At 38.5% G+C, this 144179-nt stretch overlaps 1 protein-coding gene across 2 annotated transcripts; it reads right to left on the bottom strand.

The window, feature by feature from the left end:
* Positions 1 to 43687: 43687 nt before the first annotated feature.
* On the bottom strand, positions 43688 to 106641 carry LOC113008657 (BMP/retinoic acid-inducible neural-specific protein 3-like). Of its 2 annotated transcripts, XM_026146233.2 has the most exons (9): positions 106247 to 106640; positions 106038 to 106134; positions 105410 to 105720; positions 80097 to 80287; positions 78382 to 78566; positions 59671 to 59776; positions 58978 to 59214; positions 52328 to 52550; positions 43688 to 45623 (listed from the first exon to the last, which is right to left on the bottom strand). In XM_026146233.2, the coding sequence occupies exons 3-9, from the start codon at positions 105661 to 105663 to the stop codon at positions 44507 to 44509; spliced, it is 2313 nt and encodes a 770-aa protein (XP_026002018.2). In that variant the 5' UTR covers positions 105664 to 105720; positions 106038 to 106134; positions 106247 to 106640; the 3' UTR covers positions 43688 to 44506. The 2 variants fall into 2 exon arrangements, with proteins under 2 accessions (XP_026002018.2, XP_080147501.1); XM_080291375.1 differs by having other exon boundaries at positions 52367 to 52550; positions 106038 to 106641.
* Positions 106642 to 144179: the final 37538 nt, after the last annotated feature.

Raw genomic sequence — 144179 nt, 5'->3', positions numbered from 1 at the left:
TGTCCCTGGCCCCGTTAGACATTACACCTTTGGAATTTACTATTATTAGTCACAAGTTGTAAACAGTAAAACAATTACAGTAAAATTTTAAAATGTCATCATATTCAATCAGTCCACAACTTACATTACACAACTAAGTATGCAGTTTGCATACTATGCCACAGGAAAGTTTATGAATGGAAGGATGTGAATTCTGATAGACACAATTAGTCAAGCAGCTAAAGGCCACGAGACACATTTATCTATGCTCACAACTTAAGAGTTTTTTCATGCATTAAACATTTTCAATTAACTTTGTTTTTTAAGAACACTTCTTATGTTAAGGCTACATTCACACATACATGGATATTTTTGAAATTGGAACACCCCACTTTTGTTTTGAAAAATGTCTTGGTCCACATGAAAATGGAAAAAAAACCCAAAAAACAAGGAGCATGCCAAGTTAAAAGGTACAGATATATAACCAATACAATATTGACCTTTAGCCTACGAAGATAAACCAAGGCATACACCTTTTACCTTGCAAGACAAACTCTTTATTTTCCTTATCCACATCTAAATATGGAAATAGTTTCAGAAAATCTTCATCCTTGGAGGACTTTTTCTAAAGCTCCGTTTTCAGTGACCTAAAAAACACAGTTTAAATGTGAACGAAAGACCAAGATGCACAGAAAAAGCTATGTATCCGTGCACATGTGGACAAGCCCTGAGTCACCATTATTACTAACTCTGAAGTGGCACCTTGTCAAGTGCATTTAAGCTGTGATACTGTATGTTCACATACTGAATGTTGAATAAATGTGCTCACTACCTACACATAGTGACTTGAATGTTTGAGTAGCTCAAATTGTTTTGCTAGTTTATTTAGAAAACGTTGGCAGGAGAGACAATGATTTAAGAAAAAAAAGTAAAGCATGACCATAAAATCAAAAATTAAGCTCATTACAGATAATTAGGTTTACAAAACCTGATGTACAGAATAATCAAATCAAATCAAATCAAATCACTTTTTATTGTCACATCACATGTGCAGGTACAGCACATGTGAGTGAAATTCTTGTGTGCGAGCTTCACAAGCAACAGAGTTGTGCAGAATATAAAATAAACCAGAATATCACTGAAGACTGGAGAGTTGATGTCTTTAAATTTAGAGCATTTAACTAAATCGTGATAATGAAGAATATCCCGCCCTGACTGCTGCTCCTCCAATGTCCTGCCAGTAATGGCCAGCAACGTGTATACGAAAGCATCGAGAACGCCTGAAGGAGCCAGCAAAGAGACATGAGCTGAGGAAGTAAGATGACAGATGTCTTTTTGATCAAGTAGGTAATCTGACAGCAATAGATAATTCAAGTACCGTCTTGCTATTTGAGGAAAAAAGATGAGCTGAAGATGAGCGTGAAATAGTTCCAGTTTACACACTACAGATTAATCCTACCTACATGTAGAACTATTTAACATGGGTGCAGAAGAACTGTAGGTTGAATCCAAAATAACCTTTAAATGTAATGTTGAGAAGTCGCCTGTTTTTCTGATGATTTTTTTTATGTTATTGAAATTATATGAGTTTTAATATAAGTGTTGGCTGTCAAACAGGGTATCAGACAAGTAAAATACCATTAGCAATACCATTTTTACAATTTGCTCTCTTGTGTCTTTTTTTCTTCTTCAAACCTATTCCCGTATTTGGTACTCTGAGTTAAACATGTACAGCACTTGAAAGTGGAAGATAAAACACAGTGTTGTGTGAAGGGGTCTCCTCTGCACCAGTTAAACATAACAGATCTATTGCTCCGGATTGTAAATAAAAGAAATACTCAGATGGGAATTTGCTCAGATACTGCAATTAGAGCAGTGTGAACTTCAAATCAGAAAATAAATGGAAAAGTGAGAGGTTTAAAACTACACATTTCAAAACACTACACTCTGTACAATAATTAGACCCCGGAGGACCAATTCTGAGGTTACACAAAGGCCTTGTTAATCTTTTTGTGCAAGGTAATCATAATAAAAATGATAAACTATTCTTACACATCACCTAATTAAAAATGTTGTACACTTTGTTTCATATGTATGTACTCTTGGTGATCAATAGCAGTATATCCATCAAGGTACAGTAGACCAGTACATCTTCTATATTACTGCTCATGCAGCACATATCCATCCATCCATCCATCCATCCATGTCAATCACCTACTCCACTCAAACCTCAGTTGTTAACAAGACCTCAAGATATTTGATCTAATCCCCATCTCCGTTCTCAGGGTGGCTACCTGGGCCTGGCCACAGTCTTTGTCCTATTCCTCCTCTTCCTTCATCTACATCCTCGCCTTTACACACAGCTGCAGACAACTCTGGTGAATGATGGAGGTCAAAAATTCACCACCCTTTGCCCCTTGGCTGCACCTAGAGAATCTGCCAATAAAAGTTGAAAACAGAATAGTGAGGGTTAGGCAAGTCACGTGTTCACCAGGAAAGAGTTATTTCTAAGTAAGCTCTCAGTATGACCTATGAACAGTGGACCTGATGCGCCATACTGCAACCCAGAAGGACAGAAGGATGTACACCCTTGAGATGATAAAGGTGGTCCAATGCTTCACAGCTAGGTGAAACACAAGACTGTTTTCTGGTCCTGCTGTTTTTAAAAAAGCAGACCAGAACCTCGGCCCCAGGGAACCTCGGCCCCAGTTTGCCAAGTCAGAAGCACTGGACGGCTGGTTGACATATCTCTGTCAATCCGGATGCTAGTTGACAGATGCACATCAACCAAAATAGCTTCACAGAGCCCTGAGGAACTCTGAGAGAATCTCATAAATTTCCTGGACCCAGTAACACAACACAAATTAGAATGAAGGGTAAATTTAACTGGGAAAGAATAAGATAAAATATATAAATTAAAGTTGAAAATAAAATAACTGTACAACAAAATACACAATATAGAACTAAATAAGAATGTATGAAGAAATATAAATAAATATATACGCAATAACAGCAGCTGTACAAGTATTAACTGGAAATGAAGAATGTAGTGACCAGTGTTGTGTAATCCACATTATGTCTTGTGCAGTGCAAATATGCTTAAAGTGATTTAAGTGATGAAGTGAAAACAATGTCCAGAATGTCCAGTGTGTGTGTAAGAACTATATGTGTGGGTCAGTACTGTGTGGTGGTGTGATTGAGAGACCGTATCGCCTGCAGGAAGAAGCTCCTCCTCAGTCTCTCTGTGTTGGTCTTCAGGGAGCGGAATCGCTTTCCTGACCTCAACAGAGAGAACAGTCTGTTGTTGGGATGGCTGAGGTCCTTCACGATCTTCCTGGCCTTGGTCCAGCACCGCCTGTTGTAGATTGAGTGCAGGTCAGGGAGCTCGGAGCGGATGGTGCGCTCAACTGACCGCACAACCCTCTGTAGAGTTCCTGAGCACCTTGGAGGGCAGTTGGAAGTCTCTCAAGCGTCTGAGGTGGTAGAGACGCTGACGGGCCTTTTTCACCACGGTGTTGATGTGACAGGACCATGACAGGTCCTGTGTGATGTGAACTCCGAGGTATTTGAAGCTGTCCACTCTCTCCACTGGGCACTCGTTGATGACGGGGGTCTGGTAGTTCCTCTCCTGCTTAGTGCTGAAGTCCACTATCAGCTCCTTTGTCTTACTGACGTTTAGAAGGAGGTTGTTCCTCTGGCACCAGTTCTCCAGATTCCTAATCTCCTTCAGGTAGGCCGTCTCGTTGTTATCAGAGATCAGGCCCACCACGACGGTGTCGTCAGCAAACTTGATGATGGTGGTGGAGCTGGTAGTGGCCACACAGTCATATGTGTACAAAGAGTACAGCAGGGGGCTCAGAACACACCCCTGGGGGGCTCCAGTGCTGAGAGTGGTGGAGGCTGAGACATGTCTGCCCATCCTTACTGCCTGTGGTCTGCCAGTTAGGAAGTTGGAGATCCACTGACACATAGATGAGCTGAGTCCCAGATGCTCCAGCTTGGTGGTGAGTGTGGAGGGAATTTTGGTATTAAATGCAGAGCTGTAGTCTATGAAGAGCATTTTAACATAATTCCCCCTTCTAGTGTCCAAGTGAGTGAGTGATGTGTGGAGGACATGAGAGATGGCATCGTCTGTAGAACGATTTGGACGGTAAGCGAACTGTAGTGGGTCCAGTGTGACTGGTAGTGAAGAAATGATGAAGTCTCTGACCAGGCGTTCAAAACACTTCATCACTACTGAGGTGAGGGCTACAGGGCGATAGTCATTGAGAGAAGCAGGGTGGGGTTTCTTCGGGACAGGAACAATGATGGACTCTTTGAAGCATGTGGGGCTCACCGACTGAGATAAAGAGATGTTGAATATCTCAGTGAACACAGGAGCTAGCTGGTATGCGCAGTCTCTTAGGATATGACCTGGGATGCCGTCTGGTCCTGCTGCTTTCCTGGTGTTCACTCTCTTGAAGGCTCTCCTTACTTCATGCTCGGAGATGACGAGGACGTTTCCGGTGCTGGCAGTATCTTCCTGTCTGCAGCCGTTAGCGCCGCTAGCACTAGCATTGTTGGAGTCCTTAGCTGCAGCCTCGAAGTGAGCATAGAAAGTATTCAGCTCATCTGCCAGAGTCACGGCCGCGTTTGTCATACCGGTTGTTGGTGCTTTATAGTCCGTTATTGTCCTTAGTCCCCGCCACAGGCTCCTAGAGTCACTCTGTTGGAGTTGTGACTCTAGTTTCCTCCCGTAGCGCTGCTTCGCCTCTTTCACCGCCCTCCGCACGTTATATGACGCGGCTTTGTACAGGTCCATGTCCCCCGTCGTGAGTCCCGTGTTGTAGGCAGCGGTGCGGGATCTCAGAGCGTCGCGGATGGTTTTATCCACCCAAGTTAAAATAAAAATAAACAAGTATGGGTATCCGAGTAAATGGAACTGTATGGGAGAATAACATTTTAAAGGCAGATTAAAAAGAGGTGTACCCATTTTAGTTATTCGACTGTGCTGCACCGTGCCCTAAGATAGCTGGGATAGGCTCCAGCAGGGGGCAATTTTAGCCCATTTTTGGGTTTGTTCCAGCTCGCCTCTCCCCTACTCTGGCTCTAGCGCCGTTGCTGCCAGAGCGCTGGTGGCTGAGACCCAGCGGAGCGGAGGTGTTAGTGCGTGGCTTAAAACAGGACATATTAACTGCATTTAACCTTCAGTTACTCTTTATATAGTTAGGTAGGAGTCAGACCATGTTTCTTTTTAGCTGATAAACATTACACCAGGTAACCTGCAGTATTGGAAACGTGTTTTCCAACGTTTGCTACCCTACAATCCGTCCTACTCTGTAGTAAAATCAGTGACATTTGACCGTCCAGTTGCTCCCATTGAAATTTATATAGCCTATTTAAAATCTAAAACTTAAAATTGTCCGTAGCCTAAAGTTGTTACCACTGTCCTGTTTGAAATGGAATGAGAGAAGCTGGTTATTTTGTCATATGTGCCGGAGCCAGGAGCCACATTCAGGCAAAAGTGTAAGAACAAATGATCCGTCAATAAAGGATAATGTTGGATCAGTGTTTCAATATTTATATCTTTTATTAGATGTACATGTGGTTTGGTTATTTACCTTTTGGTTGAAAATAGACTGAGAGAGGATTTCTTTTTATTAGTGATCTTAATAATATTTTTCTTCATATTAATGTAATTTTTTCATCTAATTGAATACAATCTATTTGTGTATGATTGTCAGTCCAAAGAGGGAGAGAAGAAAGAGGGGAACGTAAGGAGAAAGTGTAAGGTCAGGAAGAAACAGGTAAGAAAACAGGCAGGGAACAGTGACAGGCAAAACGAACTGTTAAACTGCTTGAGAGAGTTGACCACCAAAAAGTGATAGACAGATTTGCCAACTTCAAGGTGAGGCCACATAGGTTAAAATAAAAGAAATAAATCTGCAGAGCCATAGTAGTATCTGCAGTAAAGATAGTTTCATACATTGTACCACAGGCAAAGTTGCCTCCATTTTTATAATTTTATTATCAATACTTTGTACATTTCAATGACTCTCTTTTTAGAGTGTATGTTGTGTATTTTTTGTGTATTGAGTGTATTGTATTATACATACCCATTATAAGTGAATCTCTGTCCAAAAAATGCACTCAGTTTACTTTTTACTCACTATGATCATCATTAATCATTTTCCCCCAGTAATTAAGGTTAGGATATGAATTTTTTTTTTTATTCCAATCCATTCTTCTTTTGCAGCATTTAAATAACCTTTATCTGATTTGATGGTTTTGTCAAAGACTTTTAAAAAAAGTGTTTTGCTTTTCTTTCACAAATGTGGGGATTAAATTGTGTTAAAATGTACAAAACAATGATGTCATGTTTTGTGACGAGGACCCAGGCACAGAGAGACTTGATGAATTTAAGAATCTTTTGATTTAAAATAGAAATTTGCTGACCTGCATAGAGATGGTGAAATTTTGATGACTGATAATGGAGATGAAGACTACAGACGATGAGGACAGGGAGGAACAGGGGTTTAAATGCACCAAGGAGACAGTCAGAGGGAACTTGGGACAACTGGAGACATTTAAGGATGCAGGGACTGACAGAGACAGGGAAGAAGTCTCATCGTGGCGATTAAAGTTTATCTTGCCTGGCTGGGCAACTCTCTGGGTGCTCAGCACCCCCAAAGATCTGATCGCCCCTGGGCTCCAGCACCCCCCGTGACTCTGAAAAGGATAAACGGAAGTGGATAGATGAATATTTAGAGAAAGTAGCAGCACACCAAAGACATGAGAAAAAAAACCCCTGAAATAAATGTTTTTAAACAGCTAAGATGTTTTTCCCACTAACTTATTAAGATGTCACTGATCAATTGATATTATCCATCAGTTTCCATGACAACTAACAGAACATCTGCTTAAAAGAAACAACACATACAAGGTCACTCCAATTACAAATAGTTTGATCTGGCTAAGACAAATACAAATCATGTTAGATTATTATTATTATTATCAAAGTGATTTTTAGTTTTTGGTAGATGACCAGGCCCATCTGGTAAGAACTATATCTTTTGGTAAATGTTTAACAGACCCATGTTTTAACTATGCTGAAAATTATTCAAAGACAATAGCAGAAAGTGTTGAAAACTTTATTTATACCTAACTCACCTCCCTCTGTCTCTTTCCGGCTCTTCCTTTATCACAGTCTAGTTTCTCTGTAACGCTGCTGGCTGTAATGTGAACTGTCAGTGAAAAATAGAAAATTGTTGAAGGCCATTACTTCCAAGTCATTAGTTAAAGGTGGGTGGGCTGTGCAGTCTTATGAAATAATATGCGCAGCTCTTCAAGTCATTCTCCTTGCCATGGAATGGGTCACTGCAGCACAATTGTGAGTGATGGCCTTACAAGACAACTGTACTCTAATCTCAATCAGTATGAATGGGAAAGAGAGAGGGGACTTGTAGTGGGTCCAAAATATTATAGTAAATTTTCATTTGTTGCATATAAAAAAAATGAGTTTAAGTGCCTGTTATTCCTATTTTACAATAAGTTAGACCTCAGCGTGTGCCACAAAAAAAAAAGTATATGAATCTGTGCTGCTGTATTGCTAAAAAATTCCAATCTTTTTCCATTTGTTCTTACTTTACTGGAACGTGGATTGTTAGCAGTGAAACATTTAGAAATTACTGACCAAATTATGATTATTTTTATTATTTTTTAACCAGAGCAGAAGAGCTGATTGCATCAAAAAATCTTTAGCATGCAAATTTTGCAGGTTTTTTTATTTTAAATCAAAGACCTGCATGTCGAGTTATTGTAATCTTATTGTGCTCTTGTGTTTATTCTCGTGGTGACTTGGCTCATTGTCCACAAGATTGCATGCATTAGCATCAAGTTCACAGGTTTGATAACCACCAAATTAGTGTCACCTGAACTCTATTAACCCCATTCAGTGTGATAGCCTTGCTGGGTGACAGTTGGTATAGGAGTGCTGTTGATGGACCACAGTAAAACACTAAAATCTTAAATGTTTAATGTAAGCTGACCATGAAACTGCGAGGCTAAATAATATTCCTTCTGACTGTGTGCTCCTTTTCAGTTGTAGTTATTCATGCTGGAGGGCCAAGAGGTCCCATGATTGTATGAAATTATGAACCCTGAGGGTCAATTAAACTGTCATTTTGTTGATACTGTACTATAGCAGGAAACTGAACTGCAGTTTCATTTGTATAACACATCTTAATTAGTGGATAATAATAGTGGCTTTAGTTGAAGCCAGCTATAACATCTTAATGAATGGCTAATAATAATTGAAAGAAAGAACAGCATTGTAACAAAAAAGCAGCATCTGGATTTATTTTGAGATTTTCTTTTTTCTTTTGTGATTAATAATTAAATAATTTGTTGTCCAATAGCTTCATGGGGCCCACTTTGCTCTAACTACCCCAAAATGTACCAAGAAAATATATTTTCAGCTAAGAGCAGGAAACTGCTCTTAGCTGCTCTGTGTGGTACCCAGCGCCTTCTGGTCTCTTTGTTGCTGTAGCCCGTTTACAAGGTTTTATATGCTGTTGACAGTGGTTACATGAGTTACTGTTTCATTCAGGTGCACATTGGTTAATTGCCCTCAGCTCGAGAAAGTTTTCTCTTTTTCGGGCCATTTTAAGGATACACTCATTCATTTTATCCAAGTTTAATTTAATCCATTCAGAGTTTCATTTTATATATTTATGCTTTCTTTTTATGTGTTCATGTTTTACTTTATATTATACAACCTCTGCTTAAAGAAGTGTCTGCATGTTCAAGGATAGAAAAAAGCTGTGGTTATCAAGGTACCATAAGCAAAAAAAACCAAAAAAACCAAAAAAAAACACGCAGCTGTAATTGATTGATGTCTAATCCACTAATGAGTTGTTTAACGTGACCTGTCAAGCGTGCTTCTGCTGTTGGTGTCTTTCACAATATTTTTGGTAGAGTTCTCTGATAAATATTATCATCACCTGTGTGATACAGAGCATCCAGGAAGTTTGTGCTGCAGTTTTAGTGGGTGACGTGACATATATGTGTGTTTGTGCACTGTCCACATGCAGTTTATAGATACAACTTGTTGACCAAGCCAAGCTTGCTAGTGTCCTAAGCCCCCCCCCCAAAACAAAAGAAAAATCTCACACCCATATGGGGACCAATCCCGTGGAGGGGAAAGCCAGGTGATCTAAAATCAGAGATGGAGATAAGGCTGGAGAAACAGATTACATTATGAGGTCCTTCTAAAATCATTCTAGTAGTTGATCACATGATCAGCTGCTAATAGCTCCCACTGTGGTTACATAATCTCAAAAAACAAGAAGTAGCTCAGCCATGCTTACACATATGCATGCCATTTATGCACTCTGGTACTTAAAAAAAAGCCCTCCGCTCCTGTTTTCAGTATTGGGTATAACACAGCGGAATACTGCAATTATTTATTTTTTGTGGCAGGTACCATAACCTGTTTTTTTGTGAAATTCAGGTTGTTTACTAATCTTTTATTATTAAAACGTTGCAGCATTTCCTTGTTCCTGTCAGAAATTGTGATGTTTCTGTTAAGACGGAGAGTTTTTCAGAGTTCATCCGATGCTAGTGCTCCAAAACTTTAATTGCTAGCTTTTTGTGTTATCAGTCCAAGGAAATATGAAAAAAAAGAAAGTGCAATAGTATGAGACTGGACAAAATGGGAGAGTTCTAAGGTGAAAACCACTACTGACCAAAAACAACACAAAGAGTCATTTCATATTTGCCAAGACTTATTGGGGGTCACAGAAAACATGATCCCCCTAATAAATTTGAAAATACAAACAAATGTTTTGAAAGGTCCTGTTACATCTGACATAAAACTAACATGAAAAGAACATCATACCAACAGTCAAACAGAGTGATTGTCAGTGGAAGCTTTGCTCCGTCAGGATCTGGATGATTTGCTGGAATTGATGGAACCTTGAATTCTACTGTCTATCAGAAAATCCTGAAGGAGAATATCCAACTAATTTGTACCCTGAAGCTCTAACCTTCTTGTGTTATTCAGCACAACAATACCAAAAATAAATACCAACAAGTCCTCCCTGAATGCTTTAAAAAGAACCATTCAGAGTGGAGTGGTAGAGTGGAAGTACAAAGAAGAGTGGGCCAAAATTCTTCCACAGTGATGTGAAAGACTCATGGCCAGTTATCACAAATGCTTGATTGCAGTTCTGGCTGCCAAAGGTGTCACAACCAGTTATTAGGTTTCAGAGCCAGGTAGGTTTTGTCAAGCATAAAAAAAAAAATTGATGATTTGAAAATTGTATTTGTGAAAAAAATTCAAAGAAATCAAGAAGGGAGCATTTACCGTTTCACAATGGTGTGCGTGTACAGCAAGCTATACAAACTCTGGAGAAGCAGTTTCCATCCAAACTCCTGGGTGCAGATAACCAACATGCACATGCTCAATATAATGTTTTAATTTCTGGTAACACAAAACTATTTGAATCTTGTATCTCTCCAGATAACATTTAAAATGTTTTAGATAAAGTAAAACTGTATGTAATAGGTTATGTTTAAAAGTGTGTTTCCACTGTGGCACTAACTATAGCTTAATAGATAAACATTTACACATCTTCTCACAACCCCCACCTTAACAACACCATGTTACATAAAGAGAAACTTAATATGAGTGCTCATCTAATGTGAATATGATTACATAATACAGACTGCAGTCAGAAACCCTGAGAAAGCCAAAATGCACAACTACAATCAAAGGCTACGTAGAAGTTGTATACCACATTGAGCAACAAGAGACTGAATTGTTTGGACAATCTGAAGTAATATTGCTGCCTTTTGTAGAGTTATACATTGTGTGTTCCATAAAGTTTACACGACTCAACAAATTAAGAGAAATCATAAATATTCAGTGTCATCTTGTCTGAACAAATGCTAAACAAAAACACTTTAAGTCACCACAGCAGGATGCAAATCCTCCCCTCCCCAAAGTATTCATTTAAAGATCATAAATTCAGCATTTAGTCAGACGAAAGCAGCCAGCCAGTGGCTCACGCTGTGCATTGTGGTAGGGGGGTGAAGACTGCACAGCGACAGCTTGTCGTTGTTTTTTCCTGCCTAATTGTGGTTTACTAACTGATATGTAGAACAGACATCTCTTGCTCAGCCCTGCTCTTGTTTTTCGAGGAGATAAAGCAGAGCTGTAAATGCAGCTCTATAAATCAATTGATGGTGGCAAAAAGCTGCTCAGTGTCTCTTAATGGGAAAAAGAAATAAGTGATTTTGAGGTAACGTAATATTAAGAGCCGTATGAAGAAACATGTTCACTTAAAGCAACCATTCTGTTCTCTATACAGCCATTTATAGTTTGGACAGCAGGCTGTGTGATCTGAAGACATGGCACCCAACCTCATGTGCTGTCAATATATTTCACTTGGGATTTCTGTGAAGGTTTTTATTATTATTAACAGCTAACAAGAATGCTATAAAATGTGGAAGGCTATAGAGCTCCAAGGCTTCAGATCTTCCTGGGTCCCCCTCAGGCAAAACAGAATGAAAGTCTGCATAGGCAAGCCAGTGTATGATCGCGGCAGTTTAAGGAACTGTCATCTATGTGATGATTAATCAGACAGGTTTAGCAGGTCTTTGAATATGATCGAGAAGGAGCAAAACACGGTGGTAACAAATGCCAGCCTGCCTTTCCCCATCAGGCAGTGTGTTAAACTGTTTACAGTGAAAAATGCTAAAGGTTTATTTGAGGATGTTTATCTGAGTATGAATTCAACGCTTTAATGAGGTTTATACCGAACCGTCATGTGACAGAGGAACAGAGAAGGATGCAGGCTTGGGCCCTGGGGTTTTACTTCCTTTTGTCATCTCTGTTCCTCTGATCTCTGAAGTCTGTGCCTGCAGAGCTTCCACCTTGTGTTTCGTCTTTGTGGCATTTTCAGCAAGAGGACTGATGGGTGAAGGATTGAATGTAATAATTGGAGCTTTTAGCTTATTTGCAGTAAAAACCTTCATACATGGCCCAATTCAAGACTGATTAGAATAAGTTGTTTCTAAGGCTCACACTTGAAGAAACAATTTTGTGCCTATTGTGAGGAGGTGAGGGGGGTGGGAGTGTGGGTGTGTGCGTGTGTGGGGGGGGGGGGGGGGGCGGGGGTATTCTTCAAACACTGTTGCTGAATATGTCAGTATTTGAAAGTTAGCACAGCAGTATTCACTTGGAGAGGGAAATAATTGGCTGCACTGTGCAAAAGCGTACATGTCAGTCTTCCTTGGTGCAGCCGTGGATTTGAAAATGCCTGTGAACTGTGCCTATTTCAACACGGACTTTGTTTAGATGCAGGTGTACTCAATATACAATGATCTCTTAATGAAAATCTACAACCAGAGAGCAACTTTTCCATCGTTTTTCCTCAGTGGAACTTTCCTTTTAATCGTTACTTGATTTTGTTTATGCGTGCAACTGCTAATACTTGCCCAGCGCTGAGACTTCCATTAGTGCCATTTACATTTCTATGATGATAATTTGCCATGATTTAATGCCCATATGAGGACATTAAAGGATAATGTCAAAAGAGATGCTGATATGGGGAATGACAGGTTGCAGTATTTTGATCCCAGATGGTAAATCACCCTTTGCTGACTTGTCTCACTCACTTCCTCTGATATTTTTTCACGCTTCCTTGGTGCTTCTCACTGTAGGGGAGAAAAGAAGGGGAATAGCTGATAACATTTTTTATTTATTTTTTTTGCTTTATGCAAAAGCAGAACGAAAACTGTATGAGAGTGAATGTGGACATTCTGTGTGAGCCGCTGGCTCCTGTTTTCCTTTAGAAGAGACAAAAGACAAATGCTTTTGAAGCATACATTAGTTTTGAAAAATGAAACTTTTCTCATTCTTATTATATCAACCTGAAATATGAATTCAACCAGCCTTTTCCTTCTCAGTGGCAAACTGTCAGCGGATACCGTTTTTAATATCCACCTACACATTAATAATACAAATTACAATCACCGCGGGTATTGAAGCATAAATGAAGATATGGCCCCCATAGGTTTCACTGAAAGCAGAATTTATTATTTTTCAACATAGTTCCAATTGCTCCTCAATGGCACTTTCTCACCTAAAAGTGCACGGTGACTTTCCACAGCTTGTCATACTGTCATATAGGGAAAGTACTCACAGCAGCAGCAGCAGGACAGGAAGACACTAATAAGGTGACAAAATACAGAGCCAAGCATTTTCTAGTGTGAAAATGCTGCCACCATGATTTCTTGTGGAAAAGAAAATTAATGTGCCGCACTACTCCAATCCTGAATCTTATCTGTCCCCTCAGAATTTTTCAATAGTTATTGCAAACTAAATTGTTGGATTTCTCCGGGCTTTTTAGCGACAACAACAACAAAAAAAAGTCAATGTGATATGCTCTCTATTTGCAGCTAATGCATAATGATTGGGAAAAAATGCAAGCGCAGTAATATTCATCTTGTTTTGACCAATGGCTTTTTCAGTGGTTTATTTCTGAGAAGCGAATGCTCAGCCGTACGGAAAACTGTGTGCTCATTGTGCTAATGAACCTGTTTTCAGTGGCACCCATAACTGTCACTTTGATTCACAGCTGTCTCTAGCTTGGCACAGAAAATAAACATTCTATACAAAGAAAGGCATAAGAGAGAACTTCTCTAAAGGGCTATATGAAACACCTGTGCAGCCCACTTCACCATCCATTAGATATAAACTACTCTCAGATGGCCTATTCTCAATTGGACAAGATCATTAGTTTTGCTTGAGCCCCTATCACTACATAGACTTAACCGTTACCTCACAAGGGACTCCCACCTGCAGTCGCGTACATTGCTTCTTGTTTCCCGTAGCCTCCTTCGCTTTTTACATTTCTTCCCCCTTTCATCAAACTTTCATCCTTTACCTCTCTTTTTAAAGCATTCTCTTCATTTCCACTATATATCCTGTCATCTCTTACCAAAAACCGACTAATTTGTCTTTCAGTTTCCTCATCCTCATCTTTGTTGTCCTATTTTTTTTCTATGTACAGCTTTCTGCTCTACTCAATCTCCTTTCTCCTCCACTCATCCTGAATTCACTCTATTTGTTCCCCGCTCCATCATCTCTGCCTCACTGTTTCCTACCTCCCCCCTGTTCCCTTTTCAACCCATCCACTATTTTCTCCTGTCCTCTCCGCCTTGCTAAACAGAGTCCCACATTATCCCCCTCCTGCTTCTATCAGGGGTAGCTAGCCTGTCAGCCCCAAGCCTTAGTTAATCACTCAGGCAGTCGGGCAGCACGCTGCTAGCTCCCTGGACACTAATAGCAAGACAAGCAGAGAGCAAAAGAAGGGAGGGGGGTTGGGCAGACTCATTAGGAATACAGGTATTTAAGGAAATGGTCCATTTCGAATCAAAAGATAATTTGTCTTTTGCTCAAGCAAAGGCTTTTTTTTTGTCATACAGACTGGAGTTATATTAGGTTAGATACAAATGTGTTGTGCTGCTGGCTATGCTGAGTCTGGCTGTTGACATTATCAATTTTAGGCTTGATAAATACTTCCTGTGTTTAGATGGCATATTTTATTCCCAAAAGAGAGGCTGGGTTTGCTACCCGAAAGCGTTTTTTTTGTGCTGACTCCATGTTGCTGCCGGACCGACGGGGCAGGACTCGATAAAGTTGAAATATGACCTCCATTTGCACAATGACATTGCTTCAAATAGAAAAAGGTTGCTGTCAGGTCTCTGAGCTGATCAATGCCTTTCAACAAATCCCTCATCGCCCATTTTGTGTTTGCATGGCCAAATCAATATGAGTACAAATAAAAAATTCATACCCACCAGGCAAATGAAACTAAGAGGTGGATGATAATACTTTAAATGAAATAAGACGAGGTCTACACGATGATATCTCGTCTCACCTTTGATAGATATGTTCCTCAGTTTCAAAGTTTGAAGCCATAACAAAGGATGCATTAAATAAAATCTCGAAGTAAAACACAGCTAGAGTCTTTCTATCAAATTTGCAAGGCCATTTATTGGTCATCTTGCATAAATCTTATTCATTTAAAACTGTAATGTGTGCATGAGCTTTATTTCCATTAACTTTTAGCCATAAATTGATGCAAAGTACTCTGTGTTGCACCATTTGCATTTTAAATCACTGTTTGCAACACATGTCAATTAAGACAAGCAAAACACAGTAAAAATGAAGAGCCCAGCATGTGATGCGGAGCAGTGGAGGAAAAGCAATGTGTCATTTGGTGGTCTTAGTTCTAAAATCATGAAAAGAATTTATTCTGTACCAAAAAAGTAACTGCTAAATTGAAAAATAACAACGCCAATCTATTCGGTAAGGCCAAAGAAAAAGCCCTTGCTGAGATTAAGAATGAGAAAAAATGAAATTGTCAAACTACAAAAGACAAGTAAAAGGAAAACTAGTTCATACAAATAAAAGCCAACCATTATTCTCAATCCCACCTATGGCAATGCCACTAACAATAACACACACACACACTCATACACACACACACAGAAATATATATTAAAAGGTGTGCTATGAGGGAGGGAGAGGAGGAGTGGAGAGTGAAGGACAAAACTGCTGCTCTACTGCCACCCCAAATGCATAAAAAGTGAAGACGAAGGCTGTGAACTGTTCATTTCCACAGCTTTTTTATATATATACACTTGCCATACACGCTACACCTGTTCAGCTGCTCATTAACACAAATATCTAAACATCCAAGGCAGCAACCTAATGTATTTAGAGATGTAGACATGGTCAAAAAGACCTGTGGAAGATAAGATAAGACAACCTTTATTAGTCCCATATGTGGAAAATTTGTGGGAAGTTCAAACTAAGCATCAGAATGGCCAGCAAAAAAAAATTGAGTGACTTTGAACCTGACGTGGTTGTTGGTGGCAGACAGTGAGGTCGGAGTATTTCAGAAACTGCTGATCTGTTGGCGTTTTCCCACACAACCATCTCTAGGGTCTATAGCAAATGGTCTGAAAAAGAGAAAATATCGAGTGAGCAGCAGTTTTGTGGGTGAAACTGCAGTGTTGATGTCAGAAGTCAGAGGAGAATGACGAGACAGCACTGAGCCCCATAGCAAGCCAACAGTAACTCAAATCACCACCTGTTACAGCCAAGATATACAGAAGAGCATCCGTGAATGTGCAACACATCAAACTCTGAAGCAGCTAAGCTGCAGTAGTAGAAGAGCAGTACTGGGTGCACCTTCTGACAGCCAAGAACAGGAAACCGAGGCTATAATTTTCACAGACTCACCAAAATTGGACAATAAAAGATTGAATAAAATATTGCCTGGTCTGATGAGTCTTAATTTCTGCTGTGACATTCAGATTGCAGTGTCAGAATTTGGTGTAAACAACATGAAAGCATGAATCCATTTCCTGCCATTTATTATCAATTCAGGCTGCTGCTGGTGGTGATGGTGCAGTAGTGTGGGGGATGTTTTCTTGGCATAATTAAGGTTTCTTATTACTGACTGACTATCACTTAAATGCCACAGCCTACCTGGATATTGCTGCTGATCATATCCATCCTTCTTCTGACGACTAATTGCGGCAGGACGACCCATCATGTCACAAAACTCTAATCATGTCACATGTGTTTATTGAATATGATAGCGAGTTCACTGTACTCGCATGACATCCACAGTCACCACATCTCAATTGATGCAAACTACTCTACATTTCACTATTTGCATTTTAAATCGCTGTTTGCAACACAAGTTATTATACATACAGCAATTAAAAGAAGCAAAAACAGCAGGAGTGAAGAACACAACATGTGATGCAGTGGAGGAAAGAAAGTCTGAGATCATGAACAGAAAGTGTATATAAATATAATGTATGCAATGCATAATTAGTGTAGTGTATATAGTATGATGTACATAACATATATAATGTTAATGTGAACCAAGCCAGTTTTGACCTCCAATTTCCTCATGACCCAAGAAAGTCAGGGTTTGTTACAATATACGCATTGTAGTAGGCCACTGGTAAGTTACTCAAAGTAAGTTTTTATATCATGACTTAATATTAAACTTTTATTTATTTTTTTAAAACTGCCATAAAAATGAAAAACACCATGCAGAGCCATACCACAATATTATGTGTGCAATGTGGAGATCAGCAAGCTCACCCAGAAAAGGACTCTTCATATGCTAGAGCCCTGAAAGCATTGATGCCTGAAGAACTTTTTAAACACAAGGGTCCAGTGCATACCTGTCAGCAGATAGAAAGCAGAGTGTTATATTGGGACATGATGTCCTGTTGTGGTCCCCACTCCACACATGCATTGGTGACCTAATGATGACATCTTTACAGTAACTGACTCAATAAAATCATTGGAGACAAAGAGAATGTTTTGGCAGTATTCTGGTGGGCGCTGTCAGGCTGTATAGTCCCGCTCTCAGCGTGTATAAATTCACACACTGAATAAAAACACTTCTCAAAAATTAAAACTATACTTGTTGCTTTGCTCAGGTGTTCTTGTTATTATGTCCAGCCTATTTACTCTTAAATAGATTAGTCCATTGCAAATTAACAAACAAAGACTTGCTTTAAAAAAAACAAACAAACAAAAAAAACCCCACTGGTACAGTGAGTGCAGAGGAAGTGGACCTGTCACTGTGCTGACATCCTTGCTATTAGAGGAACATTCTCAGGTGCAGTGGCTGGCAGTCTCAAGTGTTTACTGGGGAGCATCATTAGCCTGGCATCTCACAGCCTTAAAATGTCATATATCCACAGTAATGAACTGTGAGAGCACGCACTATTCCCAAACTTCCCCCTCTACAGCACCCACATTAATCCAAATGCTCAAACTCTGTAACTTGAGTCCCTCCACTCATTAACAGTGGCAGATATCAAGATAGGAATAATGAGGAAGTGCCCGCAAGTCAGGACATATATTAAAGAAATAGAAAGTGCAGGAGAGAGAGACAGACAGAGAGAGGGAGAGAAAGAGAAGGAGAGAAAATCCTGTCACAAATGGGAAAATACCCTGGAGAAATGGCCCAGGCTTGGATGACAAACAGCATGTATTCATATTGTTTGGTGATGGTGACAGCGTCTTCTTCCAATACCAGAAACATAATCATAAGAATGTATACAACCCATGTGTACGTCTAGCAAAATGCACAGTTTTAACAATGTTCATAACATTCAGCTGTGGATACAGCAGCATTTCTCGCCCTGGTATTATAGAGAAAAACACATTTATTAAAAACAAATCTAGAAAAAAAGCATTTCCCATTTCCCAGTATGGTGTGGTAGAATAATACTGCTTATGCTATATGTGAGAATTAAGGAGAACAGATACACACATACAATAGATAGAATTTCACCACTGCAGTACTTCTACATTTGAGCTCATTTTTATTTATTTGTATTTATTTTATAAGTGCAGTTCTATTAAGAATGTAACTGTAGTTGCCAAGGACACAAAGCCAGTGCAGCAATGTGTGCACATGAATATAATTTCTAACGTCAAGACGAGAAACTGCAAATAGGTTTTGGGTCTATACCAGAGAATGAAATGTAATGTACATTTTAGCTATTTTCTTTAAGAGCTAATTGTGCTATTATGTGTATAGTTTAAACCTAAGATTCAGTAATTACAGAAATTTTACAGAAATGCAGTTTTATGTTCCTGATCATGAACTGTTGCTATTTTTGACCATTCACATTTAGTTTAATGGAAGTAATATGATAATTTATTTCTCTTATCTTCTATCTAATTAAGAATTTCCTGTTTTATTTCACATCACTTCTGTTTTTTTGTTTCTGTAGGGGTTTTTTGCCACTCCTGCGTTGAGCCATTTAACCTTCCAGCACTGTGCAAACCTTGCTTACATTGTCTTCACATATCCAGTTGAGCAATCCAGTTCAACTCCACTCCAGCACTCTTTTGTCAGTGACACCTGCATTAAAACAAGGATTACAGACTTTTATCCCGATTTCTGTCTGATTTCTATATGTTACGTGTTGTACAATTTCTAAATATGTATTCTGCATGTCATCATTGAAGAACGAGATTCTGAAATCAAATTTTTATTTTAGAAAATTCTGCAAATTAACAAAGAAGCTTAAACTTCTTCATGCGTAGACACCAAGTCATACAGCTATTTGTTGTAGTGTAATTTTAGCCATATTTTTCATCTATTGTATAAACATATTTTTTGTTGTCCAAGAACATCAGGACTAAGGTAAACAAAGCATGTTTTAAAATATTTATTTTTAGGATTTTAGCATAGTTCATCACCTTGTTTTACCAAAAAGTAAAAAAAAAAACCAAAAAAGAAAAACAATTTGTCCTTTTTCATGTTCTAGATATTCCCTTTTGATAATCCGGTCTTTAAGACTGACGTCATTAGCCAAATGCCAGGCCTAAACTGCGCTGCAGGTCCTTACATCAAACGAACACTGCAGCATCACTGAGAGTTAAAAACTGTCTAAATTCTTTCATCTGTAATAAAATGATCAGCGTTGCTGCTTTACCAGGTGTAACTATTAAGTTTAACATCCAGGCATCCATGAAAAGAGAATTTATGAAATTTAACAGAGTTAGAAGTTAGCAGCAGTTAGCTCGCTAGTTCCCACGTGTTCTGACAACAAATTAACATGTACAGCTCTGCTATCACTTCTGACATAAATGAAGACAGAAAATTAAACAGTAGTGACGTTTGTAGGGTTACTGAAGTTTGGCTAGCTGTTATATAATGATGTGCTACATGATCACTAGCAACACAGCTATGTTAGCATGACATAAACAGTGAAGCTGAAGGACGAACGCTTTTTCCATTCGATAAAAGTTAGCGTGAGGGTTCCCAGTGGTTAGGGACAAATGCAATCGCATGGCAGGATGCTTTAAATGGACCAAACTTCAGTCAGGAGAACAACTGAGATAATCCATCCTCAATACAAGATTAGTCATTAATATACTGCTGCATGGGCTGGGCTGTAGTTATGGTGTAAGGTTTTGAAAACTGAGCTTTAAAATGATTAGCAGTAATAAAAACCAAGAGAGGCCGGCAGTGATCACTGACTGTTTTTAGGGGCTTGTTGAGATTAAATAGAACAAGATACAAAGCATTAAAACGTGTTAAAAACACAACAGTCTTATTAACAGTAGCACCCCCAGGCTTCTACCTTTCTACCTTTAAAACCCGGAGAGCAGCCAAATGGCTGGTAGGCTTTTAGCTAAGCTTTAGCTTCAGCCAAGTGGAAGCTAAATTGGCTAGTCATTCATATGTATATTAGGTTGTTACCTGGGAATTCTGGAGGGAGGGGAGTGGGGGTTTGAGTGGATTGAGGAATTTCCCTGCGAATCTTGCCCAAAATAGTTTGGGCCCGGAGCGGGGTTCATTACGTCGTCACTTAAAGACCAGATACTGAAAAAATATGGTACTATGGTTGGTTGGTTGTTACCTGGAAGCATTTGTTTCTGTGTAGTGTACATGTAGTTTACAGGTGTGTAAACTACAGACCTCTGCTATATTCAATAGAGATTTTTTGGTAAACCCAAGAACTAAAGAAATATATATACGATATATATTTAATAACTGTGTTGTGTGAGTGTTGTGGCTCTTTTATTAACACTGACACCACTGGAATGTTTTAGATGGTTATATTTAATGGCTCCATACGCACTATGGACACATTCAAAAACTGTATAGCGAAGCAAAAGCAAAGTGTTACCATAGTCTAACATCTTTAACTGTAGCTTAGTTTCTTCTCTCTAATTCACATGTTTTGGATCTTATATTATAAGTCTTTCTAAATAAGGTCATTACTTATACTCTAGTAGTAAACTTCTAATGTGTTCACTCTAATACTAAAATAACTGTTTGCAAAATCATTTGTGGAATGCAGCTTTCAGTCAGTTAATATATGTAGGCTGTAGTTTATACACTTCAGAGCAAGAAAACTCCCAAAACAACTTGTGAATCCTTTTCATAGCATGAATTTCAAAGAACAGGGAATATTTCAATCTTACCCAAAACACACCTTTTTGGTAGCATGATATGGTACCAATTTGAATTTTTAGGAACTTTCATGTGAAATATGAAACTCATAAATATGACTGTATTTTCTTAATCACAATCAATGTTTAATAATTTCATCATCAGCACTTTATCATAATGTTACTTAAATTATTTTTGCCAAGTTCATATTATTATTTTATTTATTACTTTGTTACATGCACTAATATTTAATTAATATTAATCAAATGAACATTACTCTGGCAGACCACTAGGGGACTCAAGTCACACCCAGAGGGAAGGGAAGTGGGAGGAGTAATGTTTTATGGGTTCTAGGAGATGTTTTGGCCTTGTGAAACCAGTTGAGTGAAGCTGAGATTAAAGTTGGAGTAAAATGTGGTAAGCTCTCATGTCGTCCTTACATACCTCCACAATACTGACTTTTTGCATTTGTTATTAATTCTTTTTTTTTTAAATCTCTTTAACCAGTTTTTGATGATTGCTGTGTTATTTTTCCAAACTGTGATGTACAGTAAACAGCTTCCAGTTTCTCATTATTCAAAAGTGACATTTCCTACTTTCCCATCTTGTAATATAAAAGACATTGATGGAAAATTAATGATAATAAAAATACATTAGAATACAAAAAGTAGTAGAAAACAAAAATATGTTGCTTTATCTACAACATTTTTTTTCTCCAAGAGTCTAAATTTGTCTAAATGTAAAGAGTCCAAAAGAATCTAGGCAGCCAGTTCGACCACACATCAATGCCGATGTATTTAATGCCTTCATGAATAATTGTCTCTGAATTTCAAAGTGTCATCAGTTCCACGGGCTAGTTCTTATTACACATCCATCCATCACCGGAGGAGATTATATCAATATGAAAACTTATGAAACCAATTAATATGCAGGTATTGACTGAATATTGTTTTTAGTTTTGCAGCTTCACAGTATATTGCAGCTCACTACAGTTATCCAGATCACATTTCGTGCTGCTCATTGTTTGACAGACATGAACGTCAAATTGCAAATTGACTCAAACAATAATAATGTATACTTCATTGATCCCCGTGGGGAAATTCCTCTCTGCATTTAACCCATTCACTTAGTGAAGCAGTGGGCAGCCATTGGGCACCAGAGGAGCAGTGTGTAGGGACGGTACTTTGAACAGGGGCACTTCAGGGTAGACGTTCAGTGGATTCGAACCTCCGACCTTCCGATCATGGAGCCACCACTCTACCTGCTGAGCTACCCCCAAATAGTCTTCCATGTGAAATAAATGTAACAATACTGAGTTAAACTTCACTTGTTTCATTGTTACCTATTACAGAACTTTCAATCCTTTTTTGACTAATAACTGTACTCTAAGTTTGCCCTGTCTAGGTGTATCAGAATCATGAGAAGAAAAAGTAGCCTTTTTGAACAATCAGTTGAAGACTCTGAATAGTTTAAAAAAAAAAAAAGATTCATTAATTTTATGCATTAAGCCATTAATTGCATGTATCTAAATGATGGGAATTTGAGAACAGATGGCAAAACTAACAACAGACTACTGATTACATGTTAAGGAAAAAAGTACTAATTGGTACATATAATTATACTGTCCAATTTTGAGTGACTGGAGGGAATAAATACAATGTATCGAGCATTACCCTGCCATCCTTACTATTACTTGCTGAAAATCATTCTCTGTTTCTGTTTAATCATCTACATTTAGAAAACTCAAAAGAACATGGCAATTTTGCTCAACTTGGAAACTTCTCTGCGCAGGTATATAAAACTATTGGGCCAGCAATATCTCATTGTGTCTTTCCATTGAATTGTTTTGCTTTTTTCCATTCAAAACATTACTTTTCTCTACTCAGTCACAAAGGGTCTCCTCCCTTATTCATTTAGTTGTTATGTGCAGAGATGTGTGCTCTGACATTTGTTTTTTTTTTTAATTTTCAGTACTAAATCACAGACTTGTGTGAAACTTTGATGGTGAAACACTGTTTTGTTTATAGGAAGTGAAGTGCAAGTTATCCATGATTCAGCAGGAAATGAATGAGCTCTATTCAGGTATTACCAATGCATGAGAGAGCCCATTGTTCAGTAGAGTAACGATAAATGTAATTATACCTGTGAAATCAGTAAGTGCAACTTAGTTTGAATAGGAACAGTGGGACAAAGCAATTTGCATTATTTGGTTCATTTTGTGGGAGGTGCGTGTGTTGGGGGTGAGGGGCTAGGTCTAGTAAGTCAGGCTGGGTTTAGATCAAATAGAGGTCTGATCGTTCAGCATTTAAGTTAGAGCAGTCTTTAAATATGTGGGTTTGAGAATTGAGCTGGTACGAATCCAGGTAACTGGCACAATCCTACCCTGGGGCAAGATATTCATCCAACTGTTTCAGTGGTGATGTACTTCCAGGTTCCTGGAAATCAAGCTGGGAGGCTTGCCATCTGCTGGAAGAGTCGATGGTTGAACCTTCTTCGCTGGATCTTCTCCCGTTAAAATAAAAGACCTGACCTGCATTTAAAGATATAGCCCCCATTCTGCTTTGTCTTCTATTTGATCTAATCTTTCTCTTTTGTTGTGCTGTATTATATTCAATTGTAACATTAAAATCAGTTACTGCTCAGTGTAAATACAAATGCGGTACTTTTTAACTTAGCTACTAATTCCTCAAATTCCTTTATTGCATATTACATACTTGGCATATTGACAAAATAGACATGAGACATTAAAAACGATTTTTAATGAAGCACTTAAGGACATGCAAGATCTTCATATCCATCTCTTTTTGTTAGTAAATGCAAATGTGCTTCTTTAGCTGTTTCATCAGATAAACACAATAATTTTAAAATGATTAATTTGACATTACTTGACTATATTATACAATTTTATTAAATACTGCTTCAGAAAAAAAGAATCCCATCTTTAAAATAGAAAAAGAAAACACTCCAATGCAATCTCTTTTAAATAACAAATAAAATGCCCATATTTTCTTGGCATAGTTATGAGGCAGATCAAACAAACAGATTAAACAACTGCACCGTAATTTATAAAAGCGCTTCTCTCTTTGTCTTTCACCTTTTCATATGAAAAGTAGCACGTTGTCAGTACATACACTCAACAAAAATATAAACGCAACACCTTTGTTACTGCTCCCATTCCCCATGGGATGGACGTAGAGACCTAAAATTCATTCCAGATACACAATATAACCATCCCTCCCAAACAGTGGTCACAAATCAGTCCAAATGTGTGGTAGTGGGCACATCTGCTATATTGAGATAATCCATCCCACCTCACAGGTGTGCCACATCAGGATGCTGATCTGACATCATGAGTAGTGCACAGGTGTACCTCAGACTGCCCACAACAAAAGGCCACCCTGGAATGTGCAGTTTTGTCTCACAGCAAAATGCCACAGATGCCACAAGCAATGAGGACGCGTGCAATTGGCATGCTGACAGCAGGAATGTCAACCAGATCTGTCGCCCGTGCATTGAATGTTCATTTCTCAACCATAAGCCGTCTCCACAGGCGTTTCAGAGAATATGGCAGCACATCCAACCGGGCTCACAACCGCAGACCTCGTGTAACCACACCAGCCCAGGACCTCCACATCCAGCAGGTTCACCTCCAAGATCGTCTGAGACCAGCCACCCAGACAGCTACTGGAACAATTGGTTTGCACAACCAAACAATTTCTGCACAAACTGTCAGAAACTGTCTCAGGGACGCTCAACTGCATGCCCGTCGTCCTCATCGGGGTCTTGACCTGACTCCAGCTCGTCGCCGTAACAGACTTGTGTGGGCAAATGCTCACATTCGATGGCGTCTGGCACGTTGGAGAGGTGTGCGCTTCACGGATGAATCATGGTTCACATTGTTCAGGGCAGATGGCAGCTGAGAATGTCCCAGTTCTTGCATGGCCAGCATACTCACCGGACATGTCACCCATTGAGCATGTTCGGGATGTGCTTGACCGGCGTATACGACAGCGTGTACCAGTTCCCACGAATATCCAACAACCTCGCACAGCCATTGAAGTGGAGTGGACCAACATTCCACAGGCCACAATTGACAATCTGATAGACTCCATGCGACGATGTGTTGCACTGCATGAGGCGAATGGTGGTCACACCAGATACTGACCGGTTCTGGGTCCCCAGACCCCCAATAGCGCAAAAAACTGCACATTCCAGGGTGGCCTTTTGTTGTGGGCAGTCTGAGGTACACCTGTGCACTACTCATGATGTCAGATCAGCATCCTGATGTGGCACACCTGTGAGGTGGGATGGATTATCTCAATATAGCAGATGTGCCCACTACCACACATTTGGACTGATTTGTGACCACTGTTTGGGAGGGATGGTTATATTGTGTATCTGGAATGAATTTTAGGTCTCTACGTCCATCCCATGGGGAATGGGAGCAGTAACAAAGGTGTTGCGTTTATATTTTTGTTGAGTGCACAATGTGTATGTTGATTTTTATGGGCATTAATCTGTGAAAGGGCATCTATTCATAGTCTGGACAGACCACACAGCCTTTGCCATCAATTAGTCAGGCAAATAGTTCAATAGCTCATTTTTGAGAAGATCCGGGTTCACAATTACTTGCCCAGAAATAAGAAAACCCAAAACCTGCTCTTTTTCCCAACAATTCTCTTCCACAGAGCACCAGACCCACACTCCCACCTACTTTCCTTACTTAGCAGACTTACATAGAAACTGAATGCCCTTCATCGTGCCCAGCTGGATGAGATACTTTTTTAACCACTGTTCTCTGCTGTAATTATGTTTCTGCATTTTTAGGTTACATTCTATCCCATTTGATATAGTTTCAGACAAAGGCCCACAGTTCATCTCACAGGTATGGGAGGCTTTCACTTGGCCTTAGGGGCACAAGCAAGCTTGACATCTGATTTTCACCCTCAGCCCATTTGGGCAAACAGAATGTAACCATAAGGAGCTCTCCATCCCTGGACACGTAATGCACTGATTCATTTATCTGCCTTTGAGCCTTCTCTAGGCGATCAGCCTCCTCTTTTCCCTGAGGTGAAATAGCTGGTCCCTCCATGCAGCTACAGCACTGTAACATCTGGAGAACCACTAATGCTGTCCTCCTGAGAAAGACTGAGCAAAGTAAATGTTTGGCTGACTGTCACTGAATCCCAGCCAACCAGTTTACCTATTCTCTAAGGATGCTGCAGTAAAATCTAATCCTAAACAAATGTCCCCAAAATTATTGAGACTTTTGAGGTGGATAGTGCTGTTAACCCTATTTATGTTAATGTGAAGATCCTTAGAACTATGCAGATTCATGATACCGTCCACATGTCTCACTTCAAGCCAGTAACAAGCTTCTGCAAAAAATGTTTACATTTTTGACAGGATGACAGGATGTTTGCAGGGCACAAATATGCCATACACAGAGGCACATATTGTTAATGTAATACATCAGTAAACATAGGATAAGAATGTGGAGAACAGTATCTGCAAGACCACTGCTGTAGTTGACGACAATGGAAAATATAGGGTGTATTTCACCAACTTTCTGAGCCACTGTGGGAAGTGGGTAAATGTCAGAAGTGCATGAGGGCAAGCTTAAAAAAATGCCTTGTTTTATGCCCCCATGCTTATGCCAAGATCTTTGTCGTACACTATTGTCTGAGACAGAATTAATTTGTGGAGTGTTTTTCAAAACACCATAACTCCCATTTGTAACGAAAAAATGTGTCAGCGTGTGCAGCAGCGTGCCATGGTGATGTTTTCTTAATGATTTTTGGATAACAGTGGAGCAGAGAAATAGCTTTAATTAGACTTTAGACACAGCCAAAAGATAAATTCATTATTATCCTTTGTCTTTTCATGGGTTTTGTTGACAAATGTGAAAAAATATCCATGTTTTTTTAAAAGTGTGTGTGTATGTGTTTGTGAGGGAGATTTATCCCAGATTCATTAAAGTCAGTTTCTGATCATCATTATTGAATATGAACTAACTGCCAGTCTTAGAATATCTGTCCTTTGTGAAATCAGGATTAAAGATATTTAGAGGATAACAGATATTATTAAAATACAAAGTCAGTGGGATTTATGGAAGTTAAATCTGAAATGAACAAAATTTTAATTTGCTCGCCCAAGATAATGGCAATTATATTATTCATGCTTTAGTTAGCAAGACCTCTGGTCTGAAATGTGGCTGTCACAATTACATGTCATGCTAAAGGCCACAAGGCTTTCGTGTGTGTGTGTGTGTGTGTGTGTGTGTGTGTGTGTGTGTGTGTGTGTGTGTGTGTTGGGGGGGGGGATGGGGGACTTTTGGATCTCTGTTCATGAAGTTGAACTGATTGTAAATGACATGAGCTACTTATGCAGACCATTTTTACACCCTATCTAGACTACAATCAGTTTATCTCCCAGCCGCTCCTCACACTGACAACTTGTTCTCTTATCTCTCCAATACTCAATCTCCTGTGTCTCATGTGGCTGGAGCAAAAAAGACTAACATTAATTTACACCCAGGACATCATTCATCAGTTAACTTACTTCGATCACCAAGCGGCATTATTGTAATGAGCAACAAAACAAAATTAACAATAAGAAAAAAATCTGTGAAAGTGATTTTTTTTTTTTTTAGAATTGCTGGCACGTGTCTTTGATGATGGAAAAGGTACATTTTGATTGTGACACATTGCTTTTTTTTCCTCATCAAAGTATTTACATTCACCATACAGTGATTAACCAGCTGATTAAACCACATGTCATAAAAACATAAATATGTTAGAAATCTGCCAAAAACTTGCTTGTTGGTCAAATAATAAACAGAATTAATATTTTTTTATATCCAAATTTGAACTGGCTCACCTTACTTCTCTGAGTAATCTAAAATTAATTATCTGTAACATTTAACCACTAAAACTAATTTTCTGTTCAGATATATAGATAAGGGTAACTTAAATTTTTAATTAAAAAAATATATGCTTTACTATTTTTCTGCTTTGGTCTTTGGTCTAATAAATTTGTACTGTATGTTGTCAGTGTAAGATCCTCATCATCCAGCTAATGACATTCTCAAGTGCTTGAAAAGAAGACAAAAAGCATGTCCTGTGGTCTTGCATTACATCCAAGTGGCTTCATCAATTCTAAACCAACTGATAGAGAGTCAAAGGTTTTTACCCCTAATGGTGGCTGTCCCTTATGTGTTAGCGGCAGGTTTGCTGTCATCTTAAGTTTGTGTTCCATTGTTGGTGGGAGTCAAAGTGGAAGGACTCGTGTCTGGGTTTTTGGTGAAATTTAGTGCTGAGGCTTCTGTCTAGCATCACACAAATCTGAGGATGAAGCCGGTGCAGCTCTATCCGCAGCTTCATGCTGTAGTCATTTTCTGACAGTCTCCACTGCAACAGTTATTCAACTCTTAATCAGTTGAGCAGAGAAGAATGGTGCACTTTTCTTTACCAGCTGGTAATAAGATGATCCTTTGGTCAATACTAAGGGACGGATTAGCGTCCTTTTCCTGAATGGTGAGGTTGGAAGTAGGTATTTTTGCACCAGAGAAGAGCATTGATACTTTCATCCTACTTTGTTATACTTCAGACTGTGCCAATTTATTCATTCTTATTGCTGTCTCTGTGCCTGTGATGAGGTACACAATGTGTTGGTGATACAAAGATATAGCATAGTTGGATCATTTGGCTAGAATATCCCTATTTGATAAGTTGATAAGTACACGTATTTATCCTGGTGGTCTGTAGTGATGTGTCTGTAATGTCCTTTTGCAGTGATCCAGATGGTATGGTTATTACGCTGAATAGAAAATCCTTGCTTGTGGCATGTTGAACTTGAAGTTTCTTTGCCTTATATATGATGTGCAAACTTTGCACTCTCCATGAAGACAGAAACTTCTTGTAATGGAAGAAGGTTGTCTGTTCGAGCAGGGTTTGGTTGATCTAGTCCTGGAGTACATCTGTAGTAAAAGAGACCTGTCTTCTCCTTTTACTTTTAGAGCTGATTTTGTGCTCATCATAAGATCTGCACAGCTCTATGTCTCTTGACTGTGGACTCAAGGCACAAGCTCTTGGAAACCGGTGTGGACTGTCTGTACCTTAGTTTAAACAGAGCTGTTCCTATAGCCAGCTTTCCTGATACCTTTTCATACTTCTATGTGTTTCTCCCAAAGTACAACAGAATATGTCTGAGTAGGTTCTCAGTAATCCAGGGCGAGGTAGTCTTGAGAGCTTGAAAAATGGGCAAATTGACTTCATTTTGGTTCACAATTACATTTCATCTCTTTAAGCTGACATTATGGGATGCTCTGAGTGCACTACATACGGTACAGTAATGGTCCATTTAGAACATTCTAAATGGCAAATAAATAAATAAGATGACAAAGTGTTGAAGAATAAATAATTGAACAATTTTACTGTTGAAGTTTAAATTCATGTAACAATTTATATCTTACCTGTTCTCAATGTGACATTCAACCACATGATTTCATCATCAAACTCTGAGAATCTGAAGGAATGTGTGTACACAAGGTGCAAGGCATAAAATCTCAGATAAGTAGCAGGGTGAAGCAGCAGGTATCACAACAGTGCACGGCTTCCTTTTGTGTTGTTGCCTAGCCACATCAGGGGCGGCAATATTAGAAGCCGAGAGCTAACGGTGGGTTTCCAAGTAACAGAGTCCTCATTAGAAAGCTAGAGGAGTGACTGTGTCTTAAGTCAGTTTCTGATCTCAGGGGCTGAGTGGTTCATGTTTTTGAGTGCTTCATTTTTTCTCCCTCCTTGCTGATTAGTTTTGTTTTCACACTCTTTTTGCGTTCACTTTCACACTATGATTAGTTAGGTTTAGGCACTTAGACTACTTGCTTAGGTTGTTGCAGAAAACAGAGCTGACTTCTCAAGGACTGAGCTCATTTAAGTTGGTCTGAGGCAAAGTGGAAAACTGTCCAGTGGTCTGAGAAATCAAAGAAGCAAGCGTACATTTCAACTTCAAAAGTGCACTGCTTGGTCTCCTCAGCTCCCAAACACTTCCAGCGAGTTATTAAAAGAATAAGCGATGAAAGAAGAAAACAAAACAAAAATAATTTCATATTGGTGTCATCAAATGAAAAATTAGCATGTTTCTGAAAATGATACAATTTCTACATTTTATCGCTGAATCATTTTGGTTTTGACTTTGGAAAAGGGTTCATTTACTCAACAAGAGCTAAAAAGTTTCACCCTAGGTATGCTTTGAGTTTTACAATGTATCAAAATGATTTCCAGCTCATTGTCATTTTTTTTCTCCTAATCTTTCATCCAAGACAGTGGATGAACTGAAATTGTGTTTTTCTTTGAGCAGTTTTGAGTTTCTCAGAGTTAAGCAGTAGTAGGGCATCAGCTTTGATTGCTTCTCAGCCTGGAGTGGAGCTGCAGATCCATACTCGAGCCTGCAGTGGGCAGGTGCAGGAAAAGGCCCTGATAATTGGCTGGCTAGTGTGGCTAGGCCTCCGGTGGGGCTGGGCTGTGACTCCTGAGGAAGACACACAAAATGAGCTACTGCATCAAAAATTGAGGTTGGCAACCTCCATGCACGTCCGGGCGATTTTTCAAATGAACATTTCTCAGCCCCAGAGGAAACCATGGTGCTCCTGCTATCATAAGCAATTTGAATAAAAATGGACACAAAATACTTTTTTTCCTGACATGCATTAGTAGGTTGGGCAAGAGGGCAAGCTGTGATATTCAAAGAGTTGTGGATAAGAGAGCAGGAACAAAAAGAGACGTGTTTTATTTTCTAAAGAAATGAGGTTAGCATATTTTGGTGACTGTAGTATCTCTTTTAAGCCTCACGTTTCCTTTTCCTCTTCTTTAAAGAATGAAAAGAGATCAGAGAAATGGGCTTTGAGTCCTAATAAGAACTATAAGGGCTGCGAGGAGCATTTTGCTGGCATTGACAAGGAGCTTTGAAAGCCCAGAGCAGAAATAGCTCAGTTTTCACATCAGAGGTTCTAAACCTCTTATTAAAGTTTGATAAATGTTGCGCTAGACATGTGTGTTATCAGCTTTCTTTAATCCAAAGCAGCTATAATAACACAAAGGTCTGCATTGTTTTTCTACAGTTGCATATTTAAAAACAGAGTGAAATGGTAATTTAAGATATGAATATATTTCAGGTGGGAATTCATCACATTCTTCAGAGATTTGATTTAATACCTCAATAGAGCGTGAGTTTTAGCTGACACGGAGTCTATGGAGAAGCACACATTCACCAACACAACAGTGACACTAAAAAAGCAGGCCAAACAACAAATACTGTGTCTTAGAAATGATGTTTCTGTAGAACTAAATAGCAAAAGCAAAAAGGGAGAAAAAAAAAATAATTGTGGTCCATTTACAGTAGGGCAACTCAGAAATATATCGATGCATGAGTTATATAATCACTGTTATATGTTTGTATTCCACCAAAAAATATCTGAACTTTTAATACACTTGTATTTTGTATTGAATTGTACTGCTACTTTATTGTACTGTAGTAATGAAAGGATTATTATTCAAAATGTTGTGGCCAGCTTGTGACCTACGTTCATACAACCTGAACCTAAACCATAGATAAAAAGTCTAAATGTGAGCGCTAGCCTCTAGAACGAGAGCTTTCTGTGTCTGCAGTCTGAGTTACCCCTTGCCCACTTTGAATGTGATGCTTGTTGAGTAAACCAATATTTTGCCCACTGATGTGGCCTAACAAGTAATTCATATATTTAGACTCGGCAAGCTAGTATAGCAACCCCTCAGTGGAGTTAGCTGGATGCCACACATCCGCTTGACTTGATTGGCTTGTGTATTTCTTAAAATTTCATCTGAAATTACTGTATTACACATAGACTTCTTAGTAGACTTCTTTGCTCCATCAACTTTTATATGTCAGCTAGAAAATATTTTCCAAGCAAGCAACCCTGAGCAACCTAACAGACATTGGTGGGTGTAATGCATTCTAATGTATTGCATTGCTGTAATTACATTACATTTCTTTTCTTTCTGGAATGGAGTAATCTAAGACACAAGGGTACTTAATTCAGCAACCATACCAATTAAATTATGTATCCTTTAACCCTTGCATGGTGTTCGGGTCTGTGAGACCCGTTTTCAGTTTTTTTCAAAAGAAAAATTAAACAATGAATTCTTTTTTCAACCTGAAATTCATTGGCTTTGGCTTATTTTCTGTGAAAAACATAAATCCGGACTAATTTTCAATGACCTCATACTGTACCTCCCCCCACACATTTACATTACATACAAGGTGTTCGGGTCCACTGGACCCAGGTCTAATAAAAGTGTTGAAAGTGTAGGTCCTGTGTTCCCACACTCTGTCTTCCTCCTTTCTGGTGCTGCTGATAGTGTTTTCTTCCCCTCCTGCTCCCGCACAAAGTTGCAACATTGTTGAAAATTCAACTATCAACACCATCTGCTCTTACATTCCCACACATTTTACCCTCTTTCTTGAGGGATCCAAATTTTATTTTCTCATACCCTGTCCCACCTGCAAATTAGGGGCATAATACTATAAATAAGACTTTGCCAGTGTGGTTCTTTATCACAACTGATCAAGATGGCAAAAGATTATCTGCTGCGAGGGCCATGCAATTGATTTTGGAAGAGAGAGGGGCTTCTGATGATGATGTTGACAAAGAGGGTTCAGAATATTTCACATTTCTGAAAATTCAGAGTCTGACAGTGACTTTGAAGAAGAGGATGAGGTTGAGCACCATTTAGTAACAAAACGAAGACGAGTACCCCATCTGCAGCCAGCTCCAGGACCAGAACAAGCCCACCAGACAGCAAGTGAAGAAATATGGATGTCAATAACTGGTGAAATTGAATGGTCTTCTTGCCCAAGAAATGAGCCACCTTACAGAGCTGTTACTGTGATAAGCCAGGGCCAACACGGCTGACAGTTACTCATGTGCAGGACATCAAGTCTTCATTTGAGCTTTTCATCCCAGATTCCATCCAGAAAATTATTCTAGATTGCAGTAATCTAGAAGGAAGGTGTGTTTTTGGAGAGAGGTGGAAGGAGAAGGACCAAATTCATCTAAGAACCCCAAAGGCCTACTTTGGGGTTCTTATCCTTGCAGGAGTTTTCAGGTCCAAAGGGGAATCGACAGAATCCCTGTGGGATGCAGAAACCGGCAAGAACCTTTCCGTGCATCAGTGTCTCTGGAAAACTTCCACAAAATTTCCAGGATTATCCGTTTTGATAACCGAGACGACAGAGAGACAAGCTAGCTGGGCTAGTAACAGCTCGACGGCAGAGAGACAAGCTAGCTGCCATCAGGACAGTGTGGGATAAGTGTGTGCACCACCTCCCCCTGTTTTACAACCCTGGGCCTAATGTCACCATTGATGAGCAGCTGATCCCATTTAGTTGTGAAACATATTGCTTCACGTGTAAATGTGTTGTGTCTTTCCACTCACTCCACTTGATTATAACTGATTTATTTTTTTATAACATTTTATAAAAAAAAAAAAAAAAACGAGAAGCGCATTAATTCATAAATGTGATCTAACAAAGGTAAAGGGAAAAAATTAACCATGTTTGCTGTTCATATGGCTTGTAATTGGGATGACGTAAACATCTGTTGAGTAATTTAACATAAAATTGTTTGATAGTGTTAATTTGGAAAGCCAAAACTCTAGCGGGTCCACCAGACCCATGAACACTGGCTGAGCAACAAAAATATGAACACCACACAAGGGTTAAAAAAATGTGCATGCTAGGTGGACAGAATAAAAAAAAAAACACCTAAGAAATCAAACATGAAAAAAAAGTGATGGTCAGTGGCAGGAGGTGATAAATAGTAAAATGATCTACACCTTTTGTAAAGTGGAGTTCTGAACGTTAATTTTTATTGGAAAAAAAGCACAAAAATGTGGTGGTACAGTAGAAACTGCACCTCATTCAGAAACACCTGATTTCTCCTGCTAACTCATAGCATGTGCAAACAATCAACCCAAGGTTGATTTTCATATAAACATTTCTATCTACACCCATTTTTAAAAAAGAATTTTTTTGACTACAACATTTTCTCTGTGAAGTGTTCTTTGAGCTGGTTTTCAACTGTTCTGTCGGCCTTGTGTTGACACTTAATTCAATTCAATTTCATTTCATTTATACAGCGCCAAATCACAACAACAGCCGCCTCAAGGCGCTTTATATTTTAAGGTAGACCTGACAATAATACATACAGAGAAAAATCCAACAAACATATGACCCACTATGAACAAGCACATTGGCGACAGTGGGAAGGAAAAACTCCCTTTTAACAGGAAGAAACCTCCGGCAGAACCAGGCTCAGGAAGGGGCGGGGCCATCTGCCGCGACCGGTTGGGGTGAGAGAAGGAAGATAGGATAGAAGACATGCTGTGGAAGAGAACCAGAGACTTAAACACTAAAAGAAAGATATTGTGTGTTTCCTCAAAATGACTGAGATTTATGTCAGTGAGTGGGACTGTAGCCTAAAGTTTATATTGATAAATGATAAAAGACTGATTTCAACTGGATGATTTTTTTAAAATTGGAAGACAGTGGAAACAATGCAAATGAGAGGATCCTGGCAATAAACCAAACCGAAATAGTGACTTCACCTTTTAGCTAATTTGTTGCTGGATTTATTAAGACTTGTTAGCTCTAAAACCACTAGATTGCTGATATGAAAGCTTGTGAGACAAAACACAAACAGCATCAACAATATAAAGCAATGAGCCAAAAGGGCCAAACTTTTACATAGAAGAGGTGATTAACAATGCTCCGTGTGTCCATACAAGCAAACACTTGTACACATCACATTGATGCAGCTTCTGTGAGGCAGAACAAATACAACTACAGTTTCTCAAAGCTGAAAGTTGAATTTTTCTACCTCATTATCCAAAATATTCTATTCTCCTCCAGGCTACCCTCAAATCTGATGATTTGGGGGAAAAAGTTTGCCTCAGATCGAGTTTGCATGTCACGCCTGGACAGAACTTGGCAGAGCTGATTGAGGAACACATTTGCATTTGGCCGACCAAATCAGTATTTTTATAGACCTCTTTCACAATTACATATTCTCAGTGTTAATGTTACTTTCAGATGGAATTAGTTCTTTATGTGCTCTGATGCTTGTAGTCCATTAATTTAGTTTTATTGCCGCTAAATTAGATTCACTTACTCCCTCTGGCAAGGAAGTGGAATGTGCATAAAAATAACTTATACCCCTAAACATTTGTTCTCAAAATATTCAGCTCAAGTGCAGTGTAGGTAGGCCACCTGCATGTCAATAACCTTCAAAACTCCTTCGTGTTTTTGACGTTTATTATATGAACCGCATTGCCCGCGTTCTCTTTTTTCTTCTTTTTTTCCATTTGCATCTTTAAAGCAGTCACAAGCTGTCTCTTGCCAAGCTAGGACATCATGTCTCACCACCCACTCAACTTTCCGAGGGAATGTTTCCTCTAAGGATCTGGCATCCAGATAATGATAATATTGTCACCTTCACCCACCACAGTCGGTGCAGCTGGTGCTCTTTCCTTTTCATCCTTTAACATTATGCTTTAGTGCCACTATTAAGGCATTATGAGTTTGCAGTAGTGTTTTCTTTCTGCTGGAGAAAGGTCTGTGACTCTCAGGGTCACTTTGGGAATTGTTACTGATTGCAGCTTGTGTGGTGAACTATGAAGTACATTTTCAAAGAGCAATGCAGATTGTTCTGGAGCCAGAAGTATGCCGAGGAGAAACTACATGACAGCAAGCAACAAGCAAAGGAGAACAAGCTGCTGAGAATATTTTGAGTCTCAAAATCACAGAACACCTGCCTTTGGAGAAGAGAAATGCTGCTGTTTGAAAGTTGAAAGGGCATCATGTAAAGAATTTAATGTAAACCTTTGAGTTTGAATATGCAACAAACTTCATTTGATATGACAAAGAAGCTGTGGACCACAGTTTTGGGAAACAAAGGATGATTTGAATCTTGAAAGTATAATAATGAGTAATAATGTCAGTAATAATATGTAGATACTAGGCTACACTAACGCCAGATAACATCATCTTTGCATAGTCTAAAAGGATGAAAAAATTATAAATAAAATGCATTTTCTTTGTAAACCCCAAACTAAGTGCACTAAACGATGGTAGTGCACAATATGTAATTCTGTTAATTAGACTATAAATATTAATGTTCAGGGTTTTTGCCAGAAGAGTTGTTAAGCCAGACGGCTACCCATCCACCTACTGTAACACAAACAGTGTTATGTATGTGCAACTCTTGCTACATTTGTAAAAATAAAAAGAAACTAGAGACTTCATTTTCTACTCCTGGTTTGAAAACAATGTAGTGTAGTGTATTCCAGCAAAAGCACAGTCAATCCCAATTAACCTCCTTCACATACAGCAATTAATAATCTAATTAGTGGATATGCAGTAAATGAACAGCTATCATTAGTTACCATCACTGTTATATCTATGTATAGAAAAATAAGGATAATTAGGAAGGTTCCATAACCTTATTGGCCATACAATAAAAACCTTGATCTTTACCGTCAATCCTTTTCAAACTATACTACTGAATCGGTGGCTGTTTTTCATGCCAAATCCCTGGCTATTACAGTCTGTGTGTCAAAGTATATACTGAGCCCCAAGTTGGTCCTGATGCATCTGACTGAGTGTGTGTCAAAAAGATGTTGTATGAAAGTCCCAATCCATTTACCACATACTTGGAGGTATTGTAAAGTTGCTATAAGTGGTCAGACATTTGTGTCTAAAAGGCATATCATTAATGGTCTAGCAACGTTAAATAAGTACAAGACAGACAAGACATTGAGCGTGTTTTTCACTAACAAGCATAAACTTAATTTTATATGAAAAAAAGAAAAATGAAAGTGAGTCTTACTGTATTTCGCTAAACTGTTACTCAAGAAAAAACCCCAAGTCTATTTACATGGCATTTTAAACATTCCCCACATGCAGTTGCTTTTCATGAAAAGAATGCTCAGCTCATTTTTTTTTTCCAACCTTCATTTAAGAAGGCTGGAAAGCTATTTTCTTTGAGGATCTTTACAATATAGCTTTCAGGGCTCTTAAGCTGTGAGTTCATTCAAATGGACAAATTCTGAAGAGCCTTGGAACACCATTGAGCTTCTATACTGGAACTTTTACAATTTTTTATAAAATATCACTGCAGCTCTGTTAGCCCCTCAGAGTTGAGCTGTGGTGGAGCATCAAGTTATTGCTCTCTGAGCCTAGAGGGGAGCACACCTTAATACTTCATACAGTCTGAACAGTTTTGTTCTGAAACAGTTGATTGTCTTATTTGATTATTCATTTCTTCTTTTTTTTAAGTTACAGTTTTTAAAATGATTATTCATTGTAATTGCAAGTTTTGTCATGTCAGTGCTTCCTTAAATATCTGTGGATATCCGTGATAATTGTGTTTGTTCGTGGTCCAAAACACATCACAGCAAAATCTTAATGATCATAATAAAAACATCTAAGTTTAATATAAGATACCAGAACACACTTGTTTACTGACCATCTGCCCTCAGCTCTCATGAACACTTGAAGTTCCTTAAAACTATTTTTTTCAACTGGTTTTACATTTCTCACACTTACACTGATGTGACTTTGTTTCTCTCATTTTTGATAGATTTGGAGATGTTCTGACACAGTCGTCTATCCGTCACAGTTAGGCTCTTTCAAACAAAATCCCTATACTTGCCAGTTTTTCCTGCTGCTAACACATCAACTTGAAGACAAAATCTTCTTAATACATCCCCTACTAGCAGGTGCCATGATGAAGAGATAATCAGTGTTATTCAGTTAACCTCTCAGTAGCCATTATGCCTAATCAGTGTAACTGCTTGAATTAGGTTAATTTACCAATAAAGAAGTTCAGCAAAAGTAATAATGAGTCTGGTGTGACTTATGGGTGTTCAAAGCCTGAGTTAAGGGTTTTATCCGCCTAGATTTGGATGCAGCCATAAATAAACAATAGGTTGGTTTCAGGAAGTAAGCATAACTAAATTTTAAACTGTTTACCAACAAATTAAACTTACATCAATGGTTTCTGTTATTCAAATCAAAAACTCAGTTTACAGCTTGTAAACTGTAAACCATATTTGTGAACAATTTATTTAAATGTATATCTCATTTTGGACTGATTCAATGGCCACTCATGCTACTTTAGAAAAGAAGTTAGATCTAATCATACATTCATGCAATGGTTGATTTTGAACACGTCAAACATTTTATCCGGGTCACATCTAGAGTACAGCCAGTTTAGAATCACCAGTTCATCTAAAATGCATATTTTTGAAATGCGGGAGCAAAACACATTACATTTATAATAAATGCTAAAGGCATTAAACTGTGGGCATGCAAAAGCTTTCCCTTTATTCTTTCTTAGAGATACAGTACAACATTTCCATTTCTTTTCTTTGTTTTTCTTGATAGAAGCATTATAATGATAGTCAGACGCATGAAAAAATTAGATTCATGCTTGGTTCCCTATTGTCTCTTGGAGCTGCTGTTTGTGGAAAACATCACTTTTATGTTAAATGAAATAGAAGTGGCTACATGGCGTAAGAGAACATTACACACAGGGGTTACTTTGATTACTGTAATGCATGGATAATTTCAAGCCAAATAACTATGCAGAAAAATAATGACAAAAGCAAAATACCAGACAGTCTGGTGCATGTTGTGGCTTACGCTATGTTCTATTAAATGTTGGAAAGCATAAATTCCCTGCTGCTATCGTATAATTACAGTATTAGTATGTTACAGGAGTTTAGCTCAGATATGAGAAAACAAATGAGTGAAGCATTTTCTGCTTGTGAGATTTTATCTAACTAGCAAATATGTATTCTTTCCATACAGTGTTACCTTGTGTCAGAGTGTTTTTGCAAGGTCCAATCATCTACTGATCTACTCTTTCTACCAGTGCAATCCATTATATAAGTAAAGCAATGCTAAGATTCATATATTGAGTAATTTATCACACATTATCGTTCGGTTGCATAGCTAAAAGTACTCCATTGTTAATTTTTTAAGCTGCCTTAAGCTTAAAAAGCTTTAAGTGGTGCAAAACATGTGGTTGAATAAAAGTATTTAGTTTTTATCCTTCTGCTGTTCTAGCAGAAAGAAGTAGCTGAGACTTCTAGCATAAAAGCATCACTGCCATCTAAACGTGGGGAAAACTCGTGCTTTCATCATGTGAAACACACAGAGGCATACTACAACGTGTTTGTGTGTTGGGGTCAGAGCTGCAAACTACACTAAGTACAAAGCACCTAAAGGATCTGGAGTTTGAGGCTTATATTTCAGGTTGGAGTAAGACATAAACCCTGCAAATTACAACAGACTACAAACCACGGGGAGAAACACCTGAGATATCAGGCTTTGATGCTGTGTCTTCCCCACTGCATCAAACATCAATGCATGAGAACAAATCTAAAGTCTAGAAGAGATCTTAAATCCAGAAACTTTCTTCTTATCACTACTGACTATTGCACATATTGCTGCATTTCTAAAATAAGTCAAACAATGGCTCATCCTCACAGGAAAAACAATGCTGGACACTGGTTGCTTTTTCACTTATTTTCAAACTAGTCAGTCAGTATCTGACCATTTTATTTGTTAAGCCACTTAACACTGACCTATCAATCATTTCAGCACAATAAAAGACACCTAACTCAAGGTCTTAACCAGTGTGATGTTTACACGTAACAGAAAACCCTCATATTGGCTAAATGAATATTCTGAATTCAGACTCAATACACTGAAGGAATTTTTTAAAAGGTTTAATGGGAAACAACAAGTTATTTACCGAGGACGGGAGCAGAGCTTGAGTTATGGTTAACTCAGTGATGGACTGCTGGAAGCCTCGTGGAAGGAAAGAGAGGGTAATATACAGGGAGTGCAGAATTATTAGGCAAATGAGTATTTTGTCCTCTTCATGCATGTTGTCTTACTCCAAGCTGTATAGGCTCGAAAGCCTACTACCAATTAAGCATATTAGGTGATGTGCATCTCTGTAATGAGAAGGGGTGTGGTCTAATGACATCAACACCCTATATCAGGTGTGCATAATTATTAGGCAACGTCCTTTCCTTTGGCAAAATGGGTCAAAAGAAGGACTTGACAGGCTCAGAAAAGTCAAAAGTAGTGAGATATCTTGCAGAGGGATGCAGCAGTCTCAAAATTGCAAAGCTTCTGAAGCGTGATCATCGAACAATCAAGCGTTTCATTCAAAATAGTCAACAGGGTCGCAAGAAGCGTGTGGAAAAACCAAGGAGCAAAATAACTGCCCATGAACTGAGAAAAGTCAAGCGTGCAGCTGCCAAGATGCCACTTGCCACCAGTTTGGCCATATTTCAGAGCTGCAACATCACTGGAGTGCCCGAAAGCACAAGGTGTGCAATACTCAGAGACATGGCCAAGGTAAGAAAGGCTGAAAGACGACCACCACTGAACAAGACACACAAGCTGAAACGTCAAGACTGGGCCAAGAAATATCTCAAGACTGATTTTTCTAAGGTTTTATGGACTGATGAAATGAGAGTGAGTCTTGATGGGCCAGATGGATGGGCCCGTGGCTGGATTGGTAAAGGGCAGAGAGCTCCAGTCCCACTCAGACGCCAGCAAGGTGGAGGTGGAGTACTGGTTTGGGCTGGTATCATCAAAGATGAGCTTGTGGGGCCTTTTCGGGTTGAGGATGGAGTCAAGCTCAACTCCCAGTCCTACTGCCAGTTTCTGGAAGACACCTTCTTCAAGCAGTGGTACAGGAAGAAGTCTGCATCCTTCAAGAAAAACATGATTTTCATGCAGGACAATGCTCCATCACACGCGTCCAAGTACTCCACAGCGTGGCTGGCAAGAATGGGTATAAAAGAAGAAAAACTAATGACATGGCCACCTTGTTCACCTGATCTGAACCCCATTGAGAACCTGTGGTCCATCATCAAATGTGAGATTTACAAGGAGGGAAAACAGTACACCTCTCTGAACAGTGTCTGGGAGGCTGTGGTTGCTGCTGCACACAAGGTTGATGGGGAACAGATCAAAACACTGACAGAATCCATGGATGGCAGGCTTTTGAGTGTCCTTGCAAAGAAAGGTGGCTATATTGGTCGCTGATTTGTTTTTGTTTTGTTTTTGAATGTCAGAAATGTATATTTGTGAATGTGGAGATGTTATATTGGTTTCACTGGTAAAAATAAATAATTGAAATGGGTATATATTTGATTTTTGTTAAGTTGCCTAATAATTATGCACAGTAATAGTCACCTGCACACACAGATATCCCCCTAAAATAGCTAAAACTAAAAACAAACTAAAAACTACTTCCAAAAACATTCAGCTTTGATATTAATGAGTTTTTTGGGTTCATTGAGAACATGGTTGTTGTTCAATAATAAAATTATTCCTCAAAAATACAACTTGCCTAATAATTCTGCAATCCCTGTAAGGATGACATTAATGAGAACAATCTTACTTGTGAATGGGACTGGTTGGATCCAGGAAGGGGTTTACTGAAGGCAGGTGGAGTCCAGAGGCTAAGAGTGCCTGTGGTGAGTGTGTAGGTGGGTGAGTGTTCCAGGTGAGTCCTTCTCTTTCAGGTACCAACAGAATTGAAGCTGAAGGCAGTGCAGAAGTCCTCAGAGCAGCAAACAGAGGAGTGGAGTAGGAATCCAAATGAGGGAAGAAAACACTAAAACAGATGGAGCAACAATATTAATTCTCAGGGAATTCAAATTTTTGGTGCAGAGAACCTGATTGCTGCTGCTGAGGTGAAGACGATGTGGTGGAGATCTGCTGTCCATCCAACCTTAAAATACTGCATGGTTGATTGCATAACATAAATGTAAAAGAATGACTCAAGACTTTTGCATAGGATTGTATGTCATTATAAATCTCACAATATTGAAGTTCAGGGATGCAGTAGGTGTAAAAATGTATTTCTTACTCCTCTGATATGGAACTATTCCTGCAATGAGTGTTTCTCATCATGCAGTCATGTTAAAAATGTTGTTGTAATTTTGTTATTATATATTTGTATATATATTCATACAATAGAAATATTCCTAACTGGTAAATTGCAAACAATTTGTGTGTTTTTATTGATTATTTTTTCAATTGATTGAATATTATTATTATTACACGCCATCAAACTGTTTAACTCCTCTCTGGAGGGGAGAGGGAGGGGAAACAGGAGGACAAAGGAGGGGGGAACAACTAAGCTGTAGTGCCTCTTCACCTCACTGTACAATACCTTGTGCAATACTTTTTGTAAATAGTCAACAGTGCAATAGACTCAATACTTGAAATGTGCAATTCACTTGTATTTTTATTTTTTATTCCTATTTATTCTATTTATCCCCTTTGTATATTTTATTTATATTTGTCTCTGTATTTATATGTGTGTGTGTGTGTGTGTGTGTGTATATATATATATATATATATATATATATATATATATATATATATATATATAACAATTCTGTAACTGTAACTTCGGTCGTTGCTGTGCTTTTGGAAGTCGAATTTCCCAGAGGAACCCACCCGAGGGATTAATAAAGTTCTATCTTATCTTATATATATATATATATATATATATATATATATATATATATATATATATATATATATATATATATATATAATATTTCATATTTGATTAATTCTATGCTAAATGTTTTTCAATCCTGCGCTCACGAAGTTGTGAGGGCTTGAAAATACTGGAAAAATAACCCAATTTAATAGACTCAAAATTAATCAGAATTGTTATTAAATAAAAGTATTTGTGGGTGATTGCAGATCATTGTGAGCAGCTCAGGTGGGAGGCGTGGACTGATTTATTTCATGCAATGAAACTGTGGTTTTTGAAATTGGCAGTCAGTTCAATGGCAATAGTTTCTTCAAGTGTTCTCGCGTTATCACTATAGCTGTGTGAATTTAGTTCATTTGCCAGTAAAGAAGTGCTGCAAAAGTAGGAAGGAGACTGGTGTTGATTGTGGGTGTACCGAGTAAGGGTTTTGTCATAGGACAGATTTGGATTTAGACAAATAGATAAATTATTTAAAAAACTTCATAAAGTTAATACTGAGCAATAACTAAACAACTTACCAACAAATGAAACTAGTAATATTATGATTCTACTATTCAAATCAAAAATGTTTTCTTGATAGCAGCACCAAGAGTAGCTGTCAGCATCTTTAATGATATCACTGTCCTGTTTAGGTGACCTTTAAAATGAGTGATCATACATAAAATGAAGTAGTCATAGTGTAACAATATCTAGCTTTGTTTTGGAATGATTCTTTTAAAAAATGAATTGGAAATGTCGCATTTAAGCCCCTTTTCCATTAGTACCTACTTGGATCAACTCACCATGGTTCGCCACGGTTTTCCATTAGGTCCTGATACTACCTGGTATCAGGTACTTCTTTTAGCACCTGCTTGGCTGGGATTCGGAGCAATCTGAGCAGGTAATAAAATGTGACATCGTCACACTGCATGCCACTGACTGGCTGTTCAGTCGCGTCTCTTGAGAGCATCAAAATCAAAAGTGACATTTTTGAAACGTGACAACAGAATAAATAATGTTAGTAATCCCTATCATAAATCTGATAAACTCATTATAAATTTAGAAAAGCATCTATGTACACAAGAACACCATGTACAGACCACACATAAAAATGTATTTTATTTAGTGTATTAACAAATCGTATTATACATTTTATAGACAGTGTTTTTGTAACTTTTGCTTCACAAACAACAGCATTATAAAAATAAGAGCACATGTAACATATATTGTGAACATGATACATTGTTTGTCAGCAAATCCGGAGTAATACAGCATTTATTTATTCACTTTGTTTATGGCAATGACTATTTTCTTACAAAAATGTGAAGTAGAGCTTAAAAAAATGAGTGATTTTATCATGATATGAAAAGCAAAAAGAACACAGTGCCCATAATTTTCCAGCCAAAGAAGGAGGACTGTGATATTAAAACAATTACTTATGGTGGGCTTTTTTTTAGAAAGCAAATGTAGCGAGGAACATGCTGGTGTTGAAATGAAATGAGTGAGGTGACTACATTGCTTGGGTAATATTTTATCAGCAAAAGCCTTTTCTTTACGTATGTGAGCAATTCAGATTTGTGCAATCTACAAACATCAGCACGCTGGCAAAATATCAGTGATGGCAAATATTGAAATTCATATTAATAACTATTAAAGTTATTGTTTTCATCAGGAGAGAAAAAAAAAATCAAACAATGAGGCAAGTATGGTGAAATCCTCCTTATTTCTAAGACGTAATACAAATTTATACCAAAAGCTGACATAAGAATCTCAAATGCACTCTTGAGACCCATGACAACAAATAACATGTCCCCCAAATGTCCCTTGCACTGCTCCAGAATTGCTCTTAACTATCGTCAGAGTTGTGTGGTGACTGCTCTTCCATCTGTGCGCCTGGCCACCTGCCCACTTCTTAGCTACATAATTTGGTTGTTTCGTATTCCATCGAGTTTGGCTGCTTGGCACTGAAAGTCTGCAACGCTGCCTGGATCCTGGCAACATCTGTAGTGGACAGTTTGAGCCGGTGCCGCAGCAGACAGGAGAACAGGTCCAGTGGCTGAGCTCCTGGTGGGGAAAGCCTGTTGACCCGATCCCGGATCTCCAGCAGCTGCAGCAGGGCTGAGTCCTGCGATCCCTGAGTATATGGGTAGTCCAGCTGTAAAATCAAGTCCTGGATCGCTTCCGGGTCAAAGTGCATACTATAGCCGTACACCTGGATGCTGTTGATCTTCATGTAGCCTAGATTTCGTCCCGATTCCAGGTACTCCAAGGGTTCATAATATACAGTTCCATTCCCGTTACTTGAGGTGCCCCTGATCCGGCTCCGTAGATAAAAATGCACTGTCTCAAAAAATGTTTTCCACTTGTTGCCTAAAGTCAGAGTCCAATTATAACAGTCATAAGGAAGGTCTAATTTAGTCCTCTCCCAGTCTGGATAGTTCTTCTGCTCAATGGGCATGATCCAGCTCTCTGAGTGGCTCCCGCCAAACGGATTGATATAAACAGACAGCATGGGGTCCAGAGTAATGTTCTTGGTAAGGCAGATCTGTAGAGACATCCCCAGGAGCATGTGGACATGGTTTGACTTGTATTTGTTACTTTTCAGTGTCAGCAGCATTCTCTTCCTCCACGATGGGTCAAACCAATTATTCAGCCTGACGTCATTGCTTACAAAGATGCCGTGAATGCTGATGCGGTTGTCACGTTTCTGGAGAAGATAGCGCAGCTCCATGTCCTGCAGGTCAGTCTCAAAGCCTATGTAGTGGTCAGTGGAGTCTGGCACTTCGTTGCGGCACACACCCTGGCTCAGCATGTAACCCTGGTTGCAGGTGGCGCAGCGGGAGCGATTCTCATAGGAGCATGACGCACAGGAGGTGCCCTCCCCCACTGTGCATGGAATCAAGCCCTGGCAGGGAGGATGCTCATAAGGGCAGGAGCAGCTCCGGGTTTCCTCCAGGTAAGAGCCGATGTGATTGTTTTCACTGCAGTACATGATGGAGAGGATGTAGTTCAGCCAGTAGCTAAAGGGCCTGCGACAGAGATGGAGCAGTGGGTAAGATTCATTGTTGATGCAGAGTACATAACACAAGAATCACATGGCTTCAAACATTAATCTCATTGTTTCTAAACCAAACAACAAAAAAATCTATATTTTGATGACAAACTCAATGCTCCTCTGTATGGAGAAAACCTGTGAGCCACTTAGTTTGATAGTGATCATCACGTATGCTTTTCATCAATGTGAAGTCTCACAATCCCATTTACTGTCTTCGCTCACATCTCTTTTCCCTTTCGGGTCATTATGCTTACATCAGGTGCTTTCTCTTTTGTTGGGTGTTGAGTTTCTACTTTATTGTCAAATATAATATTTATAAAATGCTCCTGATTGTTCACATTAGGTAAGCTGAGTAATTATTAGATGGTCATATAACTTTGAGTAATTTCAAATTTCATTAAGAATAAACACTGTATTTTAATTTTTAAGAATTATAGTGCATACTTTCTTTCTTTGTGGAAGCTGTTACATTGTAAAATCTATAAACAAAAACAGAGATGACTCAGCATAGAAAAAGCGTTTTTCCTCACACATACTTAAAAAATATAAACAATAAAAAAACACTTGCATGTATTTCTTTTCAGATTTTTGCCTATAAATAAGAGATGCAGTGGATATAGATGGGAAGTTGAACAATAAATATGTGGGCATGAAATGAAAATATGGCTATGGATATAGCAGTTATGCGGCACTTCACAATTATGAAGCCATGAAATGTAAATGTCAAAGTCCCTCTGTCTTCTCCTGCTCTATATGATTCGTTAATGACACATGAAAATATGTTAAATGTAATTTAGAGCAACCAACTCTTGCACTGTAAGGAGTAAAACTGAGTCATTACTTTAACTAACAGATTGAAACTATGAGTTTCATATGCATGGTTAAGTGCTTTCTGAAGAAACACAGCTAAGTTAAATTTTGCCTGCTTCCTGACTAGACCCTGTAGGGGAGGGAAGGTGCATTATGGGGGAGATCAACAGTCATTGCTTGTTCTGTATCACATCATAATCTCAAGAGACCAATGCCTGCTACGCAAGTCCCACATTTAAGCGATTCATTCAAATCCTTCAATGTTTTCATGAAATCCCTGTAGAAAAGATTTCCTGTCCACTTATCCAGTCTAAAACGCATCCTACTATAGATGGATCACTTGTCGTTTCACTACAAATATGCAAGGTCAAAAAAGATGATGAGTTAGAAATACACCCATTTTATATTTAGTGCTAAGAAAACGAGCTAATTGGGTAATTGGAAAGTCTCCCTCTGTAAAATAAGCTAATGCTAATTACGTTACAATTTTTATGTTGTTTACTTTGGGCAGAGCTGAAAATACTAAAAAGATACACTCTTGTTAAAAGCATAAACAACCAAAGCAACCACAAATGGTAATCAAAACATAGCTTCGGCTTTGGCATCACACAAAATTTCCTATAAAACAATATTAGGTTTAATAAGAGGCTGATAAAGATCACATTAGGAAAATACATCATTTATTTAAGTTGGAAACGTGCAGAGTCTAGTCTAGCCCTATGTACATCTAGAACCATACATATAGTATATGATTAGCAAAATGCTCTATTTATTCCAAGCCACAAACTATATCGGTGAAGCAATATACCGAAATTGTTTCTGAATGAAAGAGCAGATGGAATGCATGACAGGAACATAATGTGGTAAATTAGTCTGTCGCTTGCTATGTTCCACATCTGTCAGATTTTTTAATCCACTTTTGTTCTTTAGCAGAGTGGCTGTTCTGTTGCTGTAGCCGTGTGCAGCTGGTAAATTAATTTAAGGGAAACAAAAGTGCATGTATAAGTAATTTACATCTAAAAAACATAATTTTGAAGGGAAAAGTACCATTTGTTCAAACAGTTGTTAGACTAAAGAAATTAAACTGCACTGTGTGTGTGCTGGTGAGTGTGTGTATCACTGGGAATTTGATCCCATGATAAACAGTAGCGTTAGCCCTGCATCAGACTGGCCAGGGTGTAGCCCGCCTCTTGCCCTGGGATAGCTGGGATAGGCTCTAGACCCCTGCGACAATGATAAGGATAAGCAGAAGAGGATGGACAGATAGATGAATAAATGTTAGATGTAATTCTTAAATCAGGCTTTTTTACCCTTTTCCACAAATTATTTTAGCTTCTCAATGTTTAATACATTGACTGGAAAAGCATTTGATATATTCCTATATCGACACAAATACTATGAAAGTATAGTATTTGTGTCATATATTTACTGCAACAAATAAATGCAGTAAATATATGCAAAACATTTTTGAAGAACATTTTGATATTTTGGATATGAAGCAATTGATTATAAAGAAGATGCTATAATACATGTAATATTCTACTGAGTCAATTTTTAAACCAGCTATCAAACTGGATACGATCGAGTTGTGTTTGAACTTACACAACATATTTAAATGGATTTCGTCTACACAGTCCTGCGTCTCTAGATTCTAGTTGGGCTGGAAAAATACACACAAATGGTGAAGCTAAGCAAAGTGATGATAAGGGTGAAACTGTGTACTAAACAGCTGGATAAACTAACATACTGCTGCTGCAGACTTCACAGTTACAGGAAAAAAAATGGAAATAAATGATTGTGAGTTCACTTGTATTGTCAGGTCTGTGCAAAAAGCAATATATTCAAATGTGTTTTTTCCACTTTAATTGAGAAAACAATTATTTAAAAAGAAACATGGCTTAGAACACCTTCCAGTGGTAAAAATAACTAAATATATAAACTTGTGATTGCGTTTTCTTTTCTTTTCCTTTCTTTTTGTTTTCCAGCTCTATAATTTGTTCCCTCCAGTGTACTGTACTTTTACTCACTAATGATGCATATCTTAGGAAAAAATAATTATCATGCAGAGCTAAAGTCTATAGAAGGCTTCTGGTGTTTCTTAGTTTCGAGACCATTTTTTTGTTCTTCTTTTATAAGTGCTTTGAACCGGCAAGCCCCCTCTAGTATTCCAGCATCACAGTGAGCGCAGTCAGTGTGATGTGGAGAAAAACAGAAAGGAGCAAAAGACTTTTTCTTTTTCCTCAAATCAAATTTTAAATCTGGTGACATTTTGTCAAAAGATAGTCGATGTAATGCGTTAACAGTGTTAACGGCACCCAGCTTGTCTGAAACTCATCAGCGAGAGTCAGTTGTGCATATCTCACCTCCAGAGTGGAGACTGTGCACAGCAAGAGAGAGGAAGCTGTCTCGCCATCATAAGCACATTTTGTCAGCAGGACATGTAAACTGTCATGGAGACGCAGTGTGCAGTATGGGCAAAAGAGAAGCCGGGTGTTCACTCTGCAATCTGTTCATTGTCTGTCAGTTCATTTCACACAGATCAATGCCACAAACGAACTTTCTCCTTCTGCCACAGCGTACATTTTGACTAGTGAAGAAAACTTCTCCTCTGCACTAGATACACTTCATTTTTTCCATTACAAGCCACATTTATTTACTTTGGAAGCACAGAAAAAGCCGCCTATCAGTTGTTTTTGTGCAGCTCCATCACGGCTGCCCTGACACCTCTTGTATTCATGGAAAAAAATAAAAGGAAAAAAAATACTGTACATAGTTCCAAAGACTGCACTAGAAAGTTACAAAAGAAACTCCAAATGGATTTACAATGTAACAGCCTACATTTTTTTTTTTATGTTTGCGTTGTCTTCATCTCACAAAGACTGTGAAGCTTTGGAACATGAATAATGGCTACAGAGATGTACAAATATTCCATATGAAAAACAAATCCTCTGTGAGCTGGGCCATTATGTACAGGGCGGTATGATATGTAAGGTAAATGAGGATAAAATCTTTGTATATTCTTGCTATATATATATATATATATATATATATATATATATATATATATATATGTAACTATTCACTATTACATTGACAAAGGGCAGTACATTCTTCTGCTGTCTGAAGATTCATCTCAGCTCAAAACACTGCAAGTCGCCTATTTCATCATTGTAATTTAGCTGTTTGCAAGCTTTTATACACAGATGGGAACATTTACTAAACCTGTCACCATTTTCCATCAGGGATGAACATTTTGCATCTTTTTAATTTTTTTGCACAGCACAGATATTACTAAGAATATAGCTGTAAATGACCTCGGTCGCACCTAATTTGCATAAATTGCTACTAAGGAACATCTGATTCTGCAGCATTATGATGCTATATGAGGAAACGGTGCTTAGGACTGGAGCTGAAAGCCATTAAGAATCAAGTTAATATGATATGAGGGACCATCTGGAAACAGAAATGCAAAATCATGCGAAAAAATAACCATTTGTCGTTGTATTGAATCTTTTGTAGTATGACTAGTGCAGGACTGAGAGCTCAGCCACAATGATTTTGACCAATCTTTTAATCTGCCTTTATCGCTCTTATACATTTCCCCTTAAATATCAGAAATACACTTTTCCCTATAGCGATGGTCAATCTATAATGGTAATAACCTGAATACATTTCTATTCCCTTATAAGATCTTTGCAAATAAGTGTCAGTATAGCTCATTTGGTTGTATAGAAAACCCATATACTAAAGTGGTGCAGTACCTTGAGTTTGAGTCTGCAAATAAAAATTTGGATTCCCTAAATATACTACTTCAGGTGAACTAAACAATTTTTGTGTTCTATTTTTAGGAAATAAAACCTTTTCTTTACCTTGCTTAAAAATGTAAGCAAACACAACTGTGCTTGCAGCAACTCCGAATTTAACACTGCATATATGTACAGTGCTGTGAAAAGGTATTTGCCCTCTTCTTGATCTCTTAGTTTTTTGCATATTTGTTACACTTCAATGTAAAATAGTAATTGCCCCCTAAACCTAATAGCTGCTTGCGTCACCCTTTGTAGCAAGAACTATATCCAAGCTTTTGCAATAACTGGCAATGAGTCTTTCACATCACCACTTTGCTTTGTAGAATTGCTTTAATTCAGGCTCATTGGAGAGCTGAATTAAACAGCCTGTCTAAGGTGATGCTAAAGCAGCTCAATCTGATTTAAGCACAGACCTTAACAGGCCACTGCAAAATATTCATTTGGGGTTTTTTTAACCATCTAGGTGGAGTTGCTGGAGTCTTTCGGCTCATTGTCCATAACCCAAGTGTCCCTGAGCTTAAGGTCATGAACTGACAGACGGGCATTCTTTTTTTAGATTTTTCTAGTAGAATTCATGGTTGCATCCATTTCAGCCATCAAGCCATCCATTTCAAGTTGTCCAGCTGCTGAAACCGCAAAGCAGCCCAGACCATCATACTACCACAACCATGTTTGACTGATGGTGTGATCTTTCTATGATGCTATGTTTGTTTTGCCAGATGTAACAGGACTCAAACCTTGCAAAGTTTCACTCTTGCCTTGTCACTCCATAGAATATTGTCCTAAAACTCTTGGGGATCATTGATATGGTTTTTGACAAATGTGAGATGAGCCTTTGTGTCCTTTAAGGTCAGCAGTGGTCTTTGGAAATCTCCCATGGTTGCACTCCTGGAGTAATTTTAGTAGCCACTCCTGGGAATGTTCACCAATTTTCAGTTTTCTCCATTTTCTCAATGGCTCTCCATTGTGGTTCACTGGAATCTCAAAACCTTAGAAATGGTTTTGTAACCCTATTCGTAGATGTCAATGACTTTGTTTTTCATCTGTTCTTGAGCTTCTTCAGACGCCAGTATAACGTATTTCTACAGGTTGATTTTTTAGGGATTTCTTGATTTAGTGTGTCTGGCAGTAATCAGGTCTGCATGTGGCTAATAAAATAGAACCCAGCTTTCCAAAAAATGTGATTAATTCAGGTGGGTTTGGAACGCATTTTCTCCTTAATAAATGAAATCTCCATTTAAAAAAACTGCAAGTAAGAAATCAGGTATGAGCCAAATACATGACTTACAACACTGTATGTTCCCATAGATTTTATAGGTAAATATGTACAGTTTGAATGAACAGAGATATATTCCCTCATTATAGAGGAAATGAAGGTGGGGGCAATTGGAGATTCGAGCTCTATATTTATTTAAAAAAAAATCACATTGCAGAGGATGAATATTTGGTTTCTCACCTGAAATAGCTCCTAAAATAAACCTGGATACTTCAGCTGCACTGACATAATTACATTTCTTTTTCATAAGCTTTTGTTGCAGACTATAGCTAAACTTTGTGGAGAAAAACACAAAAATAGATGGAATGATCAACAGAAGATCCACGGCAGATTTTCTTTAGTATATGATTTCATTGCAGTCAAGTTAACCAACAGGAAAAATGGCCCAAACTTTGCATATTCCTTTGAAACACTGCAAACTTTAATTTCACAGGAGGATAACTTTGATTTCCTGAATGTAAAGGAGACCCGGACTGGGAGTGCAGCCAAGTCATCAGGTGTGACACTATAGCTCACTTCAGTGAGACCTCGGTTGAATATCAAAGTGCTAATGTATTGTGTGTATTATTAGCATAATGCCTAGTTCAGGGGATAACAAAGCACTGCGCACAGAGCGGGCTGAGGAAAATAAATGAGCACTGCCGTTTGCAACGTGCTTGAAAGGACTTGCAATGTGGCTGCAGGCTTTGGAATTTTTGCTTATTTTTTCACACTCATGCGCGCAAACACACGGCCTAACACATCTGTATCCACAGAAAGGTCAGCAGGAATACTTATATTTCTCACCTCTCTCTCAGCATAATAATTTTGGGCTGAGTTTGACACCTTTTGCTGAGGGTGAAGAGCTTGTTGATAATGCGTCGTGCTTTGCTCAGGAGCTGCTGGGTGCTGAGCTCCAGCTGTTTGTAGCGCTGGAGAATGGTCGGCTCCGTTTTCCAGAAATATTGAATGGCCGATGCGTTCATAGCATAGAATGTAGGAAGCCTTCGAACAAAGTTCTGGAACTCATCTGAAAGACAGAGGACAGGCAAGATAGTTTAGTCTGTGTTGGAAAGAAGTGGATTGTTCCTGTCTGACTTTGCCTAACTGACCTGAATGCTTTCTCACTATATTTGGCTAATTTAGTCAAGCCAAAATGAGAAAATCAGTTTGCAGAGTCCATGTAGACTGAAGAGCTGTGGGGCAAACTGGAAGTGATATTGTTTGAAGCATAGGCTAATAGAAAAAGGCAGAGTTAAATACGGTGATGGGGTAAGATTCATTAATGAATAGCATACAGATTTTCTGCAGCAAGTCTGTCAGGGGGAAATCAGGATGGGCCTGGAGCACAGAGGATAACATCTGTCAGCCCTTCAGAAATGCTGTTTGCCTCGTGTGCTAACAGATTACATTTCAATAACAATATCATCACAATCATGATTGGATGTATGGAAAATCGAAAACATGCTCACTTCTGATTAGAAAAAGACCGTGCTGTTTGTCTGGATAATAAAGCATCAATTTGGGAAACCAATTAAGCCCCAACGCCTTCCCTGCTGATTATGCAAAAAGCTTTACATGTTCCTGTGAAATTCATAAGCTGAGTGTTTTCTATGACCTGTATTTTGAAAACTAAAGAAAAATCACATGGTGCTGCCGCCACCACTATTTTTTTTCTTTCTTCTAATCACAGATTTAGCAGATTGTGTGATATATTAATTTGTCTTAACTAAAATTAGTTTAAAAGATAAGACTATTACTGGCGTCCAATGAGATGGCATAATCCAAGAACGAGTCTGTCTTTTAAAACATCCCATCCGTGTCTTCATCGTAATAACCATCACTGTGATTTACATTTTGAATAACAACAGGATTCTGCGTCAAAGAAGAATAAGAATATATCTCAGCTTATATAAATATTTTAGCATTGCGCTTAACTTATTGAAACATTAAAACATCAGTCATGCAAACCTGCAATAAAAACAAGCTTAGTAGCAAAATGCAAATCTGACAAGACAAAGCAAGTTTAAGTGACACTGGCTGTTAAAGGATATTGTCAGATCATTGTCCAGTTATAGAAAAAAAGGAGAAAAAAAACCATAATCCATAAAAGTAGCATAAGAAAATAATTTTTCATTCAGGAGAATATTGTTTGTTACATGTTTCAGTATGTGTGAAATATATACAACAGTGCTGTCAGCGTTAACGCGGCAAATCTCCGTTAGCGAGTTAACACGGATCGCCCCGTGCATGGGGCTGCACGGCACTAACGCTTTAACGAGCTAACCGCGCTAACACATTGACACATTGTGCAGCCCCACGCACAGGTCGATCCGCGTTAATTCTCTAACAGAGATTTGCTGCGTTATTGCGGTTATGGTGTTAACATCATTTTAACTAGATTAACGCTGACAGCGCTAATATATAATATTAATGTAGACTGGCTATGCACACACTGTGTAGAAGGATTACTATAAATATTATATTTCCCAATAAATTTAAATTTCCCAACTATTTTAACTAGTACGATTTATTATTCTGGAAGACAAAAGGGGTTTAAGTGGTTGACTATGAAAATTAAAAACCAGGGTAATATAAATGTGTTCAGTCTGAAAAAAATAACTGTGGGAGTGGCTCAATAGCCACGTGTTTAGCATTGATACAAATGCCTCTAGCATTGAGTGGCTGGTTCTTTACTGCATCTGATTCCCCCTCCTCACATTTCCTGCCTCCTTCCACTGTCTAATAAAATGCCCAAAAGTGATTTTAAAAAAAGGAGCAGTAAATTTCTGATCCTTCAGCCACATTATCAAGATTACACATCGTGCAGCTGGAATCTTTTTTGTCTCTAGCATCCAACTAAAGTCTAACCTTTCCAATAAAGCGTTAATATTACTCACTTTTATTAAGGCCTACAAGTACCTGTGTTATAGATATATTGTGAGGATACAATAAGTAATCAATACTCAGACTATCATTCTTGCTTTTATTTTCTCTTCGTTACAATATTGCAATGGCATTTTATGGGAACGGAGAAAAGTGAACCTATTACTCCATTTTATAGAGTCCATGACCCTATACAGGTTGCCCATTGCCCATAGAGCTGATTTTAACATTTTACTTATTAGTTTTTAAGTCCTTCATGCCCTGGCCCCATAATAAACAGTACTATAAGTATTGAGCCATTCCTCCTTTCTCTATTTCTTGCTAGAAATGTAGTGAAATGTGCAACCATACATGAAGATACAATATATCCGGTAAAAAAATATTATTTCTTTAAGTAGTCCTCAGAGATAGCTGTAGAGGATTCTTGAAGAACATTCCAAAGCTCTTCTCTGAATGTTGGCTTCCTCCTGCTCACATGATAACAACAGTTTGAACCAAAGACTTCAAACTTGGATTCAAGTTTGAAATCTTTTTCAAGATACTCTGCAAGACTTGGCCACTGATTCTCAGTCCATGTTCTTGTGTAATCTGGGATACCTCAGACCCCTTTTCCCCATTTCCCTTCCTTCAAAATGGCTTCTTGTGAAATCATCTAAGTTGCCCAACAAGAAAACTGAAGGGGAGGCTGGAATGGCACCAAAACCTCTGAACAGGTGGATGTAATTGTCAGGTATATTGCCCTGACAGTGTGAGCAGCTGTTAGACAGCACAAAACCCAACGTGAACATCCGTTGACCCATTTGGTGCACTCTATGCAGGATTGTATTAATTGTAGATTGGGGTTTCTAGTCATTTTAACAGAGAGTTTTCCTGCATATTTTAGTTTGCAGTATTCAGTAATTTGGGGGGTTTGAGATTGAGGAATTGTACCACACTTAATGGTGTTTGTAATTTGATTTGATAAGGCTTGAATTTCTTTTTTTATTATAGATTTAATTTGTTGATATTCTAAAAATCTATTCTCGTTAATCCCATGTTGTAAAACTAATCTGTCAAATAGAATAGTCTAGTCTTTCAAATAGATGTACCAAGTATTTAATTCCTTTGAAGTTTATCATATTGTTGTTTTGTAGGATATTAGGGTTGTTCCAGATGGGTGTACATTTACATGGGATTAGTGAAGACTCATTTTTAGAAATTCTTGACAGCCATCCTTCCATTGATGGAAACAATTTATGGTACCTAATGTACCTGATGATGTAGTTTTAAAATTTGTTCTCTATCTTGTATCTATCTGTTGGCACAACATTGGTTTATCCCTTGAGTTAAATTTTTAAATGATTAATCGGTCTGTGTCATGTGAGTTAATAATTTAAAAAAACAAAATGGTCAGGTACAAGGACTAGTCTTGAAAATGAGTGAAAAAGCAGCAAATATCCAAAGAAAAACTTTGAAAGACCTTCAGAAAGCTTGAAGAACTATGTCTCACTATGTCAAAATTAAAAGAAGTCTGGCTCCTTGGAAGCAAATGATAGGCCGTGAGCTCACAGTACTACACACTGTACTACTTGCACAGTAATAGCTCAGCCTCAAATCCTCAGGCAGAAACCTGTTAAAAATTTCTATGTCAGTCTTAAACACAAAATGCAATCGAGCATTTGCTCTAAGGACTCCTTGTTAGTGGAATGGTCTGGCTCGCTTTGTCAGTGTCTTCTTTTAAATCACAGATCAAGACTCACTTCTGTTGCAGTGCTTTTTGTATTTTTTTTTTATTTTTGACATTACTAGCATACTTCCATCTTATTTCTATTCATGTTCATTCCTTACAATGGATTCACATTGTATCTTGTTCTTATTTTGACATTGAACGTTGAGTTTTGACCTGTTTCAGTGGATATGTAAATTGTTTTTGTATTTTCTTTCCAGTAAGTTTGCTGACCCTGTGTTTCTGGGAGGAGTAGCAGATTTGACTTCAAAAATGGGCAAAACAATAGGTACATTCACTTCTTCTTCTTATTATTGATTATTTTATACTGTCATTTGGCTCATTAAGTAGGAAACATATAGAATATAGGTGTACTTTCAGGCTAAAAAACAATACTGATTAATTTAATATAGTTAACATCATGGCAAAATCATAATGTTGAATAACCATGAGAAGGTGGGAATGGCAAGTAACTTCTTAACTAAACTATTATTTTATCACCTAGACAACAATACCTCATCCCTGGAAACTTGCGCTCTAATGACCATTATTATCTTGTCAGCTGCTGAACCCAGGAAGGTAACGGCATTTTCCTTTTGTACAATTTTAAAAATAGAAAACACTGTCAGATTTTCAGGAACACAAGTACAGACACAGCGTGGGTCTTATCAAAAATAACACAAGGAGGCTGAAGGGTAACGACGCGTGTAAGGAGGCTTATTTGGCAGGGTTTTCTTAAATTACTTAATTATGAGGTTATAATTAATAACTTATGCGTCTTAGTAGTCCGGCAACTTTAAGCATGTATTTGACTTAGTGCAACATATTGCAGTTTATTTAGACTAAAGCCTCTTGGATCTCTCTTGGATATGAAGTGCACTCTCTTATTTATGCTCCCCTGAGTCTAGTTTTTCACACTGTTTCAATGCTCTGTTATGACTATGGTTTGTCTTAGCCAAACACTGAGATAGGATACTGATCCAGGTATAAAAAATATGATGTCTTAATTATTAAACAGTTACCACTCAGTGGGTGGTGGGACTTAAAACAAATCATGTCCACCATCCTCTGATGGTAGGAAGCTCATTTAACAATAAGAGTTATGATTATTAATCTCTCTGCTGCTGGTGCGAGTTGTCCTCTATTAGATTGACTATACAAGTAGATCCTCAGGGGTTTCAAGGAAACTTATTTTTCATTATTTAATACAGCAGTGTAACTGCAGTTCTCTGGGCACCTTGCTGCTTAAGTCATTGCCAACTGCGCACTAATCAAGTTGCCCTTAGTACAGAAGCATGTAGCCGGTAATAACACACAGCCAGCTAGGTGCACTGAAAACAGCTTAAGGCAGAGCTGGAAATGAGTGAAACAGCAAGATGCCCTTAGAGCCTGTGGATGCAGCACAGTTTTAATAATGACAGGGGAACATGGATGCAGAGCTATGCTGCAAGATACAGTAAAATTCAAGACTGAGGAAGAAGAGTTTGACATAACGGTCAACGGGTACATTAGTGGAAAAAAATGCAAAAGCTAATGAGACATTGGTTAAAACAACTGCAACATCATTGCTAGTGCTATTACAAAGCTATTAAATTGTGTTCTGCAAACAGATTAGAGCAACTGTATTGTGTTTCAAAAGGCATGACAGCTCCTACCGCAGTGAAGAGCTTACTTCTGACTGAATCACTGTTGACCCAGTAATATTGCTGTAATTGCTCCTCTTTCATGTACTGGACTTTGTAAATCATCCATGCATTTTTTTCCTAAAGACGGGTTCAAAGGTCACAAAAGTGTTATTAATCTGAATGCTCGAAAAGTGGTTCGATTTTCACCAGAGAAATTTTATTAATTTCATTATTATTTACTTAATACCTCTTGCTGTATTAGGCCACTAAGACAAGTGTTACTGATCAATAATCAGTGCTGCTTTACGGCAGGATTGGATTTATAAGATTTTTACATCAACACAATGAAGTAAGGTACCTTCATTTCATTCATTTGTTAAGAGCCTTAACGTAGCTGATATTTAATTGTTTTAGAATACCTCCTCAAAACATCCTTTGTTTTACAGAAATCACACATCTTTTAATATTAATGATCCTCATACTTTGTAAGTCACAGAAAATTGAACATATCATTAAATCATCGAGGCCATGAAGTCAAGCTCAACCGCAATCCAGGAAGATCAGCTGCTCTAATAGAAGTCCACATCAGCTGATGAATGGATAGCTTTTACTCTTTTACACATCCATCTCGCAAATCTTATACAGTGATTGCCATTTGTGTACCCATGTTCATCCATAGAAAGGCAGGGAGGTTCCACCCATGCTGCTAGATAGATATTACTGCAGACAATAGTTATCTGCAGATAATGCAAATAATCTTCTTACTGAATGTAAATCAAAGACAATTAATGTAAGCTGTTGCATGCAAGAATTCCAAATAATACTAAATAAAAGGTGTGTGCTGATATGTACAACTGACAATTTGTTATGATCAGGAAATGGTTTAATAGTTTATTTCCCTCAAAAACCCTGAAAACAGATAAAAACAATAAAATTAAAAAATGTGCAGAACAGGGAAAAAATCTGTTGTGTCTAAGTAAGTTAAATGAACAGGGCTTCTTAGTTGTTTTCATAACCATGTGTGTTTGCAAGAAGCTGCAAACACATGGGTCCAAAAAGTATTACACTGTGTAATGTTGAATTGCTATTGCATAGATTGGATGTAATAGTCCCTTTTTCAAAGATCGTCAGTTTGATTTTTCCATCAGTGCCTCCAACAACAGGGTGCTATTTGCAGTCAGTGAGAGGGTCATTTAAAATGGCATAAATAAATAAATAAATACAAATAATAAAACACTGACCTGACTCTTCAAATTCTTGGTTAGCCATGTTCCAGGAATCTCGGATTTGCAGCAAACTAGCTTCCATAGCCCTCAGATCCACCTCGGGGCAATTACACTGTGGATAGTCGACGGCACACTGGCACCAGCAGTCGTTGTTTCGGCACACAAACTGGCCCTCCTCATTACAGCCAATGTAGCTAAGAGCTGCTTGCACAAACCTGGCCCTCAGATACTCTGGCAGAATGGCCTGGAGGCCTAAGGCAAGGACAAAAACAGGGTGCAAACATGGAAATGTCACATGGATGAATGAAGTGGGAGCTGTAAGCACTTTAGCTACTGCAAAAATTGTGTTTAGATAGCTTTTCTATGGTAGATCTGTAAATCACCGAAGACCAGCTCTCATTTTCTTTCTTTTTTTTGTCTCCCATGCTTGACATACACTTGGCGTCAGATGCAATATGCTGAGATTCACTTTAAGTTTTAGTTTTACTGTGTAGTTCTGCTACTTTTGTTCTGAATCATTACTGCCCAGGATTCACTTCAGAAGTCTGCAAGCAATGCATGGCTAAAAAAGAAAAAAAAAAAAAGCAAAAGAGTGATTGAAGCTAAATTCATTCTGACACTCTCGTGTTGCAGTTATAGGCCTGCCAGAGAACAGACACTGTGACAATTCCATCAGAAATTGGGGGAGTTCAATTATGGATGGCCAACCTTGCAAATGAATCTTGTTTTCAGGGCTCTGAACCAAAACGGAGCTGACAGAGTCGAGGTTGTCATAGTTACTGCATCCAAGAGGACCCGTCCTTGTTTCGGTCACCTAAAGGGAGGAAAACAGAGGGGCATAACAGCAATTCATACTGTGAAAGTAACTCTCTAATGGCATTAAATATACAAACACATACAGAGAGTGAGCTATGACAAAGGAGGATGGAAGCGAACGCAGATCATGCAGAATAAGATTAACAGTCATTCCCTCTACATCTCCTCTTCTGAGAAACACTAAATATATTACAGATTATTTAGACTTCTCCATTGAGCAAATCATATTTAGGATAATGACTCTGTGAGCCAGTGAGCTGGAAATTGAGTTGTGATCGGGTCCGCAGCGTAAGGCGTAATGAGTAAGTTGGGGTGTCATCTGTCAAATTCATCTCTACATTATGTTTACCCAGTATAATACCCACTGACACCAATAACATGCTAAAATGCATTGTAAGCCCGTGTAAGCATGTCATCTTCAATTATACACCTGAGGGTTTGTGTAATTGCTTTGTTCAAACTTTTACAGGAGGCATGCAATATTGTTCCAAGACTACGTAGGTTGAAATATGATGAGAGGATTGGCAGCATACTCATCGCGGTAAACAGTGAAGCCATTTTTCAGACTCGATGATGACAGATTCATTTTTACATGTTAATGTTTTACTGCAAAATGACGGATACAAATACACATTAGATCAGATGCAGTCGGAGGAATGATTTGGTAATCCCATAAATCCTCACAACAGTTCTATTTCTGACGAAACTAAGCAGCACACCAGAGGCTCTGTGCGACTGCAGGAACACAGGAGCACTTTGAAGTGAATCAGCTTCCTCGCATGTTCGTGCTAACACGCTTGCCAGGTATAATGTTCAACCGTTTCATTTTTGCATGCTAACAGTTGCTAATTAGCGCTAAAAACAAAAGATCATTAGCTTTCCAGATATATGATTCATGGTGTAGTCACATAATAACATCCTGTGGTGTACCTCACCATAGAACAGACAGTATTTAACATAGACAAACACACAATAAATAAATATAAGCAACAGAGCATTTTTTTATACAATAAGATATGTAACAGGCAAACAATTTTAAAAAAATGTTGTAAAGTGCAGTTGTCTGCGGCATGTCCGCAGCTCTTTTAAGGCATGACTGGTGGTTTTTGTTTTTAAACTCCTTTACCTTCTTCCAGATGGCAGAGAGACAAACGGAGCCCCGCAAGAGACATGGGAGAAAAAAAAATTACAATGAACTTTTGCGACATCCCGAGTTTGTTTTGCGAGATCTCGCAAAACAAACTCGAGATCTCGCAAAACAAACTCCAGATCTCGCAAAACTAACTCGGGATCTCGCAAAACTTTTGCGAGGTCTCACAAAAGTTGAATTCCAACAATGGCGGCAGCTACTTAGTTGTAATATTACTCTTTCTGGGTCACAAAATAAACTTGTAAGATATTTTGAGGCGTGAATGTAGTGGTGTAAATGTCAAATATCTGCTCGGTTTACAAGACATCACATATTTGCAAAAGTGCTGCGACGTTTTTGGAGATCTGACACCCACCATCTCGAAGCTAACAGGAGGTCGAGACCTACTACAGGAGGAGGAACACCGCTCTCCCGGCACATCGTGCCTCGACCCCCTGGTCGGCTTCGAGCTGGCGGCCTCCGAAGAATGCGGCTAAAAGTTTTGCGAGATCCCAAGTTTGTTTTGCGAGATCTCGCAAAAGTCCGTCTTAATTTTTTTTCCTCCCATGTCCCTTCCGGGGCTCCGTAACAAACAGTTAATTTACTGGAAGGGTTAAGTCTGCAGCAATGCAGCTGGCCTTCTCCTGAACACGGTCAGCATACACCGAGTCTAGGTTTAAGACAGAACTACCCACAATCCCATGTGCTGTTTTTCACTCCCTGGTCCAAGTCCTTCTTGTCCTATTTTGTGTAGCTGTCATTTGCTTAGTGTCATAATGGTGGTAAATTAATACATATCTGGGATCAAAATATATTTACTTTGTATGTGTATTTCATCATCAACATGAACATTAAAATGGCGTGACAAAATGATGAGGCAATTAGAACTAAGAGCAAGTGTGACTGACTGAATATAAACGCATAGTATAAAGCCATATTGGACTGGCTTCATTTTACACTGGCTCTTATGGTAGGCTCTTAGTCTAAATGATGTTCTATATGACTGTTTGTCATTATGTCCCAGAAGGTGATGGAATTATAGTTCTAAAGAAATCTCATTTGTGACAGGCACATCTGTGACATACATTTTAAAGATACAGTTAAGGAACTGACTAACTACCGTACAACCTGGGAAAAAGCACTGAATTTGTACAAAATCTGCACAATTTTGGAAAACTAACCAGGGTGAGAGCCATAATCTTTTCCAAAGATATTGCTGCTTGCTTGTTTGGCTGAACCATCTAGATTTTCCACTAATTTAGCATTTGTCTATATCTAAAATCATTAATTATTTTAGTCATTAGTGCTCAAAACCCAGTGGCATGTCACGGCAAATCCCTTGTTTTCGATGTTTTCTGTGGTGACAAACAGCTTTCGAGCTGTGTGGTGTTTCTAAATTTTCTGTCTTTGAGGCAAACAGATAACACAAAGAAGAAACAGAAACATGGAAACCGTAAACCACTGAAACGTTAATCAAACTAGTTATTCTTATTTAGGTTTCTTTTAAAATCAGTGACACACAAGACAATACTTGGTCATAGGTATATAATGTGAGATTAACACAGTGTAACAAGCTTATTTTTGGCAACTTTTAGTCCACCTGTGGAGGTGCAGAAAACATAACTATACTTCTGGCAGTGGGTGTGTTTGCTTCAATCATGAGCAATCAAGCACCCCATTTTTCAGTCGCTCGAAACAAGCGCAGTTGGCTGTGATGGTAGTCTGACAATTTGGTGACTGAGAGAAGAGAGTGGGGCAGGCTTCACAACGAAAAACTTTACCCAGAGGAAATTGATGTGGCTGTGTGGGAGGTGTAAAGTCTTGATGAAAGAATAAATTACAACTCGAGCAGGCTACTGACAGTTTGAGGAGATTACATTACTGCAGCTTGAGGGAAGTAACAGACTCGGTTTGCACAAGTTTCTCTTTCCCTGAGAGAACTCTTAGATAAGTCATGGAAACAGTTCAGTGACATGAAGCGAGACGCCAAACAAGTTGGCAGAAGTTGTTGATTTGGCACGGACAGCAGGTCATTTACCAGCTCGTTTATAGAGGAAACGGCAGCCTTACCCACATGCCATGCTTCATTATGCGATTATTATTTCTGTACATCTGACAATCTGTTATGTTATTTTCGCATATCTGACAATGTCCCACAGTTATAAAGATTACAAAAAGCTAGTGCAAGAAATTCAAGTGAAGTTAATATTAAAAAGCTACGGCAGACAAACATCACTGGAAACAAGATATGTTCATGAATTGTGAGCGTGGGAAGCGCCAGCTGGAGGAGTTTGTTTTACACACCTGCTCCAAGTCAGGTTAATTGACTCAACAGAAAAGGTCCAAGCAAGTGGGAGTAGGAAAGGAAAAAGCTATGAAAATTCACTAACATATAGACAAGTATGTGCAGGCTTTTCCTCGAAAATCGAGCGTCTATTGGAGAAGAGATGTGTGCATGACAAATGTGCTGCATGCAGTCACTATTGGTTTTCACACAATGTTAAACAGTGAGTCCTGTGTGTAAGTATTGTCCAGATTTTCTGAAATCTCCTGTTTGTTTGAATGAACAGTATGTGTTGTAATCATCACCGCATGCTTTTGTCCGAGCTGCAGACCCAACTCAAGTGATCTTACAGTTTCCTTGGTAAATTCACAAAAACAGCACCTGTTATTTGTACTCGAAGCTTTTCGCTTATCGCATCAAATCGGCGGTATAGGGGAAAAAAAAGAAAAAGCAAAGCTGATTCTATAACAGATGTGAAACTGATGAATGTGCGATGCTAATGCAGCATTTAGGAAAACTAGAACCAAGAAATAAATGACAACAAATCTAACAGAGTGTAGAAGATTAGATAATGTTTCTTGCGCTGCATCTGTTGCTTGCTTGTATGAACAAGTCGGGTGAACCTGTCTTTGCCCTGTTTCTTCATTAATCTCCTCCTGTGTGTCAGGAGGAAATGACTCTCTGGGACAAATGAAGCTTTTGAAGTCATTTAGGCAGATAACTGATCCACAGCTCCACTCGAGCTGAATGTGTTTATTTCTATTACCGGTTGGGTGATCTATTAAAACTCTGCTTATTCTCTACTTTACAACAAATTCTCCATTTCTTTGTCACTCTAAATTAAAATGTTGTAATTTAATGAATGCTTCACTGAATATCATAAGAAAAAGAGAGCAAGACAAAAAGCAAACAATTTATACAGCGACTGCTTCAATTTTCTAGCACCATTAGGCCATTCCTTGCTGTTAATCATAAATTGATGCATTAAGGTGCGTTGAAGAGAAATTGGTTTTAAAATACAGTGACTGAGTGCAAGAATGTGTGGCAGAGTGATTACACTAATAGTATTCCTCTTTGTGCACTGAACAGGGTGACCATCCAAAGCGAGTGTAGTCACTGCTGGCTTTCTCACCGTCCATTTGAAGAAGGTTGTCTTGACATTTTGGCTTAAAACCTTTTCTGTCCTTTGGAAATAAAAGGTTATTTTTAAAAATGGGTTTTGACTCAATTAATCATTTGCACTGTAACGCACCACTCCAAAGTTGGAATGTAAATCTTTTCAGAGGCTTTCTTCTTATGTGCTCAGTCCATTATAATGAAAATTGCAATACAAATTGGTGAAAACAGGGAGAAGCTGTTGCTATTCAGCGTAAAAAGCCAGAAAATGGCATAGGTCAGCATGCAGCGAAAGCAAACTTACATGACCTACAACCTTACATTTGACTCAAAAGAGTCAAGTACACAACTTAATAAATGTCTCAAGCCAGCTAAATTAAGCACAAAATCTGAACAAACTGAGAGGTGTTACAGTTCAGAGATTTTTACACAAGATGTGATCCAATGTGGAACTCTGCATAAATAGAACATCACTTCAGGCACATGTCAATGCTTTTTAAGGTTATAGTATGTCCTTTAAGGCAGTAAAATGACACATGGAAAGGTTAGGTTCTACGTCAGGGTTAGGGCATCATTCTTGGAGGTGAAATAACAACATTATAAAAATGTGCAGTAAAAAGCCACAAAACGGCTTGCAGTGTTATTCATAATACTAGGTTGTGTGGTGATAAAGACACGCTGAACTCTAAACAGATTCTTTCTCGAAAAGCCCATTTTTATGGAGTGAATGTTAAATCTGCTGAAGAAGATGTGTTAAAACTTGGGCGTGAGAAAAGTTGGGGAACGAGAGAACAACTTTTGATAGGGGTGTAAAAAAAACTATTCCAAGGAGCCTTGAAACATGCAAACTATATCCAAGTCCCTCCAAAACACCAGATTTGTGCTGACAAAACAGTCACCCATTTCTCCTGTCCTTTTGAGCTTATATAGTTTGTGAGCAATCTCAGCTCAATCATTGTTGACAAAAGCTTAATTTAGCGCATGTGTATATGCATGCAGGATCCACAGGCACCAAAGATAAGCTGACAACCTGAAGGGAAATCCATCTCTGTCGCTGTCACTCGTGAATTATTGCCAAAAACCATGACGCTGTCTTCTTTTAATAATTTCCCAAGAGTCCAATAAAAGTAACTCCATCTCCTTGCCAGATTAATGACGGCAACTGTGGTATCCAGCCAGGAGGAAAAGGAAGACTTTTGCCGCTGTGGGCAGAAAAGTTGTCTCTTTTGACATCTGCTTTTGACAACTACAAGGTCAATGAATAACACAGAGTGCAAAGAGACGTGCAGAGGAATAATGGCTGGGAGCTCTATATCTGCTGTATGCATGCACACATTGTATCAATACCCCATAAAATAAAAAACTTACTGAGCAAGTATTTTTCAATTTACAAAAAATATAGTCTATTGCTTATTAAAAAAATCACAATTTTCATTCTCCAGGACAGGGAGACAGCAGTAAAGCATTGGAGAGAGATGGACTTCCATTCTTCTTTTTGTTATGGATGCCTTAATGCTATTAATTAAAATCCAAGCAGCCTATATAGTGACATACAAATTAATTTCTAACACAGACAGATGTCCAACTTAACTTATCTAAAGATGGCTTTTCTATGCATAGCAATGAGGCCATCTGCAAAAGGAACCCAGTGGAGCAGAGCATGTGTGCACAGTCAGCCTTCCCTATTAGAAAGCAACCCAAAAATGAAAAAAAAAAGTTTTTTGCTAAAGGAGTCAAGACTTTTTTTTTTTAAACTGTGATCAGTAAAAGCCACGGATCCGTTGGCGGGGGAATTATTAATGCACCATAATTGTATACAAGATAACTGTGCTGACTATGTTTGAATAACTAACAGCTGCATTTAATGGAACATTTAATTGCGCTTAAAGGCTTTTGTAGAATAAGCGCTTTGTGACGCTCATACATGCTGTGGACGTGACACTTTTCACTATACCCTCCAGGCTTACCTTTTGATTAACTTATTACAAGCCTAGTGCTCATTTAGAATTCACTAAACCTAAAACCATATTTAAAAAAATATTGGTTCATAAGACAAGTATTTTTAATCACAATTTTTAAAAGATCAAGTTCTAAACTTTGCTGAAACAGGCATCACCATAACACGATCATTGTAACAAAGTCCCATAGATTTCCGATAAAGATTTGATAACTGAAATGAAAGCCTTTTGTATTCTCTGGATGGCAACAATGAACAATACAAATATAATGAGCATGAAAATTAAAAAACAAACAAAAAAAACCCCACAAAAATGCCTTCTATAATAAAACCTGAAAAAATATATTGGCTAAAATAATCAACCTACTGTTAAAGCAAATATGGCACATGAAAATATTCCACTCTAGAATTAATAGATAAATCCTGTTAAAATGATCCATTAAGTTGTTATTACTGAATATTTAAATTACTGTCTCCCTCCCACATTACATTCCTCTTTCGACCGCTTTGCACATAGTACATGAACTATCAACCTTTTTTGAGCTGGTTGGTGAAAAACAATGGTCCAATTTTTGCTGAATACGAATCTACAAAAAGGGGTTTAAAAGCTAGGAATACCATGACGATAACCTCAGCATAATTTACCATGAACAATTAACTGACCTCAAGCTAAAACTCTGCCAGTGAACCTGACACTTCCCCATGCCAACGTCAAGATTGCTCTGCCTATTTCCTTTTGAGTTAACCTACAAGCAAATATAAGTGGGCTACTTAAAATACTTTAGCCAGCAGACAGTCTTGTTGCTACACACCACTCTGCAACCCTCTTCCAGTCTAAGTTTCCACCATTCATTTTTGTTTCTTTCTCCCCTTGACTTTACTGGCTTTAAAAAAAAATATTTCATGTTCTTTGACATGGAAGAGCAGGGTTGTGTTCTCCAATCATAGGCTATACAAGTGGCTGGCAGGTGTGGGAACAGAAACATTCTGGCAAATATGAATTAGTAGAGATGAAATAACAATCCTACTTTGACTAAAGAGGTTCTAAAAGAAGTGTTACTAGTACAGTGCTATGTGGCTACTATAAGCTGCATCTATGCAGAGGTGCTCTTATTTCCACCCACAGTCCAGCTGGGTATATGTTGGGTTAATTTTGGCTTCTAATTTAGCTTTAGGTGTTGATTGAACATGAACGGTTGTCTGTCTTTCTGAGTTGGTCATGTAATAGACTAGTTTAACGCTGAAACCTAGCTGGATGAGCGACTGAGAAAAATTGAGTGCTCTGGAAGTCTACTAAAAGAATGAATACCTCTTTTTCCAAAGATAATCTCATATTTAGAGTCTCTAAAATTTCCAACAGGCATTTAACAAAACTGAGATCTGAAATGCTGTTTTTAACTCATTTTATTTTTATAATTCAGTGAGCTTTTTTACCCACACATTTGTTGTGGTACCTCACTTGTTTGTTTGCGTTTTTCCTTTAATTTGTCTCTATAGTCAAGCAAAGCAGGCATTCCCCAGTGACCCCTGAAGGCATCCTCCTCAGCTTCTTCTTACACTCTTGTCTGTAAAATATGTAGGTCTGCTGCTGCCACACACATTCGTTCAGGGGAAACACTGCTGCTTGTAAAGTTAACATTGCTCCCCTCTGAGATGGCACAGTGGCCCAACACACAAGTGCGCCATTTTGACTTTTGGAGCAGGTGAGAGCCAGAGCCAGGATTTGGCATCGTAACTGGACTAAGCACAGCACAGCTGCTTGTTTTCCTCAGTTTTCACAGTGGAAGAAGATAGATGGTGAATCTCACGTCTCCCACTGGAAAGGTTGTGTACACACAGAGTAAAGGACACCTCAATTTCTCCCTCTAGTTCAAATCTGTTTTATTTGGTAGAGCAGCAGTGAAGCTGTTTCACTGCAACCAGATAAACATGATAACAGAAAAGAAGAAAACAGAGCAAATTCAATAAGATTATTCAACAGGAAGCACATGAAATCAAACAAATCTGACCAACCTCAAAATCAGCTCTCTTTTTTGTTAACGTAAAAAAACATAAAAGTATAATCAATAAAGGCACTCAAAATGTTACCACAATAAAATGAATATAACCTTTTGTGACGCTGACCCTGCAAGCATGACAAATGGAAGCTGTTTGATTAGTGTGATACTTTCAAAGTATTATCTAAAATGTGTGAACATCAGTATTATCTCTCTATTTCACACTCTCTGACAAGTAAAATGGAAACTTATTGACTGAGAATAATGACTATAAAAGCCTGGGACTAAAATACTAATAATCAGAACACTGAAGGGCACAAATGCTTATTTCTATTATGCTCCATCACAGATATTAAACTGATGCAGTTTCCAATAATAAATATGCTCAAAATCAGTTATAGAAAACCAAATGCATAGAACAAATTTACATTTTGTTTTTTTGCAACACCTCGAGTGGAATTAAATTTTTAGCTCCAGGTATTTTTTTTGCAGCACTTTATTGATTTAAACACAAACTCACAGTCTTATGTAGATATTTGATGCACTTACATTACTTACGCTTTTATTTTAATATTCTGGAAAAACACTTTTTAACCCACCCATATGTTCATACATACGGAGCCCCGCAAGGGACATGGGAGTAAAAAAAATTAAGAAGACTTAATTTTTTTAAATATTTTAATATTTTTTATATATATATATATATATATATATATATATATATATATATATATATATATATATATATATATATATATATATATATATATATATATAGTTAAAAAAAACAGTTCATCCTAACTGGAATGCACTTGATTTTTCACAGACTTACTAAGAAATATTTTCTTTCTGACAACTGACTGACAAGAAATCATTAGAGATACAGTTTTGTTTGATTTAATTCTAGATGAACTGAAGCTAACAAATTAAATAAAATTTAATTTGTAATTACCTTGATAAAAGGTAATTACGCCACAAGTTGGCTGTTAAGATACCTGTCTTTTCTGAATCAGATTATGAAGTGTCTTGCCAGGCAAGTAAATGGATGATAGCCTGTGTGTTACTAGTGTGAAGCCTTGGCAGGGCAAAATATCACTTAGCCCTTTAACATGTTCCACTGATACAGATGGCTCTGAGGCACATTCATTATTTAAAAATGTGGCTTTAATATTATTATAATACAAGTTAGGAGCATTTTACTGATGAACATTCATCACTGCTGCAAATCTCTCATATGAATAATTCCACAAAACAGCATAAAATGTCACTTAGTGAGCTTGTGTTGTCAGATGTTTGAGCAACAATGGACTTTGAATGGCTGCACTTTCTGCTTGCTGGAGAAAAAAAGTACAAGATGACATTAATGTTTCATGTTTAAAAAAAAATTCATCGCTCATCTCAAAATTGCCTCATTCTCTGCACCTTCAAGAATTGCTGTTCCCTTAATCACCACGGCGTAGTGGATGTGCAAATCCACATTTGCATCTGAGATACGTTTCCGCCTGTTTATTCAGTCTTTGAGGATTTCCGTGCATGTTTAAGACCACTTTGTTGCACTGGCTTACACTCTAATGTCAACCAAAGGGGGGGATAAGCTTATAAAGTATAAGCAAGAAAAAAGAGGAGGAGGAAGCAAATAGCATCAGAATGTGATTATTGTGTGGCTTTTGGAATGGGGGAAAAAGGCACGGGGGGAAAGTGCAATTTAATACTCAATGTGCTTTTATGTTCACTAGGGGAAACTAAGCTATGCTTTTTTACTGCAAGTAGTGGAAGAGGGGCGAGGGAGCAAATTTGACTGTGTTGTTTTAGCTCCTCGGGCCTCACCTCTGTTAACCTACAGCACATGAAAAAGAGGAAGCTGGGAGAAGAGATCTCCCAGCTTCTTCTTGACATCTAAAGTCAGATTTCAGCTTTGCCATAATCAGCTTCTTCGTCTACAACATATCAAGGAAGGGAACTTGTGTTAAAATTTGGTGAAGAACATGGTTAAGAGCTAAAAAGAAGAGCATTTATCTTCCTTTCTGAATAATGGCCATGAAAAAAAAGATCTGTCCATAATGAATTATTCATCCATGCTCACGATGACAAAGTACTTTGTCTTTTTTCATTTGGTTTTCTTTATCATCGCATCAAAACAGCCTCAAACTTTGGAAGCCCTGTGCTCTGAAATTGTTGCTCAGCAGCAGTTATCTGCTAATCTTCAGATGCTCAAACTTTATTTGTGCGCTCCTTAACTTGGACAAACTGAGTGTAATGGCTGAACAGCTAAGGCAGGCACAGCAGATTGGGTCAAGCAATCCTTATCACTTCTCCTTCCTGTCAGTAATATTCCCCTCACAAGCTTAGTTTAATGAATCTTCAATGTGGACGAGCTGGTGCAGCAAATAAAAGGTAAGTAGGATGACTATTGCAACTTTTCCTGTGTACTTGGATCCTGGGCTAAAAGGCCCTCTAAATAAGGCTTTTCTGTCCTCGTCTCATCTCTTCCACTCACCCGCATATGACACCTTAACTCGTACCGCAAAATGTTTGACAAATGACGGCAGCTCTCAAAGGAAATTACTGAAATGGAAGGGCTGATTCATCACACTATGTAACAGCAGAGCCATTTTTTTCTTTTTTGCACTCCTATCTCATTTTTCCCGTCTTTGATTATTTTCCAGAGCTTCTTCGCTCAGTCCTACAGGCCTTCAGGCCAAGCGTTTCCACCATTTAAATATGTTATCTCTTAAAACCAGGGGACCAATGCTCTTCTTAAAGGCAGCTTTGTTTTGGCATTCGTCTTCATTTGGGTGAGGTAAAAATCCATGTTTGAAATTAAAGGCTGGTGATGCTGTGAATATTTTACATCAGTCACCTGAAAATGCCTCACAAACAAACGTACCCTAGAGGGCTTTTTCTCTATTCATCTCAGTCAGAGGGGTTTTTAGCAGCACTTTGGTTCAGTGGTGGCTGCCAAATCAGCTCAACGTCCTCTTGCCAATTCACTTTAGAGAATGTACAGTTTTATCTCTGATGGACTGCGTAGTGGGGCATCACTAAGGACAAGTCAATGAAGAATAGGCTGCATCTGAGGAAAAAAAGCAGGCAGTTTGGCTTTTTTTTTTTCTTTGTTACTGCAGCTACAACAAGGAAACAGACCGGACAGTCAAGTTCTATTTTTTTTTTTCCAAAGTGAACAAAGCCCTGACCATGTTTGCTCAAACCTGTTTAATATTAGTTTATAGATGCTGTTTATTTGTGATTTGGACGGTATTCAGTTTTCAATGTAGGAATTTAGATAATAATTTGATGTTTAATATGAAAAATTTCAGCAATTTCAACTGGGGCACAATACATCTTGCTCACGCTCAGCAGTGATCATTACACTTCCGTTCACCTCATTGTTGTGCTAATTAGCAACTTTGTCTTCCAGAATTATCTCTTTCATACTCAGTGAAAAATCTATAGCTGATGTAGCTTCTGCTCTCTCTTTCTCTCTCACAGCAGCTGCACCCACACAGAGGCTGTGAACTGTTTGAGAGAACAAAGTAAGACAACTTCTGTTGCTTCTTTCTCTCTCAGTGATAACTTTCAATGTAAAGACACAGCACACCCATTAACATTTGTATATGGTGATCTTTTCAGACATGTCACAGTTCTAAAATCACCCATCCACCAAGGGTTTTTATTCACACTAACTACATGCTTATCCACTTCACCTAACATTCCTTTTATAAGAGGGTTAATAATGGTTTGGTTTTTCCTACAAACACTGTTGCCTCATTTAGCAATGCATGTGGATGACTTCGTAACTTTGTGAAGTTACAGTTAAAAAAAACAAAACTTGCACACATAATTACTACTTATTTTTTCGAACAGGCCCTGTTTACCCTGTCTAGTAATTTTGGATTGTTCATGCTTGGCTTCTTCAAAAAGGGCTGTCTTTATCATAATAGATTATTTCAGTAGGTAAAAAAGTGGGCTGCAATGATTCAGATTCCACCACAATCGGTTCATAAATTTTTTTTAAAAAAGGCAGTTTAATACAAAATACTGTGAAGTGACATCGTTTTTTATATGTTGCAGTCTGGCAGTCCTTTCCATTGAAGACATGGACATAGTTAAATTACCACATAATTACCACCTGCACATTCTGTAAATCTTTTTTCCTACTGATCCCTAACATGTGTCCATGCTGTAAATGCCAATAAAGTTGTGGTCAGAGGACGTTAGTATCTAAAAAGCTCTTATGAAGGCAAACGACCACAGATAGGGTAACACTTTCTAAGATTATGAAATTCATTATTAATTACCAAACAAATAAGCTAGTACTAACTCTGGAACCTTCAGTGTGTAGGGTTGGGGAACTCCAGGCCTCAAGTGCTGGTGTCCTGCAGGTTTTAGATCTCACCCTGGGACAACCAGTGTTGGGACTAACGCGTTATTAAGTAACGCGTTACAGTAACTACGTTATTATTGTGGTAACGAGCACGGTAACTAGTTATTATGCCAAAACCGGGAACGCGTTACTCGTTACTGGGATTTAGAGAGGCTCGTTATTCGTTAATTCGTGTGGTGGCTATCGCGGAGCTTCCACAGATTCAATAACATTAGCAAGTGGTGGAAGTCAGCAGGTGGATGAAGGAAAAGGGAGGCAAGAGGAGAGACCCGAAGCGGCCGCTGGTCCGAGAGTGTCAGGTGAACTGATCTTCAGGTAAGAAGTTATAACCTGCAGTCCATCTGGGTCAGATATGAACCAAGTTTAGGTGGAGTTTATTTTTGTTATGCTGACTTTTTCGTATTTCGTGCTAGCTAGCATGACGGAGTTTCTATACAGCTGGGTGGGTGCTATGTTACTGATGTTGAACTTTATTTTGTTCATAAGGTTAATTATTAGAGTTGCCAACCGTCCCGTAAAAAACGGAATCGTCTCGTATTCAGAGAAAATATCACGCGTTTCGTATTGAGGTGAAAAGGAACACAGTTTGTCCCGGACTTCAGCTACAATGAAAAAGACACAAAGTTATTCTGTGTCTTTGCTGCACAGCTGCCTCTTCTTCTCTCATCCTCTCACCCTCCCTCTCCTGTTTCTACTTCAATCATGAAACTGATCAATGATCAGCTGATCGGCTTTTCTCTCTTGTTTATTTATCGCCCACTTTGCGCCAGAAAGAGGAAACCAGCAGATGTCACGGTAAACAACAGCAGCACGTTTACGCTTGATCAGCTGCTGTTAGAATTTATTTAATATTAATTTCTAGTATCAGCTGATGTTTGCTGGAGCCACAGCTGTAAACCTGCTGGTCATGATATGGTTTGGTTGTGTGGTGAGAGGGAAACATGAAGATGAAACCAGGAGATGTCCTTACTGAATCATCAGAGCTGTGATGGAGAAACAGGTTTACCTTTTAGGTGACATGAATGAGTTGAAGGGAAGTTATGAACTGTTTCTGAGAGACAAATAACACCAGGATCCTTTTCTAAGTAGCTGACAGCTGGTAACTGTGCAGGGGCGGATCTAGCAAAGTGTTGCCAAGGGTCCATGTAGGGCATTAAAAGGGAAAGGGGGGCTCAAGGAAATACTTTCTTATTCTCATTTAAAATGTCTCACTTTTAAAAAAATAATTATCTGAGTCTTGCAACAAACAATTGATAGATTGATACATATATCCCATCAGAACAGTGTACATCACTGTCACAACAGTGTTTATTTTCATTCAAAGGCTTTATGATTTTTCCTATAATGGTGGGCCGGTCTCTAGTCAAAATGCCCGGGACGGTTTTTTTTGTCCCAGTCCAGCCCTGTATGCAGCTCATCTGCAGTCTGGTGTTACCTACATCTTCCTGTTCAGAAGGCAGAATTTCCGAGTTCTGAGTACAATCGAAAGCACCACGACTGCAGTTTTTGTGTTGGATGTAAAAAGCAGGCTAGGATAGAATCAGGCGTGAGATTTCTCTCGTGGAAATGTGCACATTATTTTTTCCTTTCTATTGGTAGGTGGCACAGTGCACTTGTGGCAAGTAAGCAAGCTAGAAGACTGGCAATCTTGCTGGATATCCAGTTACGGAAGCAACACATTAACAAGAGAATTCTGAGTAAAACCAAAGTTACTTTCCCTAGTAACTAGTTACTCTGAAAGTACCGAGTAACTTGAAGTAACTGAGTTACTTTTGATAGAAGTATCTAGTAATGTAACTAAGTTACTAATTTAAAGTAACTTACCCAACACTGGGGACAACACACCTGAATCAAACGATTAGTTCATTACCAGGCCTCTGGAGAACTTCAAGACATATGGAAGAAGTTATTTAGCCATTTAAATCAGCTGTGTTGATTCAAAGACACATCCAAAACCTGCAAGACACCAGCTCTCACTTCGGTCTTAGACAGTAGTTACAAAGACACCAATTCGGACACATCACAACCCAATATTGTGCCAAAATGTGTAATGGACACACATGCAGAAGCTGCATTACCATAAAATATTTAAAGGCAAGTGAACAAGAAAACCTATAGGATACATTTCAGTCATTTCACATTCAGCCCTTAATCGTCAGAAATGATGTATGTAAACGTGTTAATAATGTCTGTTTAAATGCTTTTCTGCTGTTACTGCAGCTTCTGCATGTGTCTTTTCACACTTTGGAGGAGTGAAGTGTGACAGGCGTGCCTTTTACATGTTTTGTCGTGATACTGGGTTGCACATCAGGCTTGTATGTATTCTTAAATTAAACAGAATTTTTATAACAACTACATTTCCACATGTTTTTGTAAAACTGGTACTTTTTCAGTAGGTTTGTAATGCGCTCTTATATTTTATGACACCACAATCAGATCCATTTACTGATGAATATCATTTTGTAAAGTTACCTTGCAATAGTTTTTACTATTTATTTTGATTCACATATTTTACTGTGTACTAATTCTCAATTTGGCGTCGTTCCTTATATGTCCTCTGTTATTTAATGTGATCTCATTTTAAATAATATCAGGTAATTTTAGATTGCCTCCTCATTTTCAGCTCAACACATCTTCAAAACATTCAATACATGCTCTCACATAAAGCTCATTTCTTAGTCAGTGGCACTGCAGGAAAGCATCAAAGATCTATAAGCGGCAAACATTGATTTGTTAGTCAGGTCAGGTATCTCTGTTTTTTAGCAGATCCAATCTCAAAACTATCACTGCAGAAGCAGGTGTAATCACATGACAAACAGAATGAAGAAGCTGACCGTGTCTCAGACTGGTGTTTTTACACATTGTTATTGTTACCCACATTCTTAGATGCTAATCTGTGGTTTACCAAAGGTAGGCGTAAACACATTAAAGCCACGTGAAGTAACAGATTCCTCTGAAAACAGAGAATTTTAAGTGAAGGACAAACCCAGCCTATTCAATTCATTCTGCTTGATAACAACTGACAGAGTGATGTATGAACACACCCTGGAGGTATTAAGCTGTAAAAGATGTAGGTTGATAAGCCTACATAAGCCTATCTAGATATGCTCAGAATGCCGCCTCATATGTAAGCTTGTGAATACACACATTAAAGTGAGAAGGGAAGTAAACAGTATTGCTCGCTTCATGTCTTCTCTTGGTTGCTCATTGAATGTGCATGTTTACTCAAATGTCACATCAAAGCCAACACAACAATGCAATACTTGCAAGGAAACTGATATTTTTTTTCTAATTTCTCAGCTAAATAATATTAAGAAGATTATTCAGTTTGTCAGCTTTCAAACATTATAGTTTCTTTTAATAAAATAAATATTGTGTTTGATGTTTCAGAGTTATTTTTTTCTACAAACAACTTTTTAAATACCAGAGACTATATATAAAAGATGTAATCACATAACACAACATTCAGTGCTACAGATGCCACATTGGCTTTGTGGAGCCCAATGTAACATGTTTGGATGAGAAGGTGGAGTGCTGAGTTCTCAGCTAGCACCACCTAGCTTAGTAAACAAGTTGCCTATAAATGCGTATGGGTGTATTACAGACTTAATTGCTAATTAGTGATAATAAGTAACATATGAAAATAGTAGAAGTTTGAAGACCAAAACTTGAGTATTAAAAATGCCTATATCCAGAAGCTACAGCTACATGCGTCAGTAATTAGCTACCATTATAAGTATGAGGCAAACTATCATTTTTTATACCAATTTTTCAATTCAATTTTATTTATATAGCGCCAAATCACAACAACAGTTGCCTCAAGGCGCTTTATATTGTAAGGTAGACCCTACAATAATACATACAGAGAAAAACCCACCAATCATATGACCCACTATGAGCAAGCACTTTGGCAACAGTGAGAAGGAAAAACTCCCTTTTAACAGGAAGAAACTTCCAGCAGAACCAGGCTCAGGGAGGGGCGGGGCCATCTGCTGTGACCAGTTGGGGTGAGAGAAGGAAGACGGGATCTCAAATTAGGGTTATAAACTTTAACAGACTGTAAACATTTTTTTCCTCTTGTAAAGCCATTTTAATATGGACGTCCACGGGGATTGACTCACTTTTGAAAGTAGCCTCAAGTGATTATTTAAGGAATTACAGTATTTGAATCTTTATAGTGGCTTCATTTTCAGCCCCAGGTCGTTGGGTTTTTAATTACATTTTTACAAGCCATTCAAGATTTAACATGTATTATCATTGGTGTGACACAGGGTTGTAGGAATAGTCTCCTACATTACTAAATAAAAAATAAAATCATTTATAAGAATTAAAGATTATTCTTTAATTATTTAACGACGGTAAGCCAATATAATTTGTGCTTGGCTTACAATCACAAAAAATGAATACTTCAAGGAAAAAAAGGCAAATGGAAAAAAAAAGTATCTAAAATATTCTGGTACAATTGTGCCTTCTATAGAGAAGAAGAAAAATAAATATATTAAATACACTCAACCTGACATAATAGAGCACGTCTATTATGGCTTATATATAATAATTATACTTATAAGCCCTGAGGAAGCTTATGTTAGTATACAAAATAATAATTATAAAATGAATTCCATAAAATAAAATGAAAGCTTGGCAACCACTGTTATAATACACATTTTGCCCAACAGTTTTGTAAGTAAAACTATTAAGCAATAAAGAGGTTGCCTCACTAATGGCTGCCGGTGGATTTTTGGCAAGAACATTAGGTAAGGTCTTAAGTGCATTTAGTCCTAATGGTTCATTAATTAAAAATGGTAAGAAAAATAGCTGTCATTTAACACGGAGGTTCCCTGTCCTTACATAGTTCTAATTCCCTCAACTAAGGGCTTAAAAATATTTTAATATTTCTATTTTGCATTTGAAGCAGTGCACAGTTGCTCATCAAGGTCCTTTCACAGACTGTAAACTGCATAAAGTAAGTGGTAGTAAGTGGTTAGGACTTGGCAAGTACTGACTACTGGATGGGCTTTTCTTGATTTAGTCCAATAGCTACTCTCTAAAAGGAGAGCAAGAATAATTATGCTTGCAACATCATGAGTACACACACAGCCAAATCAGTGACGGTATCTTTTAATAAGAAAGTAACGTTTGGAAATAAAAACCTTTTTTGTAATAATGTGTATTATTAAAGAAAACATATACAGCATTTGATGGGGTAGTTGGACTCCCTTTATAGTTCACCTGAATGAATAAATGTAAAAAGGTAACAATCCCACGATGACCTCTTATCAATTTGCGTACTATTCAACCAGTGGAAAGCATATCAATGGGCTCTTAATATGCAGGTACAAATATAGTTGTTGAACGTGTGCATACTAAATAAATTTGGAGAATAAAATAAAACAATAAAAAAAGCAAAAGCAATCACTGATTGTTGACACAAGCTCCACTTGTTAAAATTAGCCAAATCTGCTGATTGTATGGTTACCACTGAAATACACCATACTGGCTGTGATTGAATTAATTCTTTAGTGAGGGGGCTAATCAAGACCACTTTGCTATGTTTTGAAAAATACAATAATTATGTTTATCCAGTGAAGCAGCATCCAAGCAAATTGGAACAATGACTCAATGAATGGCTGCGTTCATAGATAGAATGCTATAACAATGGGAGCCATTTAAACGATTGGCAAATAATGTGATTCCGTTATTATGTGTGACTCAAGCCCAAAGAGAAGCTGACTTTACCTTGATGGCGGTGGAGGCGATCTGGATGTGGTGCAGCTTGTGCAGGGTGCTCTCCCTGTCAATGAAGTAGGAGGCGGCCAGCTGGTGCAGAGCTTCCAGCGTCACAGCTGTGCCATTTGATTCACTCACTTCTGATGTTCGACTCAACTTTCGCTTGTCCACAAATATCATTAATGACTCTTCCCCTGCAAAAACGCAGACGCAGTGACACATACAGATTGATTATTTATGACTCCTCCGTGCGAACATCATCATACTCTTTACATTAAACTCATAAAGATGGAAACCTGCTAAGAGAACAAACAGCCCTTGTTACTACACCCTAATTTAGTGATGACTCTATTGCTGTGTTGCACAAATTGAGATTTGTAGAAGTCTTATTAGTTATTATTTTTTCAGATAAAAGCTACATAAGTTTTCCACAATTGATCCTGCTAAAAAAATTCCCCACCATTGCGCTGATCTAAAAGTGGTGGGAATGTGCCAGGAAACAAACAAACAGGGAAATTAAGAAGACTTCGATGCAATAAAAACTGGACATAGGCACTGAAGGACGTGCAGTTCAAAAATCAGCATTGCAAATTTTTTTGTACAGAGGTTGCAAAACACAATACTTTTTGTTAGCCAGCATAACTTTATATATTACAATATTTTTACAGAGCACTACTAGCACAGGCTAAAGGTAATGCTGCGTGTTATCTTTGGCGTGCAGCTGTATTTTCTTTCCTTTTGTTTGCAACCAATAATGGGCAAGATTGTCTCTCCGATCTATTTGAATACTGTTGGTATTCAGAGTTTATGCACAAGAGACAAAAGATGAAAAGAGCCAAACAGAGCAGCTGGGAGGTGATTGAACACCAGATAGCTGGGGGCTTTGCTGCACATTACAGCACTCAGGCTAACTTAGATCTATTGTTATGGAAACAGATGATCTACTGACATTTTCAAAGACAGATTTTACATGTTGAGTCAGAAAATCTGCGTTTAAAAAACATACAAATGATTCCACATTCTTGGCCAAAATTAACTTAAATATTTAGAGTAGTTGAACGTGTGCAAAACAAAAAGCTTTTGAGCATTAAACATGTTTAACTGACAGACTCCCTGCTGCTAGAGGTTTACTCTTATTCTGAAGATTACCCTTGATGGCAATTTACTTATTTGACAGACTAAAGTCAAAAGCAACAAGAATAGGCAGACAGAGACACTGTGCCTGCATATGTACTTGGTTCTTTTCAATAGAATAGTAGTTGGAACACAAGTTACAGCAATAAAACTGTGAAACTAAATAAAAAAATGAAAGTCCCTTTAGCATTTTTTATTTGGGTTTTGAAGTAGAGAAGAGAATTTTAAAGATGAAAGGGAAGTGAAAACGCTCCAAAGTCTCAACAGACAAGCAAAACATGAGGCTTTTTTCCCACTCTGTCAAATTCACTCTGGGTCTCAAGCTGAAATACTTGTAAAGATCCTGAAAAAGTTTCTTTAACTCTCTGTGGTCCAAGTCATCACCAGTGGTGACTGGGCTAAGATTAGTGTTAGGGTAGGGACAGAATTATGGTTGACACCTGTGATGACTTTGACATCAGAGGGTTAAAATTTCTTGTTGTGTAAAAAAGGCTGTGTTCATCTGGCTTCCTAAAACATCACCTTGTTATTCACGTTTTAAGACAAGTCAGTAAAAGCAAAGATAACCACAAGCTGTGTTCTTTATTTACCTCCCAGTGTAGCAGAGAGCAGGAAGTGGGTCCCGTATTTCCTGATAATGTTGTCTGTGATGGCGCTAAGACTGGGCCTCCTGCCCAGCTGCCTAATGGTCTGGAGGAACTCGGGGTCCAGAGGCAAGGAAAAGCCATTGTTCTCTTGTCTCTCCAGGGCCAAGCTGTTCACCTTCCATCGGCCAAACTCCCTGCAATTTCACACAAACACATGCTCACTGTAAGCAAAGGAAAACAACAACATGAATGTTGCATTCAAGCTCGCTTGAAAACAGTCCAGCTGAAGCCAAATGTTATATGGACTCCTCCATAATAAGGTCTTGATTAGTCTTTCCTTTGCCTTCAATATGTGAGAAGAATCTCTGTTTTGGCTGTTTTGGGACATTTCCTCTAGACACACAATGCAAAGACTAAATCTACCACATTGATCTGAACAGTAGTTGCAAAGAAATGAAAATAGGGTCCCTTGCCGTTTTAAAGCAGACAGGACACAGCTTACTCCTCACAATGAGGCCCATATTCAGAACTGTTCCTTGCTGGGCATAAAATGTGATGTATGCATAACCTCTAAGTGAATCATGTGTGCCACTCTTTAAAAGATGAATGATCTCATGCTGTTCCTACCTCCGGCTCACAGAATTGCTTTGCACCATGGTGTAAAAAATATTGTGTTTTTCCACCAATTTTAAATAATAGAGCAATCTTTTCACATCTCCAGTCACTGTTTGAGGAGCTGTCGCTGGACAGTCTGTAATCATGCGTGGAGTCTTGCTGCTTTTAGGACCTCTTTTGGAGAGAACAGGCTTCATCTGTAGCCGATTGATATTCAGCCTCGCCTTGGAGTATGCCAGCTGCCTTTATCTACCAAGTGCAGACTGAGTGCTGCGGCTTGATGCATAGATTAGTGCTATTCAAATACAGCTGGTAATAAATAAGGTTCTTCCCGCAAACTAGCAGGGGAGAAATCTAAGACCTTTCAGTCATATTGGGTAGTTGACTTGGCTTTTGGGAAATTTGCTCGAGGCATTAGGGTAAAATATAACCTGTTATATCAAAGAATGGCTGCAACACAAGCATAACATGTCTCCTCAAAGATGTATTACAAAACCAAATGAACTTTAACCTTCTGAGATCTGATTTCTCCATTTGCAACAACCCCAACCTAAACCCTTGCTTTAATCGTAGGCAATCAGAATATGAATATATTGTTTTATTGAATATATCTCCAAAGTGTTAGCAATCAGGGAACAAAAACATTAAATGTTCTCACTGGAAGACATCAAAAACTATCTAAATGTTTCCAGATAGATCTTTTTTACCTTTTTCCAAAACATATGTTTAGGGATAAGTTTATTACTTACGAGGAGTTGATTAAAGTAAATCAAGTTCTGGGAAATAATTTTAAAACAATGAACCTTTATTGCTTGTCCTTCTTTTATGCATAAACTGTTACAATTGTTATTACTCATAATGTCCAAAGTTTAAAAATGTAAGTCAGCATAGGCTTTGCGAGGCAAAAGTCCACACCATCGGTTGCACACCATCGGTTACACACCATCGGTTACACACCATCGGTTCAAAAAACTGAGCATTTTGTTTTTGTTTTCATTTTAAATTTGAACTTTTGAATTCACTGCAGAGCCTGATCAACTTTTACACCTATAAATATGTATGTATAGATATATATTACATGAAACCCAGACAGATCATCTAAGATTTAAATCGTCAACAAATATTACCAGAAATTTTGATTTTGATTTGATTTGATTTTTTATTGATTAGCATTCAAATATCTCAGTGAAAACAGAACAAAGATCTACCACAAAGCAAGAAAGCATGAGACAAGGCTAATCAAAAGGTATTGGCTGAAGCATTTGCTTATTATGCCAACCCTTTTCACAAAATATATTTTTGTATGCAGCTCCTGTACACAGGGCTCGAAGCAAATAATAAAACAAAGCAAAAACCAAACAAACAAACAAACAAACAAACAAGAAAAAAACCCAAAAAACTTTCCACCTTAGATAAGTAACTACATCAAAGCAAGAGAATCAAGAGGGGGTTTTTTTTTTTTTTTTTTGGGGGGGGGGGGGGTTGCTCTTTTCATTCTTGATTTATATATTTTTCTAATACTCTATTTTTAAACATATTTTTAAATACCAGAATGATGAGAAAAAGCTAACTATTTATTTTCATTTGTTGCTGTTACTCAGCAGAGAATACTGAAAAACATCTCTACAGTATTTAATTGTGTCCAACATTATCCCTTTTTATAAATTGATTGTGTAATGGTTCACTGTGCAAGATGCTCTAACACAGCAGCACCTCATGTCAGTTCTTTCGCATTATATATTATTTTAAATTACAATTTCCACAAAACCTTAACCACTGAAAAGGTGCCCACCAGTTTCCATGCTTACCTTCAATTAAGTGGGGACCATAATTGCATACTATATTGCATTTTAAGTCTTTATCAATATGACAATATCTGAAAACCTAAATGCTGTAGGTCACCAGACTAATATACCACTGTCATTAAACAAACACTCATAAACTCCAGAAGATTTTTAATTAGTAAATGAACAAATAAGTATATGAATAAACAAACAAACAAATAAATGCAGTCTACCAGTGGTGACCTAACTTATAAAGCTTGATATTGTTTTACTACTATTCTGAGATGCAGAAGCCTTCTTTATTGCCCACAATATTAAAGCCAATGTTGAGATGTAGGTCATGTACTGCAGTCTTTTTTTGTTACAAACTCTACTTCATATGTTTCCCTAACTGTCATTTTCACAAATGTGTCCATGCCCTGGTTTGTGTGTTGATTAGATCCAATATTCACAAAACTGTACATGCACTTAATAACAAAATAATGTACTTCGATGTACCTGTTCACTGATCTGCACACTGTTGATTTTCACACCTTTTTAATTTTGATTTATTTTATACTTGTATCTGGTCGGAAATTGCACAGCGTTAAGCATTTCACTGCATGTTGTACTCTGTATGATTGTGTATGTGGCAAATAAAAGTTGAATTTGAGATTTGAATATTCCTGAAAACTGAAAACAATATTCCTGTATCTTTATCATTTTCTTCTTTCAGGCACATAAAACATAAACATATGGTCAGTGTAGTTATTTTTTTACTCAGCTCTGCTGGGATTAGCTGATTGTCGTCTTTGTAGCTTGCCAGTACGTGTGTTGCCAACAGGAAAGTTGTAGCGTGCCCTCTGATTGGGAAACTATGCACCACTCACATGGTTGAAGGTTGAAGGGTGTTTCTCCCATCTCTTCCTTATCTGCCTTTATAAATGTGGATACTGACAGAATGACAAATAGCTAATAATAAATGATAATACTGACCTGCTGATAAATCTGTCGGGCTCTAGTGTCTGTTCTTTGTAGGTCTCTGTTGAAGGTTAAATAGCATTCTGTTGTTATACACTGCTTTGCTAGGTATTTCTTTCAGGAAGATGTAATCTGTGTTGTAACTGAAGCTTTAGTATCTTTCAGAGGATTTCACAAGAGATAAAAGATAACAGGATAATACTGACAACTTCCACATGCCTGAGCTACCATCTTATGTGATATATATAAGAAGTAATCTATCAATCATTCAAAAAACTATTTTTGCTGTAGATTTCTTCACAGCTTGAAATGTCCTTACAAAGAACCCAGTGAAAACTGGGATTTATCACCTCCCTCTCGAGTACTCGAGTACATACTCCCTACATTCCACAGACACATGCCAGCTTCAAAATGCAAAGATAAATGCACGTGCATTCACACACCCTGCAGCTTCAAACATCTGAACAAAGCTGCCCTTGCTGCAACAACTTTGCTATCGCCCAGAACATCGCATAGTCCCCATGGGTGCGGGCTTGCTGCCAATCAATTTTCCACCAATAACAATGACCCCCTGAGAAAAATACAAAACAGAAAACAGCTCATTAAGTCCTGTTTCATGTCGGTGTTTCTCTATAACGAGCGGCCATTAGTGTTTCTTTCCATCCGCTGGGGCCATCTGAAGGAGGGAGCAATGGAGAGAGAAAGAAGGAGAGCGGTGCCGTGATCGGCACACTGCCTCGCTATCCTGCTCGCTGATGGACATTTTCGAACGGTGTCACAGCTAAGCTGCAGAATAACAGTGTCTGCACACACATGCACACGTTTGTTGACGAAGACTGCAAATCAATCTCACCGTTTTGCACGTAGACGCACAAAGAGATCTTGCATTTCATGGAAGAGTGCAAGTTTATTTCACCCCTTACTCTTCTCAGTGAGACTGGAGTTGAGTAACTGGAATACCCTATCACACACACACAAACACACACACACACACACATAATAGGTAGGCTTATTTTACCCACAGCTCTGTGCAGCAGGGGCTTCCTGCGCTTCTACCTGTCACACCCCCCTCTGAGCAAGCTGGAGTGCTGTGTGAACCAATAGGTGGAGAGCGACACAGGTCATGATCAGAGCCATCACCAGATGTCTCAGATACATCACTCAGTATGGACTGCCTGAGGGCGTCTTATTGTCCAATAACAAACCACAGAATGAAGCGAGCGTGCTGATACAGTTGAAATATGGCAACAAGCAAAGCAATGCACACTTCAGTCGGTTCACTATGTCACTGAGCACACCAAGGGAGTGTCTGCTTCTTCTGATCTTCCCCCAAGGTACGTTAATGTGGGAATTACTGCAAGGAAATTAAATATTTTAAAATATTCATTAAAAAATATGCAGTTTAAAAACATGAAAGTGTACTTTGTTGTGAATCAGTTTAAAGCAGCAGTAGGATTGGAGGATTTTCCTTTTTTCGATCTCTTTGTTGTTTTTATTCAATCTGAAAATTACTGGCCCTCAAGATATCTATCTGTCCTTTTCAGGTGCCAAAAATGCTACATCTATATATGAAATGTATATGTATATATAATCACACCATCTGCTTCAGATTTTAAGCTGCAGTATCAGGAGACAGTCTATGTTTAGAAATATTTTTTAAAAATAGTAAAATGTTAATTATATTCTTAGATTTTTAAGGTTTTTCTGCTTCTTTTAAGTGAATTAAAATGCATCTAAGTCATTTTTGGCTTCAGGTTTCATTCTGTATTTGTCGTGTAAATCTCAAGCAAGGTGGTGCAATGTTAGCACAATCACCTCACAGCACGAAAGTTCTGGGTTTGAACCTGCTGATGTTCTACTTGTGCCTAGGTGCAGATGTGAGATAAGCAAAGCTCTAAGTAGCCAGTAGTAGAGTAGTAGATGAGAGAAGAACCATATTACTGCCAGGCCGTTTCTAAGTGTATGACTGAAGAAGATGTAGAAACAACAACATACACACAAGTTTTTCTTTTTATATTAAGGTACAAATTTGTTCCCAGAGATTCTGGTCTTTGTAAAAACCAGTACAGCCTGTTTAGAATAAAACTGTAGTAAAAGGCACGTCCCTAAAGACAGGTAGAAAAGACTACATCATTTAAAAATGTATTACGTTAAGGATTCAGACCTCGAGTCAAAATCCTCATACACATTTTATTTAAAAAAATGCATAAGAAATATATCATGGTGATGATACATCAGTAATCATACAAAACCAAGTCGGAATAATGCACATCAGCTGATGTTGATCAATTAGGCTGAACGTGTCTTTGGCTCATTTACAAACTGCAACACAGTCACACTTGATCAACATTGTGTGAATGCATCATGTAATTGATTAATAACACAAACCTCTGCCCTTGATCTGTATACAGTACTGAGACTAATGACACTTGAATCTGAACCACTGCCATTTACGCACATGTGCACATTTTGCAAAAACAGATTTATTATACAGGGGTTTATTTTTTCCTTTGGCTGTTTGTTTTTATAATATAATTTATTTAAAATTATTCTGTGTCTGTAAGTTAGGTTGGCATGAATAATCCTCACAGCTTCTACGGGTCTACGGCTCTTTTGGTTTCTCTTTCAAGTTAATTCTAGTGAGCTATAGTGCATTTTCATTTCCACCCACCAGAAGAACAATTAAATGTCACAAAGAAAGAAAAATAAGCTTGACTTGTCTTTGCAGGTGTTCTGCTTGTATTCGTACACTCTTTCCGGCAGCGAGGCAATTACTGTTAAAGACAGTTTTCCTCCATCTCTCATTTCTTTGCTGTTTTACTCAGATACTCTGTAATGACTTTACAGCAGTTAGGTCCTCATCATTGCGCTACGAAACTCTGGATTCAAACTGTGATTCATGAAGAAAAAAAATAAGAAAAGAAATTCCAATATTTAAACACTGGAGAAAACTTTGACCTACATGATAATTAATGCACATTTGCCAGTGGAATAAAGGGGTTGACATTAATTAAATACTTTTCTTTCCCGATTGCTTCAGAAAAGTCTAATTTCACCTTTGACATCAGGCAGTACTGTACCTTTCTTTAATGATATACTTGTCTTTCCTTTCACATATGATTTTCCTCTCATACAGCTTATGTTTACTGTTTATATGATGGTGTATTCCAAATGCCAATTAGATCCTGTTCACACTGGTAAATGAGAGCCTGTCTTGCACAATTTTGTCATTGGTTAAGTTTGTTACTTTTTTCACTCTTGCTAAAATAATCAAATTGCTGCAAGAAATGAAACTGAAATTCTTGACTGAGCTTGAGCAAATGGCCCTCACATGGCAGGTGTGTTGCAAGAGGAAGCAATAACTGATTCATTATGTAGAGCCTGTGTTCACTATTGGCATTTTATGGATGAACATGAAAATTTCGTAGATATCTTCACTTTATTTGTTATATCTGTGCAGCAGTACATTCCATTAATAAGGTAAAGCTCTGTGCAAAAGTCTTGAGCCACACCTCATTTCTTGATCTTTTGCTTCCAAAGAACCAGATTTGTATTGTTTTAAAAGTATTCTTGTGCAACAGTATTGACCTACGAATGAATCAAACATGAATAACACACCTAAATTAAGAGGTGTGTTTAATACACAACTTAGGAAAGAATCAGTTTTAAATTACTATCCTTGAGAGCTTTATTACCGGCAGCCAGTGGCAAAAACACATAATTTGTGCCCATTTCTTTAGTTGAATCTATAAAATTCCAAAAATAATGCAGTATGACAGCCATAAATATATCTATATTTGCACCAAAAGTGATTCCAAAAGAGCTATTAGCCGAAAACGCGGCATATCTCAGCATGGGGCATAGGGTGTCCTTAAAATATCAGAGGAAACTACACAACTGGAGGACAAAACAAGAAGTGACAGGTCTAAAAACTATCTACCGCGGATGAACTGTATCTGAGAGTCAAGGCCTTATGAAACATAAAAAAATCCAGTAAAGACCTCACACAGGACATGATAGATGCATCGTGGTTCATCTATTGTTCACTGTTCAGAAATTGTACCCATATCCCAAATGGTCTCAGTGGGAGAATGGTTGTTCCTGTGTTCCTTCCTTCAGGGAAACAAAGAGAAAGGGCTGAGGGAGGCCAAACTCCTCCACGACGATTGCCTGGAGAACTACTCCTGAAGGTTACTTAAAGAAATTAAAGAAAGCCTGCCTAACAGCATTCCGGATATGTTGAAGAATAAAGGGGGTCATACTAAATATTGACTTTCGAACTCGTTAGAAATGTGCAAACTCTGTTTTTACCTTATGTGCTGTATTTCTATGTACAGGATCTTTGCTGCTTTCAATAAATTGCTGCAATGAATCCCAGCAAAACCACAAATAAATAAGGAGAGGCTTAAGACTTCTGCATAGTTCTGTATTTGTGACCTGGAACATAGCCATGACAACATTAATCTGTAATTTCTTTTAAAAAAGACATAAAAAGGACCTTTAATTCATAGTGATTAAAGCCACTACAGGAATGTATTCAATTAAAAGAAAACAGGGCAAGACACAAATAGTACTGCTAATAAATTTTGATGAATAGTAAATTGAAAACACATTTTCATTTCACTATTTAAAACATTACTTAAAGAAGAAGTAAAAACTTGCTAGCAGCACTTCATCATTATTATTTTATCATGATTTACAAACACATGCATCTCATCAATAAAGGCTAAGTAAGAACATATTGTTGTGTTTTGTAGCTGGGTTACCCCAGATACCAAAATAACCCACTGTGCAAAACAGTTGCTTGATGTAGACTCAAAGTTATTTCAAGGACCTCCCTAAAGAGAATAGAGCAAAATGAGAGAAATGTCCTTCATGCTCCGTTCAGTAAGATAAACCAAATGTACATGCATTTAGAAAACCTTGCGAGCAAACCGCGGACACTCCGCCGCTTTCGATGTCACATTTTCTTTTCCTTTACTGCGGTTTGCTTCTCCCTCCTCATTTAATCTGATGTGACGTTGATCCTTCTCAATATGCATGCATCATTAGCAACAGGGAAATGGTTTTTAGAAATTAAGAATTACAAACAAAGAGGCTTTTCTTTTGAGTGACATCAAAAGAAATTCTACTCGTGCCAGTTGCGTAATGAGCATATCCCAGAAAGACACCTTCATAGCGGCTCCCATCAACTTTGTTAATTGAGCTACTTATGATGCCGTCTTTAAAAATTGAGTTGGAGAGTGAAATGAGAGTGGGAGTGGGATGGGAGAGGAGAAAACAGACTCTCACCCTCCCCGTTTCTTTTCGTCATTGACGCACCAGATAAACAAACTAGGGAAGAAAGGAAGATCAAGACGGGGAAAGTGAGTGTAATGATGTAGTTAATAGCTGCTGGTTGTGAACGCTTTGCAGAATTGCCACCAACAGTTTGTCCAACAACATCAAACAAACATTAGACCATTAATTTGTGAGAATCCTATTAAACCCGCTGAGAGGTCCTATAAACAAGGCAACATACTGCTTCCTGTTCATTCGGATTTTTCATGCCTTTGATATAACTAAGTGATACTCGAGTACACGTTCCCAACACTCGACTACCACCTAAGAGTGTGACCTGTGTCGGTGGGAATCTAAAACTCCTGTAGAGCAAATATATGAATTGTGAATGCAAAATTATGCAGTGTAAGCTATAATAATACTGCATGTATAATACTTTAATACTGTTTTGTCTAATTATGGAATAATGATGAAACATTTTATACACAAACACTAAATACTAAAAACAATTAGAATAAAATTATGACAAACTTAAAAAGATGAATGACATTAAAAAAACAAGGAAATTATTTCCCTGTTGTTTTTCTTCCCACCTTCGGATTGTCTAAAAAAGGCAAAATACCCAGGCAGTAATAAAAGAAATGAGCTGCCGTGCTGATGTGTATCATTACTGTGTTATTAAAATTATTGCTAGTGACACTGCACCAGCTGCTGGACGCTAGTAGGGATATTTTCCAATATTGTGCACCCTTGAAATCGAGAGTTCTCATTACATACTTTTAAAGGCATTTAGCTGTATAATGTATTCAGTTAGGTAGACTTGTTCAAGTTGGATACCCTTTAGTCAAAACATGGCTTTAAATATAATGTTAACCAAAGTGAGTTCAGATTTTTGCACCAGTTTTACTCTTCTCTTTCTTTTCTCTTTTTTCCAGGACCATCAACAAAGGACCAAGTGAGGGCACATCTTCCCCTCCATCAGTTAGGCTTTAAAAATCCTATCATTCCACTGAGTTAACTAATGATGTGGCGTGACATGAAAACATTCTCTTGGTTATACCAAAAAACCACACTTTCTAATGAGGAGGACAAATGATTCACCAGAGGAAAGAGCAGAAGGAGAAAATAAACCCCTCACAAAAATCATGTAAGTCGACTGCAATGAGTTGACAGTTTTTTCTGATTTTAGACAATTTCTACAATAGTTTTCAAAAAAAAAACTTGCAGAATCCATGCAAAGCTGTGCATATAGCATCTCAGCTCGTTACCAAGACACTTTCTGTTGTTATTTCCTTTAATTTGACGCTTGTCTGTACTTTTGTTTTGTGGCTTCTCAGAGACAGCTGTCACTTCTAGCACACAAACAGGCCTAAAAGCAGAGCTGTAACCCATACTGGCAATCCTCATTTTCGCAGCCTTCATCAGAAAACAACCAATTGCTGTCTTTTTTTTTTCTCGGTTTTCTTCTAAAAGAATGTGTTATGGCCTTAGTGCCGAATGTTGTGCTTTGTTTCGCTCGTTCTGTCTCCTGTGTCTCAGGTACCGCCTTTCCCCCGTGGAGCAGGTAATTGCGCACGGCTGTCTCCATTCGGCCGTCGGGGACAGAGTACAAAGGCTGGGAGAAAAGGTGCAGCGTGGTGCCTGTGGACTCATTCTGTGGAATCGTGTTGCGCTTACACCTTAGGAGAGTCTTTAGCTTACTTTTTTGTTCAGCTTTTATCCCAGTTCATTGCTTGTTTTGGTGGAAGCTACTTTTCTTTTCCCTTTTAAAAATTAGTAACTTGTGATGAATGGTTAATTTCATCACTCACGTTTCAACTTCCCTGATTATTTATGCCCAGAAAACTTTTAAACTTTTAAAATTTGTCAGAAAACCTGACAGCAGAATGAAACAAATATTTGTATAGCTTTAAAAGAGCGGCCTACCTTTTTGTTTAAAAATCAAAGCATTTATTAACGGCAGTAATAAAACATTGTGTTAGAACAGTTTGGGCAGAGCATGAAAAAATTACCTTCGGCTCATTTTAAAGTTTCACAGCAAACAGCTGAATAGTAATAACCGGTGTTGGTCAAGTTACTTGAAAAAAGTAATCAGTAACTAATTACTGATTACTTCCCCCAAAAAGTAATCCCGTTACTTTACTGATTACTTATTTTCAAAAGTAATTAATTACTTAGTTACTTTTTAAAAACACGATTTACAACCTGAATAGGTGATAAAGAAATAGATCTTTAAACCCAATTGTACTTTTTCTGCATAATCCATCATACAAAATGTAATCAAATGGAAAAGTCCCTTTTTAAAACTTGTTTTATTAGTTTTAATCTTTTAACTTTATGCATCAAGCAAAAATTTAATTATATGCAACATTCTCTGACTGGAAGGAACTTGTTTAATATTTAAACCTATTTTCTGCACATTCCAGCACATAAAATATTTTTTTTGTGTGTGTTTACACTCAGTCTTTCAAATAGATGCAAGTAAAACACAGCAGAAAATAAATAAAGTCAAAGACTAGCAGTCCTTTTGCTCTATTTTCACCTGTAAAGCAGGAGTAGGGCAGGCGGAGGTTTACCCTGGTGCAGGTGTGCTGAAGCGGTCAGTGGAAGAATCCGCAGGTTTCTCTGTGAATTTCCCATTACGTCGTAGTGCACTCGGTGCTTGCTTGGAAGTTTAGGGGGTTTACCGTTAATTACCATTTTTGCAATAGTAATCCCTTACTCCCTTACTCGTTACTTGAAAAAAGTAATCAGATTACAGTAACGCGTTACTGCCCATCTCTGGTAATAACCAACAGTGAATCCCACTCAGGGCGGCCGCATCGTAATGGATTGCACCCACTCAAGCAATTGCTTATCGTTCCTCCACAGCACGTTTCAGAAGAATCCCATAGGATGCTCAAAATTATGCACTGAGTCTATTTTTGTAGGAAGTCATTTGAAGCTGCACAGAGCTTGTGAGGAGGTCAGGAAGTCAAGCACGGGAATGGCATAAAGCATCCGATCAAATTCTAAAATAGCAGATGCTGAGCAGAGAAAAAGCTCCACTTCTTAAAAGCTGTTAGTTTGATTTGAAGCCACGTAGGACAGAAAAGACACAGTAACGCAAATGTGCACCTTGTGTACTTCTGGAGTCACTAATACATTGATGCCATGTCAGTTTGCATTTACAGTCCACAAATGTGCATATGTGTGCATGCATGCGCGTGAAGGTGTGTCTGTGTGTTCTTGTTGCTCTGATTCCTTGAGAAGTCCCTAAAAGAACCAGAGAACAATATTTGAAAAAATGGTCACGTCCTTGACGTAAATGTATCTGACTAAACTTATTACTTGCTTTTATTACCAAAGAAAAACCATTTTTACAGCTCTACACAATTTTAAATGAACAATTTGGATAAAATAGGCACTGTCAGTTTCATTTTTCATGTTCCCTTTTTAGCAAGGCTTTAACACTTAAAGTTTTCTTGGAAGAAAGAGGAAGCATTCATTTTAACTTTTAATTTTTTAAAGACCAGTTTTGAGAAACTGTGAAATACTGCATATTGTAAGAAGCAAAAGCTTTCCCAAATAGGCAGCTGCCATTAATGATTTGTGGCTTCCATGAATACAACTACACCTCTGATAATAGAAAGCAAGGGCAGCTCGAGAGAGCAAGATCATGACTGGCAGCAGGGTTTGCTGATATGGAAGCTGCTTATCCCTTTTGTGCTGCAGTTTGTCATAACATTGTTGACAAGGGACTACATGTCTCTCTCTCTCCCTCTCGCTCTCTCTCTCACACACAAAGACACACACACACAAAATGCGGACTCACACAGGAATGTCTGGACTCACACTGTCTACATAATGAGGTATGCACATACTGTTAATAGGCCAATACACTGTGTATACACACTTAACCTCACAAATTCATACACAAATAAATCAAAGAGCTCGTTGAAGAGCGACCAGCTACAGTAAATCCTGCTCTTTGTGACAGTTTTGTCCACAGCATGCACGCAGCAGCTTTTACAAAGTATGACATACTGTAGCTCTGCACAATACATCTTCAGAACACAAGATTCAAACCCAAAACAAGTTGCACATTCTGTTTTCTGGTCCCTTCTTTACTGTGCAAGTAAAAACCTTTTTTAACAGCTAATTCTGTTACAGCACGAACATCAGCCCGCTTGACAGGCAAGCTGGAAGCAATCGAAGCTGGGGACTACAAACAATTAACAGTAACAGCCTGATTAAAAACATCATCAATTTTAAATATATTATCAAAGTCTTTCCATGTGGCACTGTCAACCCAACAGTTATTTCTGGGTTTCCATGACAATCGTGTAGATCAGACAAGATTCAAAGCCAGTCAAGCCATCAAAGTCAGTATTTATAACAGGCAGCAAAGACATTTTTTCCCTTCTTGTAACTGCTCATAACCATAATTTTCTTACAGTTTTAAAGGTTTATTAGTCACATTCTTACAGTGACAGGTCCATATTTAGAACTTAAGAGAGGACACGTAAAATTCTGCAAAATCACAAATTAAATGTCATTTTTTATTCTAAATAGCATCCGACTGAGTTTTAATGTCACTGACTGCAATCATTACATCTGAATCTTACAATACAGTGCCCTGAAAAAGTTTGATTTTTGGCGTATTTATCACATTTACATCATCAAAAAAATAAATAAAAATACGCAAAGACAACCAAATAAATACAAAATGCAATAATTTATTAAGGTGAAAAAGCTATCCAATCCAAAAAGTAACTGCCCCCCAAACCTAATAACTGGTTATGGCACCCTTGGTAGCAAGAAGTGCAAACAAGCGTTTTTGAGACCTGAGAATGAGCCTTTCACATCAGTGTGGAGGAATTTTGGCCCACTGCTTTGCAGAGTCATATACAGTCATATTGGAGGGGTTTTGACCATGAACGGCCTGTTAAAGGTCATGCAAAATAATCTTAATCTGATAAGTCTTTGTCTAAGTCATTGTCCTGCTGCATAACCCTGACATACTGACACAAACTGATGACCAAAAATTCTCTTTTTTTGGTAGGGAGCAGAATTAATGAATCTATTACAATACTGCCACCATTTTTGACTGTTGGTATGATGTATTTTTTATGTAACACTGTATTAGTTTTAAGCCAGATATAATGGTCCTTAAACCTTCCAAAAAACTTGTCAATTGTATTATGTCAGTCCACGGAATATTTTCCCAAAATTCATCAAATGTGAGACAAGCCTTTGTGTTCTTTTGATCAGCAGTGGTTTTCACCTTCAAGCTCTGCATATATGCCCACTCTCTTTCTAAATCATGAACACTGACCTTACCCAACCATGATGTCTTGCTTTTTAAAATCTTTTAATCTTTTTCACTTTGTCACACAGGTTCAATCTAAGTGATTTGTTAATTCAAGGTGTCTGGCAGTATTCATCTGAAGAACATGAACACCCATGCTCTTTCCAAAAATGTGGTTAATTCGTGATGTAACAAGGGGGAAAATTGCTTTTTCACATAGATCTGGTAGGTTTGGAAAGATCTTATAACTTAAATGAAATTGTCTTTTCAAACTGCAGTGTGAGTTTGGTTCTTACTTGGGTCATTTTTGTCTAAAATTTGTGTGACGATTTGAAACCTAAGTGTGACAAATATGCTAACAAATTAACAAATCACGAAGGGGAAAATACTTTTTCACACCACTGTACGTCACCCAGGTGACCCTTGGGTAATTTTGCCATGATGACTGTCTGTCAGATTCCCCTTTTTCTAATTTAAAAAAATATCCAAGATGGCTGAGGAGACTGAAAACAGTAAATAGCTACAGATACTTGTGTATTCACCTGAATGACAGAAAGGACTGGAGGACTGACATTGATGCTGTGTAGGAGAAGGAGATGAGGAGTGTTTGTAAAGCTCAGATACTGCACTGTGTAAAGTAAGATCTTAGAAATCTTCGACAAAACAGTGTTAATGAGTAGCAGCAGCAATGCCAGATATGTCAGCTAGATCAGCAAACTAGCTGGAACCATTCTGGGCCAAAATCTGGAGGCGCGTGAGTCAGTGAGGGACATGAGGTCACTTAACAAAACTGCTCTCCATCACGGACAATCCATCACACTTCCTTCCTTCCACTCTACAGGGCCAGCAGGGATCATTCTCCCTTAGACTTAAACCAAATTAATCAATTACCATAAAGAATGGTTCAGGAAATCATTCCTATAATTCTCTATGAAACTGTACAATAGGTCTCCTTTTTTATGGCAGGTGAACAAACCTGTCAGGAGAAGATTAGAACTTTTTCTTCACATTTTTTGATTAATTAATTTATTATTTATGTATTGCTCTATCTCCACAGTACAGTGGTCCCTCGCTATAACGCGGCTCACCCTTCAAGGCTTCACTGTTTTGCAGATTTTTTGTGCAATTTTGCATGCTTTTTTTTTTTCTTACAGCGCATTGTGTTCTGCGTCCTGATTGGCTGTAGACCACTGTCAATCAATCTGCCATGTCTCCTGTCAGATTTACGTAAATCTTCGATCGATAGCAATGTGACTCTGAAGTGCTGTACTCTATGTAAGTTTTCTCCCCGACAAACACAACAATGTCAACGAAAAGTTTTACGCCGTCAAAGGCAACCGTGGGTTCCTTTGGTTTTATTCTGTAATACTGGACGTATTTTTCTACGCAGGTTTGAACTTTGAGAGTGTTTAAACAAGAGAGAAAAGTGTGAAAATGTTCATGCCTCTCTGAGAAAAGTGTATAAAGTGTGTAGTGAGGTGTTTTACAGCCTTAAAACATCTATAATAATTGTAAAAAATAACATTGGCTACTTTACGGATTTCACCTATTGCGGGTTATTTTTAGAATATAACTCCCGCGATAAACGAGGAACCACTGTATATGAGATTTTGCTGCCTTCACGGCCATATAACACTTTTACTATTGCTAATATTACAATTCTATCTATTGAGTTATCTGTGCAACTTAGCATAAGGATGGTGTGTGCATCCTGACAGCAACTTCAGCAACTGTTTTCTTCTACACCGGTCAGCTGATATACATGAATTCCAAGTGTATGCAGTGGACTTCCCTGATCTTGGCAGATCAATGAACTGAAGTGAAATGAATTGACTGTGTTGGTGCTTTTAAGTACTTTAATCACAAAATGAAAATCATTTACCCTGCTTACTAAATCTGTAGTTCATAGTTTGTATCTAAGCACACGAGGAGAGAGACATGGCTTTAGTTTAAAATTCTAACTTTGAATATTAAAAAAAATATTTTAAAAAAGTTTAGGTTTAATTAACTAAAACTAATCTTTAAAATTAAATTTAGGAGTGAAAAAAGTCTAAAACTAGGCTTAAGCCACATCTGGAAACGTTGTGCATGTGCTGAGGTATGACATTAGTTGGACATTTAGGAAAACTGACTTTTCTGCTTTCAATCTAATAGTTTGTTTTTCCTAATACGAAAGTCTAGCTCACTGTTAGGAGGCCCAATAGTGCCTACGGTATGTTCAAGCAGGTTTATAAATCGTAAATTAGTGTTCAAAGCAATTCATAAGTTTTGGCCTCAAATACTAATACAGAGACATTTTCATAAAACCTGTTTCCATAGACTTCTAACCAATAAATCTCTGTTCTGTCCTTTATAACTCCCCAATCCCACACTTGTCAGAAGCCATAAGCTCTAGTTGAAGGAAGTACTTGTCACTATCATTGCCACTGGTGATTAAGAAGGGGGTGCTCCACCTCTTTCCTGAGGATGTATTCGAAACTGAAGGATAATGAACATACTTCAATTCACCGGAATGAATAGAGGAAAAATGGAAGGAAATTTGAAGAACATGAACACCCGTTATCTCCCTGGATATGTCCTGTAATGGTTTTAAAATAAAGAAAGAAAAATAAAATGCAATGAAGTCAAATAAAATATACAAAAAAGAAACTACTCCATACAATAATATATTGATTATAAACAAACAAGACCCTTGCAGTTAGGAGCCTCTGCGCGTAAATGCATTCTGCGCTCACCAGCACAAGGTCAGATTTGATTAGGCTGTGTATGTCAGGCAAGCGGAGAGGCAGAAGAGAAGCACAGGAATGTGTTCTGAATTTAAAGAAATGGCAACATAAATGAAGCATGAAATGAACCAACTGTATTCATTCAGTTTTTGTTTTTTTTATATCTAGAAGACATAACAGGCAAAAGCTTGGATTTTTTAATGTCCTGAAATTGCTCGAAATTATCTGTCGCTGTGATTTCATGACATCGAATGTCTTTGTTAGCAAAGTGCAATGATAGAGTATTGGTTTGGGTGTATGAAACACATTACATCAAACCTGAGTGCTTCTAATTTTGGTCGGTCCTGCAATCCTAAAGGACAAAAATAGGTTATAGAAAAATGACGCATTTGAACACTTTCTCACTTCGCACCAGTTTTTAACATGATACTGCAACTACTAATCATTTCTTTCTGATCTGCATGATGGCCCTGATCCCCCTAAAAAGGGAACTGGGCTCATGCTGTAAAGAAACCAAGGCTGAACTTCCACCTTTGACCTACACATCAGGGTTATCATTTTGCATGGCTAATAGGGATACGTGGAAAATACACTTTTTCTGTTTAGAATAATATTTAACAGTCCACTCTTTTGTTGGGGAGAAAAATACATATTACCACATAAACTTACTCAATGTCCTCCAATCTGTAAACAAAGACAGTGGTTATATTGCCCCAAGCATCAGTAACTAAGTACAGCACATTATTTTATACCTGTCAAAGCATCAAGTTCAACTTTTGACATTTATTTTTTTTACACAGTAACGTTCAATTCTAATTTGCAAACAATAAGTTTTAAATTTATACATCTAACTGAAAAACTGAATAAAAAGTTCTATAATTATCAAAATTGAAAACGTAGTTTAAAGCAGGTTAATTCATTGTGGATGCTCTATGAAATGTAAAAGCGAGTAAACATGCTTAAATGTAGAAATGAATCAACAGCATCAGTAAACAAGCTGACTACATTCCACAGACGATGGGTTTTATATGGTTATTGAAATGAAGTGTTGGCTTCTGATGGCTGACAAGCTGACACAACTGAGCCAAGAGTGCAAACTTCCACCAAGGCAGCTCACTCTCTGGGCTAGTGGGAGTATCCCCCCACAGAGGGACAAAAGGACCCCCTGATGATCCTCTAATCGCCTGAGCCAAGGTGTGAAACTGGGTGTGGGTCCCAATCAGCCAGAGTTTCGGGTGAGCTCATTGTGAAACCTGGCCCCACCTTATCAAGCGAATTCCTGAGGTCAGATGGCCCAGGATGTGAGTGGGCGTTAAGGCGTCTGGGAAGGGATCTCAAAACTGGATTATAGATGGCAGAGAGTTGGTGTCGTAAACCACCGCCTCTGTTCAAAGATGGTCGCTCACAGTGGACATAGATGGCTTCTTTCACTCCTCTTGCAAACCATCTGTCCTCTCTGTCCAAAATGTGAACATTGGCATCCTCGAAAGAGTGTCCTTTATCCTTAAGATGCAGATGGACTGCTGAGTCTTGTCCTGTGGAGGTGGCTCTTCTGTGTTGTGCCATGCGCTTGTGAAGTGGCTGTTTGGTCTCTCCAATGTAGAGGTCTGGGCATTCCTCGCTGCACTGTACAGCATACACCACATTGTTAAGTCTGTGTTTTGGCGTTTTGTCTTTTGGGTGAACCAGTTTTTGTCTGAGCGTGTTGCTGGGTCTGAAGTGCACTGGGATGTCGTGCTTGGAGAAAACCCTCCTGAGTTTTTCTAATACACCGGCTACATAGGGGATGACAATGTTGTTGCGTCTGTCCTTCTTATCCTCCCTCGCTGGTGTCTGATCTTCTTTTCTGTGCCTCTTTGCTGACTTTAAGAACGCCCATTTAGGATAGCCGCACGTTTTGAGTGCTTCCTTTACATGTGTGTGTGTTCCTTCTTTTTTCCTTCAGGCTTAGAGGGAACATGTTCTGCCCGGTGGTGTAGGGTCCTAATTACTCCAAGTTTGTGTTCCAAAGGGTGATGGGAGTCAAAGAGGAGGTACTGGTCCGTGTGTGTGGGCTTCCAGTAAACTTCGATGTTGAGGTTGCCGTTCTCTTCAATGTGCACAGCGCAGTCCAGGAAAGGCAAACAGTTGTCCTTTGTGTCTTCCCTGGTGAACTTGATGTTTTTATCCACAGCGCTAATGTGCGCAGTGAAGGATTCCACTTCTTGTGTTTCGATATTGACCCAGGTGTCGTCTACATATCTGTACCAGTGGCTGGGTACTCTTCTTTTGAAAGAGCCAAGAGCCTCCCTTTCCACTTCCTCCATGTGAAGGTTGGCTACAATAGGTGACATGGGGGAGCCCATGGCACAGCCATGTTTTTGTCTGTAGAAGCCTTCGTTGTATTTGAAATATGTAGTGGTGAGGCAGAGGTCTAACAGTGTGCAGATCTGATCGGGTGTGAAGTTGGCCCTGTCCTCCAAGGACAAGATATGCTCAGAGGTTCTTACTCTGGCAGATTCTAAATCTTGATGCCGTTTCGTTTCATAGCAGATTCCACCATGCAGAGTATGAAGCCCACAAAAGGGGAAGCATTTTAATGCCTTATCACTGATCAGGGGAAAATGACCAGACTCAAATAACCACTCAATACAACTACGGTATATAGAAGAGAATCTGTGAACATACAACACACCCAACCTTTAAATAGGATAACAGCAGCAGAAGACTCTGGGTGCCACCCTTCTCAGCTAAGAACAAGAAACTGAGGCTACAATTCACACAAGCTCACCAAAACTGGACAACAGCAGAATGAAAAGACATGGTTTGGGCTGAAGAATCTCGATTTCTACTGCAAAACTGGAATGGGTGTGCATAGAGATATTAGTTTCTGGAAAAGTTATTGCGCTTTCTATGATTATAGGATATTTGGTTCTATGGATGAGTCATTAAACATTATTAAGATTTCTAACTGATTGCAGAACATACAGACTGATAGATCAATCAAAAGAGCAAATATGATTAAAAGACATAGTGCTTGGATATGGACTGCCGTATGAGTCAGTAACAGAAAAGAAAGCAGTAATAGATTCATAACAGTCCTTTTGTCCTCTGTAAGAGCTTTTTTATTTCCTCCAGTCTTTTTGGAGATGTCCCCAATAAGCACCTACATTCCAGGCAAAGGGAAATTGTTTATGCTTCCTTTTAATTCTTAAGGTCGAACTTCTTCAAGATGATGGATTAGAAATGGGTTTTGTTAAAGTGGGCATTATGGAGAGTCCCTTAAAATGCAGTTCTGACATTATGCATCCCGGTTCTTCATAGATTTTTAGTCCTGATATACGACCTGTGGAATGTAAGTTGCCCTAATGCACATTTTGATACTTTTATATTAACGTGTGATGCAATTTAAAGCTACATGTGTCACTGTTCTGACAACTGATCTGTGTTTTACCTTTCAAAAGGAATCCAGGGTCACATCTGACATCTTGTCTTTATAAAAGAGAAGGTCTTAAGTTTGAAGACCTGGGTGACAGCTGATCAAAGGGTGCTCTGGAGCTGGCTGTCTCACTTTTGGTTGTAATTTGCATGTTCACTGTTTCTGATGTGCAACAGTGAACATAAATCATATAGCAGCTGGTCTATATTTTCTTCATAGAATTCCAGAGTCTGTGCAGTGTTGTGTGTGTGTGAGGGGGTAAAAATTTTTGAAGCATTGGCATCTAACCCTCAAAAATTAAAAAACAAAAAACAAAAACGGTTTGATAAATGGACAGCAGATACCTTGCAATAAATCATTATAGAAATGTTACAGCGTGTCTGAAAAACTGTCTTGTTTATTTATTGAGTTGATTAAGTCCTAAAACTACTTGTTGAATTATTTTGCATTTAAATGTACTTTGAACATTGCACACAACCATCTAGACTTTTAATGTATCTCCATTTTGAAGTGTATTGAGGTGACTGTGCATGTTCTTGATATGACATTTACAGTATTTGTGACTGTCATGCTAGCTGTTGTGAACATTTCTCTTACAAAGTTTAACAGTATAACTTAAACAAACACATAACAGCACCAGAACAGATGCATATGTCTGATTTTGCCTGAAATGGTAAAAAGAAAACCCAAAAACCAAACATCTGAGACCGTTAGCAAGATAGCTAGCTACAAAGCCACTTTCTATCCTTTTTCTACTGGCAGAAAAAATTGTGATGGTCTCTTTTCCATTGCAGAGTCAAGATGGTTACCACTGAGGGTTCGAGGGGTACAGAATTTAATATTTAAGTTTCTCACTGCCATCTGGTTCCTTGCAGCAGACTTCATCCGGCTGTATTTGACAGTGTGAAAACACTTACATACTAAAAATAGAAAGGGTAATTATCAAAGTATATGGAGACACAGCATTTACTACGGTACACTCTTCCACATCTTTGTTATAAAGTTAAATTGGTTACTTCCTGAATGCAAGCATAAAAAACTGTTAATTTGACTAATTAAATAGTAATTCTTGCCATCTAACGTGCCCTCACATTGTATGGAAACAAGATTTTCTTAAAAAAATGGCAACTTGACAATTTAGTCTTTATCAGAGGCTTTAGGAGAGTTTTTGTTTGTTTGTTTGTTTGTTTGTTTTAAATTAGATAATCTTCTCAGGAGCACTGATAGTATTTAATGGCATTGTTTACTATGTATCATGATGCATTGCACTGTGATATTACATTGCTTTGCTCTTTCTTCCTTTTGTTCTTCTGTTTTGTTCTCTTCTGTTCATTGCTTTTCCATTGCAGTTGTAAACCCATTTATTCCGTCCCATTTCATAATCTCTTTTAAATGTGCTTTCCCATCTAAAACATTCAGAACACAATAGCAAAGTCATAAACACGACAATAGGCTAAGTCAAATGACAGGTATTGTGAACATCATGCCTTGGCAGCCTATCCTCTCCACAAACATGTCTGCATATAATTGAAACACTAATCACTCCATAATTACAAGAGACGACTCCTTATATCAAATGAAGTCAGTGTAATAGCTACTAGGCTGACAGGAGAAAAGAGAGGAGAAAACACAGGAGATGAGGCGTGATATAAAAGTTATGGCCCATGAAGAAGAAGAAGGGAGGAGGTGACATTTTGACTAATATGCTACTGTCTGTGGATATGGCTCGACTGCACTCAAGAAATCATGGCGCAAGAGCTTCTCACATGTGCAGAGATGATTTCTCAACACCGAGAGCTGCTCAATAATTAATCTGAAGCATACTTTTGTTAATTTTACAGCCTCCCCTCCAGCAATGATGCACATGTATTCAGCAACTGCACAGAAATATCTTAAAATCTCATCTCGCACTATCAGTGTGAACAAGGAGCAGTGAAAAGAAATGCTGTTTATTGCTTCACTTGCTTTTCAAATAAACCAAGATGTACAAGCCGGACAAGGAAAGTTGGAATCATCCAACTACCATCAGTAATAAAATAAAAGCCACAAAGCTGTTGCGAGATTTGCGACGCACGCCGGGAGAAGAGAAAGAGCGAGTGAATAAACGGGCATTTTAAAACCCCCATTATGCCTGACATAACAGGTGTATTTTTTTCTCCAATCACATTGCAAGTAATATCGTTAAGTGCCTCTATGCCTGTTTTTCACTGCTTTTGAATTCACTGAATCCATTATATTATTGCGTTTGATCAGACCTTGAAAAGAGAGAACTTCTTTCTTTCACTCAGAGGATTTGCAGTCTGAAAATCACATTTGTTACAATGTTTCACATTTACACTGCTGCGACATAAAGCTGTAAATCTCCAAGCTTTTTAATCTGCTTTTTAATGCACTCCTGGCAGGCGATGGGGAAAAAAGGAAAAGAAAAACCTTACAACTTTTACTCGGAATAATACTCAACTAAATTGTTCATTTTTGGAGGAAAAAAAAAAAGGATATAATTGGAAAAGACTACAAGCTGTTCTGGTGCAATGACCTGCCGGCAGGGGGGGATAAAGCTGTGTTTCCTCTCTTCTCTCTCTCTTACTCTCGCTCTCTCCTTTTGTACTCCATCTCCTACAGCCCTCTCCCTCATTCCCTGACTCCCTCTCCCCTGCCCCCTGACGGGAAAGGCCAACTGAGCTCTGGAGAATATTTATGAGCAAGGGAGAGCAATTGGTTTGAGATCATTCGACAAGGGAGGAAGAAAAGGAGTAAGGGAGGTAGGGAGAGGGGGCAGGAAAAAAAAAAGAACTTGACAGAGACATGGAGATAAAGGAAGAGACGGGGTTTACATTTTAATGTTTAAATTTAACCTCCCTCATACCCGGTGAATACTGAGACTGAGTTCATATTGCTATGTCTCATCTGTCTTTAGGTGTGCATGCCAGTATTGTACATATACTTTATACTTAGGAGGTGTGGAATCCACACAAGCACTAAGGAAAGCTCTCCAAATTGAGGCCAGCTTCAGTTTGGGACTGACACACAGTGTTGGTGCTTCAAGAGGCAATAAAGGGACTTTTACTGACCCATAATAGTGTCTGCAAGGAGCGGGACGCTGTTGTCGGTCAATACGAAAGATTATTTTTGCCTAGATTTTTCTTTTTTTAAATAAAAAAGATTTAAAATTCACGAGTCTTTTATGAGCCACGCAACCCAAACAAACAGCACATCCCACTGCAGTTTGAAGGCACTTCTGATCTCTTCATTCCTCAGCATCCTCAGCTGCTCAGTGAAGGATGACAGTGCCAGGAGTGCAAGATATTTAAAGCTTCGAAAGAGTTGTGCTTTTTTCTTTTTCAGCTCAGGAAACTAAATGACAATGCAGGAACTCTATTCAACATGGTGATATTTCACCTTTTTCACTTGAGTTTCTATTAGATTTCTGCTCTAATTAGGTATCGTACTGTTCTAGAGCAAAACTGAAAAGGCCATTGTAGCCTGAGGGGAAAAGACGGTTATAGACCTGTCAAGTTTGCATTATCAGATATTCAATTGATGGTCAAAAAAAAGTCATACTGTCTGTAAGAAAATGTTGTTTAGAAGTTGGCCAAAAATCTGAGCGCATGTTTTAGCTGTGTGCAAATGTTAGATTTGCAGCACTTGGGTTGGGTGCAGAAAGGGCAGGAGGGCACAAGAGCAAGCAAGGAGAAAAGCAGATATGAAGACGTCCTGAGAAATGGAAAGACGATGCCAACAGAGAGGCAGTGAAGGAGGAAATGATGGATGTTGGGGAGCCAGCAGCGCTACATTCTCTGTCTTTGCCTGGCATTGTCGCCCCTGTCAGCTGCTAAATGCCAGTGTCAGTCAAACCTCTGTTCAGCTGGCAACAGCTCCTCTGCCACACGGCTGAGGACAGCCCGGCATTACTCTCATCTATGACTATCAAAGCACTTACCTGGCACACACCGGCGCAAATACAGACACTCAAGTAAGCACACCTAGTTGCACTCTCACATATCGTGGAGCATCTTCAGCCATTGTTGTTGGAACATCAGTTTTTCACAAAAGATGTGTAGTCAAGAATGCGCTTTAAAAAAAAATTGTTTACGTTTACGTACATCAAAAACAAGGATTTTTTTTATTCCAACCTCCAGAGGACATTCACACCCTGAAGTCAAAACAGGAATGCTCACACAGTCTACTTTGGATGGTGATTTATAGACTGCATAAGATGATACAGCCATCAAACAAACATACACCAGACTTTGCCCTTTCAGTCTGTGCTAAGTCACGCTGACTGAACCCACAGCCTAACAGAATTTCATCAGTCTCGGTTTCAGTGCACACTCTGAATGTTGGAGGTACGTTTCTATTCCGAAGACAGCAAAGCTTAGGGAAATATGACAGCTCGTACACTCACTTGTGTAAAAGACTTTTAAAAAAATCTGCTAAATGTGTTAACTCTGGTGACAGTGGCAAAATCGCCTTCCTTTCCTTTGTAACGCAAGCTGTGGAAATGGAGAAAAAAAAACCCAATGGGTGTTGTACACCATTTTATGCCATATATCCAAACCAAGAGACCGCTGAGTAATATTTTTAGTTTTCATCTCTGAAATTCTCAGTGTTTTCTACTCCTGTCGGGAAATAAAATAAAAACAACTAAAGAAAAATTACATCACAGCAAGCTTTCAAACAATACCCCGCTGCTTCGAAAGCACACACCCACTACACTTCACACCGCACACTTTTTGAATCCATCCTGTCACACATCAGCGAGCTCAGCCAGATATCTCTTATGTCCCACTGCTTTGCCCAAACCCCCCTGCAGTATCTTCACTTCGAGTTCCCACTGATATGCAGCATTTTGAGAGTTTGTATCATACTCAAACCATATGTCGTTGCTACCATCAAAAAAGGCAAACAGTCGCACCCAAAGATGCTTGCATGTGTGCAAACTGCACGCAGTGCTTTTATTTGTATGCAAAGTAATCTTTTCAATACATCATCCCCCAGTTCACCACCCACTAAATCTGCATCTTTTATAGACTAAAGAAAAGTATACCCTAATCTCTTGTTTTGTATACCCTTAGGCTTAGTATACTCTTTTCTAAAGAAGAAGGAGAAAGGGGGAAACTCCAAGCAAGACCACATGAATCAGAATAATTACATTTAGCCTATTTGACTTGACAAAAACAGCCTTGATTTCAGGTATGTAAGCTCTGCAGCAGTCAGCTGGCACAACCACTGCCGTCTCTCACCTGTATATCTTGTACTTGGTGGTGAATCCCTGCTGGTAGCGCTCTGTGAAATCAACAAACTCCTGCGAGTTGTGAAAAGGACCTTTGTCTGAAAGGAGCCAGCCCAGGGGCCCAGTGGAGCCGCTGAAGCCTGACCCGGCAGGGTCCGCAGCACTGGCCCCTGCTACCAACCAGCTCTGGAGCAGGCTTAGTGATAACCACTTCCATAGAAACATGAGGGCCGTCAGTCTAATGGAGATGCACGGGCCACTCATGCTGTTTCCCCCGGCCCCGGTGACTCCTCATTCTCCCTGCACTGCTGACGAGTCCCGCTGGAAGGAGGAGAAAGAGGCAGACGGAGAGCAATTGAGACAACGTGGACACAGAGGGCACTAATTAGTAATTTTGGTTTGGGATGAGGGGAACAAAGGTGAACTGAGAGGGCTCATTTGTCAAGTAGCGCCAGACCAGAACAAATATTTTAGAGGTTGCATTGTGGAAAGTAAAGCTAATGAAAAAGGTGAGTTTAGAATTTATTTTGGACGACGTAACCTACAAAAAAAAATCTAAATATTTCATTTCTCTACCTTAGGTCGGTTATTATTAAAAGGTTTAATGTTGTTGTTTTATTTGTTTGTTTGTTTTTTACCTGATTCTGCAAGTACTGGAGTCCGTGACTGGTTGGAATTAGTCTCCGCAAAATCCCCTGATAGGACCGTGAAGTTGGGCTCAGCTGGGCGTGCAGACTGGGCGGCATTTGAAAAAAATAAATACGATTTTTGTTGTTTTTGTTGTTGTAGAAAAAATTTCGCTCACAAATTCAAACTCGCGAACAATCTGGGGAACAAAACATCCAACCTCCTCAGAGCGCGCTCCTCTCTCTCTCACAGCGGTATCTCCAGCGGTGTGCGCTCCGCACTGTAGGTCCACTCCAGCGACCGCAACGCGTTTAAGATGACGGGGTCAAAAAACTCACAGACAGACTGGTCACTTCAACACACCGCTGTGACTTGGATTCGGTGAATGCGCGGGTGGGAGAAGCGTGGCGAGCCTCCGTCCTCTTAACTCATTTCTGCTCTCTGCTAGAGGGGCGCGCTCGGGGCGCATGCAGGGCGCAGGGACAGCTGATGATGATGCTGACAGTGCCTGGACTCCCAGCGAACGGAATGTGTGAATGGCATTAGGGGTGCTCTCGCTCTCCTCTCTCTCTCTCTCTCCCTCCCTCCTGTACCATAGCGTCGCAATGTAATTTATTCCAGCATCTAGCACACACCCGGTTGGTTGGGACGTAACTGGAGGAAGTGAAAGTAGGAGGTGTTCAGGAGGGGTAGGGGGTGGAGGGGGAGGCTGGATGAGGGGATGGTCAGAGAAGGCTAGTGTGCTTGAGACAGATGCCTCATTTCAGAAAAAGCGATAGAAGTCACCTGCAGTTCGGATCAATACAAATTAGAGTGGAGGCGAAAAGAACAAAACAGGAGGAAATCCGGATAAAATGCCAGCTTTAAAAAGTCGAGTGGCCTCACGTTTTGGTCTGATTCTGGCTGATGTATGGCAGGAGCAGTTTTTCAGTCAAAACTGGGAAAATAATAACAACAGCTACGTTTCAGAAAAGTTGGGTTATGAAAGTGAAATTAGCTCAGTTTGAACTAAGATTTCATGAGTATTTTAGAGTAAAACAGAGCCAATACACTAAATGTAAAATGCTCAAATAGGTATAATCATCACACTCCGGAAGCGAATGGAGGGGATGGATGGTATTATTTTAGTAGCAAATGACTCCCGAAAATATTTGAATTATTTGAATAATGTCTTTAATGATGGTGTCGGTGATCATCATCATGACGAAGAGGAAGGGGGAGATGAGGAGGAGAAGCGGGGAGGGTGTATTCACCCCCCAACGCCACCCCTCAGTTATTCTCGTTATCTTCTCTGCCCTCTTCCTCACTCTCCCCCCTTTTTTCCTGCAGAGTAATCATCACTTTCACCATCAGCAAACTTAATTAGATCTGCTCTATCCCCGCTCTATCCAAGCGCTTGTGCGTCGGACACTGAGCGCGGATCAGAGAGCGGGCGAAAGGAGGGAGGGATATGTGCTGCCTTTCAGATTTTCTGTAGACGTTCAAAGGGAGGTTTTATGCAGGGATTGGATTAGAGAAATGAACACCATTGAGTCGCGAGATTCGCTGGCTCCTAAACTCAAAGGGAAACTGAAATCCCGTGGCACAGAGACTCGCAGAATCTGGAGTGGAAGAATGAGTTGATTTGTCACAGTTTCATCATCATGTCTCGGGATTGGGTGCCTTTTCTTCTGACCCTGCCTTGCAGCCACGAAGACTTGTGAAGGACAACTACCTAATAGGAACAGACAGTCTTTTTGGTGTTTCTGGAAAGAGGGATTTTTCTGCTTGCCTGTTATAAGCAGCATTGTAGCTAACCATTTAAAGTTTGTGTGGAAGCACAGATTCAACTTTTCCTTTTATGCAAGTTTTGAATAAAAGATGATATTTTTTTTTAGTGGAGAGTGTCATTGCTTATTACCTCCGTGGGTTCAAACAGCATTTTAGGTTGTTTTTAGAACACGTGTTTCAATGCTCCAAAACTCACAGGCAGAGTGGAGTGTAAGTCCCCAAAGCTTATATTTACAATTTCAAATAAATCATTCATCAATCTGAGTACAGTTCTCTACAAGAGCAGGTGTGGCTATGAGTACTGCGGCGTGTACAATAAGTTAGTTTGCAACACATGTTTGTTGCTTTTTAGAAGACATGTGAAAGAAACAGAATTGATTGCCAATTGATGCAGTGTAAAGACGTCCATGTGGACCAGATCTAAACCAGGCACACAAAGGAGGGGGGGGGGGATCAAAGACAATGTCACAGTAAAGTGCTCATTAAAGCTAAAGGAAGATACATCAAATGTGTAGGTCACAGAGGCAGAGCACTGACCTGTATCAAGAAGTGATCCTTATGCTTTTCAAGGCTACAGTAACCAAAGACGGTAAAAGCAGAACCGTAGCAAGTGCACACAGCCAGACACCCTTGAGTGTTAGTTTTGAAATGTGGAAATTATGATAAAATTACTTGAAAATCTTCAGTTTGTCCTGCAAGAAGTGTTCTATTCAAAGCAAACACACTGCAGCTAGAGATGGGATGAAAAAGAAACATCATAAACATGGATTTTAATTGAAATGCATCACAAAGAAATCCACAAGGTGGAGAGTAACCATCTGCTCAAACATAATACTTAAACATTCATTATGATATTTAAAAAAAAAAAATCCAAAACAATCAATTCTCTGCTAAGTATTTTGATCTCTTGCAGCGCATTAATTTGGTTTAACATCCCACAACCTTACTGAGATATTTCCCTGGTGGAGACCAGACCCAAAACAGTTCCACGGTGGTTCCTGAAACAATTCCGCATTGTGACGCTTATTTTGTGTTGCCGTAAGTGTAATGAACCAACAAGTAATTTGCCCCAACACAACATGTAAATTTTTGAATCTTCACTTTGTTTTCACTGTTTTAATTTACATGAAATAGAGCTTTTAAATCGCATCGTGAATGGCAGGGTCATGTTTCAGTTGTTAACAAATACTCTTAATCAGTAGGACTAATATTACTACTAATACTAATAATCCCTGCCTTGGAGGTGATTGATCGATTGACATGTTTGGGGGAGTTTTCAAAATTTTAAGCAAGACATCAGCAAAACATTCTGTAATAATACTCTAAACTATGTTATATTACCCAAAGTATTCACTTATCTGCCTTCACACACATATGAACTTGAGCAACATCCCATTCTTAATCAATCAGGTTTAATATGATGTTGCCCCACCCTTTGCAGCTGCAAGAGCCTCAACACCTAAAGACTTCCATAAGGTGTGTTTATGGGACTTTTTAACCATTCTTCCAGAAGTGCATTTATGAGGTCAGACACTTATGTTGCTCTGGCTCGCAGTTTCTGCTGTAATCCATTCCCAAGATGTTCTATTGGGTTGAGTGCAGGATTTTGTGCTAGGCACAAAAAAACTAAGAAAATCTGTCTGGATTGGAACTCGGAATTGTGGTTCCCCACTTTGATAAGGAGGACCAGAGAGTTTGTTAATTTTATTTTAGGGTGCGTGGGAATTTGTTCAACCAGGCAGAACCAAAGTATCTGATTCAGTAGCCATACAGCACCTCAACAAGTCCAAGGTCAGAGTCCTTAGTTGGTAAAGGATAGAGTGACTACTTAGAGTCAGGAATGAGTTACTGCCCCAAGTAAATGAATCCCTGGGGTCTTATCCACGAGAGAAGGAAGAGTTGAGCGGGAGACTATCAGATAGATTGGTGCAGCGTCAGCAGTGATACAGACTCTCGTGGTCTCTTGTGACGAAGAAAGAGCTGAGCATGAAAGCAAAGCTGTCGATTTACTGGTTGATCTTTGTTGCATGAGCTCTGGGTAGTGACAGAATGAACAAGATTGCAGATAAAAGTGGCAAAAATGAGTTTTCTCCCAAGGGTGGATCGCAAATGAGGAGACTGGCCATTTGTCTCAGAGTGACAATGCTTCTCCTTCACATTGAAACAATCTAGTTGAGGTGGTTTGGACAGCTGACAATGATGCCTCCTTGGTGAAATGTTCTGGGCATGTCCCAACAGGAGGAGGGCCCTGGGGCCGAACCAGGACATGTTGGAGAGACACCTCAGTTTCCTGCATGAGGTGGACAGAGAGAGTGGGTTTGGGTGACCTACTGATCTTGCAACCTGAACCTAGATAAGCAGCACAAAATGGATGGATGGATATTCATTTTAATTGAGTACTAATGTCAAACGTTCGACTATGCTGTTATGCCCGAATAACAATTTCACTTGTAAACAATTTTTAAATAATATTTTGGGTGAATGTAGCCCATTGAAGCATGGTCTAAGTTAGTAAACGAGAATAGACACTAAGCAGGAAAATCACAGTGCAATCAGAAAAGAGACATCTGCTTTTACATTCTCAAACTCTTGTAGTTGAGATTCCTACATCCATCTGAATTGACTTTTTTTATGTTGGAAATAACATGCAACTCAAAATAGAAAAAGGAGAAATGTGAAGCCCTAATATATTTATTCCTTGCGAACAATGTGCTACTGAGCCTTCATCGTGTCCAGCAAATCATTACACACAGCAAAATAATAACAACCTGCAAATAGTCTTGTGTCGTCAAACAGCCGGTACACAGACCTGGAGATGAGGTCTCATCTCTGCATGACTCAGTGTAACCCCAACGAGTTGTGGAAAGAACTGAGGCAGTTGTGGTGGAAAGAACTGAGGCAGTCGCATTTACTCAGCACTGAGACAGATAGTCATTAGGGGAGGTAAACATTCACTTAAGCCTGAACGTGCTCATTGATGCCACTCAAGGGTCTTTGTGAGGAGTGATCAGGGAACAGAGTGAAACTGAGGTTTTAATCAGCCTGAGAACCTGACAGCTTTTGTCAGTGCTTTGTCTGAGCACTGTTGGCTTTAGCTTCATTTCAATTTTGGGCAATATAGGGTAGGAAAAGTAATACAGGCACGTCCTTACACCTGACATGTCTAGAACATCTTCAATGCCTCTATGTCTCTATTAGGTCTAGTTTGTAACTTGGTGCTGTATACAAAACATAACTTAGTTGGATCACAGACACACAAATGTGGTCATTAAAGATTCAAACAGTCTGACAAAGCTTTAATCAGAGTCTGGATTACTTATTGGTCATTTGGACCTCGATTTCACAATTAATCAAGAAAATCTCCCTCCTGCCTGCTCTACTGGCTTTATCATGATCATCATGGTTTTGTTACTCTGGAGTTTTCAAGCTTGACTGCAGTATTCAGGATTTTCCTCTTTTTTTTGTGCTTGAGTGCAATATACACACTGTTTCTAATTAAGCGCCTGGTTCACAGTGAGGTCTTGTGGTGTCTGCTCACTGTGTGAAAAACATTGTGCTATTGTGTACAAAAAGGAGAGCAGTAGAAGACAGTGGAAGTAGATAGTAGCTATGGCTTTGGTGCATTTTTGAAGTCTTTTCTAGACTCATCTAAAAAACTTTCTTTAATAAGTCTTCATCAAACCCAATCATCCAGTATTCTTATCCATTTTATATTTTAGCATTTAGACTTATTATTCTCTTTGTATGTTTTTTTTAAATTATTTTTTAAAGACTTCTGGTTTTCACATATTTTTATAATAGTGTTTGGCCAAGTTGTTTCTTTCAGGCTACAGCATGTGCATACTACTCTGATGTAGTTCATTAAGGAAAAGCTTCTGTCAATTAAATTGTTAAGAATAAGCTACTTCCTGCTGTGTGAAAATACATAAAAATATCACCAGATGCCATCCTCACCTGCCATCAGCTCAGAGAAAAAGCATTTAACAGTTTGATAAGATAATGCAAACCCACTGTGCAGAATACAACTGTACAACAGGTATGAACGTGTCTGCAGTCACATTACACATTAAATATATATGCATCGTTGTGTGATTCATTTCCAACACGAAGACAGATTTTATGTTGTTAGAACTGTTTTGCTTTGCTATATAATGAATACTGTGCATATGTCTGTACTGTATATCAACCACCTGACACCATCTTCAACATATGGGTGCTATAAGGGTGTTAAAGGGTGCAAATTACTTCGACATATGAAACCATTTATAGGGCGATTGCTCAGAGATAAAGCATATCTAATATTATTGTAGATTGTAAAAAGCATTTAAGAATGCATTAATAGTATATTTATAGTTTTTATTCAAATAAATTATTTATATATTTTTTATTTATATAATATATTAATAAATGGAAATTTGTGTATTAATTATACAGTATTTAATGAATGTGATAAAATGTTTACGCTGACCTTGCAAGTAGATTTATTATGTAAGTATCATGTGTTCTTTTTTTAATTATTATTTTCTAATTTGCTACCTTAAAATTGCCTCATGCTAATGCACTTTTTTTTTGTAGCAAGAGAGAGGCAGACAGAAAGAAACAGGCAGAGAAATAATAAACTGTGTCAGTCTAGCCAATGAAGGAGAAGCTCTTACCTCTCCTTACAGCCTCCCCAGATGCTCAGCATCTCCCTGTTGTTGCTTCTCTCATTGAACGATTCTGACATTCACATATTCAGTCATGAGTGCAGTGACAGCCGGTGTGTTTATGTGTGCTTGTGTTGGAGTGTGTATAAGATATGATAAGGAGCCTGTGCAAAATCATTCCCTACTGTCAAGGCTGGTAGACTTTTCACCTCATCAGGGAGTTGAGTTCATTTGCAGGAGCAAAATTGTTATTTGCAAATGTGGCCACTTCACTTGAAAAACCATTAACTCGAGAGATTGAAATATATACTGTGTTGAATAGCAAAGAGTAAACATTGTTGTATTTTTATTGAGTGGCAAAACACAGGCCTAACAAGCAGATGGTGAACTCCAGTATATGCAGCCCTCAAGATGTTGTGCTTCCAGCAATTATACCATATTTCGGCTTTCTTGTCAGTGAAACTTGGTATAATGGAGACACATGTATGTACACAGTCAGCCAAATTGTTGAAATGATGTTGTGCAGCCAGCTAACAATTCACAAAGCAAAGGGGACTTAGGTGCGTGTCCACCATGAGCATGCCATAACAAATACAGTACACATGCAGAAAAATGCCGACATCATCCTACAGAAGGTCAAGTTCATGTATATATAAAACCTCAAAACAGTGAGCTAAAGATCTATTAACTAATGCTGCTTTACAGAAATGTAAAAGACAAAAAATATTCCCAAATCATTCCTATCACAGACTGCAAGAATATATAGCAGCAAGTGATTGATTAATTAAAAGTCTGTCTTGTGCATTTTGTTGGTTGTTAATAAATAACTCTTTTTTTTTCTTTTTTTTTTAGCTTAAAATAGAGTCGTGGCTTTAAAATGTCTTCTTATGCTGAATCTCATCATGGCAGTCTTTCTACTTAATGACCATGAAGAATTTAGACTGTAATTGTATTTAGTCATGGTGTAATTATTGCCATGGGAATTGTCATTAATATTATTACATAGACAGGAGCTGGCGGTGGGAGTGGAAGGTGCTTTTATTAATACAAATACAAAAAGATGATGTAATCGAAATATATCAGTTACTTCACATTCACCTGGGTAAATGCTGATACATTTATATCTTTTTACATGTGCATAAAAACACATAATGCGTATACATATTTATGAATATACATATACGTAGGATATATATATATATATATATATATATGTACTGGGACATTAGCTCTCCTTACCAACTATTTCCATTCTGTTCTGTTCAGCTGGGTTTAACGTGTTTAAGGATCGCATAAAAAATGGTAAGAATGCTTATCTGACCAAACAGATTTCTTGGCTTGCACTACCTATTGTATAAACCTTGTTAGCATTATGTTTTCCTCTTTCTGTTTTTACATCTTTAGAGTTATTTCTCCTTGGTGCTGGTCTGAATTTGCAGGCTGGCCAAGGACAATTCATTCCCTCCAGGGAAAGAAAAGCAAACAATTCAGCAGTGATAGAGAGACTTTTTTTAGTGGAATAAAACCCAGCGTTAGTAGGACATTGTCTCAGTTTATAGAGAACATAGGTCAGGGATAGAAAGTGCCCAGCCTCCGCTTGTGGTAACTGGCTGCTGATAAATGACCTCAGCTAACAGTCCTCTGGCTGCAGCGTCCAGCTGAAATACCAAGAGCTCAGCTAAAATCATGCAGTTCACACACGTAAAAGAAGTCAGATTCTTACACTTTGTTTGTAATTGTCATCACAATATGCAAATCCCCCAAATAATAAGGACTATGCCTCTGTTTTGACTGAACTTCCTATTACAAATGAGACTGAATGAAACAAATGTACAATACAGTGACAAAGATTTATGCTTTTGCACACATCCCAGAATGACCTTGCATTAGTCACCGGCTTACAAATTGCAGCAACAGTAATCAGCCATTTGTAAGTCAGCTATCAAATAAAGCAAGAACACTATGAATCTACAAATATACCTCAAAAGGAGGTAAACTGTTTCTGCTAACAGAAAATATTTGGACTCTTTTGTCTTGGTGTTTGGTCAAGAGGTGGCAGTTTAAGTGAATGTTTACCTCTCCTAATGACATGGATACTAAAAGTGAAAGCCTCAGCACAACATTTATTCTATTATTAGACTCAATTGGCTTCTCTTGTTCTAACATATGGTAACAGTATTCCCCATTAATCCCCTATTGTCATCATTCTTATCATTATTTCCTAATAGCACTTACATTTTAAATTTACAGTAATGGATTACACAGAAATGGGAATACATTTTATTACAGCAGATGTATTTCTGAAAGTGCTGTAACTAAGTTATAGTTATAGATATAATTCCTCCACTGTTATTATCTTCAATGCCATGTCCCAACACAGTGCATAGAAGCTACCTGAACTTTAATCCCACAGATGTCTCTGATCTTCTTAATACTTTTGCACCTTCTTATGACTCTGAATACTGTAGCTCCAATTAGAAGTACTTGACTCCCTGGTATAATTCTCAAATGTGCACCTTAAATCAGATGACTTGTAAGCTGGAAAGGAAATGACACCTCACAAATTTTTATCACCATTTAGAAATAACTAAAAAGTAACTAGCTGAATTAAAAAAAAAAAAGCCCTCTGTAAAGCTACAACATCTTACTATTAATTGAAGAACAACCCTAGTGTTCTCTCCTGCACTGTAGCCAGGCTGACTAAAGTTCAGAGATCTGTTGAGCCAAGTATTCCTTTAACCTTAATTAGTAATGACTTCATTCATTTCTTTACAAATAGCATTTTTAACCATTAGAGAAGAAATATGCATAATCATCTCAATGGCATTACATTATCTACCGCTACTTTCAATACCACTGATATTTATTTAGACTCTTTTTGTCGAATTGATCTTTCTGAGTTAACTTCCTTTATTTCCTACAAACCATCAGTGTGTCTTTTAGAACCCACTCCTATAAGACTGCTCAAAGACGTCCTAGTAATTAATGCTTCATTCTTAAATATGACTAACCAATAATAATTGAGTCTATAACACAGGCCTTCAAACTGACGGTAGGTTAACTATCCTGTCTCAGAGTGATTCTGAAAAACCAGTTAATGCATTTATTACTTAGGCTGGACTAGTGTAAGTCATTATTATCAGGATGGCTAAAAACTCCCTGAAAAGTTTTGTCTTCCCACTGTCGCTTCCTCATATATAGGGGGTTATCTGATTTTTGGAGTTTCTCTGTTCTATCTGTATTTTGGTCTTTTCCTTACAATATACAGCGCGGTGAAGCAATTGTTCTTGTGATTTTCATGCTACATAAAAAGAAAAATTAGTGGAATTGAATTAGTTTTATTACTATTGTTATTTAGTGCCACAAGCATGTCAGATTTTTTCAGTGATTTAAAGAAAATGCTGATTTCTGTGGAACAGAAAACTCCAAAAAGATTTGTTCTTTCCAAAGGATGCTGATGATCCTCACAGGTTTTCCTCAAACCCCATCATCAAGGCCACAGTTTACTTTGTTCTGGATTTAGGTTTAAGACCACGTCTAATAAAACAATGTTATTCAATCCGGATCTACTGTAAACGTTAAGTCTTAATTAGCAAATTATAGAATTCTTGGCTCAAACTGATGACAGTTGCAGGCTGGTGTTCAGATAGTGGACCACAACATACTTTTCTAGATATTACTCATTGGGGGATGGGGAGGGTGGTCTCAATATGTTACCTGGTTTCACGAAATAGTGCATGGATAAGGCACCTGTTTTATTTTATTATGTTCTACATCATGATACTTTGTTTACTTTGGAAATGTGGACTGGACTAACAACTAGCTGTGTAAAGTTAAAATTGATAATTGTTTATAATACTTTTTTCAGAGAGCATACAAGTAGGCAGGTGGGGTGGCAGTGATGTAAGTCACTAGGCTGTGAACATGGATACATGGTTTGTATCCTATGTCACCCGTTATTTATTTTTACTTTTACTAGTCGTTTGGTTAGGTTTAGACCCCTAAAGCGTGTGACATCGTTTTGTGGTGGTTTTGATTAAGATGCAAAGAGTTGGTAGCTTAGGACCAACACTGAATGGCACCTTGTGTGCTTGCTGAAGGTCAGTGAGTCTTGTGCATCTGGGATGTTGGGTGGAGAACTGGCCAGGTGTTAGGGTTGGGGTCAGGGTTAGGTTGTGGGTGGTTGGCTTGGGATTAGGACACACTGGGCCATGTAGATAGTCCATGTTAGCTGCAAGCACAACTGTCTCACAGGAAGAAGGTCCTGGGTTCGAATCTGACAGGGGCCTCTCTGTGGAGTTTGCATGTTCTCACTGTGTTTGTGTGGGCAATTAGTGGGGTTAGCTAATTCTAAATTGCCCATAGGTGTGGATGTGAGTGCAAATGGCTGTCTGTCTGTCTGTGTTAGACAGATAGATGATCATTTTAGAGCATCTATAAACAAAACAATTATTAAATCATTTACAATTATAATTACAGCTATAATTATAGCTCCTATTTTTATTCCAATGAGCATTTAATGCTGTTTGAATGAAATGGGGCTCACTGATCAGTAATAACACCTTTCATTATGTATTTTTTTAATAATGACTAAATGAGCCAGTTTAGAGTGTTAAGCACTGCATTGGTAACGTGTGCCGCCTCAGTTTGGAATACTGGAAGGACTCCCATACTCCTACGTTCAAAATGTGGAAACAACGAATGATTGGGAACATTGCTTGCAAAGAGATGTTGGGAAGGTTACATCACATAACTGACTCTTCGGTGGAACAATGGGACAGTTTTTCCACCTACATGTTGACCTGACTTGGATATTCGAGCTTAATGCAACAGACATTAAAACCTCACTGTTTTATGTTCTGGTTGTTTTTTTGTTTGTTTTCTTCTTTTCTTTTTTTGTTCCTTGGGTTGTTGTATTTTTGTATTTGTTGTTATAAAATGTAAAATATAATAAATACTTGAATTTTAAAAAATGACTAAATAACACTGTGATTTCCCAATGTAGTATATTCTGTAAAATATTGCTGTTTTAACAGAATATATAACTCGTGAGCAATACTTAGGTTTTATAACAGAAAAAAAATGCACTTCATTTGCAACATGACAGCTGCACACTAGAGCAATGACACTATACTTTCATCTGAACTGTCCCATAATGATGGATTTGTCAAAATCACTGGGCAAATTAAAGTGAAGGAATTTTATTGATTTATTATTATTATTATTATTATGATTTATTTTCTGTGGTTCATAGAATCAAATTTCTGATGTGTGTTGTGTTAGCTGTAATACCAGCACAGGCTGACTTACTTTTGCCTTAGGGTTTCATTATTTTGTAATAATGAGAATTTTGTGTTTATGACCCTGAAATTGTGGAAATATATGCCTAGAAAGGAGGGATGAAGACAGCAGCAGCACTTTTTTGTGTTCAGCAGGGCCATGAGAGCACAGCGAGTGCAGAAAATCTACGATATAATTAGGTAAATATTGGACTTTTGAATAGTTGGATTGTGCAGCACAAGATGTTTGCAGTAATTTTATGGTCATTGTTTGCCCACAATAGATCTCAAATAACCTTGTTAAGGGTCACCGCTATTTTGTGGGAGAAAAGGCACCAGCAAACTTGTTAGGTTATAATGATATGCAGACTTCTTCTGTGTTGAAAAGAGGATTTTTATTTGTGGATAAACTGATAACTTCACAGCTTTTAACCTTCTCTTCTCTTCTCGTTTCTTCGCTCACTAGTAAGATAAATTAAATAACAACATGAAATAATAATTTAAAAATTCCAGAGACTATTAACTTAATAAATTGTGGGTATAGCTCAGCCATTTGCTGCAGGCTGTATTTGAGGTAATATGGTAGCTGAGGTAGAGAATCCATTAGCATCTCTACAGAATGGAAACTTGGGCTTAAAAGCTGAGTGCTGCACAAAAATCTCATCACAAATCTTGCATTCTGCTCCAGCTTGTCTCATGCAGTGCTAATCGTTTGCAGTTCTGTATATTTCACTGTTCTCATGTTGTGTGTATCTCTTTAGAAAGACAAATTCTTCACCGAGCGATATTTATGAATTGGTTTGGATTCCCCCTCTTGTGTGGCACAACATAATATCGTTTTATCAGAGACCATATGTCCCCGCAATACTGAAATTACACGGCAGTGAGATTTTAAGCAGCAGACAACAGACTGCAGTGAAATTTAATGGAATGACTGCAGATGGATGAAGACTTGGAGCAAATGCTGCAGTGAGAAGAACTGAACTTAAATATGGTATATTCGGCGTGCATGTGGCAGTTTGTGTGACAGACTGTGAGTGTGTGTGTGCGTGTGTGTTTGGCTGTGAGGCATGGCCAGATGCTGTTTTGGGACATGATCTCAGGAGAATAAAAGGCTTGGCTCTCTAAGACCTCATCAGCTGCCATCAACACTGGGACAGTGCAGAGAAAACCAAATTACATGTGATCACAAACACTTACCGAATAAATGGAATGTTGTGATCTGAGGGTGTTTCTGGAAAATGACTGACATGCAGGGGGGACTGCAGGGACCTGAGCTGTCACAACTCAGGGCTGCGAGACATGAAAAAAAGAGAGAGAGAAAGTCTCAAGAACTATGAGAAGTCAGAAAACGGGTTTGGTTATTTGGAAAAACACACACTTTGATTTAGAGGATTATGAATGCACCTCAAGCCATTTTTATGAAATGGAATCTAATTTAAGGTTAATTCAAAGTATTCATCATTTTAAATGGTATCGTGTTGACGTGCAAAGGGTATTTTAAGAAGAAAAGCAATGCTTTTCTTAAAATGGAATGCTTTTTTCTCACTGGTGTTTGTTTACCTTATGATATTCACTGACTCAAGGTCAGAATTTCTACACCTTTTTTTGAATTTTATTCTGCATCATTACCCAGAGAGCAAGGCAATGGCCATATCCTTGCACTGGGTGATTATTCATGTTTTAAAAAGCATAACAAATGTGCACTTTAAATATTTTGGGATTAACCACATTCACCTTCCCAGCGTTAGGCTTTATTGCAGTAAGAAATTTTATTTATGAATACTAAAAGTGCCCAAATCTCTTATTAATGTAATTAATATTTTCTTTACTTTTCCTTTATACGAATATCTAAAAGTTTTTGTTTGACCCACATTAATCAATAATCAACAAGGCCAATTCATGCATGCACAGCATTTGAGATTCAACTGTTGTTCCTCAAGTAGGAAACGTGTTTAATCACTAAAATGACAAAGTGAAAGCAGAAAAAAAACACTATATCTACTGCTACTAGATGCCCATAAACTAACATTTTCTGTTTTTGAATATTCCTCTGAAGTGTACCAAGCAGATGTTTTGACACCCTTCAAACTCCTTCCTCTGCCTGCATATTCTCACTTGGGTCCTCTCCTGGTTTTATTTTTAACTGTCTTGAATAAATTAATTACTTCAGAAGGAGCAACAAATGAAGCTCTTCTGTGAAAATAATGGCATCTCACACACACTGTACTATGTTACCCAGGAGTAGCACACGCACACGCACACACACACACACACCTGCTCACAAATCTCTGTCCCAGAGGGATCTACTGTTTCTAATTGCGGTCATGTAAGTGTGTGTAGCTATGTTGTTTAGCCTGAAAATAATCTTTGCAAATCATGCAACAATGTCAAGAGTACTGCTTTCACACTTAAGATCCAGAGGCATCTACTACTTCAACATTTGAACTTAGTTTAAGGGCTAGCCCATCTGACACAGTTCAGTCAGTTCAGTCTACAACCTTGGTAACTCCTCCTCTTCCTTATATCAAAATGCTGTATGCTTTCTGTTTATGCAAATCATTTCTGAAAAAATAATAAAATGCTTTGTATCATTTATATGCTGATGACATTGTCTTTTGTTCTCGACATTGATTATATGGCCACTACATTTTCTGTATTTTTTTTTTTACTTAGTTGCTTTTCATTCCATGGTCAGATAAATCAACAGTAAAACTATTCCCCAGAAGGCTACAGAGAGAGATTGTTTGGAGCGACAGGCTCTTTTCTAGCAGCAGTCCACCAACTGGAATTTTCAGATTTGAACAAGTTGTACATAACCACACAAAAGGCAGTATAAGTCACAAAGAACAAATGTACATCAAAAACAAACGATATATTTTGCATTTTGTGGCCTTTAATTTATGAATCAAAAAACTTTTTTTGTGCTGTTTCATGTATCCTGACATCTTCCTACAGTTTGCTGCAATCTTCCAGGGTGTTTTTACCTAAGTGGCTGAATGTCTTCCTAGCTCAAGAACTGTAAAATATTATTACTTCCATAGTGAATAAATAACTACAGAAGTCATTATAATTCATTATTTTCCACTTATTCTCTTATCTTAAAATGAGGGGTCCTAGAGGAATTTTTTTTAGAAGCAGTTCCTTTGCAAAAGTTATGATCAACTGCTATGAAAACACCTCACTACAAATAAAACTGTACTACTGACAAATTGTACATAGACTGTCAAAAGTAGAAACTGAAGAGATAACATATAATGGCTTTATTTTGCCATTTGAACACAAACAATAATCTGGGAAATCCTTATGCTGAGTTCAGTCAGAGATAAATAAATGTGCACATGTACCATTTAAATGTTTTTTTTCTTTTTTAAAAAAAACAGTTAAACAAAAGGAAAAGACTCATTTACTAATAAATAACAAAAATAAACCTAATAATAAAATGTACGTGTGCTCACAATAAGTCTGCTCTCCATCATCAACACTTTCTTTGCCAACATGCTAAAAGAGTGTAATGAATTTCTTTCATCAAGCATGTTTTCCTGGGTGGTTAGTAATAGGAATCTGCTCTGTTAAGACGATAAACCACAGAACTATGTTTACTGAGCTAATGCTAAAGACAGTAACTGATCTTAGAGAAGTGAACGTAGAGCCACTGGCATCTTGTCTCATGGGAGACTCAGGTTTCACTACAATGCCGATGTGCTAACAACCAGAAAAAAGTGGATGGCCTTTCAGCTTGACAAGCTCAATCTACTGTTACAGCTATATGCCCATGAAATCAAGATGAACTGCAAATTTTAGTGGAGTCAAAACCAAGCAGAGTTAAACCGGCTTCCAGAGACTGTGACCACAAGATGCAATTTGCAAAAAAGATGCAAACAGGCATGACGGTTTATGACACGATGAAGTTTGAGATGAAAGTAGATTACTTTCATTTTCTTACATTTTAACTGATGTCTTTTCTTGTCTAATTTTAAGCTTTCACTAGATAAGCACCACTTTCCTTGGTCCTCCTGATGGAACACTGCTGGTTAGGTAATTTCTTAAGGTTTCCATCCAAAATTGATCTTTGCACTTCATTGTTTAGAGTTTCATCAGTGCAAAAGCATCTATACTATTGTGTGCAAACGAAACGGAGAAAAAAGACATTCGCTTAATCTTACCATAGCCTTAATCTAAACTGCTCGAAACCATTCCCCTGACTTTCAACACAGAAACTGCATGGATCTATCATCATATCCACACAGGCTTTACTGCACTGATAAGATGTAAAGCGAGACATCTGTAAAAGCTGTTTTCTTTGTCTCTTTGTATTTCTTTAAACCCTTGCTGTTTTATTCTTAAAGGTGCTCTCCGGTCTATCACTTCCCCCCATATCAGTACAGTACTTATTGGTCCTATTTCAAAAGCACAATACTAACAATTGCTATTGATTTCTAAATAGATATCTGGTGCTTGGCATCTGTGCGACAATCCACATCTCCCAATAATTTGTGGCGATCTGTTATTTATGCTTTTCCAGCTACCAATCTGTTATATTTATTGTAGCAGAAAATGTTTGTAAATGCTTTACCTCTGAGGTTACTCTGAAATTACACATCAGCCATTTTCTCGGTCTCATTTCTACCCAACAATGAAATACAATACATACCAAGCTGCTCCAGCATTTATCTGTTCCCTGATCAGTTCAGCAGGTGAATGATTTGTTGAGATGAGAAATCATTTATATGTATGGGTAAGGATAGCTTGTGTTAGTGTAAAGACAAACATTTGTCTTTGCAGTTCATTCATGTCTTTGTATTCGCTTCATTGACTATACTGTATAGCTGTTCATACATATGCACAAAGCTTTAACGTCTGAAAAGGATTGACTCTCATGTAGTCCAGAAAACGTAATAAGCTGGTTATCAGAGATGGTACGTTGAAACAAACCTATTTCAGAAGCTTGTTTATAATGTCACCGAGTAATGTATTTTGCCTTTTGAGATTTTTAAAAACTCATTTGTATACTCAAGATTGGTGTACTCGCTTACGGCATTTTGTGTAGTTTATGTCATACTGTATACCTGTACTGTTGATGTGACGTTATTTAAAAGGGTTAACAATTTTTCAGCAGCCTTGGCCTAATTTCTCTTGTGAAATATAGTTTAACCTCAAGTAGACTTTGAGAAATGAAAATAAAATGTACAATAGGATTTTATATCATTTTGAGCCATTGTATCAGAAGTTCTCATGAAGTCAGAATAGGATGAAGTATGAACTGAGCACATTGGACTCATTTTTTTTAAAGCATACACAGTGCAAGGCATTGCTGTTTGAAGCCACAGCTAATGCTTTAAAGCAAGATAAGATATGCCTCTGTCAGCACCATCTTCTACAGTGCAAAAACACTTTTAAGCAGATTTGATTGTGTTTCATTATTAAGGAGTGCATTGCGAATTCATCCTCTATCACTCAAAGGCACTTAGTCACCCTTGACATAAAAATCTAAGACACAGTCCATTCACTGAAGGATTGTTCAGTAAATTAACCAAATCCCCCACTGCAGAAGTGTCAGGTAATGATTTCCCTAATTACACTTTAATTCAATTTTGTACTATATTGACACCCTTCAGTGCATCTCTGATTCTCAGCCTGTCTCCCAGCATTGCTCACTACTCCCTAAAGAGGCAGGAAGCAGCTCCGTACTGATGTCTTCCATTCACTCTTGCTTTGTGACTGCTGCAGTCAGCTTTGGTTTTGAATGAGAACTCCCTTAAAGGAATTGATTTTTGAAGCATTGTAAGATTGTATGCAGCAACTGTGTCCCAGCTCAATTTGTCTCTTTAGTACTCCACCCAAAACACTAAAAACATTTATTACCACAACTTCCACCTTTGTTCCAAGCCTGGAGCTTATGCGGTTGTCGCAGCTTGTAAATGCTGATTCTTTTTCTCTTTTTTGTCATTACTTGTTATTATTGAACATGTTGGCAATTGCTGAAGTTACATGCACACGCATTTTCAAAGTCTGCTTGAAATTTTCATACTAGTTTTTTACATATAATATGATTTAACATTGTCTGGCTGTTACACGAATGTAATCATGACAGTGCAAAAGTTATCCTGTCCTCTTCATTAGGAATTTTCATCAAAAAATCCTCCAAAATGTTTTGAAAGGTTAGAAATTTACATCTTTATGGATATATGCCAACATGGCAGGTATGCACTAAAAGAAAGCAAGGCACTGAACATGTACAACCACCAGTGATGGGAATAATGGCGTTACAAGTAACGGTGTTACTTTTTTCAGTAACGAGTAATCTAACTAATTACTATTTCTATTGTTACAACGCCGTTACAGTTAATAACAAGAAAATACTATTTTTCAACAAACAGACGGTTGAAGCCGTGTTCAGCTTACCGCATCTTATATCAGTTGCACGCAAATAGCTGTAAGTAATCTGGGCGCTACAGCTTTAAGCAGCTGCACTTTTTGGCACAACACCTGTAGCTCGGGGGCAATTGCGTGAGTGCTGATATTTGACTGAGGAAGAATAAAGTAGCCATGGTAAGCCAATCATATGACCACTTCAAGGTGACAAAGCAACAAGGTGATATATACCAGTTTTTAAATTGTGTTGATAGGCAGTGTTGGTCAAGTTACTTGAAAAAAGTAATCACCCCCGTTCTCTGCGACCTGCTGGAGCGGGGGGGCTAGGAGGAGGAGTTGGCCGTCCGACTGCGGTCTGGAGTGTGGGGCCTCCCTGCTGCTGCGGAGCCGGGGCGGTCTGCCTCCCCCCACCGCAGGGAAAAGGGTAACACCACCTGGGTCTGGGTGCAGTGCCCCCCTCCAGGGGCAAGGGTACCTAGACCCGGTTTGTAGAGTACGCTTGGGGAGTGTGATCGTGTGTACAGCGTCTCTTTATGTCTGTCTCCACGTTGGTTGAGTGTGGAGTAAGTGCATATGAGAGCATGAGGGTGGGAATGGATGTTTGTATATGTGTGTGCCTGTATTTCTGTGTCTATATGTCAGGTTGGGTGTCAGGCGCCACCTCTCTGGGGACATCTTAGGCCCTCCAAGGTTTGGAGGCCTATCTCCCCCTACCACCACTTCCCCTGCCAGTGGCGGACTCCCTCAGACATCGGTGCGTTGGTGGTTCTTTGTGTCCGGGGATGGGCGTCCAGGTACACACCGGCTCACTCCTTGGCGGCCGCTTATCGGGGCCTGGAGCCTGGGGCTCGCTCGGGCCACTTCGGAGGTGGGGTGCCCCCGGCCTCTCGGCCTGGGGCTCGGTCACTCAGGCACGGCTGGCTGCCGGCGGAGCTCACGGGCGCGTCACTGCAACTCCCCCTGGCTTCTGCTCCGTGGCTGCTGAGTGAGCCCTCATCTGGGACTCTCCTCAACTCTTACTGGGACAGTGGCGCGGCTGCCCCTCTGTTGGTCTTCCTTGGTCTCTTGTGTTCTAGGGCCCTCTGGATGTCTGGAGTTTTGATCTCCTCCATACCTGCTTCATGCCCTGGAGGACGGGGCTGTGGCCCCCCCACACCCTCTAGCAGATCATTACATGAAGGAACCTTTAAAAAAAAAACAAAAAAACAAGCGCGTCCATGCTCACAGGTGTACACACGGGTGATCACACCCACAAACTACACCCTTTTTGGCTCCTACCTCAAAGCACACTGTGTTCTGTTGATCTTATGTGCTGCACAGTAATGTTTAATATTTAGTATTTACTGTCATATTCCCATATATCATTGTGATGTTGTTTATTCTATTACTCTTGTTCTCTTCTGCTTGTTTTCTTTTTTCTTTCTCAGCAGGTGACCCAGGTGATCGATATATGCATTTTTTTTTCTTATTTTTTTTTTCTGCTCATTCTGTTGGTTTTTGTCTTTTGCCCTTCTCCCCCGTCCCTCTTCTCAGCTGTTTCTCTTTCCCTCTTTCTTTCTCCCCTTCTTTCCCCCAGTCAAGTCTGTCCCGTATTCAGCAAGTGAAAATAAAATAAACAATAAAAGGTGAATCAAATGGACCATTACGGCAAGGCTGGGATGGTCAATTTGGTAAAGTAAATCCGTTGGGCATCTTTGTTTGCCTTTAGACAACAATTCTGATGGCAAAAGAGCCAAACGGGACAGGCAAAAAAAAAAATAAAAAAAATAAAAAAATAAAAAAGTAATCAGTAACTAATTACCGATTACTTCCCCAAAAAAGTAATCCCGTTACTTTACTGGTTACTTATTTTCAAAAGTAATTAATTACTTAGTTACTTAGTTACTTTTTAAAAACACGATTTACAACCTGAATAGGTGATAAAGCAATAGATCTTTCAGCCCAATTCTACTTTTTCTGCATAATCCATCATACAAAATGTAATCAAATAGAAAAGTATCTTTTTAAAACTTGTTTTATTAGTTTTATTTATTAGTTTTAATCTTTTAACTTTAACTTTATCAAGCAAAAATTTAATTATATGCAACATTCTCTGACTTGAATAAATTAGTTTAACATTTAAACCTTTTTTCTGCACATTCCAGCACATAAAATATATATTTTTTGTGTTTACACTCACTCTTTCAAATAGATGCAAGTAAAACACAGCAGAAAATAAATAAAGTCAAAGACTAGCAGTCCTTTGGCTCTATTTTCACCTGTAAAGCAGGAGCGGGGTAGGCGGAGGTTTACCCTGGTGCAGGTGTGCCGCAGCGGTCAGTTGAAGAATCCGCGAGTTTCTCTGTGAATTTCCCATTACGTCGTAGCGCACTCGGTGCTTGCTTGGAAGTTTAGGGGTTTTTTTTCGCTGTAAAAAGAAGTTTTCTTCCCACGCACAACGGACACTAATGTTTTTGTCACTTTTTATGGAATCAAACTTAAAATAAGGTCAGTACTTCCACGCTTTAAACGCTGCACGCTCATACTCTCTCCCGCACTCGATATATGATCCACTGTTGATCTGCACACAGCTGTTGTCACGAACGTCGCACTTGCTTACGTCACTGTCGTGAGACATTCTCGCAAAAAATCACGGTTTTAGTAACGCAGCGTTCCTACCGTTTTTGCAATAGTAATCCCTTACTTTACTCGTTACTTGAAAAAAGTAATCAGATTACAGTAACGCGTTACTTGTAACTCTGTTGATAGGCCACGTAAAACCAGAGTCATAATAAACAATATATACGCTGCGTTTTTTCCTCAATAGTTTCATCACGTTTACTGTCTAAGGACAGCGCTAGCAAGCACTCTCTGCTTATGAGCAAAAAATAAAAAAAACTAAACAAAAAACAGCCAGTTCATGTTGGTGTAAAAATGCATTTGGATGTTTAGAAAGGGGGGGGGGGGGGGGGGGGGGTTAGGAGTGACGGCGAGAGAGAGAGAGAGAGAGAGAGAGAGAGCAGAAAAAGGGAGAGAGCGAGTTTTGAGATGTGAGAGATTTGTGACGTTTAGCGTGTTTGGAGTGTGTAGTTACTGTGTTGTCTTGTGTAGTTAGTGTGTAGTGTTGTGTATAGTTTTGTGTTGTGTGTCAGAACAATGAGGCGACTGCTGTCTCCAGGTAAAAAAACAGGAGGAGTGATACACCTGCTGCTGTCAGACCTGCAGGTTTCAGGCTGTGATGTTCTCCTTTATAGTGGACAGAAATTTTTGGAGTGGCATAAATAATTTGTGTGGCATCTTATTGAATGCAGAACAGCTGATTGTTATGTTTGAAATGGTTATTAAGATGGCGCCGGTGTGCATGGCTGACCGTCCTCGACCCCATCTGCGCCTCGGCGTAGTACTCCTTGTTGTTTTATCTTTGGTTTTATGTTCTCTAGGTGATTGTACGCTAATAACTTATGATAGAGACACTCTCCTGAATCTTCGGTTCTCCTGTTCTCAACGACTGGACAGCCTTGGGACCGCGGGTGCTGCTATCCCCCTGATGCCTGTCTCCCCCACCAATGTGACCCACTTACCCCTTCCCATGCTCCGCAGGAAACATTTCAGGAAACGGGGTAGAAGGAGTGGTGTCCGTGTCCGCTTCAAGGCTTATATCAGAGCCATGGCTATGGATTACCCTTCTACAAGCCGTGAGCTATCTCGTTTCATCCACTATCTCAGTAGCCGCTTTGCGGCTAGATTGCTAACCCACCGTTGGATATGCTCCGTCGGCCTTCAAACCTACTCTGCCTGCCCAGTGGCTTACCACTCTGCTCGATCTTGGATAACACCGCCTGGCCGTGGTGTTCAACATAACAACCTTAGCACCTTGCAACGGGCTACTACTAAGGACTTGGCTCCTCGGACTCGGATGGCCTTATTTAATGTTAGGTCTCTTTCAAATAAGGCCTTCCTCCTAAATGACTTTTTTCTCACCACGGGACTGGATGTTCTATTCCTGACGGAGACATGGACTTCTCCGGGTGAGTTCATCCCCTTCTCTGAGCTTCTCCCTCCTGACTGTGCCTTCTTTAGCTCACCTAGGCTAAATGGTAGAGGTGGTGGCTTAGCCTCGGTTTTTAAAAATAAACATGAAGCACGGCTGCTACCCTCCCCAACCTATTCCAGCTTTGAAGCTCAGCTATTGGAATTGACTGGCTCTCGGACTACTCTGTGTGTTGTGGCTTATCGTCCGCCTAAATATCATAAGATGTTTATCTCTGAATTTGCTGACTTTTTGGGATCCATTCTTTTTAAATATGGTTCTGTTATTATTTCTGGTGATTTTAACATTCATGTCTGCTGTATGGATGACCAATTGGCTAAAGATTTTCTTGCACTGACTGACTCTTTTAACCTTATTCAGTGGGTGAATGAGCCTACCCATGTTAAAGGCCACACCCTTGATTTGGTTTTTTCATTTAATGTGGATATTTGCATTAAGGAAATTAGAAATACTGGACTTTCTGATCATTCCCCGGTTATCTTCGATGTTGACCTGGGCAACACTGGACAATACTTAGAGGCTCCTCTTTACCCTACGCGTACTATTAATGCTGATACTGTGGTCAACTTTTCTACGTCTTTTGTGAACTCCCCATTTATTATGCTGGATTGTTTTACTCCACACACGCTTGAGAATTTTACTAATACTCTTTTAACTACCTGTTCCTCGATTCTTAGCATTGTTGCACCTATCAAAATGAAACGCCCCAGAACTTACTCACAATGTTGGTTAAATGATTCTGTTCGTGCTTTACGACGTATTTGTCGGCGGGATGAGAGGAAGTGGAGGAATGATAGACTCCAGTCATCATATGACATTTTACGTATTAGCCGCTCGAAGTTCCAAACTGCTGCCAGAATAGCTAAAGCAGCTTTTCTCTCTAAAATTATTACCACTAATGGTGATAACCCTCGAATTCTATTTAAAATTTTTAACTCTGTGGTGAACCCCTGCCCCTCTATGCCACTGCCGTGCTCCCTGGGTCTTTGTGAAAAATTTTCAAACTACTTTTTATATAAAGTTTTATCTCTTAAATCTACTCTTCCTTTGGTGACTGATAGTATGTCTATTCCTGATTGTTCTGCTACCCTTTATCAATTTGAACCCGTTTCACTCTCTACCCTGAAGCGTCTAATTTATAAACTGAACAATACTAATTCTGTACATGATGCTCTTCCATCCCGTATAGTCAAGGATTGTTTTAATGCAATTGGACCTTGTTTATTGTCCATATTGAACTTTTCCTTGCTTTCTGGCTATGTACCTGCAGCTCTCAAACATGCTATAATTCAACCTGTTCTAAAAAAAAGGAACCTTGATCATAGTGATTTTGCCAACTATAGACCGATTTCTAAGCTTCCCTTCCTGGCTAAAATTCTTGAGAAGGTGGTTCTGCTTCAATTGCAGACCTTCCTGGATGAGAATAATATAAATGATAAATTTCAATCGGCCTTCAAACAACATCACAGCACTGAATCAGCGCTGCTTCGTGTTTTCAATGATCTTTTACTAATGGCTGACAATGGACGCCCCTCTGTCCTAGTGCTATTGGATCTTTCGTCGGCATTTGACATGGTTGACCACAACATCCTATTGGCGAGACTAGAGCACACTGTAGGCATTAAGGGCACTGCCTTGGATTGGTTTAAATCTTACCTCTCCAATCGGCTCTCTTCGGTACATTTGGCCACATCCTCTTCTTCGGCTGTACCTGTTTGCTGTGGTGTCCCCCAGGGATCTGTGTTAGGCCCTACCCTTTTCTCATTGTACATGCTTCCCTTAAGTGCTATCTTTGAGAAATACCACATTGCTTTTCACTATTATGCGGATGATATCCAGATCTATTTTGAGTTAAACGATGATCTTGCTCTGTCTTTGAATAGCTTTCGAGAATGCATGTGTGAGGTCAAGAAATGGCTTTTGGCAAATACTCTTATCCTCAATGATAAGAAAACTGAAATTATGATTTTTGGTAGTAATGCCCTTCGTGCCAAACTTCGGGATGCCCTTGGTTTTCTCACTAGTTCTTTCTCTGACACTGTTAGGAATCTGGGTGTCTTATTTGACAGCTCATTTAAACTTGATAAACAAGTGTCTGCTGTTGTCAGATCCAGTTTTTACCAGCTTCGCCTTATTTCTAAGGCCAGGCACTATATCCCGTATAAAGACCTAGAAAAGCTCATCCACGCCTTTGTAACGTCAAGGCTTGATTACTGCAATTCACTTTATTGTGGTCTCCACTCTTCCCTTTTACATAGATTACAGACAGTTCAGAATGCTGCAGCACGCATTCTAACTAAAACCAAGAAGTTTGCCCACATTACTCCTGTCCTTGCTGATCTGCACTGGTTGCCTGTCAAATATCGTATTCAATTTAAAATTTTGTTGTTTACTTTTAAAATTACCAATAACACTGCACCAAGCTATCTTAAGGAACTTTTAAACCCATATGCTCCTGCTAGGGCTTTAAGGTCATCCTCACAGTTACTGTTGGTTCAGCCCAGATCTCGACTGAAATCTAGAGGTGATCGATCGTTTGCTCTAGTTGCACCGGAGCTGTGGAACAATCTCCCGATTGGCATCCGGGCGTCTGATTCTATTCATTCTTTTAAATCACGGCTAAAAACATATCTTTTTAAACTTGCCTTTTCTACCAGTTAAATGCTGGCTTGCTTGCAGTGACCTATTGACCTATTGTATTGTATTGTATTAAATTCTCTGCTATCTTTCCATTATTGGTGTCTTTTATCATGGTGGTACTCTCTTACCTTGCTATAACCTATGTGCTGCAGTTTACTCTTATTGGTGGCTTTTATCTGTGAACATAATCCGTTACTTTTATGTATTTGATGTTAATGTGTGAACTTTTTTTATTGTTCTATGTAAAGCACTTTGGTATGCCCAAGGCTTTTAAATGTGCTCTATAATTAAAGATTGTTGTTGTTGTTGTATTAAAAAAAGGTAAAGGTAAAACTTGTGCGTATGACTTTTAAGTTGACAATTTGTATTTGCATTTAAAGTTATGAAATATGATTCATTAAACATGTTTGTGGTTGTTACAGTAAAAAATATAACTTTTTCCACTCGGATTTTATATTTTTTGTCTGATTTTAGATCAATTGTGTTAATACAGTATATCAAAATGAAAACATAACTGTAAATTTAGACACGTGAGGTTGTGCTGAAAAGAATGATACCAAACAAGGCAAAGTAAATAGTTTTTAAAGGTGAAATGTGGAGGGAAAATCAAAAGTAGTGAAAAATGGCCAATTATAACCTAGACCCCAGAGGGTTAAACATTTTTTTTAAGTAACACAATAGTTACTTTTCAAGTAATTAATTAGTTTTAGAATCTTGTAACTCAGCTACTAACTCAGTTACTTTTTTTGAAGAAGTAACTAGTAATTAATTACTTTTTCAAAGTAACTTGCCCAACACTGACAACCACATGTACTATAATCAAGTGAAAATGTTTAAAAGGTAGAACTTTTACTAATTTGTTTAATTTTGACTTGTTTAAAATGCAGGTGTTTATATGGAGCACCTGAATTTTGCTCCACCTCCTTCTTCCTGTGGTTTGTTGCTGTGCGGTCATGTGACTCAGCTGCATTGAAAAAACGATTGGGCTACAGAGAGTGAGAAATTGGTGAGTAGAAGTTTTATGGCTGTAAATGAAAAACAACTCTGCAAACAGCAATGTTAGTAGGGTGGAAGTTCTCTAGTGTGGCAACACCACCAATTTATAAAGGCATGAAAAACAAAACTTTTTTTCCCCTCAGAAACAACAGCAAAAGAAATAAGGTAAGGAGGAGGGAAATCCCTCAGACAGACTCAGACCCCTACACAGAGGTCAGAGGTCACTGAGCCCTTTCAGAGAGGAAAGCAATATCCAGGTAGCTTATTAAGTGATGAAAATGATATTTCAGTCATGACTTCCATTGGATCTTCCGCATTATTAATTTTAATTTTCAGTAAGATGTACTACTATTTTGTTTCTTCTCATCACAAGTTGTCATATAAGCTGACCTGTAAACTATATGCTGACATTCCAACAATATATTGAAACACGTTAAATGAATTATTTTATTGGAATTGACAAAAAATACCTCAAACATAATGCATGAAACTGTCTTAGTATAATAAATCCTTTGCCCTGACTGTCAAGTCATTCTTATTTATGCAGCAGTTTAAAACAATGGAAGTTGATCCAAAGTGGTTTTAAGGCAAACACATTTACGTTACAGGTAAAAGCTGTGTTTGGTTGTACTAACAAAACAAAACCCACTGTGGAGAGCAAACGTCACATACATCTACTTAATGATGATGATTCATAAAGTTCATAAATCATGACACACTCTCTGCCCTACATAAGTTGCAATTAGAAGTCAGAAGTATTGTCATCTGTACTTTGAAAGCAGTGGTGTGTAAACCAACTAAATACAGGCACTGATACAGTTACTCTGTTGCTATTCTTTGGAACAAGCTGCCTGCTGACCTGAGGTCAATTACAACAGTGTCTACATTCAAAACAAACTGCTAGGTGTATGTGTGTGTGTGTATATACGCGTGTGCCTGTGTTTGTTAAATTGTGTTTGATCAATTTGTGAAGTTAAGTTTTTTTGTTTTTGTCAATGGCCTTAAGGCATTGTAGACCTACATAGTTTTCCCTTGTTTTTGTTGTATTTATATCTTTTATGGTAAACAACTTGAGTTTATGTGTAATGAAATGTGTATTGATATTGACAGCGTGTGTCCTATGTTAGCAGGCAATATAAAATATCTTTAAAGAAATGGGTGTGTTGGTTTTGGTATGTTGCCTTAGGTACTGTTGAAGCATGTTGAAATATGATCCAAGAAGTCCAGTTTAAGTAAGCATAGCAGACATGTGATTAAAGGCTTATCAATTGTGTTTACACCACACACACGTCTTTGTTTACTAAATGTCCCATGGATTATTTACTTAATCTCATCAAATTAAAGTATTTATCAACACTGTTAGGCTTTTGGCAAATGCTTATCAGTATGCACTTAGGATAAATTAAATAAATCAGTTTCAGCTGAGCTGATCTATATAGTTATAGTTCAGTCTCTTTAACAATAGAAATGTTTTAACGTTTGTAACAAATTTAACAAGTTAAATCCTTCATTAGAACTACACTATGTTGCTGAAAGTATTCACTCATCTGAATCATTTAATTGAGGTGTTCCAATCACTTAGGCACACATGCAGACAGCTTCTACAAACATTTGTGAAAGAAGGGGACTCTTCTCACTACTAAGTATTGTATAGTCAGCTGTTAGTGGAATTATAACAGAGTCAAAGTGATTGGGAATGACAGCAACTCTGCCACAAAGTTGAGTAAAATCACAGAGTAGTCAGTGAATGATGAGGTGCAGAGTGCACAAAGGCTAACATTCTACAAAGTCAATTGGTACAGACCTCCTAACTTCATATGGCCTTTAGAACAGAGCGTAGAGATCTCCATGGTATGGGTTTCCATGACCAAGCAGCTTCATCCAAGTCTTACATCACCAAGCACAATATAAAGTTTTGGATGCAGTGGTGTAAAGCACTGGACTCAGCAGTGGTGGCATGTGGAAAGAGCAGTGGAAAAATATTCTGTGGAGTGATGAATCACTCTGTTTGAGTTTGGTGATTGCCAGGAGAACAGTATTTGTCTGATGAAATTGGGCAAAGTGTAAATACTTTGGACAATTTTATGCTCCCAACTTTGTGGGAACAATTTAGAGATGGCCCCTTTGTGTTCCAGCATGACTGCGCACCAGTGCCTTATATATATATATATATATATATATATATATATATATATATATATATATATATATATATATATATATATATATATATATATATATATATATATATATATATATATATATATATATATATATATATACACTCAACAAAAATATAAACGCAACACCTTTGTTACTGCTCCCATTCCCCACCCCATGGGATGGACGTAGAGACCTAAAATTCATTCCAGATACACAATATAACCATCCCTCCCAAACAGTGGTCACAAATCAGTCCAAATGTGTGGTAGTGGGCACATCTGCTATATTGAGATAATCCATCCCACCTCACAGGTGTGCCACATCAGGATGCTGATCTGACATCATGAGTAGTGCACAGGTGTACCTCAGACTGCCCACAACAAAAGGCCACCCTGGAATGTGCAGTTTTTTTGCGCTATTGGGGGTCTGGGGACCCAGAACCGGTCAGTATCTGGTGTGACCACCATTTGCCTCATGCAGTGCAACACACCGTCGCATGGAGTCTATCAGATTGTCAATTGTGGCCTGTGGAATGTTGGTCCACTCCACTTCAATGGCTGTGCGAGGTTGTTGGATATTCGTGGGAACTGGTACACGCTGTCGTATACGCCGGTCAAGCACATCCCGAACATGCTCAATGGGTGACATGTCCGGTGAGTATGCTGGCCATGCAAGAACTGGGACATTCTCAGCTGCCATCTGCCCTGAACAATGTGAACCATGATTCATCCGTGAAGCGCACACCTCTCCAACGTGCCAGACGCCATCGAATGTGAGCATTTGCCCACACAAGTCTGTTACGGCGACGAGCTGGAGTCAGGTCAAGACCCCGATGAGGACGACGGGCATGCAGTTGAGCGTCCCTGAGACGGTTTCTGACAGTTTGTGCAGAAATTGTTTGGTTGTGCGAACCAATTGTTCCAGCAGCTGTCTGGGTGGCTGGTCTCAGATGATCTTGGAGGTGAACCTGCTGGATGTGGAGGTCCTGGGCTGGTGTGGTTACACGAGGTCTGCGGTTGTGAGGCCGGTTGGATGTGCTGCCATATTCTCTGAAACGCCTGTGGAGACGGCTTATGGTTGAGAAATGAACATTCAATGCACGGGCGACAGATCTGGTTGACATTCCTGCTGTCAGCATGCCAATTGCACGCGTCCTCATTGCTTGTGGCATCTGTGGCATTTTGCTGTGAGACAAAACTGCACATTCCAGGGTGGCCTTTTGTTGTGGGCAGTCTGAGGTACACCTGTGCACTACTCATGATGTCAGATCAGCATCCTGATGTGGCACACCTGTGAGGTGGGATGGATTATCTCAATATAGCAGATGTGCCCACTACCACACATTTGGACTGATTTGTGACCACTGTTTGGGAGGGATGGTTATATTGTGTATCTGGAATGAATTTTAGGCCTCTACGTCCATCCCATGGGGAATGGGAGCAGTAACAAAGGTGTTGCGTTTATATTTTTGTTGAGTGTATATTGTGATGGCATCAGCCACACAGGGGTAAATTAGTCCATTTTTCACTTTATTAGTTTGCTTTGCAGTTTTCTTCATTAATCATTTGGTTAAACCTAACACTGGTATTATGAGGCGCGCACATAGTAACATTGTGTGGTTTTTCTAAAATGTTTTGTTATATTAATTATGTTTCTCTTTCTTTGAGTTACCTGGGTTTGGGCGGTGGCTGTTTCCTGTCTGGGCAAAAGGCGTGGCTGAGGACTCTGGGGACAAAATGCATGCTCAGCAGGACCAACCATGGGCTTACCAGGAGCAGGGGTGTTTTAGGTTTAGTTAGGTTATTCTGTGCTTAGTTAATATTAGTGTGGGTTTGGCCAAGTCATTATAAAAGCTACCCTCATGTGTCTTTGTAATTAGGTTAGTTTGTGAGTTAAGTTGTGTCTCACTTTGTTTTGTTTAAGTTTCTGGAAATTACTTTTTGTAGAGTTATATTTAGTTGACCTGTTTTACGGGCCTGCTAAGTATGGTTTTGAATTTTGTTAATTTTGGACTGTTTGAGGGTTAAAATAAAGAAAACCCTTTTTGAAGATATTTTTTTGCCTGTGTCCTCTTTGCTTTGGCTGCTTGGTCATATATATATATATATATATATATATATATATATATATATATATATATATATATATAACAGCAGGGTGCAAGATGCTAGCAGGCAAGGCATACATGGAACGCCATAACCAAGTGGCCGGCATAGTGTACAGGAACATCTGTGCCGAGTATAACCTAGAAGTCCCGAGGTCCAAATGGGAGATGCCCCCAAGGGTGGTGGAGAATGACCGAGCTAAGATCCTGTGGGACTTCCAGATACAGACGGACAAAATGGTGGTGGCTAACCAACCGGACATAGTGGTGGTAGACAAACAGAAGAAGACGGCCGTAGTGATCGATGTAGCGGTTCCCAATGACAGCAATATCAGGAAGAAGGAACACGAGAAGCTGGAGAAATACCAAGGGCTCAGAGAAGAGCTCGAGAGGATGTGGAGGGTGAAGGTAACGGTGGTCCCCGTGGTAATCGGAGCACTAGGTGCGGTGACTCCCAAGCTAGGCGAGTGGCTCCAGCAGATCCCGGGAAAAACATCGGAGATCTCTGTCCAGAAGAGCGCAGTCCTGGGAACAGCTAAGATACTGCGCAGGACCCTCAAGCTCCCAGGCCTCTGGTAGAGGACCCGAGCTTGAAGGATAAACCGCCCGCAGGGGCGTGCTGGGTGTTTTTTTTTTTTATATATACATATATATATATATATACATATATTTATATAGGGCTGTCAATTTAAATATTTAATCAGGATTAATCTTACGATTGTCCATAGTTAACTTGTTCTGAATGTATCTTACAGGATATTTTTCAGGTTTCTAATCTGGCATGGAAATGGACAAATATACTTATTCAAATGTATGTTTATTTTTGCAACAGTCCGAAACAATGACAGCTAATGTCTAGGATATTATCCAGAAAAACCTTTTGTATTCTCATAAAGTCCAACAAAGTACACTTAAGCATATATTACCACACAGTGGAATTACAGTACCTGCAAGCTGTAGCCACCCATTTAGCTCTGGCTGTTGAAATTATTTTCCTTGTAGAATTGTCCAAACGTTTCAGTTGAAATTGAGCACGGTCTGCATGGGAGAACTCTTCCCATCACCTGTGTAACCGGCTAGCAAGTGGTTTTTGAGTAGTTTTTAAATGAGTTCGTATTGACAGTAAATTCAAATAACTTTCGTCTTGTTGAGGAAACCATCTGGCAGAGCTTTAAATGTTTTTCTTCAAAAGACCCTTTTCTTTATCCATTTCTGCCATTTACAACGTTACTGATGCCAGATATCATGAACTACAGTGGCAGTCCAAAGGTCAAAACTAAGCATTCATGTATCAGCAGCGTAACAATATACATATATATGTAGGCCTGTCAATGCTATGTTGACAATAACGACAACATGCCTTCTGCAGGACATCCCTGTCTTTAAAAAAAGGTCTGCAGAAAGCACCATGTCTGGCCCTACTAGCAGTATGTTTTTTTGAATAATGCTCTATCATATGAGCCCTAATACACTATAACTTAGGTGATCTTGGACTACTATGCAGAACACATTTACATAGAGAATGGGAAGAAGAAGCACACATTCTAACATATGCATGCCCACACAAGTGTACGCATGGTGTTGTGTACCCACACTTCCACCATAACAGGCAATGTGTTTTTTTCACCCACACTTGCTATTGTTGGTGAAATTAGCATAGCTCCCACAGCAAGTTTTCACTGGATTTCCCCGAGACACACAGAGGCAGAGAAAAGAAACAAAACACAGGGAGAAAAAAAAAGGAAAAGCAGCATGTTGGGCAGAGAGACAGATGGAACAGGTGCAAATATTGCACACAAAGAGGCCAAACAGAGAAGCCAGTGTCAAGCACATGGAGGCGCTTGTGCGAGAGCAGAAATATTTAGAAGGATAAAAACAGTGGTGGCACTTAGACTCCACATCCATCACAGAGGAGACTGCTGTGTTTGTCCAAAGGAGAAGGCTTTGAGGGTGTGAGCAGACTGCAAAGTTAGCTGACTAGGTGGCTGGCTAGGAGACGAAAATCTTCTGGATTATACACACACACAGACACACACACAGACACGCAAAGAAAACATGGCATTAGGCTTTTCAGTATTGTGGCTAAAACTTAACAGTCAGTGAGCCAGAATTGACTCAAACTTGTAATCATTTAAGACATTTTAAATTATTGCCACAACTGCAGAGCCTGTTACAATAAAAGCAGGAGAAGAATAATCTGGTGTGAATGAAGCAGTGATAGTTCACAGACCTAGTTAGTCAGTCCCATAAATGTAAACTGTCTAAAGATTACATTAGTCAAGATGCAAAATGTTTATAGTGGCTCTTTCTGAAAAGGTATCGCAAGTATACTTTCTTCTTTTCTGTAACAGTGAACCTTTTTTTAGGTGACTCAGAAACAAAGATCCTTTGTGGACTTCTATTACAATCTAACTTCACTGATTCTATTAATAACATTATTAGTTACTACAGCAAACAACTGGGTGACAGAAAGAGTTTCATTATTTGCTTGAGATCGTCTTACCATGTTCCCATTTCCACTACATTTTGTGGTATTTTGCGCTGTCACAGTCATTTTTTCTACCTGAGTGCTGCCCAAAATATGTTACCAATTGAGTGCTTTTTGATTTTTTTTTAATCCTGTGTTCCTGTGTTTTGTGTTATACACTTTTGGTTATGAAGGCATTCTTTTTTAAGTGCAGGCCCAACCTGCTGCTTCGATTCATAGGTCTTTGAAATGTCAGTGCCTTCTGTGTTGAATGGCTTTTTTTTTCATTGCAAGACAATTTTTAAGCCACAACAGTTCACCCGCAAAGGTTTCTGCTTCTCTGGATCTTTTCCAAAATCACAAATTCTAACAGAAAAAGCCAAAAGCTTTTCCACCTGCTGGTTGACACCCACAGGGGATTTCAAACCCTGCAGGACTGACAAGTCAGATAGATTTTAAACCTCTTTCTTTCTATGTTTTGGCCTTATTGATCAGAATAGCTGAAAGACTTCATTTTCTATGTTTTTGGATCTATAGTGTCATGAAAAAGCTTTTACCCTACTCCTGAATTTTCTTTTGCATATCTTTCAAACTGATAGGTTTCAGCTCATTAAATTAATTTTAATATTAGAAAGAGACTCAGATAACCTGAATAAATACAAAATGCTGTTTCTAAATGATGATTTAGTTTATAAAGTGGAAAAAAGGTCATCCAAACCTACTTGGCTCTGTGTAGAAAAATGACTGCCCCTCTTAAAATTATGAATTACTGGTGATGAATTAAATTTTTTGGAAAGCTGAGTTCAATTTCAGTAGTCACACCCAGGCCTGGTTACTGTTACACTGCAGAATTAAGAAATCACTTGATCCAAAACAGTGAAATCCAAAATGGTAAATGGTTGAGTTCTTTCAAGGATGACACAACCAGTTATTAGGCATAGTGAGCAATTGTTCACATAAGGCCAGATAGGTTTGGATCAACTTTTCCCCTTAAAAAATTGAATGACCATTTAAAATATATTTCCACAACACTGTATATTTATCCATCCAAATTTATCCATATTTAACTTATAAGAGGCAATGTCCACTGTCTTTACTCCAGATTTCTTTTACTTATCTGCTCCTCAGAAAAAAATAAAGATTTGACCAGGAGGTGGGTGGGGCTTTAGGGATAACTACTCTCACTGACATCATAGTGAGCCAATGATAGAAATTAAAACAGTGTCAAACTGTATCTCTCAAGCCTGAGATGTTGGCTTATAGTGCTTACTTATCTGAAACTTCAGCAATGATTAATATGAGCATCTACTAGTGATAGACAAAGGCATAGGACCCATTTAATATCTTTATAACATCATGGCGCATGCCAAAACCAGAAGGTTTGGGTGTGTGTAAAACAAATAGTAGAGGCACTACCTCAGTAAAACAATCACTTTGGAAAGAGCTGTGTTGACATTTAAAAATTCAGCTATTGAAAGGTTAAACAAAAGATGTGATTAACCGTATACAGTATTTGTTTGTTTTTGGGGGTTTTATGGGGGTTGTTTGTAAAAACAAAACAAAAACGATAATCAAAACAGCTCTTTAGCAGTATCACAAAGGATTCATGAGATTTTATTGTGTACTACATGTTATACTGCAAGTACAAAGGTATGTGCTCTGGTATCCCCTCCTTGATATGAAAAGACCCCCTTTATAATGCCGATGGTATTATAAATATATTATAAAGTAATACTCTGTCATTTGAAATCATTTTTTTTGTAGTATTTGGCATTAGATGTATTAGCAGTTTAGCAATTCCTCTCTACACCTCACTCTTCTGCATAATGGTACATGCTTCAGACATATGTGTTTATCTGAAAAAAAGGATAGAAGAAGAAGAAGGTCTGATGTGACCATAATTGAATGAAAACTGCTTTGACTGAAAGCCATTGGACTTGAAGTTGTTATATTTCGTCCCTTTTCACTGTTTTAGCATGAATAATCTCATTAGCTATTGTCTGTGTATTATTTCTATAATTTCACTGAGAAAACGTTCTTTTAAATCCTCTTCATCACCTTGTGTCTGCACGTCAAATTCATTTTTAATCCAGATTTGCCTGCACAGAGAAATTCACATCAGCTCTAATGTCATTACCTTTAAGTGTTATTTTGCTAAAATCCATAGGAGGGAGAATGGCTCATTGTCACTGAGCTTCCAGGATCTCTTAAGGAGGGAAGGGGGACAATATCCCTTCTTGACATTCGATGAATAATCTACTCTCCCTGAACGGGGCGTCCTCGCTAGATAACAAAATGCCACCCGTGTCAGATTGGTGAGAAAATGACTGTCCAGCAGAGCACAACAGGCTAACAGCCAACACCACCACAAGCTTTCTATCAGCTTCCCCATAAAAAGACACCTCCCGCCTGGCTGAGGAACTATGTGCCAACACTTCTGTTGTCTTCGAAGGTTCTTGGAGAGCAGCAGGAGGATGAGAAGCTGTGAGCCTCTCATAATGATGGTGTTAATGCTGTGCATTATTTTAAAGTCATTTTCAAAGCACATGTCACAGTGAACTGCAACTGTCTGATGTGACGACTACACTACACTAGATGTCAGGGGAATGCATGCATGTGAGTTTCACTAGTCTGGTATTACTGCAAAATATGAAATACTAACTAAAGATTTTTTATTTCTGGACCTGGAGATGTGATCTGATTTTCAGGAGTGGGACCACATTCATGCCCCTTCCGGCCGCAGTCTATATAGCCCCCTTCACCAATACCTGCTGTTCTCATGTTCATGCCCCACCCTGCCCCCAATTTTCTTTTCTTCTTTTCTTCTCCTTTTCCTTTTGTTTACTTCTCGTTAGTAACATGGGGATCTTGTGTCTTAACGATACATTGAATATAACTATAAGAAAATATATTTGGTTGGAGACTTGAATGAGTTCCACCTGGTAATTTCTACTCTATACCAAGTTAAATTTCAGTTTATAAAGGAAAAAGTACCTTAGAGAAGCACAAAAGGAGAAACAAGACCTTTCCTGTGATAATAAATAAATAGGTTCCTGTTCATTCTGTACCTCGTCACCTTGATATGTTTTGCCCTGGTAGTTTTAGCATTCGTTTTGACATGGTGCATTTCGGGAACGACTATCCAGGGAAGGGGGCTTAACGAGCTCTTTGTCTTACTCAATTTTCAAGTCATACAGACTGCCTTTTTTCCAACCTGTAAGTTTCTTATTTGTTGCATTGTAAAGTGGTTCTGCTTTTTACCTCGCCGTTTCTACAAATAAACAAATAAATGCTGCACAATCCCCTCAGGAAAATGAACTGTTTGTTTTCTAAATAGAGCATAGTCATTATTTATTGTGTTATTTATTTGTTCTGTGCTGTTATCGCTTCATACCGGTGCTGTATAGTAGTAAATAAAAATGGGTGAATAATGACCATCACAAGGGAAAGAAACAAATTTGAACTTAACTAAGAAGCAAAGATTTAACCATACTTTTCAGGTCACTTTTTTTCCTTTAAAGATGCATTTTCATGTACCTTAAAAATGTATCATCCAATCTGACCTCATTTTTTACAGCCTTAATATCCACTACTACAAAAATAATCCATCTAAAGTGGAGATGCATAGCATTTTTCTCCACAGTTTTCATTTAAAAAAATTACACAGCATGTACTATTAACTTTCTCTAGCTCATGTAACTTACATTCATCTGATGTGACTCAAGGGTATGAAGAACAACGCATGAATGTGAGACTAGCCTTTGAAGAGATTTTTGGTACAGCTGTCACAGACAGTAATACAAGTTCAATGACCATCACCGCCCTGCAGAATTTCTTTTGTCCACAGGTCAGGCTTTTGTTCTGGGTCTCCACAAAAACCACGATTTTGGAAAATTTTAAGAAAATTCTCTTATCAATGGAAACAAAAAGCTTTGATTCAGAAAGATGAGGACATGGGGAGTAAGCCCAAGAAGATGGAAGTCTTGTGGAAGGCAAGCAGAAAAAAAGAAAAATTAAAATGGCAAAAAATGCTTCGATAAAAGGAAAGTTCACTGTTGTCATTTTTATTGCTGTGGTGGGAAAGCATCATCTTTGCAGTGTGACACTGGAAACGGGCTGGGTAATTATTTTTACCTCCGCTGAAACTCACTTTGAGTTGTAACTACCTTGTTTTTTAAATGGGTGCTAAAAGAAAAGCTTTGTGTGTTGCTCTAAGAAATGAGAACTGTGAGTGCCGTAGAACTATTATGAAGGAGTCGAGCATTTCAGCTTCCCTGATTCTTTCCTCATGTTGTGCATTTTCCATTGTTATACCTCTCTGACCTGTCTTCCCCATGTAATGTTTTCGTGCAATGTATGTATGGTCGGAGGGTATGATGGCGCCGCAATTGCGTGCAGCTGTGGTGGGACTAATAAAGGTATAAAGGTATTACCAAAGTCACAAGCAGCTGTAATCATCTATGCACAATGTACTGTTTCTGAAAAACTAAGTTATTTATTTGGTTTTTAAAAATACAATTTTACCAACAACATATTCAATCTGTGGATTTTGCTAATTGATTGAAGAAGAAGAAAATAGTTTTGGCTGCTCCCTTACCTACAAGTGGTCACCAAAGCGGATACTTGATTTGTTGAGTTTTACACTTAATGCACTTCCTGACACATCCCCCAAGGGGATTTGTGGGATCTCCTCACAGGACTGAACTGAGCTCTTTCACTTCTTAGGTGAATGTGTAAATAGTGGGAGCATGTTGCCAGGGGAGATGTAGAAGTCATCCCTCTGCTTCGTCTGCATGTCAGCGATAAGCACTGATTGGAAAACCATGCTGAATTAAATAAAAGAGGAATTAACTGAATTCTCTCGCAGCTATACATAGTATTACCACTATGCTATCTTGCTATCTGCCTTTGACTTTTACTCTGGGGTGTGTTCTGATTTTAAGATGCTGGTCTCTCAACTGGTACGAGAAATCAAGGACTTGTGGTAGTTCTGTATTGGTAAGGTTACTGCAATTTACACAGAACCATAAATTCTTTTTGGTCTTTCCGGTTTGCTCTCATCACTTGTGTATGGTGGACCAAGATGTTAAAGTCAGCCGACAGCAAAAGGGCATGTATTCATGTCGCGATCTCCTTCATTGTTGTGTGTCTCTCCCTGTGTTTCCCCATTTGTTTCAATTTCCCAGTTTAGTTTTGTATGGTTTAGCCATTCAGCAAATAAAGCTGGTTGTGAGTCTGTATTTCAGTCCTGCACACAGCCAGATCATGACAGTTGCACTAAGTCACCACTCAAAGCAAACCAAATGTACTTAAGTAAATGACCATTACTTCAATTTTTAACCTTAGAATGGATTACTCCTTCAGCTGACATGTAAGTTGCTGTTTTGCCTTTGGGAGTAACTTGTTGTTTGACGTCTTGCTCGCAGACATTTTGACAGTTGAAGGGTCAACCTTGTGATTAGTGACTACCTCAGCCACGAAGGAGTTATGGAAAAAATAGTTTACTGGTCTTATTTGTACAGTCACAGTGACTGTGTGTAGAGCTGACTGCTTTCACAAACACGGTTGCCTTCAGCTCAGGTGTCCTTTCACTGTGCTTCAACATCTTCTGTATATTTTCTGCTGCTGAGACAGTTTAAGAATCCAAAAAGATGTGTTGCATTGCAGTGCAGTTCTATTGGTA

Source organism: Astatotilapia calliptera, chromosome 17 (assembly GCF_964374335.1).
Source record: "Astatotilapia calliptera chromosome 17, fAstCal68.1, whole genome shotgun sequence".
In the NCBI taxonomy this organism is placed as follows: Eukaryota; Metazoa; Chordata; class Actinopteri; order Cichliformes; family Cichlidae; genus Astatotilapia; species Astatotilapia calliptera.
Note: the sequence above shows the minus strand (reverse complement) of the source record. Positions and strands in the feature narration are given on the sequence as shown.

Coding starts and splice junctions, on each gene's coding strand:
- LOC113008657 (XM_026146233.2), bottom strand. CDS start 105,663: ATGAGTGGCCCGTGCATCTCCATTAGACTGACGGCCCTCATGTTTCTA. Junction 78,567..80,096: donor GCTCTCTGCTACACTGGGAG/GTAAATAAAGAA, acceptor GCGTTTTTGCAG/GGGAAGAGTCATTAATGATA. Junction 45,624..52,327: donor ATTATTATGCTGAGAGAGAG/GTGAGAAATATA, acceptor TCTCTGTCGCAG/GCCCTTTAGCTACTGGCTGA.